Below are 144179 nucleotides of genomic sequence, written 5' to 3'. Positions count from 1 at the left end.
GCACCAGACCCCTAGCCTGGCACATCTCCACCAGCTGGCTCCTTGTCAGCTTTCCATACTCCTCTGCTGACATGCTGCCTGCTCACCCTGGCTAACTAAGCTAACAAAAGAAATAAAACAATTGTGATCTGGACTGAGTATTCACTGCGTGGCTGATTTAGAGTACCAAGACACATTCAAAGCTCACTGTACACAAGCTACCGGATTCACTCTACCCACACCACTACAAGGCAATTAGTATTTACCAACTAATTACCATGTGATGTGGCTATCCCACCACTGCCAAACAATTAATATGTAACACCCGTGCCCTGGCCCAGCAATCAAGGAGCCTCAATCCTCACCACTAACACCAGAGAAGGCATCTCATATGTGAGAAAAGGATAACAAATGCACACAGTAAAGTGCAATTTCCCTTAGCACGCAGAGATAGCAGTCAATCCGGGGCTGGTCACTTCCTTGCTCTCCATGTCTCCAATAAGATTCCCCACTGGCACAGTTATAGGGTCCAGATCTCAGCTTAGTGGGCAAGCTAAAACCTCTAGCACCCTCTCTGTCTAACCAGTGCTTCATGTCCCTGCCTAAGTAGCTGACACACACACACACACACACACACACACACACACACACACACACACACACACACACACACACACACACACACACACACACACATGCACTTTGAGAAGAGTTTATGCAACCACACAGACACTCCTGGGGAAAGCTGGCACAGTTTCTCCAGCTATACCCATTTCTCCCAGACTATACGGTAGTTCCACTTACCACCACCCACTAATACTTATCAGCTACTCAAAGGCCCTTAAAAGGGTGTCCAATTATTAATGTGTAATATTATTATCCAATTGGTAGTTGTGACTAAACAGTTAAGGCTTATTAGAGTGACTTGGTACAGGATTAATATAAGCATGCAATGTACTCTTAGAGCTTAACTTATCTCTACACAAAACAGCCACAGTTGAAAGGTTTTAAAATATTTAATAATAAATAATAAAAGCACAAGATAATACTTCTTACTACACAGTGCTAGTCAAGAGTTCAGCGATCACACAGAAATACTTAAAATAATTCAGCAGTACAGTTCTGACATCATATAAAAAACACTTAGTCTAATCTTTCTAGTTCCTAGCTATTTCTAAAAGAAAACACAAGTCTAAGATAACTTACATATGAAAAAGACAGTGCTGTGAGTTGGATGATCAAGACAAACATGCTTAATGCCTTCTGATTCTCTCTGTTTAAATTGCTATTGCAGTCCTAATTCCCATTATATAATTTTTTACACTTTCCTGGTGTTCCCAGGCTGACAGAAACTGCATTTACAATATGCAGGAAGCCTTCATCTAGCCCGGCCGGAGCCAAATTGTAAACATCAAAGACAGTCATGAAATGCTTGACTTAGCTTTCTTACAGTAGAGTGCACTGTTGTCACATTTGTTTTTCAGTTCCACATGTAACAGCATATTCTTTCATTTAAGAAAACAAGCTTGTAGTTCAACATTCATATTTACAAATAATAGAATTATCTGCACAATTCTATCTGGCTAGACTGGCAGCCTTCAGAGTGACCACTGTTTACAGGCTACAGGAGTTCAATATCCACACCACCGAATCCCAATATGTGATGTGGTAACCCCACCACTGCCACCAAATGTGATGACCCACCACTGGACCAGTAATCAAGGAGTCTCAATTCTCACCAATGGCAACAGTGGGGGGACATTCACTGAGAGGATGACAAGTGCACACATAGTATTTCCAGATGCAGCTCTCTGCATCAAGTACAATTTCCCTTAAGAGCACCCAGAGACCACAGCCAGTCTGCGGCTGATTTCTCCCTCTTCCTCCAAATCCCCTATAAGACTCACACTGCCACAGCTATAGAGTTGAGATTTCAGCTGAGTGACCAACCAATACCTCCAGCACCCTCTCTGTCCAACCAGTGTTTCAAGTCCCTGCCCAAGTAGCTGACACACACGCTCTTTGACTTTGAGGTTGATTTACACACACACACACACACACACACACACACACACACACACACACACACACACACACACACACACACACACACACACACACACACACACACACACACCTGGGAAAGGCTGGCACAGGTTTACTAGCTATGCCCATTTCTGCCCAGACTATAATGTAGTTTCCACTTCCAGTCACTCCTTTTCAGCTACTTTAAGACCCTTAACAAAGGGTGTCCAGTCTTACTGTGTAATATTAATACTAATACAAATGGTAGTTTGACCAAGAGCAAGGCTGTTAGGAGTGGCCCACACAGTGTCACAAAATAAATATGCAAGTACTCTCAAAACTTAAATATCTTTACACAGATCAGCCACAATGAATGGTTTAAATATATTTAATAATAAATAATAAAAGAACAAGACAATACTAAATATATATTCACACTGACATCAGTGTTCAAAACCACAGGAAATATTTAGAATACCATTGCAGTACAGGCTTACACCAATAAAGAAAAATATCTAAATTAAGCTTTACTATATTCCTGACTGTATCTAAGAGAGATATACTGTTCCATAGAAACTTACTTCATTAGAGCAAGACAGATGTGGTGAATATTTTTTGTTGTTGTCAGGTCCAAGAAAGAATGCAGAATGCTCCATCTCACTAAGAGACTTCTCAACTGAATATCTAAAATATTACTGATGGGATAGCTTGCAGAATGACATAATATCTGGTCATCTGACTTCTAGTTCCCAGGCCAAAACCCCCATTGCTAGAAGCTGGTAGCAGTTAGCATCTACCTGTAAAAATATACACACAAGGGCTTTTCCTCAGCTCTTTGGCAGATGCTGGAAGTCATAAAGCAGTTGCATTCCTTCATGCTTCCAAAAGTAGTAATTAGCTCACTTCATGGACAATACAGAAAGCTTCCTAGTACAGACTCTGTGTCTCTAGCTGCATTGAATACCTGAGAGACAGACTCTTTTTGCATAGCCTATAAATTAATTTCAGCTATTTTTTTAAAGTTTGCTGGACTGAAGTTAACCCTCTAGTTTCCTCTGTTGACATATACATTTAAACAGTTACAATAGTGCATGTACATTTCTGTTCTCTTCCACTAGGTCATACAGTGGATACATTTTAAGCACATGCACTTTACAAAATACCTTTTCAACACAAACATCTGTACAGAGCAGTTTGATATACACATGGGATACAGTTCTGATACATTTGTAACACAAGCATCTTGTATAAATCATTTTGATATTCACCAATGACATAGAATTATTTACAAAATTCCAGCTAGCTGTATTGGCAGTATCTCCTTTCATCATACATCTTATGGAATGAGCAAGAAAGGCTTAAATGTTTATAATTTGTGGAAAAGGGGACAGATTCATAAAGGTTGCCACAAGGTATATTTGTATTCAGAAACAGTTCCAACATGGTGCTTTTGCACAAAGACAAACAGCATCTTGTTGGGCTGTCTCTGCAACCATGTTATATGCTAATGAGGCAGTCCAGGGAAGAGGCATATGCTAATTATCCCTGCGCTCCCCACACAGAACTGTATCTGGGAGAGCATCTACATGTCAAGTGATTCATGGAATTGTTCGGCCATGTAGATTAGCACAACTGGTCCTGGTACCATATGGTAGTGAATCATCCACTGGGGTAGAGGTAAGTACTGGGGAGTTTAGTGGTAAGATAGGGTTAGGTGGTATGTGCATGAGTGCATGTTAGGGTCTGCATGTATGACTGCATGTGTGGGTTTGTGTCTGCCTGGGAGGGAGCGGTAGGGGTACTGAAGGGTTAGGATTTATTTGTATGAATGAATGGGTAGGTACATACATGAATTTCCCCAGGTGGGGAGGGGGCTGTTTCATCTGTGTGTGCTTATGGTGTGAATATGTGCTTGGTGAGGGGTAATGGTGGGAGCTGTCACACCTGCACATTCTCCTAATATAATGGGCAACTCCTGCAACACTGTTGGGTGGTGGGATCCCTAGACACTAGAGAGAAGTTTCATTTCTCATGCCTTATTGGCAGTTTTACATTAGAGGGATGGGGGGAAACTCTAGACACCAGGGAGAAAGTAGCAGGATGCGTCATGTGAATCTCTAATGTCTGGCATTAATGAGTAACTGCTATCTTTTGAGATTTGTGAGACAGGAAAAGGTGACAAAAGGGATATTCAGACAACTCAGTAACAGGTACAGGGTCTGTTTAGAGTTGCCACCTTTTTAAATGCCCAAAGTGGAACATTTTTGGTACAAACATCAGATTTTGCAGGGGAAACATACCCATGGCCAGTACAAAGGACAGAACTTCACTTTTTGGCCTACATAAAAGCTTATTCTTATAGCATTTTAGTTGCTTATTCTGTTTCTTATCACATTTAGGTGTTTCAGATACAGAATAACTGTTTTATGCAATTATTACATAAAATATAGGAAATATGTTTGCCCTAAAATTTCAGGACATTTGCCATTTTTTTCGATTTCTTTGCAGGACACAACTGTCCAAAGAGGGACTGTCCCTCGCAAAGTGGGACAAGTGGTAACCCAAGGTCTGTTGTGTGTGTGTGTGTGTGTGTGTGTGTGTGTGTGTATATGTTTGAATGTGTGTATTGTGCGTAGGAGAGTAAATAATGGAAGGTCCCTCTGCTTTCACAATGCAGCCGCCAACACTATTAACTACAGCAGGAAGTACTAATCTGTACTTTGTAGTGGTTAACACAATTCAGAGAAATTAGCCCATAATGAGTTCTTTTTTCACTGCAGCTAATGTGTTTCTGAATCATGGATAGCAGCATTTTGAACACTGAGCCAGTGTTCCACAGGCTGCTGGGGATTTTAATGAAGCCTTGGGAAGTTTTAATCAGCTAATCATTTTTAACTTTTTTCCAGCAAAAGGTATCAAGGAAAATAAATCCCATTTGTTATATTTGGGTAGAGGTAGAGGATATTTTCAAGAACTAAAATAGGAGCATAAAACCTCATTACATAGATTAAACAAAAGTGGGAAATCTTTACTATTCATATAACAACACTGCCAGTCATTGGATTCAGACCAATAGTACTTTTTTTGAATGAATTAATATATATCTCTGCTGGAACATTGTAGTAGTCAACATTATTTCATACTTGAACTGATATATCTTTCAGACGGCTTTGTTTCACATGTAATGTAGTTAGATGTATTAAGCTCTGCTGTAAATTTCTGGAAGGTGAAAAAGGATCTTTCATCTTTAGAAAACTTATCAGTTTCATAGCTCTACTACAGTGGTTGAAATTGTACTTATCTTTCTGAAACTTGATTCAAGCAGGCACATGCCTTTGAATGCACCTGTAAAGCTCATTATAGAATTCCTACTACAGTTTATCAGTAGTTTTACTGATAATGTTGTTATCACAGTCCCACATAGACCGGGTGTCCAAAACATTTACTCCATTAAAATCTACAGTATTAAGTTCAAGTTTATTATGGTAATTAATCCCAGTTTTATAACTAAATGCACAACTAAGGAATCAGATAAAGTAATAAATATAGCAGTAATCAGGTAATGGCAGATGGAAACTCCATTAAACAGAAAAAAAACTTGGTTAAATAATTGAAAATCAAGTAATTTTGTATGTCAGATTAAGTAACTGACATTTGAGGACCTCTTAAACCCTGACAGTGTTGGCAATTCTCTCATCCATTGGTAGAGGTGGTTCCAGAGACAAGGAGCCTGATAACATAAAGTTCAGATAGTAGAGGATTCTAATCACACATTGAGTACATCCAATAATCTCAGGGAAGTAAAGAAGCATAGAGTCCTAACCGGGCAGCAGAGAACCAGGAGCTCCTTTACATACAGAAGACACATCCTGCATAGATCTAAAGAAACTAACAGCAAGATCTTAAAGATGATGTGAGATCAAATTGTCAGCCACTGCAGACTCCACAAAACTGGGAGGTTAAGGAGGTAAGTAGGAATACCTGTAAGAAACTGAGGCATGAACTTCTGATCTGGCAGCAATCAGTCAAGGTCACTGTTAGGCAGCCCCAGATACAGGGAGTTATACTAATTAAACAAAATTATAGCAGGGCATGTACATGACAATGTAAATGTCTGGCACTTAGCATGGAGGGTTAAGGCCCAGAACTGTCAGTCAGCTGCTTCCTCTAAACAAAGGGTACAGGGTTTTATTCCTTCCACCTCCATTTTTCTACTGAGTGACTCTGAGATAGTCACTTAACCAAATAGTGTGCCCAAGTCACCCCTAAAAAGGGACATTTGTGTCCAGTGAGTGCACCCAGTTAAATGCATATAGAAAAATAGAGTACTCAGAAGGGAGAAGGTACTTGCTATGAAAAGTACTTCATAGGTAAAAAACAAGATGATTTGATAAGAGAAGATGCCTGAGCCCTAAGGATAAGTATGTCATCAATAATCACACTAAACGTTTTAACCTTCTTCACAAATGACAATCTATGGCCATTATAATAACATTGGACTTAAGGCTAAACAGTTTTATTCACTTGAGGTGACAGGAATAGCCATGTAAAGGTCTTATACATGTTAAGAGAGAGAAAGAGACTAATATTACAGTTATCATCACTGGACATAGTTTTCTCTGGACAAACAACAGCCTCCACATTCTAAACCTATTGGTATGCATAAACATTACCCAGTAGATACAAATGAGGAAGCCAGTTTCTACTTCTAATACTACAAGCTACAGAAACCACTGCAATAGAAAAGAAAACAAAACCTGTTTCTCAACATATAGGTCTTATGCTCTCAAAACCTCAATTTGTAATAATTCTTATGAGAGGGAAAAAAAGATCCTCTCATTAAAAAGTGTGCTTAAAAGCCCCCAAAGAACTGAAGAATATGAAAATAAATAAATAAATAAATAAATAAATAAATCAAAACAAACAAATAAATACAAACTTCAACCCCAGTGAGGAAGAACTATGTGCTGAAAATGGACTAGAGCTACAAATGGAGAAGAAAAAAATTATAAATAAAAAATACACTAAACTAAATAAACATTACATTAAGGATTTATAGCTATCCCTTCCCCTCAAGTAATAAATCCAAAGCCAGAGCAGAACAAATGAAAAAAATATCATAATAAGAAATGAAACTCCTCACATTTACATTAAATAACCTAAAACTTCCAGTATTTATTTTTCAGTCAGTATGTCCCACAAAGTTCTCTAGCAGCCATCCTCTCTTTGGAAAACATTTAGTGATTTGACCAAGGCTGTTGCACATATACCCAGTCCCCGAAGCACTATAACACTGTCACCAGCCCTAACACTCGCCACTCCACTTCCTAAATGCAACCTTCTCATTCATAATCCCACATTCCACACTAATTCCTAAACCCACCGAATAACAGTACTAACATTAAAAGAAGTGAACAAGTCCTCTAAAAACACTAAAGCTCTAACTCCAAAAAAAAAAAAAAAAACAGCCTAGAACCCCTCCTTAGCCACTCTTACTTAAATTGCAAGGAAAACCCAGCTTAAAAAAAAAAGCATAACTTAAAAAGGAAAAAGAAAAAAAAACTGCTGCATCTGACTGTTGTTATATGAGAGAACAAGGAAACTGATAGATGGAATATATGACATTAGATAAGCAATGTGCATAATATTTAGAACTGCAGTGGTAGGGAACTGTGCAAGTTGTGCTTTTGTTAATTATTGTTAAACTCGTTCCCTAATACTACAGAAGCAGGTGTTACTGGTATCACTCACCCAACCTTAAGTCTGTTTACACAGACACGCACCCACATCCATACCCACTTGAAAAACTGAATGCCATATAATCGTCTCTTTCATAGTCTAGTACAGAAGTATGAATACCATTGGGTGATACTTTCCTGAAGTTCATCTGTACATCTCTATTAGACTAGAAAGAAACCTATAATTTCCTTTACTTTAGAAATGTGGAAAAAGTATATATATATATATATATATATATATATATATATATATATATATATACACACACACACACACACACACACACACATATATATATATATATATATATATATATATATATATATATATATATATATATATATATATATATATACATATATATGTATATATAGGTTCATAGGTTCATAGGTAGGTACTAGGCTATCGGCCCAAGGTCCTACGTAAGCCTAGCCAGCAAGGTACCATAGCTTACGCCACCCAAGAAAGCTATTTTCCTGTGCCACTGTCCAGCAGAGACACAGAAGTGATCCCCGGGGTGTATTTCCTATTTCTCATCCACTCATCAAGACTTTTCTTGAAGAGTGCTAATGAAGAACTTTGCTTGACATAGATGGGTAGCTTGTTCCAGAGTATAGGAAGTCTCTGGGACATGAATCTATCCCTCCATCGTGTCCTGCTTATTGTGATGACAAGGTTTAGGTCCCTAGAGCGTGTAGCTTGGAGGGATTGGGATTTCTTTAGGTGTAGCATGTCCAACAGCTCTGGGTTTGACATAGCTTTATATGTTAGGCAGAGATCACCTTGAAGTAGGCGATATGCTATGGAGTAAAGCTGGAGTTTTTTAAACTATATATAAACTTTACATTTACTCCACTCACATTATATAAAGAAATAACAAAATAGGTATAAGTTTAGCATATCTTCAGCTCTTAGATTTAATGCTGAGCAGCATGCCACAATGTTACTTTATATTGTGCAAAATAAAACTTTCTTTTCTTTCCATTTAACATGTTGCATTTTACAACTCATTTATAAAATTATGAAGGAAAAAAGGAAGACACTGAAGGTAAAGTATAACTTTTATAGGTTACTGCACTTCCCATAAAGCAGTGGATCAAAAGTAAAGTGTGTAGTGTCATTTTGAAAAAAATATACAAACATGACATTGTGAAATTCTTTATAAATAAAATATGTTTTCCAGGAAGTTTTTTGCCCCCTGAATGCACCAATATGAAGGGTTCACTGCAGATGTCTCTTAACTCTAAGATTGCACTACTTCAGGCATAAAAGGCCACAGAAATACCTCACTAAAAGAATCACAGGCCTAAAGCAGATGCCATATGCTGACCATCTAAAAAAACTCTAGCTATACTCTGTGGCATATCGTCTACTCAGAGGCGATCTCTGCTTAACATACAAGACCATGTCAAACGCTGAGCTGTTGGATATGCTCCACTTAAAGAAATCCCAATCCCTCAGAGCCACACACTTCAGGGATCTAAACCTTGTCATTACAATGAACAAAACATGCTGGAGGGATAGGTTCCTGACCCAAAGACTCCCCATACTCTGGAATAGACTGCCCATACATGTCAAGCAGAGCATCTCCTTGGCCCTCTTCAAAAGGAACCTTGATGATTGGATGGGAGATAGGAAATTCACCCCGGGGATCATGTCAGTTGCCCTGCTAGACAGGGGTCCAGAGAAGTAAATATTGTGGGAAGAAATATCCAGGGAATTGTTATGGCTAGGCTTGCATAGGCCCTAGGGCCGATAGCCTAGTACCAACCTATGAACCTATAAACCTATGAACCTATGAAAATGAATACTGTTCTCTTTATGTCAGAGGCAGAGTGACCTCAGAATTAATGTATATAGTTACATGAGGGATATGAGCATATCATTGACGTAAACCCCTATGAGAACACATTGTAAAGCTCTTTATGTGAATTGGTAGTTTTTGAACTAATTCTGCTATGACATTGTCTGCTCTAATTTTAATTCACTTTGCACTTGTACTAATTATACAATTCACTGCTGAGTTTAAAAATCAGTGTTTTGTAGTTTTTGCAGTTAGGAACTGACTAAGAGAAATAGTTATATGAATGTACCTTTATGCATATGTGTATGGAAAGAAAGATGGAAAGAGGTGGACATATAGACAGATGACGGGAATGACAGAAAAAAATAAAAATATGAATTCTAAGACAGTTTCAGAAGTAATTAGATGAAATTCATCATTGTGTCTGTTCTGAATCAAACCTGTCATTATATGCTGTCACATCATGATTTTTTTTTGTAATGCACATGTCATTTCCCTTACTGTTGACATAGATAAGATTGATTTGTCCAATATGTGTGTGTGTGTGTGTGTGTGTGTGTGTGTGTGAAAAGCACCCTTAAATGGCTCAGCATAATTTGAGCATCCCTTTTCGCCATTATGCAAACTAAAAATGCCTTTCAGGTGCACCAAGCATTGCAAAGAAGAACTACAGAATGCCTACATAAGAAATTGTTTCCCCTGAAAGCTGCAGAGCAGGTCTGAAAAAAACAAAACAAAACATATATAATCTCAAATGTGCTGTAAATGCAGCTAAAAAACAGTACTACAGGGGGTATTTGCCTTATTCTTCCAAATGACTTCTGGCATACTGGAAAAGGTGATCCTTGAAAAATATTCTTCAGAACATTCATGTTATGTACTTATTTAGTGTATTAAAATGATATCCCTCAGTCACCATCAATGCTTTAAATAAAACAAAGGGCCTTCTTCTCCCGGCAACAATTTAATTTTGTCATCTTCCTCCTTCTCTCACATTGCACTGTCATATCCTTTATTTGAAGGAGTTTAAAAGTTGTAAAGAAGCAAAGATTTTGTGCACCCTACTATGTCATTGTCCATCTAGATGATGTGGAACAAGGAGATACAACTAATGGGGGTTGGTGCAGTATCTCTTTCTTGCCAGAGATCCATATTTTTTTCTAAATTTCATGTAGTCTCCTTCAGTTGAATTAGAAAACTAAGCTGTTTCCAGCTAAGAGATTTACTGTTACCTGTCTGCCAAATCTATTCAATAAGGGATAGGTTTATTTCAGCTGGGACTTTGTGGTATGTTAGTAGTAAATATGCTTTTTTTCAGCATTAACTGTTTGTGTTATTATTATTATTATTATTATTACCCTCTTTTTATTGTCAGCCAAAGTTTTACTCATGCTACCACCACAAGATATAGTCCAAGGCTATCTAATTTCTTGAATTTTCAAATGTTTTCAATGTCTAAGAAGGGCAACATCAATTTTCTCTCCCTAGTATGCTGCTTAGGACCCAAGCCAGAAAATTCTGTTACATTACTAGTTAACTTAAAGGAAGAGAATAAGACAGATCATAACTGGCACCAAATGAACATTTATCGAAAATTGCTTCAGCTGGCTTATAGACGATTCTTTGAAGTATGATTTTATTTCTTTGAACTAACAGGTTTTTGAAGAGGTTATAACACTAGTGCTATCCTGCTCACCATCAAATCACAAACCTGATTGCCTGTTATTGCTCCCAGACAATGCCAAATGCTTGTGACCAGGGTAAACAATTGACGAGGCCCATCCATTCCTTCCATTGCCAGCTTCTTGCTAACATAATTCTGCCAATACATTAGACATTGTAATGTGCAGTGCATCAGCCCTCTGTCTCTAGCCCTCTTGCAGTAACCAGATAGACCTCATACAGATTACACTTAGCAATAAGCAGTTAATAAACCTGAGTAATATTCAGATTGCTAGGAATAGAGTAACAATAACCTTTGTACAAGCTTTTCATGAGATTTGATCTGCTTAAGCACTTTCCTGTGTTTGCCATTTTCTCTTCTTAGAGTTTTGGATAAGTGTTTTTCCCCCTCATTTTACTGTTTATTTATAGTTGTTTGCATGCAACTCAGAACTGATAATGTCATGTACTTAATTTCATGTGGTTCCACTCACAATTTGCATGACCCTGCCCTTGTAGCCCCACTTTTCAACTATATTTCAGTAGTCATTGATTTGTTTTCATAATCTCATATATTTTGTGCTAAAAATATAGCTAAAAAATGAACTGTTTTCACATAATTTATGCCTTCCAAAGATAGTTTCACCAGAATGGTAGTCATTATTCTTTTTGGGAACTGATTGACTATACAAAACTGATTGCAATTTCTTGTTTTCTATTAATAATTCCTCTTGCTGTGTTTTCTATTAACCCAACATCCCTCACTAATGCTCTTCATTTTACTTGCTTACATTTGGGCTACCTGATACAACCTTTATAGGTCCCTTTCCATTTTTGTATTATTTTTTCTACAGCTGCAAGCTGCTTTTCTTTTTCCCCAAATGCACTACTTTAAATTAGGTGTCAGCTGCTTTGTTTCTAATTATTTCTCCTGCCCTGCCAAATTCTTGTACCTGCTTCCAGTGAAACAACACCTCTTTTACAGCCCTTTGTATTATCTATTAAATACTTGTCTTTCCAGCTCTTTTACAATTTTTATCTGATAAAATACTCTTCTTTTCAGCTCTTTATTCATAAATCTATTCAATAAGGGATAGGTTTATTTCAGCTGAGACTTTGTGGTATGTTAGTAGTAAATATGCTTTTTTTCACCATTAACTGTTTGTGTTATTATTATTATTATTACCCTCTTTTTATTGTCAGCCAAAGTTTTACTCATGCTACCACCACAAGATATAGTCCAAGGCTATCTAATTTCTTGAATTTTCAAATGTTTTCAATGTCTAAGAAGGGCAACATCAATTTTCTCTCCCTAGTATGCTGCTTAGGACCCAAGCCAGAAAATTCTGTTACATTACTAGTTAACTTAAAGGAAGAGAATAAGACAGATCATAACTGGCACCAAATGATGATTTATTATGTAGTTAAACATTTAACATGACTCCTGGTACCATGGCCTGCTGTGCCTTCTAAGAAGTTAATGAATCATCAGTGCATACACACACACACACACACACACACACACACACACACACACACACTCACATCAGTGTTTAAATGTGATCAATCTCTGAGCCTATATTAAGCCTTCAAAGACCCTGTCTCTTTTTAAAACTAGGATCAAGTACCATATCAGCCAACCAAGTAACCAATTCATCCTTAAAATCAGACAGAGTGCCCTTACTTCTTAATCAAAAAGGTAAGGAATTCCACCAATGTCCTTGCCTGCAATGGAAAGTAGTTGCATTTGTCCTGAAATACTCCATAAAGTTGTTAATATTTCTAGTCTCAGTGGAAGAAGTACTAAAAGAGATCCTATGGTAGCACCAAATAATTCATTAAACTTACTCTTATAGGTAAGAATTAAGTCCCCCCCTTACCAATCTATAATTAATATTGAGTAGAGATTTCTAAGTCTGTCTGTATATGTACCCCAGATGCTTAACAAAATGAAATTGTCTTGTAAAAGGTCTTTGTATTCTTTCAAACCTATTGATAAAGAAGAAGCTAAAACTACAAGAAGACATCCCATATTCAATTACTGGTCTATTGACTGATTCATAAATTGGAAGTAAAACAATAGTTTCCCTGAATACTGATAGTCCTAAGTATGAGTTTAAGTTCAAGATAGCCCTTTCTGATGTCTTTCAAATGTTGAAAATGAACATTTCTTATAAATGATAATACCTAAATCTCCAACTTTATCATCATTGCCCAGAATTATGTTATTAATGGCATAGGGATGGCAAAGATTAGTTCTACCAAAATGAACAACTTTTGATTTCTTGGCATTAAATGCCATAGAACAAGATTTTGTCCAGTTATCAGTCTGGACCAGTAAAAATTTCAGACTGAACTGGTCATCTACATTGGAGACAACAGCCCCTATTTCATGACATCCACAACTTTACTGATACCAGTTTCACTTAGAAGAGGAAAGCCAAACATGAAAACAGTAAACAAGATGGGGCCTAACACTGACCCCCCACGGGACATCAATACTTATGTTTGTAAGATCAGAATAACAGTTCCAATGTTAACTCTAGACATTATGTTGCTTCACCAATTGTTGTTCATCTCCTGATATATCCATTAACCTGGTACTTAACCAAAAATCTTAAGATCTCATTATGGTGGGCTGAACCAAATACCTTTGTGAAGTCCAAATAAATAACATCCACAGGAGGACCTATGTCTAATGCCTCCCAGAGATAGTGATAAAACTTTAGTGACTTCATGAGACAAGATCAATTCTCAGTGAATCCATGTTGGATAGATGTCTATGCTGAATGATATTTTTTCACTTAATTGCTCTAAAATCTCTACCCTTGGAAATAGGGACAATTATAGCATTCATCCATATGTCAGGGACAAAACATGCTTTTATAGGTTGTTGAAGTAAAAACAGCAGGCATCCTGAGATACTATCAATAATATTAGCCAAAAATAGCCATTTAATGTATCAGAGCCTGCTGCTTTAGGTGTTTTGATGACCCTTAGTGCTCACTTTAAAGTTATTGTGGTGATCTCTAGATATGGCTCAGTATCTTAAAATAAATCATTGGTACAAGTACTACACATGGATATAACAACCAACATTTTTTTCCTAAAACAACTTGAACAATTGCCCTTTCTCGGAGAAAGGACTGTGATTCACTACAATATTAAGGCCCCTATGGTTTTCATTTTTAAAACTTTCTTAAGTGCTTTAAAAGCTTTCTTATTATGTGAAGTACAGAGTGCAAACTGCTGCAAAACTATTCATTTCCTTTTCTATTTTGTTTCATTTGGACTTTGCTGGCAAGCCATCCAAAGGCAATTCTTCCTTTTCTTAAAATTTTTGAAGCCCTTTTGACCACTACCAAATTCTAGATTTCCATATGTTTGATCGAATAGAGGGAACATAATTATCTATATACTGTAGCCTATAATTACTTACGCCTTAATTAAAACAGTTATTCAGTTACTAATTCTAACTTAATTATATAACAAAATAGAAGGAAACATTTAAATATACAGGATGAATATGTCACTTCATCAATAACTCCATGCAAACCTTTGGCATTGTGTACAAGGCATAAAATATACAATACAATTATACATTTTAACCAGTTAAAAAGTAATGTCCTGTGTCCTTGGCATAGATACTTAGAAACACCTGACAAAAATAAATTAGCCGTATAAGAAACATTTTTATACTACTTCATTCCTCCTAGGGATGTAGAACCATATTTCAAAATAAACTATTCCTCCTTTTCTGTAAATATGCCTCAAACTTTACATCACATGTATAATGTGCAATTTGATGCAAAACATAAAATCTTAGTCCATATGACTGTCTCACAAAATTTATGAAAATGGTGTGCAACACAACTTGTCTGAACATTTCTTCTAATCTCCCCCACATGTTCTGATATATGCAAGGACTCCTTGGTCACAGCCTCTTCTTGGGGAGAACAGGGACAGAACAAGGAGCACACGACTGCTTCTCTGTTAGCTATACTTACCAGTTGAAATTAATTATTTTCCATTCAAAAATATATTGCTGCTTTGTAAAATAAAACAACAAGAACAATTCCCAGGGGAAATATTTTACTTACATGCAAGACCATTTGAGATCACAGCCTGGCCATAATAAGCCTGTTTTGAGAGACTGTTAGGGTTTCTAACTAAAATGTTTAACCTCTGTGGAATCACCTCCTTTAGAAGATCATCTAAGGCTATTTATCTGCTATCACTTATTTAACTCATAAACCACATGCTTAATATAAGGTACACACTCTTTTTATCTTACATATATTGCTTGGAAATCATTCACCTATGTGCCCTAAAGCATATGTTTCTTACCAAAACTTATTGATTTGAAGACTGTAACTGATTTCCTGTGGATCCTCTTATTCAGTCTTTTCATAACTACTACAGCCATTTTTTTGTAAATAAGCCAATACTATTGCAAAGTTTCTTAACCCTAAAAAACTCATTAGGGAGTGCCTGAATCAAAGAGACTGGAAAATGATTTGAAAATTGCAGCAAAGTGTTTTCTGTTGTTTAATTTTATGATATATGCGACCATATTCTTTTTTCCCTCACCTCATGAGACAGATCCAAATACCAATCACTGATAGAACTAATCAGCAATGTGAAGGCAGTTCCACAAACTTTTATATTCTTCATAATTTGTTTAATAAGTTTAAGTTTTTTGAATGAACAGATGCAAAATAAGTACCTCTTCTCAAGGTACCCCATAAAAATGTTAATATAGCTGAGGTCACAGACTACCACTTTGGCTGCCCTCCTACCAGGAAATAAAAAGTACCATCTAATCCAAAATGATTATTCAATAAAAACTGTAACCAAAGAATAAGTTAACTGTATCCAATCCCTCAGGAAGGAAATACAAAATTGTCTCTAGTCTATTTGAAGTGTTATAGAAGAAAAATAATTTTATATCCACAATTTCAAATAAATAATCCCCCTCACTAAAAAATTCCAGCCAGTCAATTATTGAGAATGAATCCCTTAAATACAAGCACATATATCTGTAAAAAAATCTATTAAACCTGCTGTCACAAAAGAAAATACTGCCAGCCCAGTTATATGGAATTTTGTAAATAAACAACTAGATGAAGAACAAAATCCCCAGGACAAACCACGATCCACCAAATTTCCTTCTAAAACACAGCTTTATTGTAGCGATAAAACAGTGAACACAGTGCCAGTCCAGGTTAAGCGCTTTCACGTATCCCCATACGCTTCATCAGAACAAGGATAAGTGGTAATGGCACACATTAAATACATAAAAACCCGCCAAATTCCTTCCTTGATTGAATAATTACACAACTGAACTTAAAATAACAACTGTAGTATTATCCCAAATATAACAACCCTGTTGTGTAAGTGTGCAAGTAGATAAATAACATGCTCTTTCTGCATAATAAACCCAGTGCATCATACAAGAACATAAATCATAAAGATTCTTTAAAAATACTGGTTTTGTTCCATACATTTAGTAAAAATGTTGAGTGTTAAAATGAATACCAAGACATGTATAACTCAAATATATAAAAATTTTAAAAATCAACATTCAACATTTGATAAGAGGTTTGGTTGAAATCATTTCATTAAGACCAGGGAAACATGCTGCATTCAATTTTAATTGCCATTTGATCTCTCTTTCCCCCACAATTTTCTTGATATCGCCACCCCTGGGATTAATCTTCACCTTTTCCAGAATGGCAAACTGAAAATTGTGACATGTGTTGTTACCAACTAAATGGCGAGAGAGGGCATTATTTTCATCCTTCTTCCTAATACAGTACTGATGGTCGTATATGCTGTTCTTTAAATGTCTGTCAGTCTTCCCAACATAAAAACAAGAACATGTATTACACATGGCTAAATATATCAAGTGACTAGACAGACAGTTTCCATTTGCAAACCACACAGTATTCCTGTTAACATTACTTAGTGTGCACTTTTCACCTTCAAAAATGAAAGAACATTGTGCACAACATCCACATTTTTAGTACCCCTATTGGTACCTGACCTTATAGAAGTCTGTCTATTGGATTTCAACTCAATAATCTTTTTTATGTTACACCCAGTTTTATGTACAAAGGTGGGTTTGTCATTGATGTATTCCTTAATGCCCTCGTCACTAGAAATAATATTGCAATTACTCCTAATTATGTTCTTCACCTTATCAACATGTTGTCCATATCTTAAAACACATGATTTGAAATGGTGAAGATTTGTCTCTTCATTAGGGGTATTTTTCGAAATGTTGGAAGTATTACCTTTACCTAGTAAGGGCAAATATTTTCTACCCCACTCTTGCACTACATAACCAGTCACATCCTTAACCAAATAACCTGGATAACCTCTTTTCTTGAATAAATCACCTATGTATTCAATTTCCTGTCTCGTCTTGGTCTCAGTGGAAGTCATCCTGGCAGCTCTAATACACTGCCCTTTCAATATGTTACGTTTTTGAGAATAAGGATGTGTACTGCTAAAGTCTAAATATCCATTGCTGAAAGTTTCTTTTCTATAAATCTGAGATTGGAAGGTGGAACCATCATTAAAAATAAATACATCCAAATAATTAATACCTATTTTATTAAATTGGTATACAAATTTCAAATAAGTAGTAGTGTTGTTAATATATTCTATAAAACTATTTAATTGTATTTCATCTCCCTTCCACAAAATGAATAAATCATCTAAATAGCGAACATAACAACCAATCCATTTCATCCAGTCCGAACTGAGAACAAATTCTTCTTCCCAGTCCAATAAGACCAGATTGGCATAGATGGGGGCGCAAGCAGCCCCCATCACCATCCCAGAGATCTGTCTGTAATATTCACCTTCATAATAGATGAAATTGTTATCAAGTACTATTTCAGTAAATTCAGTTATAAGTTGTATTTTGTCCCAACAATAGCCACTGTGTTTAGACAAACAATTGGTGAATCTCTCGATTCCCTCAGTTTTTGGTATACACGAGAAAAGATCTTTGATGTCCACAGTAACAAAAATCATGTTTGGGCTCCACAGATCTTGAGTGAAGATGCCCAAAAATTCCCATGAATCTTTCATAATATGATGGGTTTTGACTGTAATATGCTTAAGCCAACAGTCTACCACCTTACCAAAGGGAAAAGTCTTACTGTGGCTCCCCGAAATTATAGGTCTAAAAGGGGGATCCTCTGTATCCTTATGAACTTTTGGTATTCCGAAAATGGTGGCTAACTGCGGAAAATCAACTTTTAAGAATTTATAAAGATCTTCATCAATTCTTTCATCTATTAAAAACTCTTCAAGATATAAATCAATTCTGTGGTGAGCTATATTAACTTGGTTAAGAGATGATTCCTCATATTGTTTTGAATTATTAAGGATGTCAAATATTTTAGCTATATAAGTATTCTGATCATATAAAACAATCCCACCTCCCTTGTCAGCGGACATTATCCTTATATTGTGATCACAAAGAGTATCAATAATCATTTCCACCTCACTGTTATAAGTTCCCTGGGTTTTGTCTCCTTTCACTTGGTTAAAAAGTGCATAAACTTCTTTACTAACAACATTTTCAAACGATGTCAATGTGTGGTGCATGGGTGGTGTAAAAGTACTTCTTTTTTTAAGGGAATCAATGTTCCTAGATTTAGTGGAACTATCACGGAAAAATACACTCAAATTTAATTTTCTCAAAAATAGCTTAATTTCAACAAGGGTATCAACCAAGTCAAAAGGTTTGTTGGGAATATATTTCATACCCTTTGAAAATAAAGCAACAAGTTCTTTAGTAACAGGAAAAGATGTGTAATTAAACACTCTGAGATCACCTACGACATTAACAACGCTGTTGGATACAATATCTGCTTCAAAAAGATTGGTTTCTGAACAAACACAGTTGTTAATATTTTCTAATTGTACCAGCGTTTCCTGCTTCCCTGGTTCATACTTGTTTCGTCCCTTCTGTTGTACCCCCTCCCCCCTGTTGATAAAAAATCTTTACCATTAGTAAAGTTGTTATTGTTATTATTATTATAAAAACCTTCCCTTTCACCATAGGTATGATTAACGTTGCGTTTATTAAAATTGTCCCTAGACCATCTATAAACATTACCATTTTCATATTGTTTCAAGTCTCTGAGAAATTTCCTAGATTTTCTGTCGAAACTCTTTTTACCATTTTTTTCAGCATATTCAAATTGTTTGACAAAAAGTTTATCCCATTGTGGAAACACCAAGTCATTCGTAATGGAATGACTCATATCTTCTGCCTCTTTCAATAAACCACTAAGCTTGTGGTCATTACAGTTTAAAATAAACTCCATAAATTGCTTCCCAAAATTGTCAAACAACTGATTGCATTTACTAATGTTGTCGGCATTCAAATCAACCCCTATGGGTTGTTTGAAAAACCTGAGACCCATAGGAACAATATTGCTTTCTAAACATTTCCTTAAATACATATTATCTACTTGCAGATTCTTAATTCTAGTCAACTTATTTCCAAAAGTAAAAATCTTGTCTTTCAGTGTAGAGTTGGACATCCCCTGATGACCGTGACCGTCCTGTACTCTACCCTCAGAACCAAAATCAAACGGCAAGTGTAAAAATTTGTCAAAATTATCTTTAAAATTATCATTATTCCCTTCACGGGAATTAAACATAGACTTGTTCACAGTACCTTGCGTGTTTTTGTGTGAAATCACGCTGTGGCAACTCCAAAACGGAGTAAGTCCTTGTAGGTGGTAAGCGTTTAGGTTTCGCACCCGAAATTAAATAAACTTCTTCCAGATGATTGCCTGATTCATGTGAAAAATTGAAGAACCTTCCATGGTTATCCGTTCTATCAGTGGATTCAGCCAGAATCGAATTGGAAGAAGCGGCCGGTCTTTGTCCGTTAGGTATCTCATCCACGCTAGCGTTAACAGTCAGTGAGCGTGGTGATGTCAAACGCAGAGGTGACGTCATCTCCTGCCCAACCAAATTGGACGTATTTTTGGTTGAAACAGTCGGCGGAGTCATTAATTCTAACAAACGGGTGATTTCACCCTTAAGTATAGCAAGTTCCGAATGAACTTTATCCAGTTCATCTCTCCACCCTGGAGAGAAATTGGCAGAAGTATCGTCGATGGAATCCATGGCCAAAAAAGACAACTTGTAAAAAGCGAAAGTCCAAGGGTACAACAACCAACTAGATGAAGAACAAAATCCCCAGGACAAACCACGATCCACCAAATTTCCTTCTAAAACACAGCTTTATTGTAGCGATAAAACAGTGAACACAGTGCCAGTCCAGGTTAAGCGCTTTCACGTATCCCCATACGCTTCATCAGAACAAGGATAAGTGGTAATGGCACACATTAAATACATAAAAACCCGCCAAATTCCTTCCTTGATTGAATAATTACACAACTGAACTTAAAATAACAACTGTAGTATTATCCCAAATATAACAACCCTGTTGTGTAAGTGTGCAAGTAGATAAATAACATGCTCTTTCTGCATAATAAACCCAGTGCATCATACAAGAACATAAATCATAAAGATTCTTTAAAAATACTGGTTTTGTTCCATACATTTAGTAAAAATGTTGAGTGTTAAAATGAATACCAAGACATGTATAACTCAAATATATAAAAATTTTAAAAATCAACATTCAACATTTGATAAGAGGTTTGGTTGAAATCATTTCATTAAGACCAGGGAAACATGCTGCATTCAATTTTAATTGCCATTTGATCTCTCTTTCCCCACAATTTTCTTGATATCGCCACCCCTGGGATTAATCTTCACCTTTTCCAGAATGGCAAACTGAAAATTGTGACATGTGTTGTTACCAACTAAATGGCGAGAGAGGGCATTATTTTCATCCTTCTTCCTAATACAGTACTGATGGTCGTATATGCTGTTCTTTAAATGTCTGTCAGTCTTCCCAACATAAAAACAAGAACATGTATTACACATGGCTAAATATATCAAGTGACTAGACAGACAGTTTCCATTTGCAAACCACACAGTATTCCTGTTAACATTACTTAGTGTGCACTTTTCACCTTCAAAAATGAAAGAACATTGTGCACAACATCCACATTTTTTAGTACCCCTATTGGTACCTGACCTTATAGAAGTCTGTCTATTGGATTTCAACTCAATAATCTTTTTTATGTTACACCCAGTTTTATGTACAAAGGTGGGTTTGTCATTGATGTATTCCTTAATGCCCTCGTCACTAGAAATAATATTCCAATTACTCCTAATTATGTTCTTCACCTTATCAACATGTTGTCCATATCTTAAAACACATGATTTGAAATGGTGAAGATTTGTCTCTTCATTAGGGGTATTTTTCGAAATGTTGGAAGTATTACCTTTACCTAGTAAGGGCAAATATTTTCTACCCCACTCTTGCACTACATAACCAGTCACATCCTTAACCAAATAATCTGGATAACCTCTTTTCTTGAATAAATCACCTATGTATTCAATTTCCTGTCTCGTCTTGGTCTCAGTGGAAGTCATCCTGGCAGCTCTAATACACTGCCCTTTCAATATGTTACGTTTTTGAGAATAAGGATGTGTACTGCTAAAGTCTAAATATCCATTGCTGAAAGTTTCTTTTCTATAAATCTGAGATTGGAAGGTGGAACCATCATTAAAAATAAATACATCCAAATAATTAATACCTATTTTATTAAATTGGTATACAAATTTCAAATAAGTAGTAGTGTTGTTAATATATTCTATAAAACTATTTAATTGTATTTCATCTCCCTTCCACAAAATGAATAAATCATCTAAATAGCGAACATAACAACCAATCCATTTCATCCAGTCCGAACTGAGAACAAATTCTTCTTCCCAGTCCAATAAGACCAGATTGGCATAGATGGGGGGCGCAAGCAGCCCCCATCGCCACCCCAGAGATCTGTCTGTAATATTCACCTTCATAATAGATGAAATTGTTATCAAGTACTATTTCAGTAAATTCAGTTATAAGTTGTATTTTGTCCCAACAATAGCCACTGTGTTTAGACAAACAATTGGTGAATCTCTCGATTCCCTCAGTTTTTGGTATACACGAGAAAAGATCTTTGATGTCCACAGTAACAAAAATCATGTTTGGGCTCCACAGATCTTGAGTGAAGATGCCCAAAAATTCCCATGAATCTTTCATAATATGATGGGTTTTGACTGTAATATGCTTAAGCCAACAGTCTACCACCTTACCAAAGGGAAAATTCTTACTGTGGCTCCCCGAAATTATAGGTCTAAAAGGGGGATCCTCTGTATCCTTATGAACTTTTGGTATTCCGAAAATGGTGGCTAACTGCGGAAAATCAACTTTTAAGAATTTATAAAGATCTTCATCAATTCTTTCATCTATTAAAAACTCTTCAAGATATAAATCAATTCTGTGGTGAGCTATATTAACTTGGTTAAGAGATGATTCCTCATATTGTTTTGAATTATTAAGGATGTCAAATATTTTAGCTATATAAGTATTCTGATCATATAAAACAATCCCACCTCCCTTGTCAGCGGACATTATCCTTATATTGTGATCACAAAGAGTATCAATAATCATTTCCACCTCACTGTTATAAGTTCCCTGGGTTTTGTCTCCTTTCACTTGGTTAAAAGTGCATAAACTTCTTTACTAACAACATTTTCAAACGATGTCAATGTGTGGTGCATGGGTGGTGTAAAAGTACTTCTTTTTTTAAGGGAATCAATGTTCCTAGATTTAGTGGAACTATCACGGAAAAATACACTCAAATTTAATTTTCTCAAAAATAGCTTAATTTCAACAAGGGTATCAACCAAGTCAAAAGGTTTGTTGGGAATATATTTCATACCCTTTGAAAATAAAGCAACAAGTTCTTTAGTAACAGGAAAAGATGTGTAATTAAACACTCTGAGATCACCTACGACATTAACAACGCTGTTGGATACAATATCTGCTTCAAAAAGATTGGTTTCTGAACAAACACAGTTGTTAATATTTTCTAATTGTACCAGCGTTTCCTGCTTCCCTGGTTCATACTTGTTTCGTCCCTTCTGTTGTACCCCCTCCCCCCTGTTGATAAAAAATCTTTACCATTAGTAAAGTTGTTATTGTTATTATTATTATAAAAACCTTCCCTTTCACCATAGGTATGATTAACGTTGCGTTTATTAAAATTGTCCCTAGACCATCTATAAACATTACCATTTTCATATTGTTTCAAGTCTCTGAGAAATTTCCTAGATTTTCTGTTGAAACTCTTTTTACCATTTTTTTCAGCATATTCAAATTGTTTGACAAAAAGTTTATCCCATTGTGGAAACACCAAGTCATTCGTAATGGAATGACTCATATCTTCTGCCTCTTTCAATAAACCACTAAGCTTGTGGTCATTACAGTTTAAAATAAACTCCATAAATTGCTTCCCAAAATTGTCAAACAACTGATTGCATTTACTAATGTTGTCGGCATTCAAATCAAACCCTATGGGTTGTTTGAAAAACCTGAGACCCATAGGAACAATATTGCTTTCTAAACATTTCCTTAAATACATATTATCTACTTGCAGATTCTTAATTCTAGTCAACTTATTTCCAAAAGTAAAAATCTTGTCTTTCAGTGTAGAGTTGGACATCCCCTGATGACCGTGACCGTCCTGTACTCTACCCTCAGAACCAAAATCAAACGGCAAGTGTAAAAATTTGTCAAAATTATCTTTAAAATTATCATTATTCCCTTCACGGGAATTAAACATAGACTTGTTCACAGTACCTTGCGTGTTTTTGTGTGAATCACGCTGTGGCAACTCCAAAACGGAGTAAGTCCTTGTAGGTGGTAAGCGTTTAGGTTTCGCACCCGAAATTAAATAAACTTCTTCCAGATGATTGCCTGATTCGTGTGAAAAATTGAAGAACCTTCCATGGTTATCCGTTCTATCAGTGGATTCAGCCAGAATCGAATTGGAAGAAGCGTCCGGTCTTTGTCCGTTAGGTATCTCATCCACGCTAGCGTTAACAGTCAGTGAGCGTGGTGATGTCAAACGCAGAGGTGACGTCATCTCCTGCCCAACCAAATTGGACGTATTTTTGGTTGAAACAGTCGGCGGAGTCATTAATTCTAACAAACGGGTGATTTCACCCTTAAGTATAGCAAGTTCCAAATGAACTTTATCCAGTTCATCTCTCCACCCTGGAGAGAAATTGGCAGAAGTATCGTCGATGGAATCCATGGCCAAAAAAGACAACTTGTAAAAAGCGAAAGTCCAAGGGTACAACAACCAACTAGATGAAGAACAAAATCCCCAGGACAAACCACGATCCACCAAATTTCCTTCTAAAACACAGCTTTATTGTAGCGATAAAACAGTGAACACAGTGCCAGTCCAGGTTAAGCGCTTTCACGTATCCCCATACGCTTCATCAGAACAAGGATAAGTGGTAATGGCACACATTAAATACATAAAAACCCGCCAAATTCCTTCCTTGATTGAATAATTACACAACTGAACTTAAAATAACAACTGTAGTATTATCCCAAATATAACAACCCTGTTGTGTAAGTGTGCAAGTAGATAAATAACATGCTCTTTCTGCATAATAAACCCAGTGCATCATACAAGAACATAAATCATAAAGATTCTTTAAAAATACTGGTTTTGTTCCATACATTTAGTAAAAATGTTGAGTGTTAAAATGAATACCAAGACATGTATAACTCAAATATATAAAAATTTTAAAAATCAACATTCAACATTTGATAAGAGGTTTGGTTGAAATCATTTCATTAAGACCAGGGAAACATGCTGCATTCAATTTTAATTGCCATTTGATCTCTCTTTCCCCCACAATTTTCTTGATATTGCCACCCCTGGGATTAATCTTCACCTTTTCCAGAATGGCAAACTGAAAATTGTGACATGTGTTGTTACCAACTAAATGGCGAGAGAGGGCATTATTTTCATCCTTCTTCCTAATACAGTACTGATGGTCGTATATTCTGTTCTTTAAATGTCTGTCAATTTAGAATTAATGACTCCGCCGACTGTTTCAACCAAAAATACGTCCAATTTGGTTGGGCAGGAGATGACGTCACCTCTGCGTTTGACATCACCACGCTCACTGACTGTTAACGCTAGCTTGGATGAGATACCTAATGGACAAAGACCGGACGCTTCTTCCAATTCGATTCTGGCTGAATCCACTGATAGAACGGATAACCATGGAAGGTTCTTCAATTTTTCACACGAATCAGGCAATCATCTGGAAGAAGTTTATTTAATTTCGGGTGCGAAACCTAAACGCTTACCACCTACAAGGACTTACTCCGTTTTGGAGTTGCCACAGCGTGATTCACACAAAAACACGCAAGGTACTGTGAACAAGTCTATGTTTAATTCCCGTGAAGGGAATAATGATAATTTTAAAGATAATTTTGACAAATTTTTACACTTGCCGTTTGATTTTGGTTCTGAGGGTAGAGTACAGGACGGTCACGGTCATCAGGGGATGTCCAACTCTACACTGAAAGACAAGATTTTTACTTTTGGAAATAAGTTGACTAGAATTAAGAATCTGCAAGTAGATAATATGTATTTAAGGAAATGTTTAGAAAGCAATATTGTTCCTATGGGTCTCAGGTTTTTCAAACAACCCATAGGGGTTGATTTGAATGCCGACAACATTAGTAAATGCAATCAGTTGTTTGACAATTTTGGGAAGCAATTTATGGAGTTTATTTTAAACTGTAATGACCACAAGCTTAGTGGTTTATTGAAAGAGGCAGAAGATATGAGTCATTCCATTATGAATGACTTGGTGTTTCCACAATGGGATAAACTTTTTGTCAAACAATTTGAATATGCTGAAAAAAATGGTAAAAAGAGTTTCGACAGAAAATCTAGGAAATTTCTCAGAGACTTGAAACAATATGAAAATGGTAATGTTTATAGATGGTCTAGGGACAATTTTAATAAACGCAATGTTAATCATACCTATGGTGAAAGGGAAGGTTTTTATAATAATAATAACAATAACAACTTTACTAATGGTAAAGATTTTTTATCAACAGGGGGGAGGGGGTACAACAGAAGGGACGAAACAAGTATGAACCAGGGAAGCAGGAAACGCTGGTACAATTAGAAAATATTAACAACTGTGTTTGTTCAGAAACCAATCTTTTTGAAGCAGATATTGTATCCAACAGCGTTGTTAATGTCGTAGGTGATCTCAGAGTGTTTAATTACACATCTTTTCCTGTTACTAAAGAACTTGTTGCTTTATTTTCAAAGGGTATGAAATATATTCCCAACAAACCTTTTGACTTGGTTGATACCCTTGTTGAAATTAAGCTATTTTTGAGAAAATTAAATTTGAGTGTATTTTTCCGTGATAGTTCCACTAAATCTAGGAACATTGATTCCCTTAAAAAAAGAAGTACTTTTACACCACCCATGCACCACACATTGACATCATTTGAAAATGTTGTTAGTAAAGAAGTTTATGCACTTTTTAACCAAGTGAAAGGAGACAAAACCCAGGGAACTTATAACAGTGAGGTGGAAATGATTATTGATACTCTTTGTGATCACAATATAAGGATAATGTCCACTGACAAGGGAGGTGGGATTATTTTATATGATCAGAATACTTATATAGCTAAAATATTTGACATCCTTAATAATTCAAAACAATATGAGGAATCATCTCTTAACCAAGTTAATATAGCTCACCACAGAATTGATTTATATCTTGAAGAGTTTTTAATAGATGAAAGAATTGATGAAGATCTTTATAAATTCTTAAAAGTTGATTTTCCGCAGTTAGCCACCATTTTCGGAATACCAAAAGTTCATAAGGATACAGAGGATCCCCCTTTTAGACCTATAATTTCGGGGAGCCACAGTAAGACTTTTCCCTTTGGTAAGGTGGTAGACTGTTGGCTTAAGCATATTACAGTCAAAACCCATCATATTATGAAAGATTCATGGGAATTTTTGGGCATCTTCACTCAAGATCTGTGGAGCCCAAACATGATTTTTGTTACTGTGGACATCAAAGATCTTTTCTCGTTTATACCAAAAACTGAGGGAATCGAGAGATTCACCAATTGTTTGTCTAAACACAGTGGCTATTGTTGGGACAAAATACAACTTATAACTGAATTTACTGAAATAGTACTTGATAACAATTTCATCTATTATGAAGGTGAATATTACAGACAGATCTCTGGGGTGGCGATGGGGGCTGCTTGCGCCCCCATCTATGCCAATCTGGTCTTATTGGACTGGGAAGAAGAATTTGTTCTCAGTTCGGACTGGATGAAATGGATTGGTTGTTATGTTCGCTATTTAGATGATTTATTCATTTTGTGGAAGGGAGATGAAATACAATTAAATAGTTTTATAGAATATATTAACAACACTACTACTTATTTGAAATTTGTGTACCAATTTAATAAAATAGGTATTAATTATTTGGATGTATTTATTTTTAATGATGGTTCCACCTTCCAATCTCAGATTTATAGAAAAGAAACTTTCAGCAATGGATATTTAGACTTTAGCAGTACACATCCTTATTCTCAAAAACGTAATATATTGAAAGGGCAGTGTATTAGAGCTGCCAGGATGACTTCCACTGAGACCAAGATGAGACAGGAAATTGAATACATAGGTGATTTATTCAAGAAAAGAGGTTATCCAGATTATTTGGTTAAGGATGTGACTGGTTATGTAGTTCAAGAGTGGGGTAGAAAATATTTGCCCTTACTAGGTAAAGGTAATACTTCCAACATTTCGAAAAATACCCCTAATGAAGAGACAAATCTTCACCATTTCAAATCATGTGTTTTAAGATATGGACAACATGTTGATAAGGTGAAGAACATAATTAGGAGTAATTGGAATATTATTTCTAGTGACGAGGGCATTAAGGAATACATCAATGACAAACCCACCTTTGTACATAAAACTGGGTGTAACATAAAAAAGATTATTGAGTTGAAATCCAATAGACAGACTTCTATAAGGTCAGGTACCAATAGGGGTACTAAAAAATGTGGATGTTGTGCACAATGTTCTTTCATTTTTGAAGGTGAAAAGTGCACACTAAGTAATGTTAACAGGAATACTGTGTGGTTTGCAAATGGAAACTGTCTGTCTAGTCACTTGATTTATTTAGCCATGTGTAATACATGTTCTTGTTTTTATGTTGGGAAGACTGACAGACATTTAAAGAACAGAATATACGACCATCAGTACTGTATTAGGAAGAAGGATGAAAATAATGCCCTCTCTCGCCATTTAGTTGGTAACAACACATGTCACAATTTTCAGTTTGCCATTCTGGAAAAGGTGAAGATTAATCCCAGGGGTGGCGATATCAAGAAAATTGTGGGGGAAAGAGAGATCAAATGGCAATTAAAATTGAATGCAGCATGTTTCCCTGGTCTTAATGAAATGATTTCAACCAAACCTCTTATCAAATGTTGAATGTTGATTTTTAAAATTTTTATATATTTGAGTTATACATGTCTTGGTATTCATTTTAACACTCAACATTTTTACTAAATGTATGGAACAAAACCAGTATTTTTAAAGAATCTTTATGATTTATGCTCTTGTATGATGCACTGGGTTTATTATGCAGAAAGAGCATGTTATTTATCTACTTGCACACTTACACAACAGGGTTGTTATATTTGGGATAATACTACAGTTGTTATTTTAAGTTCAGTTGTGTAATTATTCAATCAAGGAAGGAATTTGGCGGGTTTTTATGTATTTAATGTGTGCCATTACCACTTATCCTTGTTCTGATGAAGCGTATGGGGATACGTGAAAGCGCTTAACCTGGACTGGCACTGTGTTCACTGTTTTATTGCTACAATAAAGCTGTGTTTTAGAAGGAAATTTGGTGGATCGTGGTTTGTCCTGGGGATTTTGTTCTTCATCTAGTTGGTTGTTGTACCCTTGGACTTTCGCTTTTTATGAATTTTGTAAATAGTTATATGTCATTTGTGAATATCAGCAGGATGCAATTGATTGTGTTACCACTATATTAGAACTGTATCTTATCTGTATAGCAATGTGCTGGTACAGAAGTGAGTGTGTAAAATATTGAGCTTAAGGATGTGTCCACACTGTACCCTACTGGTAAATAACAGAAATGTATATAAACTATTGTACTTATGTAAATGTATATGTTTTAACAGTGGGAACTAGAACTTAGAGGGTTAACTTTCAAAGCATCAAGAAAATCGTTGACATTAAATTGTTTTATGATTGTGCTATAAAATATATTTAAAACTGTCTTTGTGGCTGATATTTGTGAGACATATTTAAGCTCTTAGAGTATTTGCATATCTATTTGGTGACACTGTGGGCCACTCCTAATAGCCTTGCACTTGATCAAAGTACAGTTTGGATTAATAGTAACATTACACAGTAGGATTAGACCCCCTTTGTTAAGGGCCTTAAAGTATCTGATAAGGGGTTCTGGTAACAGTGATAACTACTGTGAAGGCTGCCAGCCCAGCTATCTAGAATTGTGTAAATAATTCTATGTCATTGTAAATATTAATATGATCCATAGGCTTGTCTACAAATGTAAGTAACCTGTATGTTATGTGCTGAGCTTCAAAAATGTAACCACAGTGCACCCTGCTGGAAAAGAGCAGAAATGTATATGAACTATATGCCTGTGCAAATGTATGTTTTTGTAGTAGAAATTGGGACATACAGAGTTAACTTGCAAACTCTAAGAAAATAAGTAAAGAGTTTTATGATATGCTATAAAGTTAGTTTATCTCAGCTAAGAGACAGAATGTCTGCAACTAGAAATTATTTCTGTTGTCTGGAAACAGAAATAATGACAAGTTTCCAAGGTAAACATTTTACGATTTCCAGTTCCAGGCAAGTTTCTAAGAGATAAGTGTCAGCTTCTAAGAGATAAGTATTCTTGACACTGAGGTGTCATGTTTTAAGTTCCTGTTGGCCTGGAAACTAAAAGTAGATTTGACAAGAATGATGTAATCTGAGATGACCCAGTAGAAATGTTTGTTAGTAACTTAAGAACTATATCAGAGAGAAAGTCAGTGCATTTTGTATCTTGTCTTGGAGCTGTAAATATTCATTCAGCACTTCTATCTACCTGGCTCTGTAAGTAAGACTTAGATCATAGTATCTCTCTTAGATATAGATAGGAAAATAGTATGTAAGACTGTCCTGCAATGTTGTTTTAAATTATTTCCAGTGATTCTGAACTCTGTTGTCACTGTATTGGGTTATTGAGTATTCTCTTGATCTTTTATTATTTGTTATTAAATATATTTAAACCTTTTAATTGTGGCTGGTTTTGTTTAGAGATATTTAAGCTCTTACAGTACTTGCATGTATTTGGTAACACTGTACAGGCTACTCTTAAATAGCCTTGGCCTTGGACACACTTACCATTTGGATAATAGTAACATTACACAGAAGAATTGGTCACCCTTTCTAAGGACCTTTAGTAGCTGATACAGGTGGTTGGTGGCAGGTGGTACTATTGTATAGTCTGAGCAAAAGGAGGCATGGCTAGTGAACCTGTGCCAGCCTTCCCCAGGAGTGCCTGTGTGTTTGTATATACATCAAATCTCAAAGTGTATGTCAGCTACTTGGGCAGGGACACAAAGCACTGGTTGGACAGAGAGGGTTCTGGAGATTTTGGCTTGACCCCTCAGCTGAGATCTGAACCCTATAGGTGTGCCAGTGGGGAGTCTTATTGGGGATCTGGAGAGAGAGAGCGGGAAACCAGCCCCAGACTGACTGTGATCTCTATGTGTTGTTGAGGGAAATTGTACTTTACTGTGTGTGTACTTGTCATCCTCCCAATGTGCACATTCCTCACTGGTATTAGTGGTGAGGATTGAGGCTCCTTGATTACTGGGTCAGGGCAGGGGTGTCACATATTAATTGTTTGGCAGTGGTGAGATAGCTACATCAGATATTAATTGTTTGATAGTGGTGAGATAGCCACATCACATATTAACTGAGTTGTAGTGGTGTGGATATTGCATTCCTGTAGCTTGTGTACAGTGATCACTGAAGGTGTTTTTGTACTTTAAATCAGTCATGCAGTGAACATTCAGAGTTCATATCACAGTTGTTTTATTTCCTTTGTTAGCTTAGTTAGTCAGGGAGAGCAGGGAAGCATGTCAGCAGAGGAGTATGGCAAGCTGACAAGGAATCATTTGGCTGAGATGTGCCAGGCTAAAGGACTGGTGCATAAAAACCTTCCTAAAGCAGACATTATTGCAGCTTTAGTCGCAGCTGCATCAAAGAATAGCAACCAGGAGGATGATCAGACTGGACTTGGAGATGTACAACTCTCAGAGAATGGACAGCTCAACCTTTCAACAGAGGACTTAAAAATAATTATGGAGTTAAACAGACTTGAGTTAGAGGCAAAGCATTTGGAAATAGAAGCAGCAGAGAGACTGAGATGTCTGCAGGTTGAGGAGATGAGGAACTCTTATGCATGGACTCTGAGGAGAAGGAGAGGCAGAGGCAATATGAAAAGGAGATGCTGACTCTTCGCCAGAGTCATGGAGGTAATGCGGAAGGGAGAAACTGAACCCCAGAAGCAACAAAGGTCAGTAAATTTCTTCCACACTTTACAGAGGGGGATAGTTTTGATAGTTTCATTCATATGTTTGAGAGAGTATGTATACAGTATGATGTTGACCAAGGGCTCTGGGTTCAGTTGCTGACCTCTTACTCCATAGTAAAGCTGTAACTGTTCTGTCCAAACGGTCTGATAATGACTGCTTAAATTATAATGTTGTAAAGAACTGTTTGCTAGAATTTTTTAAGCTAACAACTGAAGTTTATAGGAAAAGGTTTCATAAGCGTAGATGCAAGGTAGATGAAGGTGTATGTGAATATGTTGCTGAACTAAGTACTTATTTTCATAGGTGGGTGAGTGAATGTCAGGTCATCACTTTTGAAGGGCTGGCAGACCTTTTAGTGAGGGAACAAACCCTTAGCACTTTGCCTGAGGACATGGGAATCTGGTTAGCTGATAGACAATGCCTTACTGTAGATGAATTAGGGAAGAAGGGAGACCTATACCTAGCAAGCAGGCCATCACTGCACAGGAAAGGGACACCCAGTGCTGTTCATGGGTCTAAGGGAACCCATGGTGGGCAGCCCAGACTGCCCCAACAGAATCTGCCAGTAGCAGGGGAAGCAACTAGTCCAAGTACCGATCCAGGACCTAGGGTTAAATGTTTAAAATGCAACCAGTGGGGCAAAGTAGCATATAGATGTCCACAGAGGCAAGATAGGGAACAAAAGGTGGGAGAGCCAGTAAGTAGGAATGACAAAATGCCAACAGTAGGTTGTCTTGAGGCAACAACAGTACCAAACTACCATCCTGCAGATGTCCTGATAGGGAAGGATTTTGACAATGTAGTACCATGTGTTTATGCAGTTACACGCAGTCAGGCTTGGAGACAAGCATGTGGTTCTGGTAGCCTGGGAAGACCCAGACAGATATCCTATACTAGTAGAGGGAAAAGAGTACACTGCTAAGAGAGACACAGCTCCTAACCTAACCATTGTGAAGCCTGCAATGGTTAAAGAGGAGTACTACTTGCTTGGGCAGTCTATACAAGTCAGAGCTTTAGGAGGGACCCCATTCCAGATACATTTGGCTAGGGTTCACTTTGATTGGGAAGGTGGAAAAAGAAGCCAGCAAGTAGGTGTGTTTGAGGATATCCCTGCAGATGTCTTGAAAGGGAATGATTTTGATAATGCAGTGCATTGTGTGCATAGAGTGACACATAGTCAGGCTTGGAGACAAGCATGTGGGTCTGATAGCCCGGAGGAGACCCAGACAGACTACACACTTGCAGCCAGGACTGGTGAGTTGGTTACTTCAGGGAGGGAGATACCCTGTACCAGTGAGATTGAAGGTGAGCAACAGCTGCTTGTAGGTAATGATGTTCCCTTGGACAGAGTGACTGCAAGGGTAGAGGTGAGTAGTAGTACCCAGGCTGACAGTGAGGCACCGCTGTCAGAGAATACCAGACGTCCTGTGGAAGGGGAGCTGGGAAGGGTTACAAAGAGAGAATTGAGACAGGCTGAGCTCTCAGAACCTACATTACAAGGCCTGAGGGAGGTAGCTAGTGAGGCACCTGATTCTCAAGGGAAGGGGGAATCTGTATACTGGGACAGAGGGTTACTATATAGAGAGTGGAGCCCTGAGGGAGTGCAAGAAAGTGAGAGTATAAAGCAGTTGGTAGTTCCCAGAGCCTACCATCTGGCACTTCTAGCCATAGCCCATGATATTCCCTTTGTAAGTCATATAGGCATAAAACATACAAAGAGATGTATTATGCAGAACTTTCATTGGCCTGGGATTTCCAGAGATGTAACAGGGTACTGCAGGACCTGTGAGCAGTGCCAAAATATAGGCAAGGCAGGAGACAAGGTGAAAGGTCATTTGATGCTTTTGCCTGTGACTAAGGAGCCATTTCAGAGGGTGGCTATGGATATTGTGGGGCTTCTGAGTACCCCAAGTTCCACAGGGAAAAAGTATATCCCATTGGTAATAGATTATTATAACAGATAACCTGAGGCGGTGGCTCTGTCCTCCATTGAGGCAGAAAAGGTAGCAAGTGCTTTGTTAGAGATTTTCAGCAGGGTAGGTTTCCCAAAGGAAATACTGATTGACAGAGGTGCCAATTTCACATCAGACCTGTCTGGCTTGTCAGTTGAAGCACTGTGGGTTGAAGCACCTAAAGACCACCCCCTACCATCCCCAGACTAATGGTCTTGTTGAAAGGTTAAACTCTATACTCAAGACCATGCTACAGATATTTGCAGACCAGTTCAAGAGGGAGTGGGACAAATATTTGCCCCATCTATTGTTTTCTTGGAGAGAGATGCCCCAGAAATCCACAGGTTTTTCACCCTTCGAGTTGCTGTATGGGCATAGAGTGAGGGGACCTCTAGATTTAATTTGAGATGAGTGGGAGGGTGAGTTTGAATCCCATAAGGAGTCTGCTGTGACATATGTCCTAAACTGCTGGACAAGGCGTAGGAAGCTCATGTGCTTAGCCCAGAAGAACCTGGCAGAAGCCCAACAGCAGAAAAAGGTCTGGTATGACAGGAATGTTTAAGCTAGAGAGTATGCTGTGGGGCAGCAGGTAATGGTTCTCATTCCTGTCAGACACAACAAGTTGCAGGTAGTTTGGGAGGGACGATTCAAGGTGATAAGGAAGGTCAGTGATGTTAACTACATGGTAGAACTGCTAGGCAGGAGGCAGGGGCATAAATTGTACCATGGTAACATGGTGAAACCTTACCATGATAGGGAGGTTCTTGTGCTGAGTATTTGCAATAATGGATGGCAGGAGGAATCTGAGGGGGGTCTGGTGACTTATCTCCTCAGTGAGGCTCAGGCTGACACCTCAGTGGAAGGGGTAGCAATATCCCAGCAGCTATCCCCTACCCAGGTTTGAGAAATCTGAGCAGTGTTACATGGGTTTGGGGGACATGTTCACTGGGAAACCAGGGTGCACCCACCTGGTGCAGTACCATGTGGATACAGGACCTCAAAGGCCTATTAAGTAGTCCCCTTATGGGGTGCATGAGAGAGTCAAACAGACTCTGAGGGAGGAGATACAGAAAATGTTGGATCTAGGGGTAATCCAGGAGTCCACAAGTCTCTGGTCCTCCCCAGTGGTGCTGGTACCAAAGAAGGATGGCACCACCAGGTTCTGTGTGGACTAGAGGAAGTTAAATAGTCACACATAGTCAGATGCTTACCCCATGCCTAGGAAAGATGAAGCCCTAGAGCAGCTGGGTGGGGATAAGTATTTTACCACTATTTATCTTACCAAGGGTTACTGGCAGGTGCCCTTGACTCCCAGTGCTACAGAGAGGTCAGCCTTTGTGACTTCTTTTGGCTTGTATGAGGTCACCAAGATGCCTTTTGGAATGAAAAATGCCCCAGTGACTTTCCAGAGGCTGGTAGATCATATCCTAGCAGGAGCAGGAGATTTTGCCCTTGCTTATCTGGAGGATCTGCATTCGCGTGGGTTTCCTCCGGGTACTCCGGTTTCCTCCCACATTCTAAAGACATGCTTCTGGAGCATTTCTCCCTGGGCCTCCACTGAAAACAGGATCTGTGGAACCTAGTCGGACATTCCCGGTCAACAAATGTTAAATAAATAAATAAATAAATAAATGTTGACATCTACAGCCATTACTGGCAAGATCACCTAAAGCATGTCAGGGAGGTGCTGGGCAAATTACAGAGGGCAGGGTTGACCATTAAGCCCAGTAAGTTTCAGGTGGGTATAGCAGAGGTCTCCTATATGGGACATAGAATGGAGAGTGGTAAGATCAGGCCAGAACCTGCCAAAGTGGAAGCCATTCAGGCATGGCCTGCCCCTATTATCAAAAAGCAGGTGAGGGCATTCTCAGAGCCAGCAGGGTACTAATGAAAGTTTGTTCCCAGTTATAGTACTGTAGCTGCTCCCCTCACAGACTTGATAAGGAAAAAACAAGCCAGATAAGGTAGTGTGGACCCCGGCATGTGAGCAGGCATTCCAGAAGCTTAAAGGAGCTGTGGGAGAACCTCCTGTGTTAGCCAGTCCAGATTACAGCAAAGAATTTGTTGAGCAAGTGGATGCTTCAAACCATGGGGTGGAGCCTGCACTCATCCAGGTTTCCTCAGCGGGAGGACAGCACCCAGTGGCATATCTCAGTCATAGGCACCAACCCAGGGAGGAATGCTATGCAGCTGTGGAAAATGAATGTCTAGCCATAGTGTGGCACTGCAGAAACTTCAGCTTTATCTGTATGGAAGGAAATTCACTATAGTTACAGACCACAATCCCTTAACATGGCTACATCAAGCCAGTCAACAAAATGCCAAGTTAAGTGGACCCTAGGGTTGCAGGCATATGATATGATAGTGCAGCACCACAATGGGGTTAGCAATACCAACACAGATGGGCTCTCAAGACAGAGCATGGGGTAATGTATTCACAGATAGACTCCCCTTATCAAGCAGTGTTTCTCAAGGGTCAGTTGAAAAACAAGCTTGAGTTTTCGGGGGGGTCACAAAAGGAAATAATGCCAGCCCAGCTATCTGGAATTTTGTAAATAGTTATATGTCATTTGTGAATATCAGCAGGATGCAATTGCTTGTGTTACCACTATATTAGAACTGCATGTTGTCTGTATATCAAGCTGCTGGTACAGAAGTGAGTGTGTAAAGTACTGAGCTTAAGGATGTGTCCACAGTGTTCCCTACTGGGAAAGAACAGAAATGTATATAAACTATTGTACCTGTGTAAATGTATATGTTTTAACAGTGGGAACTAGAACATAGAGGGTTAATTTGCAAAACTTCAAGAAAACATTTGAAATTAAATTGTTTTATAATTGCACTATAAAAGTTAGTTTCAATGCAGCAAGGAGATAGGATGTTTAGAACTAGGGATCCTTCTGCATTATATTGTAAGTGTTTTATTGTTTTATGTCATCTAGCAGCTGCAAACATCTGAAGGCTATGTATTTTCACAGGAAGATGCTAGATGCTGCATCAGTGAGGGTTGTTTGTGAGCCTGAGAACTTAAGTCAGGTGACAAAAAGTGATATCATGCTACAGGTATCCCAGCAGCAATACCTGAGATATTAATTTAAGAACTCTCTGAGAGAGAGAGAGACAGGGTGCATTTTGTATCTGTCTTTGACCTGACAACAACATCAGCTAGAAGATTCATTCACCACACTTGCCTTGCTATGAGTAAGTAAGTCTAGGGTACAGTAACTCTTTTAGATTCAGTAAGGAATATAGTAAAGATTAGTTTAGAAGTTTTCTGTATTTATCTGAGACTGTCCTACAATGTTGTTTCAAATATTTCCTGTGATTCTGAACGCTGAAGTTTCTGTGATGATTTATTGAGCATTTTCTTGTTCTTTTATTATTTATTATTAAATATATTTAAACCTATCTTTATGGTTGATATTTGTGAGACATATTTAATATATTGGTGACAATGTAGGCCACTACTAATAGCCTTGCTTTTGGTCAGACTACCATTTGGATTAATAGTAACATTACACAGTAGGATTAGACACCCTTTGTTAAGGGCCTTAAAGTAGCTGTAAGGGGTTCTGGTGACAATGATAACTACCTTATAGTCCGGGCAGAAGGAGGCATAGCTAGTAAAGCTATGCCAGCTTTGCCCACCAGGTGTGTGTTTATGAGTAGAACAAATCTCCAAGAGTGTGTGTGTCAGCTATACGGGCAGGGACCTGAGGCACTGGTTGGACAGATAGAGTGTTGGAGGACTTGGCTTGGAACCCTGGCTAAGGACTCAACTCTATAACTGTGCCAGTGGGGAGTCTTATTAGGGGATCTGGAGAAAGAGGGAGAAACCAGCCCCAGACTGACTGTGGTCTCTGTGTGCTCTTAAGGGAAATTACACTTTACTATGTGTGTCCTTGTCATCCCCCCAGTGTGTACATCCCCCACTGTTGCCAGTGGTGAGGATTGAGGCTCCTTGATTACTGGGCCAGTGTTGGGGCATCACACATGAAAATCTTCTTTTCTACAGCCTTCTCTGCTGAAGTGAATAAAGACTTATGAGCCATGAGCAATGCATAAAAGAGGGGGACTATTATTTCATTAATTATTAAAATAGTTTACTTTTCTGATATAATGCACTGATTAACTCTCAGATGAAGTAATTCACTCCTTTCTGACTGCATACATGGCCTTGGATTGTCATCTAACAAACAATAATTCAACTGGTCCAGCAGTAAATCCATACACATTTACATGTATTATTCTTCCAAAAAGAAAGCAATGTATCACCTTTATCTGTAGGTTTAGTCACAAAGTAAGTAATGTCTTTTGACTTTTCCTGGTTAGGGGTCGCCACAGCAGAACTCCGATCCGCTAATGATTGGTAGTGGATTTTTATGGTGTTGAGTTGCCAGCCCGACACCCAACCTTCAAAGAAGGCACACCCATTCACGCACGCACCTACCTGCATGTCTTTAACATCACTCGACCATGGGGAGGACATGCAGACTCCACACAGAAGGCACTCCAGCCGAGAATCAAACGGGAGAACCTCTTGCTGTGAGGCGAGAATGCTAACCGCTGCACCACCGCGGCCTAAGTAGTACACTTTAAAAACCTTAATAAAGCTGTATAAATCATCTGTAGTTTTATGAAAAGTCTTCCTTTGTGCAGATTAATTCATTTTGTACTTTTGGGTGAAAAATACTGCAGATCATTAAAACTCTATTACATGAATCTGCTATGACATTTTGCCTGTGCAGGCAATTCAGCTTGGGTTTGGAGTTTCAGTGGTCTCCGGATAATCAACAGTTATTTCCTTCAGAAATGTTTCTGTAATTTGCTTTACTAGTCAGGGCCAGACTAATATGTTAAGTGCTTTGTGCCTCATTCTCACTTACATTCCCATATGCAGAATCATGACAGTCTTTTCAAACATTTAGGTACTTTGTCGGCCTGTTATAATTTTTTTAAAATGTTAGTGACATCATTGAATCTCTTCTGGCTGCATTAGCTTGTCCTCTCTTAATATCAGAACTTATCAGAGACCTTTTTTTTTCTCTAGAATGACTTATACAAATAACTCATGCTGAAGTTCCTCCAAGTACATGAGCTTGGTAACTTATTTTTTTCACATTTCTGGATACTAAGCAGACGTATTTGTTCGATATTCCTGTTTTCACACCATTCCAGTGGGTTCATCTCTCTCTTGTTTATTTTATTTTCTCATTCACTGATTTATAGATAGACAGAAAGATATGATTTAATTTGATTTGTTAACCACATATCCGGGCTGATCCATGGACCCTTTCAAGCCAAGATGTAGTTCACAAGGTAGAAAATAACTGCAACAATAACTTTCAAACTATGCACAGCATGGTAATTTATTTACAAACGATGAAACAACATAGTAGATTGTATATAGTAAAATGTAGATATCCACAGAGCTTGAACAATTTTTATTTGGTTATTTGGAGCTTTATAATTTATTATTTTGGAGCTTATCTCCACTGCTCTTTCTTTTGTTATTATCTATGCAGTTATATACTGGTAAATGGTATTATCTCTGCATGATTTAGGCCTTTGTTTCTTTTTACTTTTGCCATTGTACTTACTGTGTTTTCTTATACTGAGGGATTTTGTTTTTCATTAACCTTTAATGCAACCTTTCAGAACTCTAACCTTCAATCTTATTGTTTAATGCATTTAGTTTGCAAAGGTGTTCTTATGCTTCTGTGATTCTAGTTTTGATGTAAAGTCCTCACATGACTTGATTTGGAAGAAGTTTCCAAAAACACTCCCTTACTCTGTCAAAACCATTCCTACTGATGTCTAGGAACTCACCTTTTGAATGGTTTGACTATGAAGCTAAGCTGTTAAGTGATTGTATATTCCCAAATGGCTGGCTATCCATTTTCAAGATACAAAGCATCTCTGCTTCTTTATTTGAAAAAAAGATGGTCTATGCTTCTTGTTCCCCATTGCATATTTCAGTCCCATTCTACAGTAGTCTGATTCTTTCACTTTTTCACTTTGAGGATAACAACATTTGGCTTCCAAGGTCATATAACTGGTCTCAGAGTCTGGAGAATTCTTTCCTTCTCCCTCACAGCCATGCCACCAAGCGCAACAAGGTGCAATTTCTCTCTACCTTAATCTTAAAATTTATGTCCCAAAATTATATAAACTGCTTAGTTAGAAAACTGATGTAATTTACAGGAAGAACAACTGCTATATCAGTGATGCTAGGTTTACACTGGCTAAATGTATGTTCTTTCCTGCCTTTCTGTATGGGCTTTCTGTTTTAATAAGGCTTACAAATGGTACCATTTTTAATTTCCAGATTTATTAGTGCGATTCCCAGAACAGTGAGATTAAAGTAGTGAAAATGTGAATTTATAATAATAAATGAAATCCAAGATTGCTGTGTCTCACAGTATCCTTTTCTCCAATGCATGGAATCTTGCAGTTAGTATATTGTGTGTATATATATATATATATATATATATATATATATATATATATATATATATATTTGCGTGTGTGTATGTGTGTGTGTGTGTGTGTGTGTGTGTGAATGTGTATGTAGGGTGTGAGAGGTGTGCCCCTTCCATATTGAGGGGTGCAGGGGAGCTTGCATCTCTACAAAAAAAAAAAAAAAATCAAAGAACAGTATTTTTTGACAGCCACTGCTCACTTATATTTTCTTATTTATTTATTTTTTTTACAATTCTGAGACTCAAAATTACAAGTCTCACAAATTCTCCTACTTATTTGGGACTTCTCTTATTGAAGGGTATCTAGATATGCTTTGGTAGTCTTCAGGCATGCATGCCCATGTGAATTCTGTTCTAATTTTGGGTAGCCCTCCATTAATTTTAGCACATAATTCAGTTACCCATTTTATAGAAAGTCAGTTATATCAGGCATCCTAACTTGGTTTCTTAAAGGACATTATGGTCAACAATGAAAGAAGCATATATTTTATCCCTGCATTATCATGAGCTGTCATGACTATTTTTTTTGTTTTTGTTCTAAGTACAAAGTACCTGAATGTAATACATAGCATGTGTCTTTAAGAGACTGCACTTTGCTGCAGCTCCTTTCCTGAATGAAATGCCATATGACCTAATTTTGGTGCACTATTACATAATCAGAAAAGTAAAGTAAAAATGGTGGCAACACTAAACCTTGTGTTCATCTTATCTATTTTTTATTTTAAGAACCCAAAGTGTTATGTAATATCACAGGTGAAATCATTGCAGTTAGAACTGAAATAGGATAGATTTGTGTATTTGATTTGAGACCTCGTGCAGCTACAACCTATAGGAAACCTCCGTTTTCAAGCTAATTTGTCTGAAGACTGAAATCATATATCCAGTACTTTAATAAATCCTGGCTGAAGTAGAATACCAAAATGTTTAAGAAGCTATTGAGTGACTCACTTCTGCATGCATCGTGGGAAAATAATGAATATATATATATATATATATATATATATATATATATATATATATATATATATATATATAGTTACCTATCAAAACATCTACTCTTCATAACATCTAAACTCAAAACATCAAGACCATAACATCTAAACTTCAAAACATCTAAAACTCATAACATCGAATCTCAAAACATTGAAAACTACAAAGCAACTATAAATAACATCCCACATACACTGTTTGCTATGTTTATGCAGGGGTGCAAGACCCCCTGCACCCCCCCACAACCCCCGTAAATTAAATATACCAACTCCAAGGTTGCACTACAGTGGGGTTAGGGAATTAACTTTTTCCCCCACTGTAGTGCGACCTTGGAGTTGGTATATTTAATTTATGGTGGGTGCAGGGGGGGGGCTTGCCCCCCTGCATGAACATAGTAAAAACTCTTTGGGATGTTATTTATAGTTGCTTTGTAGTTTTCAATGTTTTGAGATTCGATGTTATGAGTTTTAGATGTTTTGAAGTTTAGATGTTATGGTCTTGATGTTTAGAGTTTAGATGTTATGAAGAGTAGATGTTTTGATAGGTAACCATATATATATATATATATATATATATATATATATATATATATATATATATATATATATATATGTATAATCTGAGTTTTGATAAAGAAAGAGAGAAAGAGAGAGAGATGGAGAAACTATACAGGCATTATGAAGTAGACATTATAAAATTACTATGAGCCAAGAAAAAAATATGCAAAATATTCATTATTTGTTCTTCATAAGGATGCAAAGTCCCATGGAAAGTATTGACACTTATGTTACTGAATTAAGGAACCAAGCCAAAAACTATGACTTTGATGAGTTACACAGTTTATTAGTATGGGGCTCTATATCATATTCAAAAGGGTCAAACAAAAGACAGATTGTTATGATAAGCAGATTTAACACTGAAGAAAGTTATAGATTTATTTATTTTATTTAAATTCTGTTTATTTGGTTAGTTCCAGTATGCATACAGTCTATTTTCTAGGGAGACCCAAGATGGTATTCTTATTGACCAGTGGAAATTTGGCCAGGGCACCAGGACCTTAACTTTTTGATAAGTGCAATGGCATCTATTACATCAACCCATACTATCAATAACTCAGGCAGAGTGGATATTGGTATGATATATCATTCAAAGGAACGCAGCCTCAGGATTGCAGCAATCCCCCCTTATATAGTAGTACAGTGTTAGCACTGGAAAATAAATCCATACATTTGGAAACAGTTCACACAGCCTTTTGACCTTCCAACACACATGTTACCTGCTAAGCCACTGACAGATACACGTATTACAAGTAAATTATGAAACAAGTAAACTAATGGAAGAGTTGCAAGTATACAAATCTGCAATTAAAGCAAAGATATTTAGCAAGAAAAAGTTATACAAAACATAAAAAGCATGGTATTGATAAGTTTTCGTGTGAGATATTGCTATAAGCATTATAACAGGGCATATCATGTACTGGGTCATTTATGTAAAACTCTGGCATAAGTAGGGGCAGCATATGATACTGGACTGCAGGGCTATAGTCCCTCCCATTTAAAATTAAAAAAAAAAAGATTTGTTAAGCAGCTCATAGCAGCTGCATATCTGCATACAGAATATAACTGGTGTCATCTTTTTTCTTTTTTTTTTTTTTCAACCTTGCAAGGTCGAACCAGATACTCTTGGTGGGAAATTGGACTTAGGGCTATGCATGAATAAAACAACTGCCATGCTGCTTACTGTTGTTGTAATTCCATCTTTTCAAGACTGTAAAAGTTGTTTCTACTTAAATATGAATGTAATCTAATTAGCAAATTTATGAGTAATTGTTAATGTATAAAGGTTCATAGGTTCATAGGTAGGTACTAGGCTACTGGCCCTAGGGCCTATATAAGCCTAGCCAAAAAGGTACCCTGGCTTTCGCCACCCAAGAAAATTATTTTCCTGTGCCCCTGTCAAGCAGAACCACAGAAGTGATCCCCGGGGTGAATTTCCTATCTCCCATCCAATCATCAAGATTTTTTTTTTGAAGTGTGCTAATGAGGAGCTTTGTTTGCTATAGATAGGTAGTTTGTTCCAGAGTATGGGAAGTCTCTGAGATAGGAATCTATCCCTCCAGCATGTTCTGTTTATTGTGGTGACAAGGTTTAGGCCCTAAAGTTTGTAGCTCGGATGGATTGGGATTTCTTTAAGTGCAGCATGTCCAACAGCTCTGGGTTTGACATAGCTTTGTATGTTAGGCAGAGATCACCTTTGAGTAGGCGATATGAGAAGGAGTAAAGCTGGAGTTTTTTGACACAGTCTGCGTAAGGCATCTGTTTGAGGCCGGTAATCCTCTTTGTGAGGTATTTCTACAGCCTTTCTTGTTGTTGTAGATGTCTCGTGAGGTACATACCAAAAGGGGTGTTGTACTCTATAATGGGTCTAATGAGTGACGAGTAGAGGGGAACAATTACCTCTTTTTTCCTGGATGAGAAACCTTTTGTGATGAGGTGTGCCACGCAGAAGGATTTCCTGACTACTATGGTCATGTGATTATCAAAGGAGAGACTACTGTCCACCTGTGTCCCAAGGTCTCTTATCACACTTTTGGTGTTAAGTTGACTACCACCTATGTGGTAGTTCATGGGTACAGAGTTTTTACCAAAAGGGATGACAGTGCACTTTTTGGCATTGAACTTGAGGCCATGGCTTTGACACCAGGTGCCTATCTCAGTGAGGCCCTTTTGTAGGATGTCCACATCATTAGGAGTTTCAATTATGGCTCCTAGTTTGCAGTCATCTGCAAATTTCATTAGCCAAAGACCTTCTGTGTTAGCCTGTACTTCAGAGAAATAGATACCAAACAGGAGAGGACCCAGGAGTGAACCCTGTGGTACTCCAGTTGTTACTGGTCTGAAGCCTTATTTGGAGTCTGCTACTTTCACAGTGTGGGTTCTGTCAGTGAGCCTGTTGGCAACCCATCTTGTGACATAGGGATTTATACCTAGTTTAGTGAGTTTATCTATAATTCCAGAGTAGGGATGGTGTTGTAAGCCTTGGCAAGATCTAGACAGGCTGTGTGAACCACCTTACCCTCATATACAGCTTTGGTGACAGCTTCAAAGAAGTCTGTCAGGTTTAGGAGACATGATCTGCCTTTTACAAACCTGAACTGGGTGGGGTCCAGAGTTTGTAGATTAACACTGTCATGTTCCATAGACTTGCAGACCAGGCATGTCAGGCTAATGGGGAGGTAGTTCCTGGGGTCTGTGGTAGCTCCCCCTTTGTGGAGTGGGATAACTATCATTGTGCATCATTCAGTGAGCACAAAGCCTGAGGTGAGGCTATGATTGAACATCATACTTAGGTGGGGTGCCAGCTTGTTCTGTAGTTCATGTAGAACACAGACTGGGATGTTGTCAGGTCCCATGGATGCTGTGTTCTTGGCTTTGGAGAGTGTGGTTTTTACCTGTGCAGCCATGATTACAGGAACTTTGCATTCTTCCAGTACAGAGATGGGACCTTTAGGGGTGAGAGGGGGGGTAAAGTCAGCACTGACCCTATCTGCCAGGATGTTGGCAATATCAGTTGGTTCTGTATATTTAGTGCTATTGTGCTGTAACTTAGAGCAGATCTGAGTGTTGCCATTGAGATTCTTGACATAGCTATAGAATGCTTTGTAGTTGTCTTTAGAATCAGTGGCAATTTTGTTCTCGTAACTAGCTTTGGAGGATTTTATGCGGGATCTCAGCTTTTTACTGAGGCAGACCAGGGAGTCCCTCCAATCATGGGATTTTACTATTTTTTGCAAGTTTCTTTCTTCTGTTGTAGAGTTTGTTTATGGCAGGGGACCACCAGATGGGTTTCCTTTTTTTGGAGGATAGCATCTTGGTTCTGTTAGGGATTGCATGATCCATGCACTCGCATAAGTGCTTATAAAGTGCATTTGTGTAGGATTCAGCAGTCGTACCTCTACTGTCTGTCTGCAAGGGTGTCATGAAGTTTGCCACTTCTGTCTTGAGAAGCGTGAAGTTGGCCATGGAGACATTTTTTACTGTGGTTTCCCTAATGGGGGGTGGGGGGGATGTGGATGTCTAGGGTGATTAGCTTGTGGTCGGATCTGACCAACGAGAAATTGAACTCTGGTATGGAACACCGGTTGCCCATGTTGGTAATGACCAGGACTAGGATATTGCTGCCCCTGGTGGGGATGTGGATAAGTTGATCCAAGGTGCTGGAATTTATAAATTCCAGAAAACGTTGAGCAAAAGAGTTGGTACATGAGTAGTTTTACCAGTTAATGGTGGAGTAGTTGAAATCGCCCGTTATTAGGGTGTTAGGTTGTACCCTAATATTTTCCAGTGTATCAAAAAATGAGGAGTGGGAAACCTAAGGCATGGTGGAGGATCTGTAGCAAGCTACAATTTGCATTGCGGTCTTGCCCAGAGTTAGTTGCACTTGGATAATCTCGGATGCATTATGCTGAGCAACTAGCCTAGAGGTGTGGATATCTTTCAGTCCAGGTTAGGTGGCCGAAAGGTGTGGCATGAATTATAGCATGGTAATGCAGGGGTGCTCTCTGGATCCTTGAACCAGGTCTCTGTCACTGCACAGATGTCAATGTTCTCCATTTTAAGGAGTGCCTCAAGTAAGTGCATTTTGAGGTTTAGACTTCTAGCATTGAGTAGCATTACCCTCAGATTTTGCTTGCTTGTACCTGTTATGGTGGTGAGTTTGTCATTTGAACCTTGCCTAAAAAAGGCACTATAGGGGTGGCAAGAGCCTTAGCCAGTATCCAGAATCCCAAGAGTGACAGGTGCAGACCATCTCTGGCAAAGCATCGTGATCTGTCGATCATGTCATCCCAGGCAGACAGATACTGGATCCCCTTAGAATGACACCAGTAGCTTAGCCAATTGTTGAAGTCAATCATTTTGCCCTTGTACTATGGTATCATTCTGGGTGATGGCAGAATGCTACTCAGGGCTAGGGTCATACCTGACTGGGCTACAAGATCAGACAGCTCCTTCATGTCTCTTTTCAGGTAGTCCAGGGAGGTACGTCTCAGGTCATTCACACCAACATGGACAATGACAGAGTCATATTTGTACTTGTTGTGGAGTGACCTGAGTGCATGCATTATGAGGTGGATCCTGGCACCCGACAGGCAGCTGACAGTAACTTTCTCCTTGTTTAGCCTTGTGAGTGGAATATCAGTGTGCCTGACTATAGAGTCAACTATGACTACAGTGTCGGGTACGTTGTTATGCCTTATGGGCTGTGGTTGAGTGGCACACTGAGTTTGTGGGCTATGTGTCATTTGGGTTGTATTGGGGGTGGAGGGTGTTTGCCTTTCTACTTTGGAGGTCCCTGTTCCTTGGGCAGATTTTTATTGAGAGCCACCGCGAATGTAGGGGTGTGTTTTGTGTTTCTATGTCTGTGTTTTGGTGGTGAAGGTTTTGAGGACTATGTGTTGAGTGTGGTGTGGTGCAAGTGTTTACCCTCTCCTCTTGACTATCTAGTCCAGTCTTGGGTGAAGAGAGCTTTGCTTCCAGTTTGACTATATAAGTGCATCTCTCACAGGTTGTAGTGTTGGGTGGTAAGAGGAGAGGGTTGTCTGTGTACATGAGGCAATTGCTGCATTTCCCCAAGATGCCCAGATTCATCAGGTAGACAGGAGAAAACACCAGGAGCTGACCCTTAGACATGCCTGGATAGGTGCTTATTTATTAAGTACTAAAACCTATTTTCCTCTAGACAAGCGAGGAAAGTTTAGTGCTGTAGTAATTTGTAGCTTATTTTGTGCTTACAATGGGTTCTGAACAAGTGCTGAGCTCAAAGAAACAGATTTGAGTGCTAAAACTAAAAAACTGGCTAGTTCTAAGAGAAAATTTGAAGAGCAGACTTTATGGCACCAGGAATAGTTTAACCCTAGCTAAGCATCGGGGGCACAGAAGCTTACAAACAGTCCTGGATACAGCAAATCTGTATCTGGACTAGACTACTTACAGGAAAGGCAGGAAACAGGCTTAGAATTTTTTTTTGTAAAGTGGAAAGGGAGTAAGGAGGATCAGAAGATAACTCAAGGTTAAGAACTAAGTGGGTTGGCCTTCGCAAATGTTCTCCCTGTATGAGGTAGAATGAGGTAATGACACTAAACTGGGAGGAGTGTCTCAGATCAAATTTACAGAAGGGGCGAGTAACTGCAAAGCCACCAAGTATAAGAACAGGATACCAATAGGGAGGGAGGGTGATAGACAAAAATCAGAACAAACAAACCCAAACAAGTGCTTAACAAATGTAGAAAAATTCCAGTTAATACCTCACACACAGTGACACTAGCTAGAAAGTGTGCAGCAGACAATAAAAGTGCTGTAAATAACTCGTAAAAATAAGCAAAAAACAGGATACTTCATGTTATATATCACAGATCAGGGTTTGCTCAGTGCCCTTCCTCCAATTAGCTCAGTGTGAAATGGCAGAAACACTCACAAGTTAACTTCTTAAGTAACCCCAATCAGCCAATGACCATAAACACTCCCCTCTCACTGAAATGCAAGAATGGTTTTGGCTAAACTAAGATGGCTGGGAACGTGTGCTCAGACACACAGCCTCTACAAACAAACAACTAGGCCTAAAACACAAACCTGAATATGGACAGTGCTACAACTACCCACACTACTTAGGTAAAAAAAATGCAGAAATGTTTAACACAGCAGAAAAGCAGCAGTGAGCCTTTAAATGAAAGTTAAACAGATAAAGGAGCAAGGAGACTCTAGAGAATGCTTTTAACTGCAAACAAATAAGTTATATGATACACTCCTTGGCAGGAAATTAGAACAAATCAACCAAAACAGGTGCTTAACAAATGTAGAAAATGTCCAGTTAATACTTCACACACAGTGAAACTAGCTAGAAAAGTATGCAGCAGACAATAAAAGTGCTATAAATAACACGTAACAATAAGCAAAAAAACAGGATACTTAATGTTATATATCGCAGATCAAGGTTTGCTCAGTGCCCTCACTCCAATTAGCTCAGTGTTTGTTTAAAATATGTTGGAGCTTTTCTCCCCAGGAATCCACAAAAAAAGGATTATTAACTATACTCAACAGGACAAACTTGGTAAACAAAAGTAAAAAAAATATATATATATATATATATATATATATATATATATATATATATATATATATATATACATATTTGTGTGGGGTGGAGGTGGGGACTGTTTGTGAATGAAATGACTGCCACTACTCTTTACTGTTGTAATTTTGGCTTTGCAAAATTAATGTATACCTGAGTAAGGTGAGCTGAGATAAGCTGTGACTACTGTTTCAGTGCAACAAAATTTAATCCTGTCATGTTCAAAACAGATAATTTAGGTGAGCAATTTGTATGGTGGCTGTTTGTGGATTAAATGATTGGCCCTGTTGTTTTGTTGTTGTAATTCTGGCTTTACAGGACTAATGTGTATTTTGTCAGTGTTGATTTGGCTATAATATAGTTCCACCTTGTTGCAATAAACCACACCCCACTTCATTCAGTCAGGCCCGATTTGGTTGCTCATGCAGCTCCCTTGGTTTAAAGTCACCAACCACCACTGGGTATTATGAATAATTTTGCAAAAAATGGGTATTATGAGAAATGACTAAGAAACCAAAAAAAGAATATATATGGTAGAGCAGAACCATAAAATGGTTTACTTTTCAGAACATTAAGTATGGAAAGAGTGTTTAATGTACAAGATTGTGAAACAAAATTTGAAGCAAGAACTATCAGGGATATATGGACAGACAAGATCAAGATAAATAATCAAAGTGACATGTTTAAACTAGAAACTAGGACAGATTGTAATCTGATGCCTGCTGAGACATTTAAAGCACAAAGACTGAAAGAAGATCAGCCAGAACTACCAATGTTCAAACTGCAAGCCTATTTGGCCATTTGGTATCATCACTGGGTCAATAATGGCTTACTTGTGAATATCAGTTTAAGAGAAGCAAGATTTTATTCTAAATAGATGGAAGATAAAGTAATTCTGCATTGAATCATTTAGCTTGCCAGAAGTTTGATATTGTAAAAAGAACCCATGATGCATAAGCAAAAACATAATTTTCTTCATAACTAAGGTTCATTTCTAGTCTTGGATGCCTTCTTGGTGTTCATCATATTAAAACAGATAGTGCCAGTCATTTGCTGGAAGTAAAGTTCTAGTAACATTAAAAGGCAAAATTGAAAAGTATGTAAGTAGCAGTATGAGAAAGATGTATATTTAATCTGCATAACTAGTAAATAGTATAATTACTGTGGTAAAACCTGTCAAGATTTGTAAGTGCATAGATCTGTAAAACCTAATTAAGGCTATCAACATGGAACATTATGCACTTTATACAGTGCAAGTAGTTGTTACTGGCATGTCATCTGTAAAATAATTTATGTAATTGATGGCAATAAAGGACTGTGGCAAATTAAGCTAGATAAGGAAAACTCCAGGTTCCACAGGTTGCCTGTTTGTGGTACAGAGGCAAGGTGCCCAGTCATATCACCCTTTACCTAGGAATAACAACTAAATTCAGAGTCCTGGATGAGTTGATTGGTAGGCAAGGAAATTGAAGTAGTTTCTTGGGGCAGTTTATTAGGAATTTTGTCTTTTTGCTGTCACCCTGGAGGCTTAGGCTGACTAGTGATATATATGTATGCATGTATATTGCATATACATACATGCATGATTATATGACACTTCACCGAACTGCACAAGCACCAAAATACAGCACTTTGATACCAACACTTTAAAAACTAACCTGAGAAAGAAAGTGAATGCAAAGTGATTAAAAAGGGAAAACACTTTCATTTTCCTATCACTTTAAGATCAAGTGCACAAAGTATTTTTTACCATTTCTTTTTGTTATAATTATGCCCTCATCTTGTAAAGTGGGATTTTTATTCTAAAATCTGTAGTGTTTATATTAGTTACTTCAATTGACCTATATTTATTAGGTTTAATAAATTGGTGTTTCTGTTTACTGCATGCTGAGCATCTGTCCAGTTACTTTTGATTCCATGTCATCCAGCCCCACCTTCTGATGATGCATTAGAGGGTATAAACATTTCACTAGTGTTGACTAGCAAATTAAGTTTGGTTGTTGTTCTTAGTTTTGGCTTGTGAATTATTATCTGAATTTTTTGGGATAACTAGTTTTTCAGGGCTAGAGAGTATCCCTCCTAGATGGAGCAGCATGAGACAGAGGAGCTGGTGTCAAGTCCCGGCACCAAGAAAGTTGCATCCATTCCCATTATTAGTTTTGTTAAGTTGACCAGTAAACTCACTCAGATAGTATAATTGTTAATACAACAAATGCTTAATTTATAGGATGGCCTGCACCCCACCCCACTCACATGGGTCAGCATAGTAGTGGTCAAGAAATATCTTATAGAGCAGGGTATGGCCATATGGAGCATGGTGAGAACCATGGAATTTATTTTTATCAGCGTGAAGGCATTTATGAATTGGCCGGTAATGCAAACATTAGTAGTTTGGGATGGACAACTAATAATATGAATGCACCTATCCAGGATTATAATAACAGTGACAATCAGTATGGATCATTTTATGCTTGGTTGAATATCACACCTTCATTTTTAACAACAACAAGGCTGAGTGATAGAGGATACATTCCACAAGAAGTGGGGGAGTTTAAAAAGAAGTTCATTTGTTTTAGAAAGTCACAGTAGGATAATTTTTGTCTTAATATGTGTATTAATGCTAAAAGAGTATCTAGAAGTCTTTTGGTGTAGAAATCCCCTAATGGCATAGTACCAAACTCTGATTTCCATTGTTATTTAATTACTATGCTTGACTGTCATGGTTTTGAATTAATGGAAGGAATTGTTAGAGACAACAACAAGCAATTAGAAGATGTGATTGAGATGATTAGTGACTTAGATCAGACTATAAAAATGATTCATTATTTGATTCATTCAAACATAAATATATCAATTTGTTTAATAAAACTGACCTTGAGTCTTCACGTTTGAAGTTTAGGAAGCAGAAAAGAAACTTGATAGGGATGCTAGGGAATATAACAACCACTTATCAAGCATGCCAAGTCCTTACTCTCAACATGGTCCCATGAATGATGATGGCATGGAGCACAAAAGCAGAAGCATGAAGGTACTTGAAACTGATAATAATCACGAGGAACCTGTAGGTGGTAATCAAGGTAATAGAGAAGTCAATATCAATGACCGTTTCGAGTTTCCCCTCCGGCACAGATCAAGCAGGATAGCACAACAGGCCAGGACTAACTTTTACAGGGAAATGACAACTACCAATATCATTTACAACAAAAAAGCAAGAGGAAGGGGAAGAGGAAAGTACATGACAGACATTAATTAATATCCCCTGAACCCATCTCCACCCATTACTGTTAGTGAGGATGGTATTCTGTTTCAAAACCAAGGTTATAGTGTTTACAGCTATAGTAATTTAGGTATTTTTTATAACTATTGTTGCCTTTTAAATAAAGGGATACCTTTTACTCCTAGGAGGATAAACAGCTTGGCAGACACATTGCTAGAGCTAAGATTGTTCACTAGGAAACTGAATTTTGCTGTGGCAGATCAAGACAAGGTTAGCAATGAATTGTCCAAGTTCTACAAAGTTCAAGAAAAGAGTATTTACAACCCAACATTAATCCCCTTGATTTCAAATTTCAAAACATATGTTAATTTGAATATATCATTTACTCAATGACAGTAGTTATAAGCTGATTTCTATCCTGAGTAGCGATGAAAAGGTACTTTTAGGCAAATTGAGAAGTGATGCTGAAATCAGAGTTATGACACCAGACAAAGGTGGGGGGCTTGTAATTACAGCATCACTAATAGTGGTGAGATGTTCAAAGATGAGATGTTCAAATTGTTAAATGATGGTGAAAGATATGTAGTAGCGTCCAAAACTGAAATTAACATATTGTAAAGAAAAATAGACTTAGTCCTTATGTACTGTTTATTACAAGAGACTTTTAAGGAACTGTATGACTTTTTCAGTCAAAGAAACCAACTATACCAAAAATGTTTGGCATATCAAAAGTTCATAAAAATTTGAGGCATTCCCATTTCAGACCCTTAGTCACACCCCAAGGGTCTACAACCTACCTACTGGCCATGTAAATAACTGGGTTGTTAAATCCTTTTATGATTATTGCCAACATTTATTAAATGACTTCTGAAATTTTTAAGTAAAATCTGTAATGATTTGTGAAATGAGAGCCTGATTTTTATTATACTGAATGTTGTAGATCTTTTTCCCCTAATATTTCCCATACAGAGGAGTTATTATTATTTAGAGAAGCATTAATTAAGTGTGATTTTCTTGATGCAAAGAACATTCAAATACTTATAGATCTTATGGAAATTGTCTTGTTGAATAATTTTCTAGTTTTTGATGGAGAATACTCTAAACAGGTAAAAGGAATTGCTATGGGGGCAGCGTGCACACCATTTATGCCAAACTGGTTATGTGGCAGTGGGAGAAAAAATGTACTTTTGCGTCCAGGTATTGATCTGGTTTAACCTGGTATGTGGGGTTTTGGATGATACATGCATTTTTATTCAATTTTGAAGACAAGATGGGTGAATTTATTGATTATATTAATAAGTCAACTTTGTTTTTGAAATGTATTCATCATAGTAATAGACATGCTATAAATTATTTGGATGTTACTATTTCCAAAATCAATAGGGGGTTGGTTCAAACAGATATAGGAAACCCACATATTCAAATGCTTATTTAGACTTCATGAATAACCATCCAATATACAAAAAAAAAAAAGAAGTATTGTAAAAAGACATTATGTAAGATTGAGTCAGATGATTTCAGAAGATACTACAGTTACAACAGAGAGTGATCCTCTGAAAGCTATGTTTTTTTAAAAGAGGTTGTCCTGAGGAGTTTGTGAACTCCTTACACCATGAGGTATTGAGAGGTAAGGCTTCTTCTTCTTCTTTCGGCTTTTCCCCGTTAGGGGTCACCACAGCGGATCATCTGTCCGCTCATGATTGGCAGTGGAGTTGTATAGTGTCGAGTTGCCAGCCCAGCATCCAACCTTCCACAGAAGGCATACACATGCACACACTCACACCTAGGGCCAATTTACAGTGTCCAATCCACCTACTGCATGTCTTTGGGATGTGGGAGGAAACCGGAGCACCCGGTGGAAACCCATGCGACCACAGGGAGGACATGCAGACTCTGCACAGAAGGCAACGCAGCCAAGAATCGAACCAGAGAACCACTTGCTGTGAGGTGACAACGCTAACCGCTGCACCACCATGGCCACCCTACAAACCTGTCCTAAGTCAAGGTGTGTGAGAAAAGTATGATGAGATTTCATCTCAGAATGGCTTTGTGAGGTCATTGGTATTAGAATGTACTACAGATGTACGTGGTATTAGATCTATAATAAAAAACAATTGGAGCATATGTAAAAGTGAGGATAAAATATATTCAGTGAAAGGACCTGACCCTATATTAATGTACAAAAGGGTAGGAATATCAAAAATGCTTCTGAAGGTAGTAATTTAATCAATAAAGTTACTAAAAGGGGAACAACAAAGTGTGGATTTAGTAAGCAGTGTCGGTGTATCTTTGATGGTGATGCATTACCCATCAAAACGGTCCAGAATCCAATGATTCTTAGACATATGGGTAACTGTGGGTCTTATGATTTGGTATATATATATTGACATTTGCCAACAGAGTTCAGTGCTTTATACAGGGAAAATGGAATGCACTTTGCATAAGAGGATGTATGAACACTTTTATGATATTTTGAAGGGCGATGTTAGCAATGCATCGTTTAGATATACAAGACTACGTAACCCCAGAGATGATTTTAAATTTGCCATTTTGTAAAGGATTCTTGGAAATCCTAGAGGTGGTCAGTTGGAAACCACTATTGAATAGAAAGAGTTTGTATGACAATTGTGGTTAAATGCCACCATCCTACTAAGACTTAATGATCAGATTTCTATAAGCACTGTGTTAAAATTGCACTCAGCTAAGTTGCGATTTACAAAACCTATTACACAGTTATCGATACTTTTTTTACAGAGGATACAACTCAGTTTTGTTTCAAGACTGTTAGTGTTTGCTAGGTGCAATTAATTATATGCCCTAAGTATATTCTGAAATTAATTTTATTTATTTTATTTTATTTTACATTAGTTAACTGGGATAGTCCGACTGGATACATGTCCATTTTCAGCGGAGGCCCAGGGAGAAAAGCTCCAGTTAACAAGTAGCTTAGGCATAATACAACAAGATCAGAGCATAGTAAACATGCATTGAAATGTAAACTGAGAAATAAAGCACTGGAGCAGTCAAGACCACAGAATCAAACTGACTTTAGGCAAATAATTTAATGGGTTGAAGCGCTTTTCGTTTGCAATCTTTAGCAAACTTCTTCAGAACAAATAATACAAATTTTGGAGTTTGAAACACAGATTTAAATAATCACTATAATTACTCTAATTAACACTTTATCAATGATCGCTGACTCAGCGTATTACCTTCCTATACAAGCTTTTTTCTAACAGCCTGCATATCCAAATAAATACCACTATAGTTAATCTGAATAAAAGCAAATGTAAATAAAAACACAATAATAATAATATTTATGTGTGTTTTAAAATTTCTAATATAAATATGACATTCAATACTATAAAGTGTATATGTATATGAACAAATTAAATACCTATATACAGCTAGTACTTCAAAAAATTCATAATAATATATTGACAAGCACACAGAAATGTTGTAGTAATACACTACTATTCAATTAAAATATGTATTCTAACCTAATGTAGGAATATGTACTAAATATACCCATGTATATACTAAGTGAGGTCAGAAACCTAAGATATTATTATTATTATTATTATTATTATTATTATTATTATTATTATTAATAATAATAATAATCTACAGACATTGTCCCTGCTAGCAAAAGAGGCTAATACAAATCAATTCAAATCAATTCTGGAGGGGTAAGCCTATTCCTACTTGAACTTATATAATTCTAGTCGTGCGTTCAGGTCATTTTATCATTTTTATATTTATGTTCATAAGCTACTATTCTAAAAAAGGACAATGTAATCACCGCCTAAGACTCTTAAGTTTAAGAATGCTGCTAATAGAACATGTTTCATTTAATCCAGGGAAATTGTAAGCATTTAATCTAATTTGCCAAAATAGTTCCAGCTCCTCCAGTCGTAATGGTGTTGGTCCACCTCTTAAATCTGAGTTGACCTGATCTATTACTGAGAATTTAAATTTATGATCTGAATTAGACTGGACAGGTTTCGCCAATGCATTATCCTGCTTGTTTTTACTAATGGCATATTGATGTTCATAAATTCTCTCACGGAGCTTACGCTCCGTTTTACCCACATAGAATGCAGGACAATTTTGGCATATTGCTATGTAGACCACCATTTTCGTGTTGCAGTTAAATCTTGATTTCAATTTAATATGAAAGCCATTTACTGCGACCAAGTATGTATTGTCCACATATTGGCAATAATTACAGTTTTGACATTTAAACATTCCCGGGATTCTTGACCTGGGTTTTCGTTGTTGCTCAAGTAAGTTTTTAAGATTCTTGCCCCTCCTGAATATTGTCTTTGGTAAAGTACCCATCTTAGCATAAATAGAGGAGTTAGTCCTAAACAGACCCCAATTTTTCTTAATAATATCTAAAAAACTGTAACTATATACATTAAATGTAGTGATAAGCCTCACCTCACCCTGAATGTCTGTAGGACCCCTGCGTGACATATTATCCATTATCTCTAATATGTGATCCAATAGCTCCAAATTATTGGTATCATATTTAACCCTTAAAAGGGGTTTGTAAAATCAGTTAGGTTTTTGTGCTGGACTTCTGTTATTAGTTCGTCCAGTAACTTTAATGGGTAACCCCTATGTTGGAACATTGACTTCAACAGTTGACATTCCTCATTAAATTCCTGATCAATGCTAACTATTCTCACAGCTCTCACCATTTGCCCTTTTACTACAGAACGTTTCTGGTAGTAAGGATGGCAACTGGAAAAGTGTAAAAACGAGTTGGAAAACGTAGTCTTCCTGAAAATGTTAGCAACATAACATCCATGCTCTAAATCCTTAGATAATCGTATATCCAAATATGTTATAACTTCCTCACTAAAAGTGGCCGTAAATTGCAAAAAATGTGTTGATTCATTCAGTGTTTGAACTATGAATTTACTTGTTTCAGCATCACCTTTAAACAGAATGAAAATATCATCCAAAAACCTGGTGTAGTAAATGATCATCTCTTTGATCCTAATGTTCTTAAATACATATTCGGCTTCCCAATATGCCATGACTGAGTTCGCTATGCTGGCACCACAAGGGGAACCCATAGCTACACAAATTTTTTGGAGAAAAAAGTTGTCTCCAAACATGAAGAAGCTATTAAACAAAACTATTTCTAACAGTTCTGATACTAATGTTACCTCACTTGCCGAAGCACCATGTTTAATCAACAGCAGATTAACCCATTCTATGGCTATATCTTGAGGTATACATGTATACAAGTCCCTCACATTGACTGTGAGGAAGTTGTATTCTGTATTAAACTCCAATTTATCCAAACTTTCCAGAAATTACCAAGAATCCTTGCATATTTGTTGCTCTTTACTTAAATATTTTTGCAATATTGCATCTATTACTTTAGCACAAGGATACGTAGGTGAACCTCTACCATCCACTAATGGACGCATAGGTGGATTCATAAAATCCTTGTGTATTTTTGGTATTCCAAACATGCAAGGATATCTAGGATAGGTGGTATACATATCATTGTAAATATTCTGTTCTATTCTCCCTTCAATGAATAGATCTTCTATACTATTTTTTATATAACTATATGCTTTATTTGTTTCAGATCTAGAACTAGCTGCATAAGCTTGATTCTCCAATAATAAATTCATCCTTTCCACATAGTCAAAGTTGTCAAAAATTACCAAGCCACCTCCTTTATCTGGCTTGCAAATGCGAATGTCTTGTGAGTTCAAATATTCAAGACATTCAAGCTCGAATTAATTAGTTCTTTGTTTACTTGTGGGCTGGGATAACTTATTGATACTCCGCCTGATATCCAACTCACAGAGGTGCTCGAAAACTAATAGCAAAGGGTGTAGGGGAGGATTAAATGTACTAGCAATGTGAAATTGTGAAATGTCAGATTCTTTACCCATACCACCCATCATTAAATTGAAGTTAAGCTTCCTAGTAAATACTTTAAGGTCAATAATTGTGTTAACCATGTTGGGTTTCTGCTCTGGGACATACCTATAACCCTTTGACAAAAAATCTACAACATCCAGAGGTATCACAGCAGACGAAAAATTCTAAACCTTAAAATCACCAGCCTTATTAGTGATAATCTTGGGTTTAAGTGTCAACTCTTCATTAGCATTACAATCAGTAGCAACCATGTTCTCATTCATAAGATCATTCACATCCGTGTCTCCTGGTAATAGTATATGAAATGGGGAGACTAGATTGTTTAATCCTGAAGCTGGGTTTAAATTGACATGGTCTATTAAGTTTTTTGTTTGTTTTGTTTCCTCTGTTGTTTCTTCCCCTGGTAGTTGTTCTGCTGTTTGGGTCTGGCCCCTGTAAAATTGGTTGTACGAAAATTTGAGTACTGGTTAACTTGACCATTACTATTCTGAACCTGCTGTAGGTGGAATAACCTTTCGCTCCTCCTTAGTTCCTGTTGTTCATTTTGGTTCTCACAGTTAGATATATTGATGGGTGAAGATGGTATATTATTATTCATGCTATGTGACTGATTGTCACCCATATTGGCAGAGGTAGATTCTATCTGTATATTAGGCACTGGATAGTTTTGTTGCCAAGCATGAGCTGCAGAAGGTGTTGGATAAGCTACTCCCTCCATATAAGCTGTACTGTCCCATTCCAATTTCTTTATTTTATTACTCTTTAGTTTGCCCAAATATTCATCAATACTAGTAAACATTCGGGTATATTCGTATTTGTATCGATAAAAATCGATATCCAGCTTGATGTTGTTGTCTAGTTCCACTACTTTGATATTAAGGTCTTCCACCCACAACATATAATGTTTAATCATAAGTTCTAGCAATTGCAACCCCTGTTGGTCAAATAACTCTACTAATTCTTTATGAAATGTAGAATTAGCTACCAATCCCGTCGGAAATTGGTAATGTCTCAAGCCTTTTGGCACTAGATTACATGCAAGACATTCACGAAAATAAGCTATTTCTAGCTGTAGTTTTTTTCATTTTGACTAAATGGCTATCAAGCAATTTTAACTTAGCCACTATGTCAGTAATAACTGGATTGTTACCTTTGTCTTGTGCCAAAAAACCCGGGTTTGTGTTTGTGGCTTTAGAAAAAGAAAAAGAAAAATCCACAGAAAGCCACTTGTTAAGCTCCGGTAATCCCTGTACAGCTGCTCAACTTTCTTCTAGTGCGTTAGCAACAATACCAGGTTGAAGTACTGGTGCATTAAGGCTGTTGTCACCATTCCCAGTTGGTAGTAGACTGGGACCCCCCCATATTGTCCAACGGGCAAAACAAGCCTTGCAAATCCACATGTGCTTGTGATGATTGACCTTGTACAACCGGGGTCGTACTTGGTGTAACACGCAGTTGCTGTCCTTGTTGAACTGCGGTTGGATTTAACATTGAACCTTGCTTCTGAGCTGGTAAAACAGCAGGGTTTCTTGGTGAAAGTTCAGCCTCTTGAATATCGGCAGGATTGTTCACTGGCGACGAGGTAATTAAGGTAGAACGCTGAGTGACCGGTAAAGAAAGACAAAGTTCTTTCTGTTACGAATCTAACTGGTCCAATCGATGAAAAATTTACTCTATTTTTGACAATAAAGAGTCCAAAATGTTATTTCCACTCAAAGTATCGGAATTAGCTGGTGTGTCTAAAGACACACTATCACAGCCCTTGAATATTTCAGGTGTCTCGTCAGGTTGAAAACTGCTCTGACTAGCTGCCATGCCCAAACGAAAACAAACCAAACAGCAAACGATATTCCAAACGATAAACTGAGAAATAAAGCACTGGAGCAGTCAAGACCACAGAATCAAACTGACTTTATCACAAGCACATGTGGATTCGCAAGGCTTGTTTTGCCCATTGGACAATATGGAGTGTCCCAGTCTACTACCAACTGGGAATGGTGACAACAGCCTTAATGCACCAGTACTTCAACCTGGTATTGTTGCTAATGCACTAGAAGAAAGTCAAGCAGCTGTACTGGGATTACTGGAGCTTAACAAGTGGCTTTCTGTGGATTTTTCTTTTTCTTTTTCTAAAGCCACAAACACAAACCCGGGTTTTTTGGCACAAGACAAAGGTAACAATACAGTTATTACTGACATAGTGGCTAAGTTAAAATTGCTTGATAGCCATTTAGTTAAAATGAAAAAACTACAGCTAGAAATAGCTTATTTCCGTGAATGACTTGCACGTAAACTAGTGCCAAAAGGCTTGAGACATTACCAATTTCCGATGGGATTGGTAGCTAATTCTACATTTCATAAAGAATTAGTGGAGTTATTTGACCAACAGGGGTTGCAATTGCTAGAACTATGATTAAACATTATATGTTGTGGGTGGAAGACCTTAATATCAAAGTAGTGGAACTAGACAACAACATCAAGCTGGCTATCGATTTTTATCGTTACAAATATGAATATACCCGAATGTTTACTAGTATTGATGAATATTTGGGCAAACTAAAGAGTAATAAAATAAAGAAACTGGAACGGGACAGTAAAGCTTATATGGAGGGAGTAGCTTATCTAACCCCTTCTGCAGCTCAAGTTTGGCAACAAAACTATCCAGTGCCTAATATGCAGATCGAATCTACCTCTGCCAATATGGGTGACAATCAGTCACATAGCATGAATAATAATATACCATCTTCAACCATCAATATATCTAACTGTGAGAACCAAAATGAACAACAGGAACTAAGGAGGAGCGAAAGGTTATTCCACCCACAGCAGGTTCAGAATAGTAATGGTCAAGTTAACCAGTACTCAAATTTTCATACAACCAATTTTACAGGGGCCAGACCCAAACAGCAGAACAACTACCAGGGGAAGAAACAACAGAGGAAACAAAACAAACAAAAAACTTAATAGACCATGTCAATTTAAACCCAGCTTCAGGATTAAACAATCTAGTCTCCCCATTTCATATACTATTACCAGGAGACACGGATGTGAATGATCTTATGAATGAGAACATGGTTGCTACTGATTGTAATGTTGTTAATGAAGAGTTGACACTTAAACCCAAGATTATCACTAATAAGGCTGGTGATTTTTAAGGTTTATAATTTTTCATCTGCTGTGATACCTCTGGATGTTGTAGATTTTTTGTCAAAGGGTTATACGTATGTCCCAGAGCAGAAACCCAACACGGTTAGCATACTTATTGACCTTAAAGTATTTACTAGGAAGCTTAACTTCAATTTAATGATGGGTGGTATGGGTAAAGAATCTGACATTTCACAATTTCACATTGCTAGTACATTTAATCCTCCCCTACATCCTTTGCTATTAGTTTTCGAGCAACTCTGTGAGTTGGATATCAGGCAGAGTATCAATAAGTTATCCCAGCCCACAAGTAAACAAAGAACTAATTCATTCGAGCTTGAATGTCTTGAATATTTGAACTCTCAAGACATTCACATTTGCAAGCCAGATAAAGGAGGGGGCTTGGTAATTTTTGACAACTTTGACTATGTGGAAAGGATGAATTTATTATTGGAGAATCAAGCTTATGCAGCTAGTTCTAGATCTGAAACAAATAAAGCATATAGTTATATAAAAAATAGTATAGAAGATCTATTTATTGATGGGAGAATAGAACAGAATATTTACAATGATATGTATACCACCTAGCCTAGATATCCTTGCATGTTTGGAATACCAAAAATACACAAGGATATTATGAATCCACCTATGCGTCCATTAGTGGATGGTAGAGGTTCACTTACATATCCTTGTGCTAAAGTAATAGATGCAATATTGCAAAAAATATTTAAGTAAAGAGCAACAAATATGCAAGGACTCTTGGTAATTTCTGGAAAGTTTGGATAAATTGGAGTTTAATACAGAATACAACTTCCTCACAGTTGATGTGAGGGACTTGTATACATGCATACCTCAAGATATAGCCATAGAATGGGTTAATCTGCTGTTGATTAAACATGGTGCTTCGGCAAGTGAGGTAACATTACTATCAGAACTGTTAGAAATAGTTTTGTTTAATAACTTCTTCATGTTTGGAGACAACTTTTTTCTCCAAAAAATTGGTGTAGCTATGGGTTTCCCTTGTGGTGCCAGCATAGCGAACTCAGTCATGGCATATTGGGAAGCAGAATATGTATTTATGAAAATTAGGATCAAAGAGATGATCATTTACTACACCAGGTTTTTGGATGATATTTTCATTCTGTTTAAAGGTGATGCTGAAACAAGTAAATTCATAGTTCAAACACTGAATGAATCGACACATTTTTTGCAATTTACGGCCATTTTTAGTGAGGAAGTTATAACATATTTGGACATACGACTATCTAAGGATTTAGAGCATGGATGTTATGTTGCTAACATTTTCAGGAAGAGTACGTTTTCCAACTCGTTTTTACACTTTTCCAGTTGCCATCCTTACTACCAGAAATGTTCTGTAGTAAAAGGGCAATTGATGAGAGCTGTGAGAATAGTTAGCATTGATCAGGAATTTAATGAGGAATGTCAACTGTTGAAGTCAATGTTCCAACATAGGGGTAACCCGTTTAAGTTACTGGACGGACTAATAACAGAAGTCCATCACAAAAGAACTAACGGATTTAAAAAAAACCCTTTTAAGGGTTAAATATGATACCAATAATTTGGAGTTATTGGATCACATATTAGAGATAAAAGATAATATGTCACACAGGGGTCCTACAGACATTCAGGGTGAGGTGAGGCTTATCACTACATTTAATGTATATAGTTACAGTTTTTTAGATATTATTAAGAAAAATTGGGGTCTGTTTAGGACTAACTCCTCTATTTATGCTAAGATGGGAACTTTACCAAAGACAATATTCAGGAGGGGCAAGAATCTTAAAAACTTACTTGAGCAACAACGAAAATCCAGGTCAAGAATCCCGGGAATGTTTAAATGTCAAAACTGTAATTATTGCAAATATGTGGACAATATATACTTGGTTGCAGTAAATGGCTTTCATATTAAATTGAAATCAAGATTTAACTGCAACATGAAAATGGTGGTCTACATAGCAATATGCCAAAATTGTCCTGCATTCTATGTGGGTAAAACGGAGCATAAGCTCCGTGAGAGAATTTATGAACATCAATATGCCATTAGTAAAAACAAACAGGATAATGCATTGGCGAAACATGTCCATTCTAATTCAGATCATAAATTTAAATTCTCAGTAATAGATCAGGTCAACTCAGATTTAAGAGGTGGACCAACACCATTATGATTGCTGGAGCTGGAACTATTTTGGCAAATTAGATTAAATGCTTACAATTTCCCTGGATTAAACAAAATATGTTCTATTAGCAGCATTCTTAAACTTAAGAGTCTTAGGCGGTGATTACATTGTCCTTTTTTAGAATAGTAGCTTATGAGCATAAATATAAAAATGATAAAATGACCTGAACGCACGACTAGAATTATATAAGTTCAAGTAGGAATAGGCTGACCCCTCCAGAATTGATTTGAATTGATTAGTATTAGCATCTTTTGCTAGCAGGGACAATGTCTGTAGATTATTATTATTATTATTATTATTATTATTATTATTATTATTAATAATAATAATAATAATAATAATAATAATAATAATAATATCTTAGGTTTCTGACCTCACTTAGTATATACATGGGTATATTTAGTACATATTCCTACATTAGGTTAGAATGCATATTTTAATTGAATAGTAGTATATTACTACAACATTTTTGTGTGCTTGTCAATATATTATTATGAATTTTTTGAAGTACTAGCTGTATATAGGTATTTAATTTGTTCATATACATATACACTTTATAGTATTGAATGTCATATTTATATTAGAAATTTTAAAACACACATAAATATTATTATTATTGTGTTTTTATTTACATTTGCTTTTATTCAGATTAACTAGAGTGGTACTTATTTGGATATGCAGGCTGTTAGAAAAAAGCTTGTATAGGAAGATAATACGCTGAGTCAGCGATCATTGATAAAGTGTTAATTAGAGTAATTATAGTGATTATTTAAATCTGTGTTTCAAACTCCAAAATTTGTATTGTTTGTTCTGAAGAAGTTTGCTAAAGATAGCAAACGAAAAGCGCTTCAACCCATTAAATTCTTTGCCTAAAGTCAGTTTGATTCTGTGGTCTTGACTGCTCCAGTGCTTTATTTCTCAGTTTATCGTTTGGAATATCGTTTGCTGTATGCATTGAAATGTAGCTATAAATGAAAAAATTACATACATTGAATAAATATTGAGATGCAGCTATACATGAAATAATTACATACATTGAAATAATAACATATATTGAGATACAGTTTTACATGAAATAACAGGTAGTTAAGGTTTATTATACATTATAAGCTATATTAGGATATATCAGGATATATAAAGAGTCATTAGGTACTTTTCCTAGCTAATTAACATGGCAAAGCTTAGTATCAATAATAGGGTAGTTGAAGGTAGCTAAACAATGTTATTAGCAGGGTAAATGAGGGGGAAAGCAGGCTCAACCAGGGGTGAACAGAGGCAGGTCATTTAACTTAATGTAATATTACTTTCAACATGAAGGTGATTAAAACTCATTAAGTAAATACACATTTTAGATTATTTATATATTTTGAATAATTTTTTTTTACATTTTTAAATGTATTTAACCGTATATTAAATTTTAATATGTTGGTTCTTAAATACATGGTGACTGGTTTAGTAAATTATGTGACTATGTATTTCCTGTATCATAAATTTGGAATTGTTTGACTTTGTTAGTTTTGATGAAGTCCCTATCTATACTGGATGCAAGTACTTAACTAGCAAACAATAAAAAGTGTGGATTAAAGAAATTCAGCGTTTTTTCTTTGGCATTTTCTTCTGGTTTATCATTTATGCTGCTTGGCGACTGTCACTTCATTGAATGTGGAGATTGATTAATTTTGGCTGTGGTTCTTACATTTGATAAAAATAGATTTAAAATTTGGCAGGTAAATTATTTATGGGGTTTAAGCTGATCTGCAACAGAGACTAGTATCTAATATATTACTACATTCGGTAACAATAGTTTTAACATTCAGCAGGTAATCAACCAGTCTTGGCATTAGTTAAGAAATTATCCATTTTGGGACTATTGAAGCCCCTGTTTGTAGATTTAGTTACAGGAATGGAAAATATTGTGCAATCTCTTGCATGGTTTAAAAGCCCTATTTCAGTTAATATGCAATCTGTGTACTTACCCAATGTACCTATACTCTTCATTGTGGAAATTGTGTATTGCCTACAAGTTTGTAACACCAAATCTTTCACTTCAGTGAATACCTCAAATACTTGTGAAATCAGACATTTACTTGTAGTAACGCATGGATTATTTACATTGTGGTATGTAGCTGCTGTGCCTTTCATGTTTATTAGACTTCCACATTCATGCATTACAGGATATCTATTCATATTCATGATATTAACTGCAGTAGGGAGCATAGAAGGATCATGGTGCTACAGTTACATTTATAGGGACTGACAGATTAACACTGGATGGTTTACATCATAGTGATAAACTAATAGATAAAAAAGAAAAAAACATGGATAATATCCGTGGGAGCTCTTAATCCTCTGGGTTTAAATGAAGTTTTTTAAATATTTATGTTTTGGTAGTTGAGCAGGATGGTCAACTGTCTGACATCTAGATGGTCTATTTACAATGATGGATACTATTTAGATATTATTTTCTTTTTTTAATTTGGTGGTGATTTGATTTCCTTACATTAAATAGATGGATTCCAATTTGTATTTCATTTTGTCCTGAGACACTATAATGCATATAGGATGCCATAACATGGATTGTTGTAATTTAAGTGTGAGAGATATGTTTTTATTATTATTTGATATGTTTTACTTTTTTTGTTAATACACACTGATGAATATCAATTAAAATGTTTTTTGTCACAATGGATCATAGGTAATGATTTATATATATTTATTTTGTCAGATAATTATATATATTTTTTTACATTTCAGGTATATGTAGCTACTAATAAATGGTCTCAGGAAATGATGTACTTTGTGTAGCTAATCACATGATTCTAACTTTGCCTGTACAACTTATGGCTTAATGGTCTCAGCTTAGGTGCATCTGAGGAAGCTAATGGGTGAAACCGGTATGTCACTGGTGGCTGAATAAAGCTCTTTCTTAGTATTTTCAAGAGCTGGCAGTTATTTTGGACTCATGCTGTTAGAAAAATATGTATTAATGTATATGTTGAGTGCTTATTAGAAGCTAAAAGGGTTAACACATTTCATTCTATTTTATGTACAGCTCAATTCTGTATGAGATTATAAGATGCTTTTTCAAACTGCAGTATGCTTTCTGAAATTGCAAGATGCTCTCTGACCTAGTATTTGCTAGCACAGCAAAATTCATGTTTATGCCTTTTGGAAATGTACTGAGAAGCAGGTGATTATCTGCTAAGTCAGGAAAATGAATGAATAGTGAATGAATAGAACAATACTGTTTTCTATAATGTGATTGAATATGGACAATCAGCCTTGTTTGTGTTATGAGAACATGCACAGCTGCGGAAAAGAAGAGATACAGCAGACAAAGACTGCTTGAAGAAATGAACTGTAATCTGTACTTGCTTTGTGCTCGAATTAGCCATAGTACCTTGAATGGTAACATTGCATAGTGAGAAGTTGTATCTGATCGGTGGTCATCAAGGCCACGTTGTTTTTCTTAGGAAGTTTTATTTTGTAAAGTTGATATGCCAGCAGAAAATCATGGAAAAACAGCTGCTGAGAAATAATATCGAAAGAACTTGTGATTTATTATGTCAGCTTAGTAGGCAATACCTTGTAAGAAATGTATAAAAATAGTTTCACTTCCTGATTCTAGTTAGACAAACTCTGTATTAGCACGTTTTTGTCTCCTTGCTGCAAGATTAAAGTGCCTTAACCTGAACCTGCCGTGTGTTGATCATTTTTAAGTTATTTTTCCTTTGACAGATTGGTCCTTCGAGCCAGAACTCTCACTTCACCTCAGGTCAGATGGGCCAGGTGCAATGAAACCGTACGGGGAAGAAACCACATCAGTTCTTCTGCTTTGAAAGACCTCCGACTGAATTGTTGTTCAAAAGAGGCCAGCCACTTTTCTGATCTGCGACTGGAGGACGAGTCGGTAACGAATCAGAGACGGTCAATCACGGAGGCTCAGGTAAGGTGAGATTTACCTTTTTTTCTGTTTTAGATCAGGGACTTGATTGAAAATATCTGTCAGGAGATTTGTTTTGTACAAGTCAGGGACAGAAAGATTGCAGTCTTGTCATAGATCAGGGAAACAGAATAGGTAAGACAGTTATTCTAGATAAACTGTGAAACAGAAAATCGTGGTACCACGTGAAAATAAGGAGGGTTACGTAACATTTTTTTTTAACAATCAGAACAATATGGATAATAAGTGCACAAAAAGTTCCCAAAACCCACCGCTAACCGAAGACGCAAAATATATGCAATCACAGCGTGCCGACAGTATTAGATACTATACAAAATGGGTTAATAAATATGAATTTAATGGCAAATTAGAAAAATCCTCGCTTATTAAACTTGTCAAACAGCTTAAAGCTGATGCAAAAGGTCAGGTAAAAAAGCAACGTCAATTGGGGGTTCCTCAGGCACACAGGTGGATTGAGGAAGCAAACCGTAGGGAGCAAAAAAGTAATAATTCAAAAGCTATGTTTCTAGATAAAGAAGACAATAATTTGGTAATGGTATCAGCCCCTCCACCCCCTCCACTTCCTGCACAGGAATATGAAGTGAGTGGACAAACTGGTCCACCTCCGCTATACCCGGCTGTTACCACAAAGCCAAGACCGTATATTAGAGATCCCATCGAGACTAGGTCTCGAACACGTAACTTAACAGGAGATATTGAGTTATATGAAATAAATAAAAATTCACGAGCTATGAGTGAAGAAGAGATATGTCCACTCAAAGAAGTACCAAATCCGCAGGCAGGACAGGCAGGACAGGATGCAACTCTCCTAGTATATAGACCGTGGACACTGGAAGACATCTGGAAAGCCACAGAGGGAATTCCCTATCCAAAAGTTAATTTTAGAAAATTCTTAGAAGACTTAAAGGGCATGAGGTTAAGTTATCATTTGAATGGAGAAGAAGTAGAAAAAGTAGTTAGACAAATCATAGGTCCAGATTGGCACATGATCAGTGGCAATTGGAATCCCTGTGATGCAGAACATAAGCCACTCCCACATAGCAATGCAGAATTGGATAACAGAGTGAAAGGTCTAACAGACCGAATCTCTGAGAAATGGAAGCCTAGGGCAGACTGGACTTGCATTAATCAATGCATCCAATAGGAAGGTGAAACTGTTGACAGATATTATGCTAGATTATTAGAGTGTTTTAATAACCATTGTGGAATGCAGGTACCTGAAGATCAAACACATGATTCCCCATATGAGCAGCAATTAAAGAATGCATTTTTGAAAGGCAGTATTTTGCCTATAAGCAGCTTTATTACAAAGCACATGGTAGACCATCGTACAAGTAGATTACAGTCACTACTTGAATATGCTAGGCATGCCGAAAGGCATTTTAACAGTAGAAAGAAAAAGAAAGCCCAAGTATTTGCTGTAGAAGATGGAGCAGAAGTTTATGTAGTGCAGTCTAGTCAGAAGAGTTTGAAGAGAGAAAAAAAATGGGTGAATGTTTTAAATGCGGAAAAAAGGGACATTTAGCAAGGGATTGCAAGCAAAACAAGAAGGCAGCCATGGAAGATAAGGAGGGTGAGGACTGACAATATGATAGTCAAGAATCACTAGAAGGGAATAACCAAGAAAATACAAATGCAAATATGATAGAGGGAGTAGAGAATGTGATAGAAGAAATAGAGGAAGTACAAGAAATCACCGATGGTGAAGAAAGTGAAATTTTAGACTTAGCATTATTGAGCCTAGAGCTCTATTTAGCAGACACAAAACCAGAAGTTACACTTTTGGTAGAGGGGAGGGAAGTTAAATTCCTGTGTGACTCAGGGGCTTCACGAACCCTGATACATCATTCCAAACTACCAGAAAATTCAGAATCACTTGATTACATATTAGTGAAAGCAGCTAATGGACAGCTGTATCGGGAGCCACTCTCCCACAACATAGCAATAACTGACCCTGTTTCAGGGATGACCCAGAAAAGCAAAATTGTTGTTTCTGCAAAATGCCCAGTGAACCTTTTGGGCAGAGATCTTATGCAGATATTTGGCATAGCAGTAGTACCGACTATGCAGGGTATGGAAGCACAGCGACAAATGCATACTTTTGTGGTGTGACCGGAGGGTGAAACATTTTATTGGTACAGCCAGGACTTAGTTACAACTGGTCCAGGGGCAGTAACCGAAGAGTTGATGAACGTAGCCATCAGCAAGTCCCCTCCCTTGACACTGATAAACAGCATTTGTTGCACTGTACTCTGTATTATTGTAGCACATCAGGACCTGATAAGGAATATGAGCAACAACTGTTTAAAAACCATGCAAACAGATTAGTATTACGTAATCTGTACTGGGACACAGAAGGGAACAGTGTAGTCAGCTGTTCATTGCCCCAGGAATTCTTTGCACTCTATAAATCTAATCGATTACCACATGTTAGTTTAACCAAAGACAAGAATGTGAAATGGGCAGATCTTGGAGAAAAAGTCACAAAGTGGGAGAAACAAACAGAGTTAGAATTGTCAGAACAGGGAATACAGAAACAGAAGTTAAATTGGATAATGCAGACTCACCCAGCTGTACACTTGCAGTCTAGCGAGGACAGCTGATTAGCACTCTTACTAGAAGAGGAAGAAAAAGCTTTACGGGGCATACCAGAAACTCTCTGGTCAACAGGGAAATCAGATGTAGGACTAATTCGTACAGCAGGACCAGTTACTATTACGCCAAAATCAGCATTCAGACCTCAAAAGAGACAGTATCCCTTAAGGAAGGATGCAGAAATAGGAATCAAACCTATAATAGCAGCTTTACTTAAGGAAGGAGTACTGATAGAATCTCCCGATTCACCATGTAACATGCCCTTATTTCCTGTTAGGAAAGCAAACGGAGAATGGTGTATGGTCCAAGACTTACAAGCTGTAAATGACGCAGTAATACCTAGAGCACCTACGGTGCCAGATCCACACACTCTATTGAATGATTTGAAGCCTCAACAGAAGTATTTCTCTGTGGTAGATATTAGCAATGCGTTCTTTTCGATACCGATACACCCTGACAGCCAACATCGGTTTGCATTCACATTTCAGGGGAAAAGGTATACATACATGCGATTACCACAGGGGTATTGTGAAAGCCCAACAATATTTGCACAAGAGATGGCAAGCAACTTGGCAGGATTTAGCCCACCAAGAGGCAGCCGAATTTTACTTTATGTAGACGACATCCTGCTGGCAGCCCCCACCCAACAAGAATGTAAAGAAGATACCATAGCATTACTACAATTTTTAGCCACACAAGAACATAAAGTAAATAAAAACAAATTGCAGCTTTGGAGAAAGCAGGTTAAATACCTGGAATATGTAATATCCAAAGAAGGCAGAACATTAGATGAAGATAGAAAAATAGCAATTTTGCAAGCACCCAAACCGACTACCAAGAAGGAAATGATGTCCTTCCTGGGCACGACTAATTTCTGTCGGAGTTGGATTCCAAACTATACCTTGGAGTCTGCTCCATTGACCAACTTGATATACAAGAAGCCTATGGCAGCACAAGATTTATTACAATGGACACCAGAAGCAGAATCAGCTTTCTGCAAACTGAAATAACTGATAGCATCCTCATTAGTTTTAGGATTACCAAACTATCATAAATGCTTTTTCCAAACTGTAGATTGTAAACAAGGTTACATGACATCAGTGTTAACACAGCAGCATGGGGATAAGCAACGCCCCATAGCTTATTATTCATCACAGCTGGACCCAGTGGCGCGATCCATGCCCCATTGTGTACAAGCAGTAGTTGCAGCTGCAATGGCAGTACAGGCTTTGGCCTCAGTAGTGTTGTTCCACCCTCTCACACTGAGAGTGCCTCATGCAGTCACAATTATTTTACTGCAAGAAAAAGTAGCATATCTTTCTCCTGCTAGATATCTTTCCTGTATGACTATACTCCTGAGCCGACCTCATATGACAATTGAACGATATACAACTTTAAACCCGTCTACCTTGCTCCTGACCCCTGCGGATGGCACACCACACAGCTGCCTGCAGGAAATTGAGCAAAAGACATTGCCTAGAAAAGATCTAATGGATGTTCCCTTGGATGATGCCGAGGTGACATATTACGTGGATGGCTCATGCAGAAGGGGTCCTACAGGACAGAATCTAGTAGGGTATGCAGTAGTTTCTGATACTGAGATTTTAGAAGCAAAGTCTTTACCACATAACTTATCTGCACAAGCAGCAGAATTGATTGCTTTGACAAGGGCATGTATCTTGGCAAAGGGTAAATGTGTGAACATTTTTACTGACAGCCAGTATGCTTTTTCTGCTGTACATGTTTTTGCACAACAGTGGAAAAATAGAGGAATGATAACATCTACTGGTAAACCGATTAATCATGCGCAATTTATTTTATATTTGTTAGAATCTATTCAGTTACCTCAGAAAGTAGCTATTTGTAAATGCGTAGCTCATACCAAGCAACAGGATAGGATTTTAAAAGGTAATGCAAGAGCTGATATAGCTGCAAAACAGGCAGCTTCAGCTTCAGAAGTATTTCTTTTGAGTGAGGAATTACAACCTTCTGAGATTTTAGATTTAGAAATGTTAAAAACAATGCAGACACTTACTACAAATGTAGAAAAACAGAAATAGATAAAACGAGGAGCAATTCTTGAGAAAGGGCTGTACAGCTCCAAAGAAGGAAAACCAATTTTGCCATCTAACTTGTTTAGATATGCAGCTTTGTTGAGCCATGGGCAGTGCCATGTCTCAACAGGGGGGATGGTACAGTTAGTGAACCGAGTGTTCACTGCATATGGATTTACAAACTACACAAAAAATTTTTGTGCAGCATGCCATGTTTGTAACAGGCATCATGCACAAGGGGCATTGAAGCCCAAGCAAGGGAGTTTCCCAACACCACCGTACCCATTCCATACTATCTGTATGGATTTCATAGAACTAAACAAATGTGAAAATAAGAAATATTGTCTTCTCATTATAGATATGTTTTCCAAATGGGTGGAAGCTTTTCCGACCAAAAATCCAGATGCAGCTACTGTTGCAAAAGTCCTTGTTAAAGAAATTATTCCTAGATTTGGCATACCGGAAAAGATCTACAGTGACAATGGCACACACTTTGTAAATCAAACCATACAACAGTTGAGTCGATATTTCGGAATTTCCTTAAAGAACCATTGTGCATACCACCCCCAATCCACAGGATTAGGAGAGAGGCATAATGGGGTTTTGAAAAACAAACTTAGGAAATTGATTAGTGAGGCACAGAAGAACTGGGTGCACTGCCTGCCTCTGGTACTGTTGAGCATGAGAATTGTTCCAAATGCAAAGGGGTTAACTCCTTTTGAAATATTGTTTGGGAGGGCATATTATATACCTCAGTGGAAGCCTCTCATGCCTGCAGACCAGGAGGCTGACAGTTCACTTGCAGAGTATATGAGATGACTTTTAAGTAATAAACAACTTTTGCAGTTAAATTCTGTTTCAGATAAAGAACAAACCAGACCATCGGAAGCAGCAGTAGTCCCAGGCACGTGGGTCTGGGTGAAAGTTATCAAGAGAAGGAACTGGACCACACCGAAGTGGGAAGGGCCGTACCAAGTGCTACTGTCAACACCCACTGCAGTCAAGATTGCAGAGCGAGCATCCTGGATTCATCTGACACACTGTAAATTGGTTAAAGACTTTGAACTGGACAAAAAACTTGTTACTGTTACACAAGAACAAAATGACCAGATACGGAGCAAATAGAAATGCTGAATAACCTCAGAAGTATTGCATGATCATTCTGTTGGTCATACTGATAACATTAATCTTTTTGTTGTGGCCTTTCCTTTTTCTAGCCACACAAGCTGAACTGACTAAATGTGAATCATTCATAGACTGGCATCCAAACTTTAACACTTACCAAGCAATTAAATATGTGTATGCTGAAACTTTTAATGTTTCGAATTGCTGGATCTGCACAGCTATACCGACAGCATACGGGGGATTATTAATGACTGCTGTCCCCCTAGGGGTCAATGAGACCTGGGAATATTTGCTTTTTGATACTACAACTGTAAAATCACAAGACAAAATAGCATTGTACCTGCCTGTTACACAAAAGGGAATTGTATGTTTTTACAAAAATGATACTGTTCAGGTAGGTTGGAGTAATTGTAATGTGACTATTCCTTACAAATGTTATACCAAAGCCAATAATGCAGGTTATATCTGTGATGCAAACTATGACTCATATCTCAAGTCGATTCATAAGACTATTGATGAGATACAGCGTAATCCTGTTCTTTTAAAACAACTATCTATTATTGATAAGAAAATGTTTCATGCAGGGCAAGTGTATATTAATACTAAAGTAGAGAATTGTTATTTTGTTTGTGGGAAAAAGGCATACAAATGGTTACCTGAGAACTGGTCCGGCAGTTGTTTTTTGGGTTACCTGGTTCCGGCCATACGACACACTGCAGTTTTGCCTCAGGGAAGAATTCGAAATGTCAGAGAGGTCACCAAGAAAACCGGAAATCCAATCGGAAGGCCTGAAACTCCAGTGGGACAAATCAAAGCAGGCTGGAGAAACCATAATTCTGTAAAAAACAAAGAAAAACTGACACACATGGACTAGAGTGACACTATTATATCGTGGGCAGGTATAGCCCCTGCATATGGCGCAGTGAAATCGATTTGGGAGCTGAGAAAACTGTCCAAACTTCTTGAAGTAATGAGTAATGCAACTTTTTCTGCTCTCAAGTTAATGACTGATGAACTGAATGCTATGAGAACTGTGGTGCTTCAAAACCGCATGGCTCTTGACTTCACCCTAGCGGCGAAAGGTGGTACGTGCGCTTTAATAAAAGAGGAGTGCTGTTCGTATATTCCTGACAACCAGCATGAGATAAATTACCATCTTGAGGTGATTCAGCAAGTGTCGACCATGACCAAACCAGGCCCAAACCCACTGATGGACTTTTTCCAGAATTTGTTTGGGGGGTGGGGTAGCATCCTAATGAACATCCTGATTGCCATTTCTGTGGGATTACTCCTATTAGGAGTATGTGTTTGTTGTGGTATTCCCTGCATGAAAAGATTGATCAAAGATTTTATAGACATGTCAATTTCTGAGACTTTATATCAAAGTACTGAAATTGAAGAACTGCTGAAAAATGAAACACTTTCATAAGTTTAAACTGAATGACTCTCTTAACTGCAAATTCTGAGTAGAAAGAGGTTAGGAGAAGAAGCAATTGTTTATGCTTTTGAAAATAGAATAAAAAGTATTAACAGGGGGGAAATGTTAGAAAAATATGTATTAATGTATATGTTTAGTGCTTATTAGAAGCTAAAAGGGTTAACACATTTCATTCTATTTTATGCACAGCTCAATTCTGTATGAGATTATAAGATGCTTTTTCAAACTGCAGTATGCTTTCTGAAATTGCAAGATGGTCTCTGAACTAGTATTTCCTAGCACAGCAAAATTCATGTTTATGCCTTTTGGAAATGTACTGAGAAGCAGGTGATTATCTGCTAGGTCAGGAAAATGAATGAATAGTGAATGAATAGAACAATACTGTTTTTGTGTTATGAGAACATGCACAGCTGCAGAAAAGAAGAGATACATCAGACAAAGACTGCTTGAAGAAATGAACTGTAATCTGTACTTGCTTTGTGCTCGAATTAGCCATAGTACCTTGAATGGTAACATTGCATAGTGAGAAGTTGTATCTGACCGGTGGTCATCAAGGCCACGTTGTTTTTCTTAGGAAGTTTTTTTTTTTGTAAACTTGATATGCCAGCAGAAAATCATAGACAAACACCTGCTGAGAAATAATATTGAAAGAACTTGCGATTTATTACGTCAGCTTAGTAGGCAATACCTTGTAAGAAATGTATAAAAATAGTTTCACTTCCTGATTCCAGTTAGACAAACTCTGTATTAGCACGTTTTTGTCTCCTTGCTGCAAGATTAAAGTGCCTTAACCTGAACCTGCCGTGTGTTGATCATTTTGAAGTTATTTTTCCTTTGACACATGCACATGTGGATGTGTTACACATATATATATATATATATATATATATATATATATAGCTGCAGATGGTTCAGATGATAGTGCGTTTGGTTGACATATGTTTCATCAGCTGCTTTTGCTCATCTAAACAGATGTTTGACAGATGTGTGAGCTTGTATAGTCCTTGGGGTTTGTGAATACTCCCTCTCCCCAATTATCTGTGATCTCAGAGTTAATATAATTTGCTATAATTTCCACTTATCAATTAACTGACCTATGTACGTTATCTTCACATCAGAGCAAAAGTTGCTAGTTGTCTGCAATCATAACATGTGTTTGTTTTGTAGGACAAACTTCATTAGTAAAATCAGAGGGAGCAGTGAATGTTATCATTAGCCCCCGGTGTTTATATTGGTTGTGTGTGTGTGTGTGTGTGTGTGTGTGTGTGTGTGTGTGTGTGTGTGTGTGTGTGTGTGTGTGTGTGTTTAAGACAGAGACCAAAGAGATTAGCTATAAACTTCCATTGACACCACCACTGTCTAACATGAATTTGACCTCCAGGTTCAGATCTCATCATCAAAGTTCTTTCTCTAGATTCTAAGTAACACATTATGAGTTTTGCAGATATTAGCTTGGAAGAGTCCCAGTCATCCACAACAAACTCAAACACAAGCCAGTGATACACAACTAATTAAATTAAACCTAGAGTGAGATAGACACAGAAGCAAGATTAAGCAATTAAGTATGACATGTGTAGATGCATTTTCAATGGTCCCAAAAGGCAAGGTCACCTCCTGAAGCAACATTTTTATTGCATGAGACAAAGTAAAATTACATATTTAGCAGCGGTACCAGAGCTGAAAAATGGTGATTAAGAATTAAATTACCTCCATGTCTCCTTCCAGCATCAAAGATGTATATGAAGTGACATACAATATGCAAGTAAATGTAGAAGGCCAACAAGAACAGGAAAACAAAAACTTAAAACAAGGGTATTAACTTAATCTTAAAAAAATGCAAATTCTAAAACTAAATGACCATAAAATGTGTCCAAGCAGCAACTGCACCTATCTGAAGGGGTAAACTTCATTTGTTTGCAAGTGTACATAGTTTTGTGTGTTTGTTGTAAGTTAAAAGGGGGTGGAGTAAAACGTTTTGAAGAATGTGACACAAGTTCAAATGGGCATTACAAGAAGCATCTACGTAAGAGTTCAGCTTGCCAAACATTAGTAAATATGTGTAAGGTAGAAATTAGAAATAGCATTCAAAACAACTGTCATGTATACTAAGTTGGATCAACAGCTTTCATAATGACTAATATGTATATATTATCAAGCAAAGTATAAATGGCCCTAACAGGAATAGGCAAAAAGGCAGAGTATTGAAATAAATCAATAAATATAGGCTGCAAACAGTAATGAATTTTACAAATAAAGGATTTCTGGGTGGATATTCAGCAGACTATCAAGGACAAAGGAAATAGGAAGTAATAATGCTGATTATTAAAGGGGCTCCAATAATGACAGAAGAAGAAAAGTGGTAGCGCTGGCAGGGGAAGAGGATTATACTTGCATGTATTTGTGTTCCACCTAAAACTGCTACTATTATTATTGAGTTCAAGAGATTTTTGGTAGAATTAATCATCTTTCAGCAGGGAGTATTTTGTTCTGGTGGGGACCTGAACTTGGTTTGCAATTGTAAGGATGTATCAGGGGGCCTAGAAGGGAAAATATAACAAGACAGGGTATATTTCTAAAGAAATGTATGAGAATATTTGGTACAGAAGATGGGACCTCTGTAGTAGGAACTCAAAATTTACGTATTACTCTCCAAGGCGCAATAACTGTGTTTGGCTAGATAGAAATTATACTTCAAAAACGTATGTGTATTTAAGACATACAACTAATAACTATTTCAGGTCATGCACCATTGAAACTATAATAAATGTAAGGTAATGACTGAGACATTGGTGCTTTCCTACCTGCCTGCTAAAAAGTAAGAACTTTAACTTGGGTAGTGGAAATGATTTGAAAATTAATAGGGAAGAAAAAAAATAAAATGAAAAAGGAGTTTAAAACAATGTAGAAGTATCATAGAAAGGGACACAGGAAAGAAGTAATAGGAATCATTTATAGAGGATGACAAAGGTTAAAGTGAATAAAGAGAATCTCACTGAACAGGAAGAGGAGCAACTGCATAGCACTAAAGGGAAACTAAGAAACCAATTGGATAAGTTGTGTTTGGACAGAAGAACCAGGCAGGGGTGACATATTTTCACCTTATTATGTGCTTTATATTTAGAGTCACTGGCAAAAAAAAATAAGGGACTCACAATTGGTATGGTACTCAAGAAAAGTTAGCCTTATTTGCAGGTGACATTATTTTGTATTTGATAAATCCAGAAAAAAGGACAGTTCAGTGCTGTGGAATATTCTGAAACAGCTTCAAGTCTTTTCTGAGTATAAAAGTAATGAAGATAAAACAAAGACTATACCAATAAACCATATACTCATATATGAATTGGTTCAGCAATACCCATATTTATGGGGACATGATAAGATGAAGTATTTAGGTATATGGATTAAAGTTATTCTGTTATGGCAGTTACGAATATGTGAGAAGAGACTAAACAAAAGATAATAAAAAAAAAAACAAGAAAATGGAAACTCTTGATTATGGATATGAATAGCAATATAAAAGAAGTGAAATGTTTTTAGTCCCTTTAATATTATATACATATCAGGCATATTTTTATCACCCATAGGATGAGCTGTAGACAGTAATTCATAAAGAGTTGAAGGACTTTATTTGGGAGGGAAAGAGGGAGAAAGCTAAGTGGGACAAGTTGATTCTCCCCACAGAACAAAGTGGTTTGGGATTACCTCATTGGAAGGGATACTTTAGAGCTATACATTTAAGGCTTGTGTACATAACACAAGCAGAAGATAAATCAAAGCAGAAGGGAATGATGACTACAATGATGATGATGATGATGTAAAAGGGGGATGAGAAATGAGGTGACAGTAGGATTTTGGATGCAGGTCCTTAAGGAAAAAAATAACAGCCATACAAAAGCATTATATTCATAAAGTAGAAATTAATCTAAGAACTAAGCAGATATCGGAGTGGAGAAAGTAAAGTTAACCATTATGGAAGAGTTCAACTAAGGGTACAGAAAATAGACAAGAGGGAACTAGAATTTATTGGTGAAAATTAGAAAATGAACCAATGTATGGAGAATAAATAACTACGGAGGGAACGTTAATAGAGTAAGATGAGGGCAAGCTGAAGTTTAGACTGCAGATTAGAGACTGTTTTTCATACCAAGGAATGATAACAGAATACAGGCAAACAGTAAGGGATAGGGGAGTGCTAACAGAAACACCAGCTATGGCAGGATTTTTAGTTGAGTCTAGAACAGAGGCAGCTATCAAAAAGGGTTAATTAGTAAAGCAGCTTATAAAATAGTGCACGATAACTGTAAGAATCTATCAGAGGAGGCTAGAAACATTTGAGAAGAGAGACTGGAAAGGGAATTTACCTATGACCAATGTGAAAAAAAGCATTTGTATAGCTTCCAAGTATGGAAAAAAAGGCCAAAATGTTTAGGACTTTTGCTTTGAAGTGTTTGCATAGGTATTTTTATAACCCAGGTAGACTTCAAAGAATTTTCCTTTGGTAGATAGCAAATTCTGGAAGTGTGATCGGAAAGAGAGAGATAACTGAGAACATGCATTCTGGGATTATAATGCGCTGGCAAATTTTAAAAGTATTTGCCAGAAATGCTGAAGGAGCAAATCATTGTAACTAAGGAAATGATTCTTTTTAGCTGTGACATTGATCTATGTTGCCCAGAAATAGTAAGGCCTTATTAAGTTTGATGCTGCTTGATGCCAAACAGGCAACTGCAAGTAAATGGAGATCAAGGTCCAGACCAACTGTAATTGAAGTAATGAATGTTATAAAGGAGATAAAATAATTGGAGGTGGGATCCTTAGAAGTAAATAGAATCAGTGGGAACAATTCATGCAGAAAGAGTGAGGTTTAAGGAAAAGAAGGAATTGAGCAATTTATATAATGCCAACGTGAATGCTATTGTGAAAAAGGAAACATATACTCCACAAAAAATGTACTATGGTTTACCTTCTTTTATAATAATGTATGCATATATGTGTCACTGTTTTAGTTGTGATTTAACAAAATGTTTATGAAAAAAAAGAAAAAAATGTGTCTCGTTAAGTTTTATATGCGCGTGTGTGTGTGTGTGTGTGTGTGTGTGTGTGTGTGTGTGTGTGTGTGTGTGTGTGTGTGTGTGTATGTGTTTGTGTTTATAGACATATATATATATATTTATATATACACATGCATATATGAATATAAAGTCAGAAATTAATGAGAGTAAATGTGAAGCATTGCCTTTGCTATTGTAATGTCACTTAACATTGTTTGAAAACAATGGCAAATCAAAACTAGGTTCAAAATTTTATAATCATTGAAATTATCTTTAGCAATATCATACATCCATAATGAGCTAGATATTGAAATGCTTGAAGTAAGCAAATGCTATACTTAGAACCACAAAAAAGTGCTATTCACAGGAAAACAACCATTAACCACTAAATCTGTGAAATAAGAAGAATGGTGCACTGTTTGGACCAAGTATATAAAAATGACAAAATTTATTACAGTTCACCATGATTTTTAATGGTAAATACTGCACTTAGGAAACTACATTGAAGAGTCACCAGCAGCTGCATTAATAAAACTTCACTATCATTAACATAAAAAGAGACTTGCAGTGCATTACAGTCTAAACAAAAACAAATACTAGCAAACAATGTGATATGATTATTAAATCATTAATTATACTACTCAGAGTCCATACAGTGCATCTGTTCATCTTTTAAAAATCAAATTTAAATCATCTCCATAAAGTCGGTCATATGAAATCTCCAATGAAGAACCCTAAAATATTTTTAAAGGTTGATTTAAATGAAAAACCTAGCCAATAATTCTATTCTCAAGTACTCAGGCACCCAGACATAATGTTAAATAAAAATATTTTAGGTTAGACTATGAATGATAAGTCAGTGATATGCAAAAGGAAAACTGTCCACACAAGGGGTGTCCACATAGCAGTGTTAAAAAAAGAAGCTGTGCTAAACTGCAACAAAACCACCAAGCTTTACGCTCCAAACAGCCGTCAAATTGAGACAAGATACAGACCATCATTATCTTATTAAGTTGGCAAGTCATGTAAAGAAAAAGAAGCAGATGTTTCACTGAAATCATTTCCTTGCTACATTCGTTGAGTTCAAAGCATAGACACTGTAAAGAACCATATTGTCCCTATTAGCATGTCACAGAAACCCCAACCAAATTATGAAGGTCAGAAGGTAGGTGCAATACAACTGAAGAAGAAGACCTAAGTCACTTAGTTATCTTGTGACTGTTATAATGTATTCTTCAGTTTAGTTTGGTAAATATAAAGACAATATTAAACAGAGTAACTTACAATAGAGTCAACAGACAGCAAAGTTGAAAATCTGACTATGCTTTCATGACTAGTGTATGACTTTGATCAGTTTAAAGTTGGGTTGGTGGCACAGAAACATGAGTTGCAGCTATTAAAAGGAGTATTATACTTAATGAAGTTGCAAAGGTCAGCATAAAGATATCATTAAGACAAAAAGAAATAAATTGCACTGCTGTTTAAGAAAATGAAATATGTAGAAAACAGACTGTGGTGGTGGTAGAACTAAAAAGTAACTGAGCTAGCACAGAGTGGTGAGGATACAATACAAAGACGTTTACAAACTGCTACCAAAAGTTTACAAAAACTTACCAAGTGCACAGATTTGGAACATGAAGCTAAAGGCAGTCCTTAGCTGAGAAAAAAATGATCTAGTACACAGATATGGCACATGACAATAAAAGTAATCCTTACCTGAGGCACATCTAATATGAAGTTAGAGGAATTCATTCCTTTATGTAGATGGGTACTTTTCTAAACTCTTTTAGGAACCTTGCACAACTGTAAGCAGGTATACTTGTTAAAGTATTGGTTTCACCTCCAATATTTCTGATAAATGGAATGTTAAAGAAGGCTAGGGAACTTCTGATTTATGTAGGAAACATTTGATGTTCTAGAAGAACTGGGACACTTTAATTAGCAGCTTAGGAAAATTTCAGTTCAAGATGCATGGTGAAAGGACTAAAGGGATAGATAATTTTAGCATCTGTCTTCATTCCATAGCTGCCTGGGACATATTCTAGCCAGACATTAGCATCAAAGGGAATGCATCAAAAGTAAGTCTTTCTTTTCTGGGAGACTTCTTGGTAGCATGCAATGCTGTTCCTTAAGTCAACATATAGGTTGGTGACTTACTATATACATTTTGTTTCCTTTTCATGACTTTTATCTTTGTTACACTTAGGAAGCAATGAGGTGCTAATTAATTTTTGTGGAATTAATTGTGTGATTACCTCAATCTTACTTATGCATTTAACTAAAGAATTACTTTAAATAATAGTAGTTACTTAAATGATTAGTGTGAATCATTATGATGTAACCAACATTGTGAAGAAAGAGGAGGGAAGCTATCAAAGAACTAAAGAGGAAGAATACTTAAATAATACATTTATAGACAGAAATTAAGGGATGGAGGTAAGCTGCTGAACACAATTTCATAGCATGTAAGAGGTATATTTCATTCAATAGGCAGAGTGATTTCTAAGAAAATACAGTAAAATAGGATAGATATTGTAAGGCTTCTTTAAGGGAAACTGACTAAGAAGAAAACAAAACAAGCAAAGACCCAAATGTGTGGTAATTCATGTGGGGACTGACTAGAGCAAAAAAAATCAGATGTAATGTTGTAAGGTTATTCAATAACAGAGTTAATGACAGAACACCATGCCATAGATGATAAACATGAGAAACTTGACAAAACTGCAAGTAATCGTGAATATGTTAACCAGCTTTAACACATGGAGACAGATTTTTCTAGTGATAACACAGTCAGACAAAATGTCATAATAGAAACATGTTTCCCTAAGTTGTTTAATATTACCAGTATGTGATCCCCATTAAGTTGAAAAGGGGGCTACATTTCCAGCCTCTAGAATCCCTTGGGGCTATAATATTAAATTTTAAATAAATGGGTACAAGCAACCCACAAAGTATATTCAGAGAAAGCCTGTCATCCTGCCAGAATATATTCAAAGATTCAAAAGATTCAAAGATTCAAAAAAACTTTATTGTCATTTAGGACCACACAAGTGCAGCCTAAATGAAATTACATATGTCAGCTCACGAGAGAAATGCAATGGAAATAACATAGATACAGAAGTATCAGAGAATAACATAAGAAAGAAAATAACAGCACATATGACATGCAAGAGGTAGTTTACATTACATAAATACACTCAATACCCATTTTCCAATGATAAATAATACATAAATACCCACCACCAACCCCTTCACCATTAAGATAGAGAATAAATAGAGACCAGAGAATAGCAGCTGTTTAGTTACTGTATTGCCCTTGTTAACCTTAGATGTGACTCAGTATAGCCATCATATAGTATGATGCATACCATATGTATACATAACAGTGATATTGGTGGTAATTGCTCAGAGCAGCAGGATTAAATAAAAAAAGAGGCTTCAATGTATCAGGTATTATGGTTGATGTCTGAGTTAATAAGTCTCACAGCTGTAGGATACAAACTGTTCTTGAATCTGGTAGTCCTACAGTGGAAGCTGTGGTACCTCCTTCCAGATGCAAGTTGTGAGAATCAGTAGTGGGCCGGATGGGTCGAATCACCTAGTATTTTGTATGCTCTCTTTTTTGCTTATAGAAGGGAAGTTTATTTCCAAGATTTTCTCAGCCACCTTCACCACCCTCTATAATTTCTTCTTCTCTGCAACTGCGCAGTTGCCGAACCATGCTATGAAGTTGCTAGTGAGGGTGCTCTCGATAGCGCCCCTGTAAAAAGTAGCAAGAGCAGACAGTGGCAGCCTGAGCTTTTTGAGCTTTCTCAGGAGGTGAAACCTCTGTTGGGCCTTCTTGACTACATGGTTGGTATTAACAGTCCAGGAGAGGTCGACTGAGATGTAACAGCCCAGGAGAGGTCTAAGATGAACATTTTGTAACATAATGCTAGCTGTCCCATTTTCTGCTATCCATTACTACAAGAATGAAGTATAGACTATAGAAGTTTCCAGTTCAGCTGGCTATGATCTGTATTCTACACAGTGATAAGCTATTTCACAATAACCTTCAAGTTTGACTTTAACTTTATCTTTGTCAAGGTGCTTTTAACAAATCTCCTACAACAATAATAAAATCACAAAACGTAAAATACATGCAGTAAATAAAAAGACAAAAAATAAATAGTTACAAAAAATGTAAAACGTTTATTAGATCTAATGAAAAATAACCACAGAAATACATGACACAAAAACTCGGGAAACTGTGTAAAAAGTCAGGCAGATTAAGAGGGTGGTAATGAGCCTGTGGAATGTGTAGAATATGCGGTATATGCCTTCAAATGAGACTTGAGATTGTGTGTCATGTAGCTTACAGTTTTTCTACAGAAGTCAGGGGAAGGAAATACCTCATGAAGGTCATAACACATCCTCAGTTTCTCTGCCCTATATTCTCATCTTCCAGTCACCACATGGTGAAGAAGTGAAGAAATAGTCATAGAACTGCAGAACTACATCTAAAGAAGTAAAGAAATGTATTTTTTTAAGAGTTTGTGCTTGAAAGTACAAAAGCATAATTCACAGTGAAATGTAGTTCAAATGCAGCCACTAGGCACCTTTCATGTCCTGTACCTCCTCGTTGTTCAGGTCTGGAAAGTAGCCTTGAATTTGCGAATGTGCCTATGTGGGATCTGATGGGATCAGAATATTATTAGTGACATTTAGTATGAGATATGAGACCTGTGGAAGTGTTAAGGGTAGATGTATGATTCTGTTTGTGTGCATCCTAGAGGAGACGGGACATTGATATCACTATAACTGATAGCTGGATACATCTATAGGCTGATGTTTTGGTGTAGGCATATATTATAAGAAAGCATAAACTTACCAGAGTAATTGGGGCTTGAAAAACAACTTTCATAGTCTTTAGCCTGCATAAATATCCCTGTAACTCCTGTATTGGAGGAATAGCATATGTGCCTCTGTTTCAGACTAAATGAATCACAGATAAAAGGTGCTACCATCACTTACATATCTTCTTTCTAGGTGACCACACTGCATTTCACCAGGACAGTAAGCAATACAGTCCACAACTAACAGGGTTTTGTAAATTGTGCAGTGCTGCATTATGCATCATGTTCCCATTCTAGTCTTATGTTCTGTAAACCATGTTTGTGAATGCTGCAAATAATGTTTTGGCCAGGAATGTCAACTGAAATGAAACAGTGCAGAGTTGTGCTGCATGCATTGTAGCATAGATTTGTTCCAGTTTAAACAGGCCATGTATTGCATATGTATGAAATATTATTCCAAGTTCCCTGAAATAATCAAACAGACTGGCATTGTACTAAAATGTACATTCTGAAAACAGGGAATATCTGCAGTGTAACTGTTTGTTTAAGCTGTGCAATTGTATTTTACTGCATTTTTAGATTGTTTGCTAATTGAATTCATCTTACAACTGTAAGTACTGTTCATCTGCTTGTTTTGTTCATTTTACTTGTTTGCTGCAATTGAAAAACACTAGCACAGACTAGGTTCAGGTTTTGCTGAATCCAGTACTGTTTGTGACCTTTGGAGCTTGTAAAACAGTTAGTCTTTTGTCTGGAGAGCCCCTCCCGCCTGTGCCCTCATGGGAGGAAGGTACAGTTTGGACTGATCTAGCTAGAGTTACTATTGCAGGGCTCTGTTTTGGGTGTTTTGATTGGATAATTTGAACTCTGGCTGTTATCTGTTATTCTGCTTTAATAAGCCTGTGTTTGAACCAGTTTGTGCTTGTTTGTTCAAAGCTGCAGAGAGTTAAGCCTTCTGCTCTGGCTCTCCTGTTTTCCAAATACCTGCGGAGAGACTACAAAAGATAAGTGCTTATTTTCAGCTGTTTTCTGCATTTTCTGATTAACTAAAATAATATTTACTGCATATCTGTTTGTTTAAACTGTGCAATTGTATTTTAATGCATTTTTTTAGATTGTATGCTAATTGAATTCATCTTGCAAGTGTAATTACTGTTTATCTGCTTATTTGTTCATTTTACTTGTTTGCTGCACTTGTGTTTAAACCAGTTTGTGCTTCTTTCTGCCTGTTTGCACATCACGCAGCATTGCACACTGCTATGCAAAGAGATTTCGCGTTACAGACGCCTGCTGTCAAGGGTTGCAAATATTATCTAAATCAGAGCTCTCTGCACCTAAACCTAATACCTGCCCCTTCTGTATTCCCTCATCAACTGTTATAGCTGGACCAAGATTATTCCTAGGACCATGAACTGTCAGTTTCTCCCCTTTTATCCTACCAGCCCGGTTGACATGGGTCTACTGAGGCAGTGTAGCAACTGCTCATGTACACTGACAATCCCCTACTTCTAAATCATTCCTGCACCATTTGTGAGAGATGCACCTACATTATGAATCTGGAATCACAGCTCTCTCATGCAATAGATACTAATACAGAGAGGGTTGTCAGCCCATCTACTACAACTCTTACTCATGACACACAGCATATACATAGGCCAACAGATGAGAAGGTACTCACAAAAATTTACCTAAACACCAGAGAACTCCAAAACACATACATACTAAACTAACCATAGCACTCAAAACACACAATACTCATAATGACACAAGCACAAGTGTCTCATCATCAAAGCCCATAAGGTAATGCACATTCGCTCCAAATATCTTAGTCATAGGAGACACACAAATGCCCCTCTCACCAGGCTGAACAAGGAGAAAGTCACAGACAGCTGCCTTTCTGGTGCCAAGATTCGTTCAATCACACAGACAGTCAGGTCTGTCAACAACGAGTACTGTTATGATTTGGTCATAGTACATATTGGTGCGAATGACTTCAGACGTATCTCCTTGGACTACATGAAGTGAGACATGATTGAGCTCTCTGATTATGTATCACAAGCAGGTATGTCCCTAGCCTTGAGCAGCATATTACCCACACCTAGGATGATACCACAATATAAACAGAAAATTATTGACTTCAATAATTAGCATAGTTTTTGGTGTCATTCTAAGGGGATCCAGTTTCTGTCAGCCTGGGATGTCATGATCAATAGACCTTGATGCTTTTCCAGAGATGGTCTTCATCTGTCACCCCTGGGATTTCGGCTACTGGCAAAGGCTCTTGCCACCCCTGTGGTGCCTATTTTAGGCAATGTCACAAGGACAAAATTCCTGGTGTAAAAATTTCATCAAAAAACAACCTCAAAGTTAAGCCAAGGTTATGCTGCTAAATGCTAGGAGTCTTAGCATGAAAGTGCACTCAATGGAAGCAGTCCTCATCTTGGAAGACGCTGACATCTGTGCAGTCATGGAGACCTGGTTCAAGGCTGTGGAGAACACCCCAGCCATACCAGGTTACATCTCCTACCACATGTTCAGACCACAAATGGAAGGCATGAAAACTAAAGAAGGCAGTGTATCAATATTCATTAAAGATAAATATACCTCCAGATTGGTTAAACAGTAGGATTCTCTGAAGACACTTCAGGTGCAACTAACTGTTGGTAGGACACCTATTCAAGTCATTGCCAGCTACAGGACCCCCTCCATGAATCAAGACATCCACTCTGCCTGCTTGGATCAACTGGAATCCATCAAGATACATCAAAACACCATGGTACTGTGTGATTTTAATTAATCATCCATTGACTGGATAAATTACTCATGCTCAGACTCACTTGTTCAAAGGTTCCTCAATTTCATTAACTCCAGCTGGTGGATACCCCAGCTAGGAACAACAACATTTTGGATCTGGTGCTTACCAATATGGGGGACCGCTGTAGCACCCCCACTGTGAGATCCTCCCTTGTCAGATCTGACCACATATCAGTCTCATTCGAAGTAACTATCACACAGGACCCCCCCCCCCCCCCCCAGCAGCAACTTAGCTAAAAAACTTCTCCAAAGCAGATTATATACTTCTAAGGGATGGTATAAATGGTATACATAGCTTCACTGCACCTCCACCCTCAGATGGAACTGGCAACTATGCCGAGGCCTACACCAATGCTTTTTACAAACACCTATATAACTGCTTTGATATAGCTGCACCTGATAGGACCAAAACAAGCTCTTCAAGGAAGAGCAAACTTGCTTGGTGGACAACTGCCATTAACAGGCTTTACAATAAAAGGAAGAAATTGTTGTCCAAAAGTAAGAGGGAGTATGCCCTAAACTGGAAACACTCCCTCCTTAGTTTAAACAAGCAAATAAGACTTATTTTGAAGTCCTCCAAAACAAACTACAAATCCAATTTAGCATCCTCAACTAAGGACAACCATAAGGTGTTCTTTAGTTACAGCCGTAGCCTAAAAGGTAAGCCCCAGATTTGTGCCAAACTGGTAGTTAATGATACCACATAAAATGAGCCTGTGGACATAGCAAATCTGTTAGTCAACAGGTTCTGTGAAAGCTTCACTCCCCTGTCCCCACCACACATACTTTCCTTCCACCTTTTCCCACCTTGTATTTCTAGAGATTAGATCGTAAATGACCTCTCTAAGGCCAAAAGCACAGCATCTACGGGACTTGATAACATCACAGGCTGCATCCCACATGGGCTCCAACAAGAATTAGCAACATCAATGGGTAATCTTTTCAGTCATAGTCTAAGTACTGACTTCATCCCAGCTGAATGGAAAATGGCCGCCATTATCCCCTTGTACAAGAGTGGTGCTTCCACTGACCCTGTGAACTATAGACCTATTAGCCTGACTAGCCTTATCTGCAAGGCCATGGAATAAATCATCATGAACCTTATCAACAAAGATGTAGGTAATCTCTAAACACTTGACCCTATTCAGTTTGGATTTGTCAAAGGGAGACCATGCCTGTTAAACCTGGTGGACTTCTTTGAAACAGTCACCAGAGCCCTGCATGAGGGGAAAACTGTGCATACAGCCTACCTGGACTTGGCCAATGCTTTTGACACTATCCCCCCCTCAGGCATTTTTAACAAACTCACCCAGCTAGGTATCAGCCCATATATCATTAGGTGGGTTGCTAACTGGCTCACCAATATAAACCATACGGTCAAAATAGGGGAATCCACCAATAACAGCAGACCTGTAACCAGTGGTGTTTCACAGGGATCAGTCCTGGGACCTTTACTGTTTGGAATCTATTTCACCGAAGTACAAGCAAAAACAAAAGGTCTGTGGCTGACAAAGTTTGCTGATGACTGCAAACTGGCAGCGGTCTTAGAATCCCCAAATGATGTCAACATCCTGCAAGAGGATCTCATGCAAACAAATGATTGGTGCCAAAGTCATGGCCTTAAACTCAATGCAAAAAATGTATTATCATCCCTTTCAGTAAGAGCAATGTTCCTGCTAACTATCACATCAGTAGAAACACCCTAAGCACACAATCAGTGATGAAAGACCTGGGAGCACAGGTTGATAGCAACCTTACCTTTGATCACCATGTCTCCACAGCAGTAAGAAGGGCATTCTATACAGCTCATTTCATAAGTAATGGCATTGCCTCCAGCAAAAAAAGTTATAACCCCCTGTACTCTTCCCTCATCAGGCCAATAATTGAGTACAAAGACCCTTTTGGTATGTACCTTTCAAGGCACTTGACCTGCAGCAATTGGAGACACCACAAAAGTTCCTCACAAGGAGAATTCAAGGTATTCAGCACCTGTCCTATATGGATCAACTGAAATCACTGTCACTTTACTCCATTTCATGCAGACTACTCAGAGGAGATCTCTGCCTTGCATATAAGACAATCTCTGACTCTGCTTTATTGGAAATGCTGCATCTCTGTAAGTCCAATGGCTCACGGGTTACTCACTCTAAAGACTTTAACCTGGTATGTGACATTAATAGAACCTGTTAGAGGGACAGATTTGTCTCCCAGAGGTTACCACACCTGTGAAACAGATTCCCAATTCAGGTCAAGCAGAGCACCTCTTTGGCCCTCTTGAAGCGCAATCTGGACGATTGGATGATTAACCGTAAGTTCATCCCGGGGGTTCCACCTGTGTCTCTCTTGGACAGGGGCAGTAGGTGATGATCTTGGAAACAAGGGCAGAACTTGGCTAGGCTTGTAAGGGTCCTAGGACCATTAGCCTAGTAACTTCCTATGATCCTATGATCATATAAAATAGTCCACCATGCAAAACTTAGAAACTCAGAGGATTTTTGCATGAGTGGCAACTCAGACCTATAACACCCAGTCCTAACTATCTACAGTCAAATGGACAAATGAAGATAACTAAATAAAAGCATGCAGTATACCTTAATGGTCAGTGGCTATAGCTGGATTCAAGTATGCTCAGAATACTTTGCCCTTATGAGTGCATGTTTCTGCAGTGAGTGAATTATTTTACTACACTTTAAATGTTTACTTTAGATAAACCTTTTTTTTCTCTGAATGTTATTCAGTGTCTGAGAACATGGAAAGCAGAACAAGGATAACTGAAACTGATATGCATAGTTTCTCTGCATCATTGTAGTGACACATTAATAAATTTCAATTAACTGCAGGCAGCTAAGTTCATAGACATAGTTTTCCATGTGTATCATATACAAGGTGGCTCACATCTGATGCTCAGTAGTGCATTGTGCATGGTTCAAAAACAGCATAATATGCTTGGGTGTGCATAAGCCATGCACTGTGCTGAGGAATGTAGTGGTGCATTGAGAGCATATGCTACCTGCTGCACATACCTACGCCACACTGACTTCTATCAGACATGGACTGCTTACTCGACAACATGTAGGAATATATAGAAAACAGCATGGCAGTCTGTGTGGCCAATATTATTACAGTTTGTTTAGCACACAAGATAAACTAATTGGTACTCCCCAACATGAGGGTTTTATCCCACACTTGTGATCTCTACATATGCACCAGCATGGGTGTACAAACTTGGAGAAGAGGAAAGACTTGAAAAAAGAAGATGAAACTCACTTATTAACTTTTCCTCAAACTGAGTGCTGTTGTTGAAAGTATACCACCACCTTCAACAAACCAAGCTACAGTATCTTGTGACACTGGCAAGATAAAGAAGCAAGCATACAGCTGCCAATCAATATGCAAAGTCAAAACAATCATCAACAGACCACTTAGAAAGTAACCAGAGATCTGTGCATGAAAAAAAATATCAACAGACCACTATAAACTGACCAGAGATCTCTGTCTGAACTACATTTTTTTTACCTTACAGTCTACAAATATTCAATTCTATGAAGGACATGCTAAAGAAAATAATTTGTTATACTGAATTACAACCAATAAATGGAACAGCTACATTCTCACTACATTAAGACTTTTCTGATACATACTTTCCAAATGCCTCATACCTTAAAACAATACTATATCTATCTATCCATATATGGTTTCACTTTGAAACCTCGAACCTCATATTATCGAGCATCAAAATCTCAAGACGAAAATATCGAAACAATGGAATCCTGAACGGCAGATGTCAAACATGATAAGTAAACACTTGGCCAACTTACACCGAACTTCATGCCGAGGTAAGTAAAACCCACCTAGGTGGGGGGCTATGTCCCCCCACACACACACACACCCCATGTGGAGATCTGTGCTCCCACCCCCCAACTAAATATACCAACTCCAGGATCGCACTATAGTGGAGTATAGGGCATGGTGGCCTCAGTGTGGGTTCCAGTTGGCCAAGCATTTACTTACAGTGTTTGACATCTGCTGTTCGGGATTTCGTTGTTTCAGTATTTTTGTCTCGTGATTCTGACGATCGATAATATGAGCATTGAGGTTTCAAAGTGAAACCATATATAAAATATATATATATATGTATGTATATATATATATATATATATATATATATATATATATATATATATATACACACACACACACACACATATATATATATATATATATATATATATATATATATATATATATATATATATATATATATCATTATCTAAATTGTAATGCATAGTACAAGAATTAGTATAAGAAATCCTGGCATTGTCATTCCATACCATGTTAGGGAGCAGATTACAAAATGATTTAGGTAGCTTAGAGAAGTGCTACCACAGTACTAAATCCAGGCCATGTACAGAGATCTACATTACAACGTTTGAACATTCACAAATCTGATCATATGGTGTCGACCATAAGACACTCAAAATTTTTAATGTTCAAACATTCAATATAGACCCTTTAAGTCTTGCATCGTATACCAATAACTGCTTAAAAGTGTTGCAGCTTGGAGATCATGGGACATCTTTCTGCAAGTAACAGTGACTGCGGATGGCTGCATGAACTGTACTGATGCAATGATGCTGAGGTGTGACTGGTGTGCACTGCTGAAGAGCTGGATATCATGGAGACAGCTACAGCATGCTTCCTGCTACTACCATCATTCAACAGCACAATCCATGCGTCTCTCCAAGGACCACTGCCTCTGCTGGTACATTAAATTGCTTTTGCTGCTAATTTCCTAATGCTCAGTAATTTGTCACCACCATCTAAGTACATCCACAGTCATTCTGAATAAACACTTATAATTAGCAGATAACCAAGCCCAGACTTTGAACTAGATGTCGTAGGTCTGATTATGGGTTTTGGCACTGAGGGACCTGGGTGGAGGGGCAGAGATAGAGGGATGTGGGAAGGCAATGCATTCCCACCTGTCTGTCAGAGGGAAGCAACAGGTACACATAAATGGAATATATAATCCATTCTGAATTGCCTTGTGGAGTCCAAACATTAAAACAGGCACTTTCTGCAAGGTTTCAGGGTTGTATAAGATTACATCACTCACAGAAATGGATTTCACTCTACACAAAGACTTACTGCATGCCTACCCCTGGACGTCAGTGGATACAGACTCTTAGAAAACTGAGTCTTCAGAAAGAAAAGCCATAAAAAGAAAAACAAAAATCCCTAATCATCCATGTAAGGCAGCTAACACAGTGATCCATGAGTCTAGCTTTGAGTCTTAGCTAAAGATCATATGGCTTCAGGGCTGTGCTCCTAGATTTGAACCAGAGTTTTTATATACAAAACATCGATCTGATATAGCAAGGCAGATAAGTTCTGGTTCAGGACACATGGGGATGTACTCTCTCCTTTACACTCATTGTATGATTACCTGATGTATTGTGCAAGAGGAGAGTATTTTCCTAACCTCTGAAATGAGGTGTTCATGTATTTCTACATTTCTCACTTGTCTAGCACAGTCTGCATGTACCATAACTGAATGGGAGACAGACAATGCTAAAGTACTTTATGCAGTCCTCAACTGCTTCAATAGCTTAGTGAAAGAGCAGCCAGAATGGTGATCCAGAGGGTCTAGGTTCAAGTTCTAGACAAATCATGAAGTTCTTTAGCTCCATACTTGACTAAGACCTTTACCTCCAAAGTGCCTAATTGATATAACAGCTAATTGGACGTAGCAGGGAGCACATAAACAGACTCTCCTTTCCCTTCTTTGTCTGATGACTTGTGGATAGGGTTCTCAGGAACAAGGCTTGTTCTTCTCAGGCTTCCCCTTAGCCCATATGGACTGGTTGTTTTAGACAAAGTGAGCTTTCACTAGGGCCCATATTCTAAAAATGAGAAATAAGGTACCTTTCCAACTCTTGGTGAATCCTGGAGTCACAGGTATGGAATTTCACCTATAGGGATTTTGGTTTGATGTTAGTGCCTGTTTAGCACAGGCCCATCCTCACTGCATGCCACCCTAAGCAAGCAAGCATGCAACCATGTACGGTCAGTGCCCAGCCTAGTTCCCTAAGTACACCTACCACAGTCTGCACCCACGTATGAACGAGTCCCCTCTATTGCACTACTTTGCTCCTTTGTTGGGCTTTGTGAGGAAGCTGGGAAGCAAGCCAGACTCTCCTGCTAGAAGGAAGCAGAAGTTGTTCTACTTCCTGTGGGGGGGGGAGTATTATCTTTAGCATTAAATCTATTCTTAGTCTTCTATACACTTAAGGGGTTGCTCCCCCATTTTCTCAGGGAGGGGGCACAGGGTCTCAGAACACCTCCAAAATTGTTTCCTCTTGTTCTTCAGGTAGGTTGTCTTGTCACACCTTGGTCGATGAAGGACCGTGGCCTGAGTGGTCTTCAGTCCTGGTACAGCTGAACAATTTAACATCACTAAGGGCTTGAGGATGATGGAGTCCTTCTGTATCTCCATCTTGAGAGGGGTGTGGGGGGTGGGTTTCAGCATACCACACTGAACTTATGGGTTGGAGGTTGAATATTGGGAACTAACCATGGTGTATATGGTGGCAGCCCTTTCTGATGGCCTTCAAGCACTGTGGAACCTTTCAGCCTCTTGCTGTGAGAAACAGACCTTTCTAGTAGATTGTCTTTATGCTGAATTCCCCTTCCCCTGAAAGAGATATGCCAGGATGACAGCTGTCCATACTATGTGAGCTTGAATTACTTTTTATCTTGAGTTGGGGCCCTCCCTTAAGGTGTCTTTCTCCCTGTGCTGTTAATGGATGGAGTGTCTGAAGAGTGTCATATCTGCTGTCCCCTTGATCAGGCCCTTCAATACTGGCTGTGGGGTTGTCATCTATTTTCATCAGGGTTTGCCCTTCCCATGGGATTCTCCTACCCTGGTGGATGGTGCTGGGGGATTCCTATATCTGACCCATTTTTGAAACAGACTACTTGATTGATTCTCCTCCTCCTGTCCCAGTGCAAGTCCTACAGAAACACACACACACACACACACACACACATATCTATATATATATATATATATATATATATATATATATATATATATATATATATATGGGTCTACTACCGGAGATCGAAATTACAATATTTCGAAATCCAGTAGTAGATGCCCACTAACGCAAAAGTGCACTTCACCGAAAGTGCACTTTCGCGAATACCACTTGAGTGAATGGTTACGGATCTTAGGGTTAGGGCTTGGGTTAAGGATAGTGGATAGCTAGTTGGGCTATCCACTATCCTAACAAGCCTAACTAAGGTCCATGACTACCGCACCACAGTGGAGGAAATTGTATGTCCCCCACGGTGCAGTAGTCACGGACCTATGTCCTCCACTGTGGTGCGGTAGTCATGGACCTTAGGGTTAGGGCTTGGGTTAAGGATAGTGGATACCTACTAGGGCTATCCACTATCCTTGACCCAAGACCTAACCCTATGGTCAGTGACTACCACACCACAGTGGAGGACATTGCCCATTCATTCTAGTGGTGTTCGCGAAAGTGCACTTTCACATTAGTGACCATCTACTACTGGATTTCGGAATAGTGTAATTTTGATCTCCGGTAGTAGACCCATATATATATATATATATATATATATATATATGTGTGTGTGTATATATATATATATATATATATATATATATATATATATATATATATATATATGTGTGTGTGTGTATATATATATATATATATATATATATATATATATATATATATATATATATATATATATATATATGTGTGTGTGTGTGTCTGTGTGTATATATATATATATATATATATATATATATATATATATGTGTGTGTAATTTGGTAGTCTGTTCCATGCATTAGCTACTCTGTCAGAGAACCAATTAATACACTTCTCATTCCTCTAGAATCTTCTACAGAGGTTGCTTGATGATTTTCTAGTACTTTTTGATAACCTCAAACATTCCCAGAGATAGTTGTGTGTAAATGCCCTATGTACCTGAATAAGATCTACTCTTAGATATTTGTAAGAGACACTGTACAAGTTCAGATATTTTAGTGTTTCATAATAACTTAAATTTTCATATTCATGGATGCCCTTGGTATATATCCAGTGTACTCTTTCCAGTTTACTCATGCTTGTTTTCTTATAGGGCTTCCATATTGTTACTCCATATTCAAGTTTGGGTCTAACTAATAAGCAATGACTTCATCAGTTTTGATTTCCTAGACTTTATAAATCTTTTTATACAACAATAGTTCTATAACTATCATTAACCAATTGGTTGATATGATTAGAAAAACCCAAAGCTGGATCTACCCATATAACCAGGTCCTTAAATGAATCTATAGTTTCAATCACTATGTGCTGTATTAAATATTCACCTTTCAATTTATGTCTCCAAAATCTCATATGCTTAGTTTTTGATGTATTTATCAGCATATTATTCTCCTGTGCCAAAATGGTCAATTTAGTCAAGTATGGTTGTAGACATGCCTTATCTGTAACACATGTAATCAATTTATTCAATTTCAGGTCGTCTGCATATAGACTATAGAACACTTCAGATGAAACAGTTAGATCTGAAAGACCCCATGGCACACCTTGATTGTAACCAAGGATTTTGCCTGTCCAGTTGCTGTATAATATTTGCCATGTCCTATTTGTAAGCCATGCAGCTGTCCATCTTATCAAGAGTACATCAGTACCTAGTTGTTCTAATTTATTGATCATTGTTTTGTGTATGACCCTGCCAAATGCTGAAGTTAAATCTATATAAATTACATTACAGCACAATTTTTCATTCATAGCTGTTATTATATTGTTATAGAACATCATGTTACAGGTGGTAATAGATATATTGTCAACATATGCATGCTGATATATGGTTTCAAGTCCCAACCTATCCAATTCTGACAATAACTTATCCAATATTACCGTTTCCATTATTTTTCCACAACATCAAAGTAGACGTAAGGGTCTATGTGACTCTGGGTTTGTCCTACTCCCCTTTTCCTTAAAGACAGGTTTAATAAGCACAGGTCTCCAAGCTTGAGGAATCTCCCCATATTTATATGACCTAGTGAATAATAAATATAATGGTACTGTAATTTTTTGCTGAAGCTTTCTCAGGTCATTGTTATTAATTCCATCTCCTCCTCCATGTGCTTTGTTTGGATCCAGTTTGCACAGTTTTTTTTTCAATATAATCTAATTTGATTCCAGTATCTAAGGTTACGTGGATGTAACTATGACAACTTATTACCCCTTTTGTGGAAGAAAACTGTTTTGCATAATATTTTGTAAATATATCTATAATCTGTTGTGTCTGAAAATAAATTTTAGAATCTGCACACATTTTATTATCAGTTTGTAAGTCTTTACTCCTTCCACATCTTATGTATCTGTAAAAAGGTTTCCTCTGATGCTCAATATCTTTATATAACTTTTCTTCAAAATGTTTTTATCTTGTCTCACACTATGCTTAATCTGTTTGTCCATCTTGTTTATTTCAGTTTTCAAAGTTGTAATTCAACCTTTCTTCCATTTCTTATTTTTTGTCTCTCACCTTAGTCAGATATCTTGTTCTTATGGAAATATATTTTCCTGTTGTTCTATGCCAAGATCCTGATTTTAAACATTTTTTTTTGCACTCAATTTCTCTTTCAAAACTTTCTACATTCCATCCACAGATTTCCACTGAACACCTCACTCCAGTTAGTTTTACATAGTGACTATTTTGCTTCCATATAATCTGTAATTAACCTTCTGTGCATTGGCTTATATTTCAGTTTGTCAGAATTATCTAGCAACAAATTAACCTTTATAACCCCATGATCACTGCACATCAGTGGTGGTAAAACTTGACTTGAAGTTACAGTAATTTCATTGGGAACACAAACAATGTCTAGTATGTCCCATCCCCTGGTATTTTTTTGCACTCCAAAGCAATTGTTGTTCCTGAATATATGTTGTGAATACTGTCCTTACTGATGTTGTTGAGTGAATATTATTCCAGTCTGTTTCTGGTAAGTTTAGGTCCCTAGTTAATATTATTTGTCCCTCCCTGTGTTTCAAGCAAAAAATATATGAATTCCTCTAGGTCATCTGCACTTGATTTTGGTGGTCTATAAACTCCAACAATTGATGTATGTTCCAGGCTTGTCTTTATTATCACAGTTACACAGTCTATAGTATTGGTGTTATCATTGAACATGTAATAATAACAGGTCTCTTAACTAGCTTTAATCCCTATCATAACATCTCCACCTGATTTTTGTTAGAATGTCTGTTACAGTAAAAACATTTATACCCTGACAGAACTGGTTTCCAGTCATTGTTCTTTAACCAAGTTTCACAAACATTAACAACATCAAGCTTGTGGGAACATAGCAAATTTTCCAATAAAAAAAACATCTGATGGTTGTTAATGCTAGGAGCATTGATGATAGAGATGCATCAGATATTGCTATCTGTGAACTGTTAAATTATTGACCTGGCAAAAATCCTGCCTAGTGTTTGTCAAATATTGCAAAATATTTGCTGCAAACATTCTCATCCCTCATCTAGACATATGCACACCATCCTGTCTGAACACGTGTGCCCAAAACAAGGCTTGGATGCTCTACACATTTCCATTTTTCAAAACAGGACATTTTTTTCCATGTAGGTATTTACCAAAAAAAATATTTTCATTCACAGTGACCTGTCTATCCTTTCTATAGGTGATTTTTCTAGCTCTAGCTTTGCTGGAGTTTTCATTTTGTTTCTACTTTTTGGTTTTTCAGTGACCTTCTCACTCATTGTTTTAGTTTATTGTTTGGGATATGCTTACAGTGACCCTAATGATAATGGATATCAGCTGGGTATCACAGCCCTGTGTTTGTAATGCTTAGTCAAACATCCTGCTTGTGCTGTGCTGATGAGGTCATAACAAGGCTGGAATATGCATATCCACAGCTAGTGGGGTTTGGCTTTATTGGCTTGAAATTGACCAGTAAAATGATGAAACAAGTCATGGGCATTCAGAATCACCAATTAGCTAAAACACCTGATGTTCATAAGGATCATTTACATATATCCCATGTGCCTCTGATACAAAAGATTTGGGAGGTCACTCAGTGGAAGTTCTAGCTTTGCTGGAGTTTTCATTTTGTTTTTACTGATTTTTTTTTCAGTGACCTTCTCACTCATTGTTTGAGTTTGTTATTTGGGATATTTTTGCAGTGACCCTAATGGTAATGGACATCAGCCGAGTATAACAGCCCTGTGTTTCTCATGTTTAGTCATACACTCTGCTTGTGCTGTGTTGATGAGGTCATAACAAGGCCAAAATACGCATATCCACAGCTAGTGGGTTTTGGCTTTATTGGCCTGAAATTGTCCAGTAAAACAACAAAACAAGTCATGGGCATTCAGAATTGCCAGTTAGCTGAAGCACCTGATGTTCATAAGGATCATTTGCATATATCCAATGTGCCTCTGATACAAGAGGTTTGGGAGGTCACTCAGTGGAAGTTCTAGCTTTGCTGGAGTTTTCATTTTGTTTTTACTGATTTTTTTTTCAGTGACCTTCTCACTCATTGTTTTAGTTTGTTGTTTGGGATATTTTTGAAGTGACCCTAATGATAATGGACATCAGTTGGGTATAACAGCCCTGTGTTTTTAATGCTTAGTCAAACACTCTTCTTGTGCTGTGCTGATGAGGTCATAACAAGGTCGAAATATGTATATCCACAGCAAGTGGGGTTGGCTTTATTGGCCTGAAATTGTCCAGTAAAATGATGAAACAAGTCATGGGCATTCAGAATCACCAGTTAGCCGAAACATCTTAGGTTCATAAGGATTATTTGCATATATCCAATGTGCCTCTGATACAAGAGGGTGGGAGGTCAATCAGTAGAAGTTCTAGCTTTGTGGAGTTTTTATTTTGTTTTTACTGATTGTTTTTTCAGTGACCTTCTCACTCATTGTATTAGTTTGTTGTTTGGGATATTTTTGGAGTGACCCTAATGATAATGGACATCAGCTGGGTATAACAGCCTTGTCTTTCTAATGCTTAGTCAAACATTCTGCTTGGGCTGTGCTGATGAGATCAATACAAGGCCAAAATATGCATAGCCACAGCTAGTGAAGTTTGGCTTTATTGGCCTGAAGTTGTCCAGTAAAACAATGAAACAATTCATGGGCATTCAGAATCGCCAATTAGCTGAAACACCTGATGTTCATCAGGATCATTTGTATATATTCCATATGCCTCTGATACAAGAGGGTTGGGAGGTCAGTCAGTGGAAGTTCTAGCTTTGCTGGAGTTTTCATTTTGTTTTTACTGATTGTTGTTTCAGTGACCTTCTCACTCATTGTTTTAGTTTGTTATTTGTGATATTTTTTGCAGTGACCCTAATGATAATGGACATCAGCTGGGTATAACAGCCTTGTGTTTCTAATACTTAGTCAAACACTCTGCTTGTGCTGTGCATATGAGGTCATAACAAGTCCAAAATATGCATATTCACAACTAGTGGGGTTTATCTTTATTCGCCTGAAGTTGTCCAGAAAAACGACGAAACAAGTCATGGGTATTCAGAATCACCAATTAGCTGAAGCAGCTGGTGTTCATAAGGATCATGTGCATATATTCCATGTGCCTCTGATACAAGAGGTTTGGGAGGTCACTCAGTGGAAGTTCTAGCTTTGTTGGAGTTTTCATTTTGTTTTTGCTGTTTGGTTTTTCAGTGACCTTCTCACTCATCATTGTAACTGATTTTTGGAAAATACGTCCTAACATCAGTACAAGCTATACTATCTAAGAGGGCTGTCAATTCCCTACTAACACTCAGAGAATCCTTGCAGATGAGGTCATTTTTACCAACATGAAGAAAAGCAAAGCCATGCTTTGTTAAATTAAGGCGTTCCAAGGCTTATCTCACATCTTCTACTTTTGCTCCTGGCAAGCATAACACTATTCAGTGTTCGTTATCTTCTCTGCAAATATAAATATCAGCTGCTCTAATAATTGCATTTCCAATTACAAGAATAACTTTGCTGACCAGCTCTGAAGAATCTTCAACTTCTAATACAGTAATATCTGCTATACCAATTGTTACAAAGGAATGATCTTCATTGCCGTTAGTCTTATTAAGCCCACTGTTTTCATTGTATATTAAATTCTCATCCAACTGGCATTGTAAATCCACAGCTTGAGCCATATAGTCAACATCTGTCTTTCTCTTCTTTTTTCTCAGAGTAATGTTCTTAAATCCTTCCACATTCAGTTTTGATTTCTTCATTTTCACCTGCCCCTTGTCTCTTTTTTATACATTCTGTTTTGGAAAAATCATGCCTTTTTCTGTAGACTGAAAGTTTTCTGATAGAAACATATTATCATTTCCTGTAACCTGTGTGTTACATAACAAAGCAGTGTCCTTTTTAGTACGTATTCTCTTTACTTTACAGACATTAATCAGTTTATTTTTCTTCATTGTTATTTGCTGTAAACTTCTTCCTTTCTTTCTTTTTTTGTTTCCTTTTAAACAATCTGGCTCCTTAGATTGCTGAATACTTACATCCAGAATTTGAAAGTTGTCAGGGGCATCGTCTTGTTTCATAGGGGTTGAATGATCTTTACAGACAATAGAAGCATCATTTCCTAAATGTGTTCTTTTTGTTCTTTGCCTAACATTATTTATCTCACCAGTCCAGTCTTCAATATATGAAACAAGTGTTCTCTAAGCAGTGCCAATTGCACAAGTGCAATCATCATCAAGTCTAGAGTTACTTCTAACAATGGTAAAGAAATCATCCAACTTTTGACATGAGGAACACAGATCACCAGTGTTATTAGCTGTTACCTTTAAATATGCATAGCATTTATTACACTGTACAAGATATTTGTGCATTAGGAAATCATTAATTGCAACTCATTTAAGGAATCCATATTCAGTTTCAAACAAATAAAATACTGTAAAAGAAAAGAATAATCAAAATCAGTAACCACAGAATTCAAAGAGAACTTAAATCTTCTATGACAAAAATTACACAAGCAATATACAACTAGATACTAAAGTAAGTACAGTAAAGTTGTTTTGACCATATAAGTTCAGCAAACCAGACAAAAGCTGTAATTCCTTTATGTCACTATCACTCGCAGTCGCACTTTTATTTAACAGTAAAGATCAATAAATCACAAACCAAGTTAGGATTGTTAAGATATGCTCTGGATTTTCCTCTCTGCAGTCTGTGTGAATTTATAGCTGTCTAGGCCCCTTGGGATGGCTAGAGCTTGCCTCTCTAAAACCTATCTCTTTCTAACAACCAACAGTGAAATTAAAAGTAAAACAACAAAATATGAATCAAAGTAAATCTTGTTAACAAGCTATTCCTTCCACCTACAAACAGTGAAAAACAGTGAAAACAAATAAAATATAAATTGAAATAAAAGTTCTCTTACCAGTCAACTCCAGAGTAAATCACAAACTAAGGTAGGGTTGTTTAGGTATGCTCTGGATTTTCTTCTATGCAGTGTGTGTGCATTTATGGCTGTCTAGGCCCCTATCCCTTTCTATCAGGTAAAACAACAAAATATGAATCAAAGTAAATCTTTTTAACAGGTTATCCATTCCTACCTTCAAACAGTAAAAAACACTGATAACAAATAAAATATAAGTTTAAATAAAACTTCTCTTACCAGTCAAGTCCACAGTAATTCACAAACAGGGTTGCCAGACGTCCCTATTTGAGCAGGATTGTCCTGGGATCAGCAGCCCGATCCTGAGTCCTGCACTGCCGGTTTAAATCCTGGCAAAACAGCTTCTGTTTTTTTTTTTTTTGATTGGCCCGTATACCAGCATACAGGCCAATCAAAAATTGCTAAACACAGAGCTACTTGTGTTTAATGCAGAACATCAGGCAATTCCATATTAAACAAACGTAGCTCCGTTTTGCGATTTTTTTTAATCTTCACTTAGCATGAAAGACCTTTCTTTTTTCTCCCTACCTGGCCAGTCGGAAATCTGGCAACCCTGTTCACAAACCAAGGTAGAATTGTTTAGATACACACACACACACACACACACACACACACACACACACACACACACACACACACACACACACACACACACACACACTTATATAGCTACCTAGCCACTACATGATTGCTCTTTATACAACACTGCCGTCTGCTTTCATGGACTGCTGTCTACTTTCATGGAGACTTTTTTCCTCTACAATCTGCTGTATGACTATGAAGGCACTAGTAATATGTTGGGAGACGTGAGTACAAAGGGCTTCCTCCATGCAAAAATATTTGAGTTTTTTTGCAGGTGAGTTGCAGGGATAATCTGATCTTGATCAGTTATGACTGAGCAATATATATATATATATATATATATATATATATATATATATATATATATATATATATTTTTTTTTTTTTTTTTTTTTTAAGAATTGTGCATTGATTGCTGTTATGGGAAGTAAATAAATAAATATATATCATAGACAACTTGTAAGAACTCAGATGATAACACCTAAAGTCGCTGAGCCCCAAGCAGTCAAAAATGTCTAAGAATAAACAGATAACTACATCTTTCAGGGAGTCAGCGCTATGAATATACTGACCTCTAGATCACAAAACACTGCAGAAAACGAAGAATGTCCTTACAGCATGGCTTTGCAATCATATGCTGAGAACACAGAACATGTTTTGTTACTGTTTTGTGTTCTATAAATCATACACAGAAGAAAATCATATCCTTTAAGAATGTTTTTGCAGGGAGGCAAACTTTGCTGCACTCCATGTGGGGTCTACATAAGCAAACTTCCACATATCTAAATATACTAACTCTAGGATTGCACAAGAGTGGGGAAAAAGACAATCTCCCTATCATCACTAAACTGTGATTCCACTACACCACACAATTGATTGTACAGCTGACAAAACATTGAAATCAGTTGTGCAGTCAATCAAATGGGTGAAGTGAATGTCACCTATATGCATACACATATAGGTAGATAGATACATAGATCGACAGATAGATAAATAGATATACATGGCTATAAGAAAAAGTGGGGATTTCGGATTTTTGGATATGCTAAAAGTGTCAGTATTGGGGATAAGTATTTGCATGAGTGTGTGGGTTTGGGTTAGAGTGACGGCTAGGTAAGGGGATAGATTTAGTGTTGTGCATGTTTGCTGCTGCATGTGGTATGTGTCAGTGTCTTGTGTAGTTGGAGTGTTGTGGAAAGGGATTTTCTAAGGTGAGGTGTAGGATTAGGGTCACCATCAGAGTTAGAGTTAGTAAGGTAGTGCTGCAAATGACTACCATGGTAACACAAGCAAGCATTGCTGCAAAATGCAATAGCAGAAAACACAAGAAAGCAAAGCACAGTTTAAAGAATACATTCGTACATTCACTGCTTTGGAATGGCCTTACAAGAATAATCACTTAAAGGCTTAGTAAAAACTAAGTTCAAAGCTTATTAAAGAACTTGAAAAGGATCCGCAGAAAGTTTAGTGGTTTGAAATTCTAGAAATGTAAAACAAGCTGGTAGGTTAAATTTGTTTAAGTGTAAAAATTTAATAATTGTTCAACAATAATTTTTCAATGGTATCATGGGAAAGACGTTTTGAATACAAGCAGATATGTTAAAAGAGCCAGCAAAAAAATTGTATGTTCTCATATGATGAAGGAAGAGAAATGTGAAATCGAGAGATGATACTGCAAAGAGAAATTAGCTAATGTATATAGTCTCTACGAACGTAAGCTGTAGAAATCAGCACTTATTAATATTTCATAGAAGATCCAAGTGGTTTATGATGTATTGTTAATACAGAGATGGCTCTAACTATATATTAAGAATAACTATGGTCTTTTCCTCGTCACAGCATATTCTAGGCAGTTCATAGGATAGCGACTTTTAAATGGCTTGAGTATCGAAAGTTCCACCCTACATACAAGTGAATGAGAAAATCAGTTTGCTTTTCCTCTAGCTTTGTAAATCTTCACAAACCGTAGCTGGTATAAATATAATCAAGGACATAAATAGAGAATGTAATATGAGGAATGGCAGATGGAATGCAGCCAACAGCAATTACACTGCTGGTTAGACAATGTACACTTTTCAGTGTTAGCTGCATACCCATCAAAAACAAATCATCTTTTTGATGGATTAGTAATGTTATAAAATTGCACATTCAAAACAGATACAGACCAAACCCTCAAGACAACAAATGTGCAATATACAACTCTCCTACCACTATATCCGTAACAGACAAATCATTTATTTCAGCTAGACATTACAGCTATGTCAGACATAATCAACAACACCCAATGTCTGTGGCCTAAACGATCTTCTGAAATTACTGCTGTGCTTTCTTGCATCTTGCCAGTAAGCCAGGCTAGAATACCTAATGCTCATCACTGTCTCCTAAAAAAAAAAAAAAAAAAAAAAAAAAAAAAGAAAAAAGAGAAGCCTTTTTTCTTCACAGTAGTATGAATACACAGGCAACATACAGATCATAACAGTGCCATACTCAAGTGCATTCCTTTGTTTCCAGTTGCGTTATTTGCTATTCCATCATAAATAGCTTGGCCTTTTTGATTTCTCCCAGAGTATCAAGGACTCAGTTCTGTCTTTTTAAATTTCTTCAAAGCTTTTGGGTTTCTAATACCATGACAGGAATGGGCCCCATTCCTAAGTCAAAGTACAATTAAAGTTCATGAAATTAGTATTGTTTCAATCTTTGATGTCAGCCAAAAGTGCTCTTTGCAGCACCCGCAGTGTGCCCAGTAATGACTCCTTCTGCAATTCGTACGGTGTTACATGTACTGGTAACATGTCTAAATACAATTGTAGATTCTTTTTTTATAAGACCTGTTGCTCCTACTACTACTATTGGAACAGTCTGTATCTTTCTTCCACATTGCTCTCATTTCTACCTGCAGATCCTGATATTTTATGACTTTGTGTCTCTCCATATACAAGACACTGTAGTCAATAGGTGTGGCAATTTCAATGATCAGTGCTACTTTTGTCTTCTTTTCATGGACCACTATATCTGGTTTTCTAGCATCTATCTTTTGAACTGTTGGTAATGGGTGATCCCATGTGATATAAAAATCATCATTTACTATGATGGTTTGTGGCTCATGTGTCCAGTGTTTTTAAGCCACTTCATTACCATAATGTTTGCACAATCACCAGTGCAACAGTCTTGCCACAGTATTATGCCTTTCAGTATACACTCCTTCTGCCATTAGTATGTCACAACCAGCAACGAGGTGTGTGACTGTTTCTAATTTGGTTTTACAAAACCTACATTTGTCTGTGTTTCACACATGTTCAATAGACTCTGTAAACCAGTGTGTACGTAGCCCACTATCGTGGGCCACCAATATTAACCCTTCATCTCTTGGTTTGAATTCACCTCGCCTTAACCATTCCTGCATTCATTCCTGAACAACATGAGGTTCTTCCAGAAGTTTTCTATACTTGCAACTATATTTATGCATTTTCCACATTTCTTGACTTCTCATCTGGTCCATCACCTTACAGTGGCGGCTCGTGATATAGGATTGCAGCCCCCCATCTGTGACCACACAATGGTACATTCCTAGATTTCCTACATAACATAATCTGGACTGCTGCCTTCCCAGTCCACATTCAGGAAAAAGGCATCAGACTGCTAATTCCCCACTAGTCTATGCGGTGCTAACCACATAGACTGGAAGAGGATCAGACTGCAAGGTCTGCAGTCTTGAATGATGGAATGAGCAACAGGAACCAGGAACCGGAAATCAGAATTGTGCATTCAGGCGGGTTGCTGCCTTGAGGTTAGCTTAGCTGTCTGATTATTGCTGCTGGGTTGCTGTGTGTGATTATTGCTGCTGTGAAAAAAGCTAAAGCTACAGAGTTACTGCCTTGAAGTAAGTTAGCTGCTGTGAATGGATTGGAACTGAACAAAGCTACAGGTAGCTTCACTGCTGTGTTTGATTAGTTTAACTGCCTTGTCATTCACGGACTTTGCACAAAGTTTAACTGCCTTGCTGTTCCTGGACTTTGTAGTGTGTGTGTGTGTGTGTGTGTGTGTGTGTGTGTGTGTGTGTGTGTGTGTGTGTGTGTGTAATGCCCCAGTTGCTTTATACTGGTGGCTAAGGAGAACCTGTATGTGGTTAGAGATTAGGCTTGAACCCTATACCTTCAGTGCAGGTAACAAGAGTCTAAATTCCCTACCCATCACAATTTCTGAAATTTTTGCAGATTTTTTTGTCTCATATTTTGTTCTCCTCTGTTCCTCATAACATCTGCGGTTTCTGTTTCTGAAAATTTAAATTCTTGGATATTTGATTGTGCAGTGGTAGCATTGTTGTCTCACAGCTACAGGTTTTCTGGTTTGATTCTTGGCTGGGGTGCCATCTGTATGTCCTCCCTGGGTTTGCTCATGTCCTCCCATGTTACAAAGACATGTGTCTGCATTATTTCTCCCTGGGCCTCTGCTAATATTGTTTTTTGTTCCAAGTCAGACTTTCCTGGTTAACAAATGTTAAATAAAATTAACAGGCATTTGAATTTCAGACTTCATATTCTTCAGAAAGTACATAGTAACGCAAAACCTTTTATTCAAGCAATTTTCTAAGCTTATAAGATGAATATTTGAAATATGTCCCTATTGTTGGGACTGTATTCCCCCATTATTGGCTTTGTCCAGGTTTTTTTGTGCTAAGGTTGAAAGCTATGGCAGAACTGAATTAACTGAATATGTTTGAGGGCTGTATCCCCCCATTACTGGGTTTGTCCAGTTGTTTTGTACTAAGAGGCTGACAGCTATGGTGAGAACTGACTTCACTAAATGGTAGCCATTTAAGTTTCAGTCTTCCTCTCTTTCACAAAACAGCTGATTTGGCATAGTGGTATGTTATTCTGAGTGTTTTGCACAGGGACATGGGTTCAAGACTGGGCAGTAAAATGTATGGTGGTAAAACAGCATTTTGTTTTATTCTAGCAACTTTCCAAGATTATACAAGCAATATTTAATGTGTCCCTGTTTTTGGGCTTTTGTCCCCCCCCCCCAATAAATTTTGGCTTTTTCCAGATTTCTTGTGCTGCGAAGTTGAGAGATACAGTTGAGTATTGAGTAGATTTTATAAGTAGCTGAGAGCTGCAGGGGAAGAGAAGTTTAGTGCTGCTTATGGTGAGGCTGCTTGCATTGTTAATAGCACAACAGGTAGTGTACTTGGTTTTGATGCAGAAGACTGTGGGTTCTACTCCTACAGGGGATGGATGCTACCGTACTGAGAATGTCCTCTTTGGCGAATATACCTAGTAACTATGAACCTGTTATCAGTTTGCCATCCATTTCCTAATGCAACATTACTAGCTTATCTTTTTTTTTTTTTTTTTTTTTAATGTAATATAGGCAATTTATTCCTCAGGGGCAACAGGCACTTTATATTTCATTGTTTCATCTATAAAGAAAATTGTTTGCAAGCAGCAACCTCTTCATTAGTTACAGATCTCTTTAATGTGGAATTATTTAGATGACTTACTTCTGCAGAGATTGTGCATATTTACTGATAATGGTGGATTATATACGTTTGAGTAGACTTTTTTATGATGGAAATGTTCTCAATTGGGCAGTTTTGTCATTGGTGCATGCATTTTGTTTCATTGTTTACTGGAAAAATGTTCAAAACAAACTGTACTGTATTATACAAGGAATATAATTTAATACAATCAGGAAGGTGTATCCACACAACACGTGTGTTTTGTGTGCAAGGGGCCTATCATATGAAAACAGCCCAAAGTTAATCTTTATACTACCCAAATGTATTTTCATTGAATGTGGATTTCAGTGCTGTTTCAAAGAATGTGAGTTTCAAGGGCAGAGTTTTAATGCTAATTCTATTTTCATTGTGAGACTGCTTTGCTTTGTTCAGCAGATGTCTTAGTGTTTGTGCTGTAAAATACAAAAGAAACTTTCAAATGAAATCCAAATCATTGTAAAAAGTAAAGCAGTATGCACATTGCAGTGTTTATGGTAAATGGAGTGAAACAGCCACATAATGGGACATTGGAATGGTTGCAGGGGGTGGCTCCATTCGACCATGATTTTGTGAGGGGGAAGGATGACAAACTCAGACAGCCCCGGCTCGGCTGAACTATACCTCTCAACTGTCCAGATTTTCACAGAATGAAAAGCTTTTTGCTTCTTATTTTTAGTTTGTTCCTCAAAATTTATGGTTTTCTGGCAAATCATTTAGGAATGAAATCACTAATAATAACAGACATTGAGTTTCAGACTTCTTAACCTTAAGAAAAATGTGTGCTAAATCAAGACCTGTTGTTATCAACTAAGTTTATACAATAGCAATTTTTAGTACTGTTTGTATGTTCCCCCAATATATTTGGCCTTCTCCAGATTTCCTGTTAACAGGTTGAGAGGTATGTGCAAATTACTTTATAGAATTGGGCATATCCAAACATCTCAACTGTCCCCAATTTTGGCTCAAAATGTTGCTCTCCCTCTAATAATCCCTCCGCAAAATGGCAATTTTGGAAGAAAATGTGGAGGGTTTCCAATTAATAAATAACTGTAATAATCAGAGTTATAGATCACTTTTATTTCAGAAATGCATGTAGATTCATTTATTTTGTCAGCTGCTCAAGCTAACAGTACTAATATTACAAAGTGTCCCTTCTTTGACATGTTCCCAGCTGTATTGTGTGGCTATTTTATATTTTTGCATCACATTTTTGATCCATTTTTCATAAAATTGTGTTTTTTCTGGCAAATTAGTGGCAAATCATTAAAGACTGAAGTAAGAAAATGACAGACATTTGAGTTTCAGATTTCATACCCTTCAGAAACTTCATACTAATGCAAGACCTACTAGTCTATTAGAACGTTTATAAGAGCAATCTTTAAATATTGTCCTTATTTTTTTGGGCCTTTGTCCCGCTTCTGTGTATGGCTTTGTCCAGATTTCTTGCTCTGAGATTGAGAGGTATGACAAATGTGTCAGGGCCATTGCAGTCTGCCAGAGACATTTCAAGTTGTGACATACTTGTTGCACCCCACTCCCCCATGTAGTGACTCTGAATGTGTCCAAGCAAGTCAAGGAGCAGTTATGCAGTTTAAGTGTGCAGAGTATCCCCCCATCCGAGGTAGACACAAGTACTACAGTGGCTTTTCATCTGTCTTTGCTTGATTTTTGCAGAATGTTCTGGTTTTCTGTCATATTTTTATACGGTTGATTATGCTTCTTATTATTCAGAAAGTGCCTGTTGCTCTATGTTTAAGTAGCAATGATTTCATGACCATCAGGTAAGCTTGTCTGAGACTGTAAGATGCAAGTAAGCTTACTGTTAAAGAATTACCAACATTGAAAGCCTTTTTGTTGTTGCCATGCAGAGAATACTTACATAACTAGATAACGTATAAGCCTTGGGTGTTGAAATGCATATGACAGTATTTTTAATAAAGGACAGAATTACAGTATTTTAAGAAGCTCATTACCTTTGTTGGAGACTTGCAGTCATCTTTGCAGGCTTTACCCATAAACTAAACAGAATGCCAATTTATCATGTGTGGTCCATAGCCTGTGCAGTAATCCTTTAAGCAATTTATCTTGAGCTTGTTTCTTGTTTGCTGTTCATTTTTTACTTTGATCATGTTTTCCCAATGAAACAAGCAGATAGTTGTTGTCAGGCAGCAGGTCTTTTTTGGATAAGAAACATTTTTACAAGTGGGGGTATCTCAGAGATTGCTACTTTCAGCATGTTACTTGGTACTTTTTATAAAGCTGAATATAAATTATAATTAGAACTGCAGTGCAAGGAGAAGTGATTTGAGTTGAGTGCTGCTTGTTTTTCTTGTACTTGATTTTGACTGGCATTCTAGTAGTGTATTTAAAAAGTAATTTATTTTTTCATGGCTCACAGCCTTTTTGTTTCCATCTAGATATTAAGTAAGTTGTCATGCAGCCAATGCATTGAAATATTTTTTTTCTTCTACACTTCACATTGTCTTGATTGGACTCTCATAACGGTCTGGCACCCAGGGCAGTGTATTTAATTAAAGTTCCAGTTTAGGTCACACCCCTTCCCATTGGCCCCACCCATTCAGCTGTCTCCTGCAGCCCCCCCCCCTTCGATTTGAAATCACCAGCCGCCACTGACCTTATATTCTTTTTTTTGTACTATGTTTTGGCACATTCAGTTGCTGCCTGATTTTTATCTACTTGTTTGATTTCCATTCCTGCTTGATGCCGATATACATATGCTAGATTAGGCAGAGAAGTCATCTTAGATTTACTCTCCTCATGTTTCAAAACTTTCACTACGTTTGGGTCTTGTGAGGTCAGCAGATATGTGTGGAGTCCCACAATTGCAACTCTATACATGTAATCAATTTCAAGGAGGCCCATCCCTCCTTTGGAACGGGGAATATATAGTCTTTGTATGCACTGATTTTTATAAATCATTTGGTGAGCATGAAGCATCCTTCTTGTTTTCCAGTCTAATCTATCCAACATGTTTTGGGGTCAGTCAATCACGCCAAAACTGTAAGTTAGGACAGGAAGAGCAAATTGGTTTATAGCTTTGATTTTGTTCCTAGATGTCAACACTCTTTTCAGGATTAATTTAAGTCTTCTAAAGTATTCCTTACTAAATTGTATTCACATTTGTTCATGTTTTAGTGTTGATCCTGTCTTTTTTTAATTTCTCCAAGTCTTTTGGGTTTCTAATACCATGATGGGAATGGACCCCATTCCTAAGTCAAAGTATGATTAAAGTTCATGAAATTAGTATTGATTCAGTCTTTGATGTCAGCCAAAAGTGCTCTTCACAACACCCACAATGTACCCAGTAATGACTTCTGAAATTCATACAGGGTTACATATATTAGTAACATATCTAAATATGATTGTAGATTCTTTTTTATAAGACCTATTGCTCTTATTACTACTATTGGAACTGTCTGGGTAACTGTCTTCCACATTGCTCTCATTTCTGCCTGCAAATCCTGATATTTTATGACTTTGTGTCTCTCTTTACGCAAGACACTGTAGTCACTGGGTGTGGCAATTTCAATGATTAATGCTGCTTTTGTCTTCTTTTCATGGACAATTATATCCAGTTTTCTGGCATCTATCTTTTGAACTGTCGGTAATGGGTGATCCCATGTGATGTAGACTTCATCATTTTCTGTGATGCTTTGTGGCTCATGTTTCCAGTGCTTTTCAGCCACTTCAGTACCATAATGTTTGCACAATCCCCAGTGCAACAGTCTTGCCCAGTTATTATGCCTTTCAGTATACAGTACTTCTGCCATTAGTATGTCACAACCAGCAATGAGGTATGCAATTGTTTCCAGTTCAGTTTTACAAAACCTGCATTTGTCTGTTTCTCCCACATGTTCAATGGACTTTGTAAACCAGCATGTACGTAGCCCACTATCTTGGGCCGCCAATATTAGCCTGTCATCTCTAGGTTTGAATTTGCCTCTCCTTAACCATTCCTGCATTCATTCCTGAGCAACATGAGGTTCTTCCAAAAGTTTTTTATACTTGCAACTATATTTATGCATTTTCCACATTTCTTGCCTTCTCATCTGGTCCTTCACCTTATATTCTTTCTTTTGTGGGTTTTTTTTTGGCATATTCAGTTGCTGCCTGATTTTTATCTACTTCTGGTTTGATTTCCATTCCTGCTTGATGCCGATATACTTCTGCTAGATTAAACAGAGAAGTCATCTTAGATTTATTTTCCTCATGTTTCAAAACTTTCACTACGTTTGGGTCTTGTGAGGTCAGTAGATATGTGTGGAGTCCCACAATTGCAGATCTATACATGTAATCAATTTCAAGGAGGCCCATCCCTCCTTCGGAATGGGGAATATATAATCTTGGTATGCACTGATTTTTATAAATCATTTGGTGAGCATGAAGCATCCTTCTTGTTTTCCTGTTTAATCTATCCAACATGTTTTGGGGCCAGTCAATCACTCCAAAACTGTAATTTAGGACAGGAAGTGCAAATTGGTTTCTAGCTTGGATTTTGTTCTTAGATGTCAACCCTGTTGTCAGGATTAATTTAAGTCTTCTAAAGTATTCCTTACTAAGTTTTATTTGCATTTGTTCATGTTTTATTGTTGATCCTTCATCAGTTCACAAATATTTATACACTCCCTCTTGCTCAAGTTCTTTTATATTACATTATTGTCCCAAACTGATGTTTTCTTGGTGCTGCAGTTTTCCTGCTTTAAAGGTTGCTTTTGTACATTTATTAAGACCAAATGACATTCTTATATCATCTGAAAAAAATTTGACAACCTGCAGTTGTTCTTCCAGTTCCTCATCTGATGAGCTATACAGTTTTAAATAATTTACAAAGAAAGATGAGAAGTCTTTACACTTTGTTGTTTTCCAGGAGCCAAATTATAGCCATGGCCTAAGCTGTTAAGTAGACAGCTTAATTGGTTAAGGGCAAGACAGAACAGCATCAGTGACAGAGAGTCACCCTGGAATATCCCCCTTTGAATTTTTATCCCTGGAATAATAATTTGTCCTTTATCATGGTTTAATTGCAAAGTGGTCTGCCACTGTTTCATGGTCACTGTAATGTAGTTGATCAGTGTAGGGTATATTTTATACTTTTTAAGCACTGTTTTATCCATGAATGTGGGATACTATCAAATGCTTTTTTATAATCAATCCATGCCATACTTACTTTCTTCCCCTTTTTACAGTTCTCCACTATGACTTTATTTAACAAGAACTTATCCTTTGTTCCATGATTTTCTTTTATTGCCCTTTTGTTCTACTGCCATAATTGAGTTTTCTTCTAAATGACTGTAAACTCTGTTGGCATAATTTCCCATTCATAGTTTATATATCATCAGAAGGCAAGTTATTGGTGTACAGTTTTTAGGGTAGCTTGCAGGTTCACTCTTAAGTAGTAGCAAGCATTATTTTTCCTGTTGTTAGCCAGGTTGGTGTTCTTTCAGGGTGCCCATATAAATAGTTCTTACTCATAGCTAAAATCTTCGTGCAAAGATGTTAATACTTTTAACCAGAAGTTAGGTACTGCATCTGGGCCTGGGGGTTTCCAGTTGGAGGCTTTTCTTAACTTTGTTTCAATGTCTCTGGTTGTTACTTCATCCCATTTCATATACTGTACCTTTAAACTTCTTATTCTTTCTTTTACTTCTTCTATCCATTTAGCATCTTTGTTATGTTCCACAGGATCTTCATAAATACTTCTCCAAAATGTATCTATTTTTTTGTGGTCTTTCCTTTCCTTTTACCTTATTTCCCAACTCTCCATAGAACTTTTTTGGGTCATCAATAAATTGCTTATTTTGTACTTTTCCTTTATAATTATATGTGTATCTTCTACGTTTTTCCACCTGTGCTGAGATTTTTGGCTTGTTATTTCAGATTGTCCATGATAGATACTAGTCTGTTCTAATACTGCACATTGCTTTTATTACATCTATCTTTCTTAGTATTTTTATTGATCTATTCTGTCTTCTATATTCTTCTAACAGTGACACTTCTTGTCTTAATTGCTTTATAGTTTTCTCTATTCGACACTTCCATAATGGTATTCAGTTTTTCCCCTTCCTTTCCCTCACTACTCTGTGTTCTTGCAGTAGGACTTTATCAGTTACTAATTTAGCTGCACAACAGTATAGCCTGTTTACTTCTGTTATATCACATAGATCTCTATGAACAGTCCTAATTACTATGTTCATTTGTTTTATCATACTTCTGACTTTTTGGATTTTATTGACCTTCTGCAGTCTATTTCTTTCATTGATCTTAATATGTCTAGCTATCACTATTAAATCAAACAAATCTTCTCTTAGCTCATTTTCTTCTAAATTGATGCCACATTTTTTGTTCTCCATTTTCTGTGGACATTCTATAGAAAGTTCTATAGCATCTTCCTGTGGCACATTCTCTTCAATTTCATCCTGTGCCATCTGTTGTTCTGTCATATGAGAACTCACTGACCTCTCACTCCTCAACATTGACTGCATCAGAGTTGCCACAGTTTCCTGTTCCTTCCCTTGCTGTCCAGCTTCAAGTGAATGTTTATACTGGTTTCCTGTGGAAGGCTCCAAAATATCTTCATATGGCACCTGACCAATTGCTTCCCGTTCCACTGGTTTCCCCTTAATTTGGATATCCATTGCTCTATCCTGTTGTGGTGCTTTCTGAATTAGATTTTCTGCACTTAATCTTTCGCTTTACAGGTACTCCATAACTTCAGTTTCTATTTATTTAACTTCTCCATTACTAATCTCCTTTTCTACTTTTCCTCTTTGTCTTCTTATTTTTTTTTGTATTCTAAAGTTTTCCATATCCGGATTCCTTTGCCTGTATTTTTTTTTTTTATATATATTTTTGGTGCTGCTCTTTTTATATTGATTCGTTTTGCTTTCTCCTTCATTACACCATATTAAATCTCCTTTCCTTTCCCATGTCCATATTCCTTCTTCAGATGTCTCCTGATTTTCCTGCTTCTCCTTACTTTGTGTACTCGCTCCATCTTGCTGTGATGTAACCTGTGTTAGACCTTCTGCACCAAATCCTTCACTTCACAGACACTCCATAACTTCACCTTCTTTTTTTTTAACTTCTGCTTTACTAATCTGCTTTTCTAAGTTCCCTCTTTGTGATATTATTTTTGTATTGTGAAATTTTCCATGTCTGAATGCATTTGCCTGTATTTCTCATGGAATATCTTTGGGGCTGCCTTTTTATGTTGATTAATGTGGCTTTCTTCTTTGCATAAATATTGCATGTCATCATATCAAATCTCTCTCTTTCTTTTCCATGTCCATATTTCTTTTTTATGCTTTTCAAAAATCTCTAGGTTTTATTGTTTATATTTTTGCACTTCCTCAGATGCTTCTTTTTCCAAACAGATCAGTGTTTCTTGATCTATATACTGTTTTTCACAAATCTGTTGTATTAATGAATACAATTTTTTTATTTGAAGCTTCTGACAGTTTTTTTGTGGAGGTATGTTTTCCTCTAATTTCTCTCCTAATCATTTTGTATATCTTGTGTCTGGAAATTCTGGTCTTTTTGCATAATAGTAACAATACTTGTCATGTGCTACTGCACTGATGTACCAGTAGGTCAGTCGGTGGAGTCTACCTCTGACAAATGTGTCAGGGCATGATTTAACTTTCATGGTGGTTTCCTCCTTGAAAGGAGAAACTCCTTTTGGGAGAAGCCAAGTACTTAACTATCCAGAAACTCCTTGTTGCTCCAGTGGCAGTAACAACCACATGGAATGTGAGTGTGGGAGTGTCCTGGATTCAATCTACGGACAAGAGTCTACCTGTGTTTTCCATTACTGTTGAGTTGTTAATACAATGCTATGTTCATAGCTGTTCTGCATTGGATGCTTTTGTGTTCAAAAGATCACCATTATAGTGGTTTCCTTGTTGAATGGAGAAACTGCTCCTGGAGGAAACCAGACTCTCCAGTGATACCTTGTTGGTCCTTTGGCAATGACAACTGCATGGACTGTGGGGTGGGGGGGGGGGGGACTAGATTCAGACCCCAGAAAAGGATCAGTGTTTTCTTTTCCTGATGTATTTTAACACTTTAGAGAGAGAGGTTACCACCATCAATAGTCATTAAAATACGTAAAGCAGCAACTCCATCCTTCAGAATTTAGGCAAAAAAAGCACTGTTATATCACTGATTGATTGATTGATTGATTCACTAATTGTTTGTTTGTTTGTTTACACCTTTGTTAGGTATGCAAGTGGCTGGTTTATTGAACTTTTTTTAGCTGTGACCAAAGTAAAAGGTTCAGGCAAGCACTTACAACACACTGTGAAGATGGCTCTGCTATTAGTGCTCTCATATGATTAGCATGTGACACACTTCACCGCTGTCACTGTGGGCAAGTGCCCTAATTCCCACTAACTTGATCTCTATAAAGTGAAGAAAGGCTATCAATCCCTCCCAAAACCCTCACCCTAACTCACATCACATATGTTAATGATAATAAATTAACTCAACTCTCACGTATTCATATATCTATGGATATGGCTTTCTATCAAATATTTAGATATTGTTAATCTCTGTTATCTATGCTCAAATGTATTCTTAATATGTATGACATTGTTTTCTTATATGTTGACTATATTGTCTATATTCAATTGTACTGGTATTTGGAGCTTTTCTCCCCGGGCCTCCGCTGAAAATGGACTTGTGTCCAGTCAGACTTTCCCGGTAAACAAATGTAAAATAAAATAAAAATAAAATAAAACAAAAATAAAATTTTCCACCCAGTCCCTAAACCTAAAATTCCCTTCAAATCCCTAAACCTAACCTTTTAATCCCCTCTCCTCACTCTATTAGCCTAAAATCCCTCTCCCCTCTCTACACATAAACTCCCCCTTTCCATTTCCATTCCCCACTTACCTGGTCTGCAGCAAGCACTTGCTTGTGTTCATCTGTGGTGACAGCTGTGTCTATGAACTCATGGTCAAGTTTAAGCACATGTTTGGGCATCTGGGTGCTCAGGTTTACAACTGTTCAAGTCCCTGGCTGCAAGATAGTAGAATTTAAGCAGCCAGGACTTGAGCAGCTGTAGAACATCCTGTGAATACATTACATTAAAATGAATTATAATGCTAAATTACTAGAATAAATAAAAGTAAAGTAGAAGACATACTGAGATGGTTACATTTAGCATTGCAGGACTATACAGAATAATTAAAATCAAGAGGAGTTATACTAGGTTACTATCATGCATTTGAAGCTGTACAACATATATGGTCTGTGCATAACCCAGAAAGTAGATATTTCTCAATTACTGCAGGTTTGAATAATGCACTTTTGATAGTGCCATATAATTAATCATTTCATTGCATTGAACTACCACTAAAAAGCCTAATTCCATTGCAAATGACAACAAAAAGTGGTAGGGGTGATCACAAAATGTAGTATTTTATGCAATTTGTCAACAAGGTAAATGAACAATTCCTTTTTAAAACCCTTTCTGCCATGACCCAGACTATAAGAGGAAAGGGCAAATATAACAAATATATGGAAAATGTAGTGTAGCCAATCAGGGAGGCCCTGTTGGTGCAGTGGTTAGTGTTCCCACCTCACAGAAAGAGGTTCTCTGGTTCAATCCTTGGCTGGGGTGCCTTCTGTGTGGAGTCTGCATGTCCTCCCTGTGGTTGTGTGGGTTTCCTCCGGGTGGTCCGCTTTCCTCCCACATCCCAAAGACATGCTGTAGGTGGATTGGACACTCTAAATTGGCCCTAGGCATGAGTGCATGCATGTGTGTGCCTTCTGTGGAAGGTTGGGTGCTGGGCTGGTAACTCAACACCGTAAAACTCCACTGCCAATCATGAGCGGACAGGTGATCCTCTGTGACGACCCCTAACTGGGAAAAGCCGAAAGAAGAAGAATTGTAGCCAATCAGTTGGTATGTATCAAGAAAGTGGGAAGAAACTAGTACACCAGAGAAAACCAAAGTTGACATGGAATAACATTCAAAATTCTACATAGACGGTAATGGGAGGTCATGATTACAGTAAGAACCCAAAGCTGCAAGGCAGAAATGTTATTACTAAGCTACCATGCTTAGTATCATGTCAGGTACACCTGCATTTGGTTTGATCCATCAATTGAAAATGCAGAATACCATTGAAGATATGATGCAATATCACACATCTCCATGTAACAATGTTGGGTATATGGAAGGCATAAAAATAAATGTGCTGAGAGCTGATTAAAATAAATGAAACATTCAGGGGTATATCAACTCAAATAACAAAAGGGTGTAAAATGGAAGGAACTTTAAACAGCTATTCGGATGAACTGATAAAACTGCAAAAATCAGAGGATGAAATGAAGAAAAGGCTGACTGAGTATGAGACTACTCAAGAAGACCTGTTCCACAAAATGGTAGAGTTAGAGGACAGAGCATACAAGGAAAACATAAGCTTTTCTGCTGTACCAGAGAAACTGGAAGAAACAGACTGTATTAATTTCAAGAAAACAGAAATAAGCAACTGATATTCCACAGCAGAATTTGTTAATTGAAAGAGCATATCATGCATATGCTCCAATCCTGGCCAGGAGAAAGTGGCTAAGATCTATTAGTAAAGATGCAATCATACCAGCAGAAAAAAAAAATGATCTTGACAAAACTGTGGCAAAAGGGTAAAATATTAAAAACTGAAGACAATAGAGTGTTTGTAGAAAATGCTTATTCACTGTACACCAGCAGAAGAGAAGAAAATGTATCCCAGCAATCAGAAAATGTCAAGAGGTAGGTGTGATATTCAAGCTGCTATATCTAGCTGTCTTCATAATTTTTTCCTGGAGGATCAAAGTAATGTTTTGATGCAGAACAGGCTAAGGAGGAAATACAAAAGTGAGTCCAACAAAAAGTGAACCATCAAACAGAAGGGAAATCTGCTTCTCTTTCGTCTGATAATAAGGGTCATAGAGAGACTTTGCAAGTGAAGCATTCTCCAATGTTCCAAAAGAAAATGCTTGAGAGAGAAAAAAACACAAAAGTTGACTAGAAAAATAGTGAGTACCTGGACTTGAACCAGAGTCTGGGGTTGGGAGATGGAGATGAACAGGAAGAAGACCAGCAACACTGAAATTAGTGAATAATTGTGAGATTATAAAGCATAGATCACATTTGTGAGATATGGATTCATGACAAAAAATTGAAAGATTGGACTTATGTCGTCTTTGTTAAATGTGTGGGGGACTGAAAAGCATATACCCCACTTTATGTCAGTGATGTTCGGAAGGTCACTAAAGTGAAATAAAGAAACTAACTGTAAGTAAAACATTTTTTTGTTCTTAAGAGCATTTGTATAAAATATTCCATGATATGAATTACATGTTATGCAGAAAAATATTTTGAGATTTGTTGTATGTACTAAAAATATTAAAGTAAACAAGTGCATTTTCTTCTTCTTTTTTAGTTTTAAGAAATGTAGGCATTTTTTGTGTAAAAACAGAAGAAAGGCTGGATAAAAGCATGTTTAAATTAATAAGCTGTAATTTGGGGCATTTGAGATGGGGACAGGGCATAAAAGTGCACAGATCATAATCTATATAGAGTTGAAATGTTTTCTCTTACTTTTGCATGTGTGAATGTCTGGATTAAGGCCCTTGACTTAATCTAATAACAAGTTTTTTTTCTGTAATCAAGTAAACGTAAGTGACTTATTGATTGACTTGAGACTTTTCAGCCGTAACTTATCCTTAAAATTACTTTTTAAGGATGAGAAAAAGAATGAAACTGGCAAGAGTACATTCAAAAGAAAAAGTACTTTTACACCAAATGTACCACCACATGTTGATATGTTTGTTAAGTTATGTGAAAGAGATATATATGATAGCTTACCTTGCAAGAGTAAAAATAATTATTATAATATAACCAGAGAAGAGAAGATAGCTCTGACCTCTTTACAAAATAATGACAAAATAAGTATCAGGCCTGCCGATAAAGGCGGAGCAATAGTTCTCATGAACAACGAAGATTATAAGAATGCTATGTTGCACATGTTAAGGGATGAAAATACTTATAAATTATTGCAGAAGTCTGATTATGATAGGATTCTAAGAAATGTAAGAGATAATCTGTATGACTTACTCATGTGTAGACAACTGGATGAGCAACTATATACTTTTTTATCAGTAGATAAACCTATGATACCTTGTATTAAAGGTTTACCCAAAGTACACAAGTCTTTGGAACAACCCCCGATGAGACCCATAGTAGATGGAGGGGGATGGATAACAGAATCCATCTCATTGTACTTAGAAAGTAAATTAGGACCAATAGTAAGAAACATACCTAGTATTCTCAAAGACACAACACAATTATTGGATCATCTGAGAGAGAAGGCAGTTGAATTAAGTGGGAAGCAGTATTTAATGGTCTCGTTGGATGTACAGAGTTTATTTACTGTGATTCCTAATGACCATGGCATAGAAGCAATAAGAGAAATACTCAATACTGTGACAACAGTTAGTAATGAAGAGAACTTGTTGATATGCACTCTGTTAGATTTAGTACTTTCTAACAACATCTTTGTGTATGAACAACAGCTTTATTTACAGCGATGGGGTGTAGCGATGAGCACAATTCATATGCAAATTTAGTTGTATATCATTGGGAAAAACATTTTCTAATGGGTCACAATCTGAGTACTAATATAATTACATACAGACATTTTGTAGACAATATTCTTATGTTTTGGGAGGGACAAGAAAAGTCCCTAAAAGAGTATATAACATATTTAGAATCAACAACATCTTTTTTTAAAATTCACAGTTACTCACTCACATGAAGTAGTGATTTACTTAGATGTAACAATTTATAGAGATGAATGGGGGAATGTTAATACTAAATTATATCGTAAAGAATGTTGGAGAAATAGTATATTGGATCATAGTAGCATGCATCCAGGACACATGTTTAATAACATAGCGGAAGGACAGATGAAAAGAATAAAAAGAATTTGTAATGTTCCACATGACGAGAAACAAGAAATAGAGAGACTAGAGAGATTATTATTAGAAAGAGGCTATAAAGAAATTGAACTAGAAAGAGCTAAAGTGAAGATAGAACAAAAAGAAAAGGTAAAAATTGCCTATGCAGACAATAAAAATAAAAGTGGTAATCTTGAGAATAAGAAACATCCTGTTCGCTTTATAACTAACTATACTAAAGACAATAAGATGATGACTGATATAATAAGGAAAAACTGGCAGGTCCTAACTATTGATGAAGAAACAAAGAGATGGGTAGGTGAAACACCCAGTTTTTCCTATAAGAATAATAAAAACTTAAAACATTTGTTATGTGGAGAGAAGAGGAAGGATGTAGTTACACATTATGAATGCTTGGGTACATTCCCATGTGGGAAATGTAAAATGTGTGAAGTAATATGTATCAAACAAAGATATCAGCATCCAAATATGGGTTTTTTATTTGAACCAAGGTTTTATGCTACATGTAATAGTAGCAATATAGTTTATCTTGCTAGTTGTAATTACTGTCAAAGTTTTTTTATGTAGGAAAGACCCTAAAACATTTAAGAGATAGAATATATCAACATCTATATGATATTAAGAATAAGAACATACAAAATGCTCTAGCGAAGCATATAATGGAACAGGAAGGACATAGTTTTAATTTCAGGGTATTACAACAAGTAAGAAGGAATTTAAGAGTGGGAGACAATAATTACTTAGAAAGAATTGAGTTACAATGGATTTTTAGACTACGAGCTCATCTAGCGCCAGGACTTAAAAATAACATCAATATTAAGCCAGTGTTGGATGCACGCTCTGTTAGAGTCAAATAAGATGTAAATATCTCTTTTAGAAGTTGATTTTATAATTGACTAGTTGATGTATTTATGGTCACATGAGGTGTATATATTAACTTGTTTGTATCATTTTTTTAAAATTGTCAAGGATCTGAAGAAGCATACATTTGGCTATGCAAAAGCGTTCATCCATTTTATTTTTAAATAAATCAACTATTGAATACAACAGTTTGGATTATACAGCCGTGGTGGTTACTTCGCATTTATTTTATTCTTATCAGACTGTTTGGCTGCAGGAACTTTCGGGTGGTGACTACATTGTGTTTTGTGAAGTAAATAAGAGAACAATGAATGTAATGAAAAGTTTTCCTTTAGCAAATAATAGTCAGTGTGGCTTGAGAAGTCTGTAGCTGAGGACAGCTGTGCATTTTGTTCTTATGTTTTCATGGAGACAAGCTGACTACAGGACCAGACAATAAAAGGCAGAGCACCTTTTAAGACTGACATTAATGTTTTCTGAGAGCATACAAGCTGTTTTTCACATCTCAAAAAGGAAATAAAGGTAAGACAAGACCAGACAGTAATTAATGTATGCAGGAGCTGAGACTGTAAAAAGCATCTTAGCATGGATAACCTTAATTTTAGGTTAGGTAATACTTGTGTGCGCAGATGTCAGTTTGTGACAATTGTTCCTATCAGCAGGGTTAAACTTCATTTTGTATGTTTGTTTGAAGTTAATAGGTTCTGGGGTGTTTTTTTTTTTTTGTTTGTTTTTATTTTTTTTTTTTTTTTGTGAGTTTTCATTACAACAAAAAATCTTGCCAAATGTGACTTAGGTTCAAATGGAGATGACAAGAAATAACAGTAGTATAGATCAACCTGCCGTGGTGCATGTAGAAGAAAAGCTGGAAACAGACATTTAAAAAAGCTTTCATATATAATAGGTATGAATAATAACATCATAATGGCTACAATATCCATATCATTTTAGAACAAGAATGGCTTCACAGGTATAGACTAAAAGGAAAGCGTATTGAATTATACTGGAAAATATGGAGTGCAAACAGCAATGCTACAGGAGGCATATTTGGAAAGAAATGAGCACATGAATTTGATAAAGAAAAAAATTCAGGAGAGGTATTCAGCAAGAGCACCAGAGATAAAGAAAAAGGGGAGTACTAATACTAAACAGATAAGGAACTTCAAGACCAGGCAGGACAGCAGAACCAAAACCATTTAATGCAGATCCACACAGCAATGAAAATAGGCACAGGTAACACACTGTCATCAATTCACAAGGTTAAGCGCTTTCACCTGGAACACCCTCAGGCTTCATCAGAACTACTTACTTATACTAACTGCTAGAGGAGCACCAATAATGATAGAAGAGGGAGAGGAAGATAATAATGGTAGATTTATGGTAGTATGGGGCTACTGGCAAGGGAGGATTATGCTGGCATGTATTTCCATTCCATCTAAAACTGCTATTATGGATCTTAAGAAAATTTTGGGAAAATAATCAGCTTTCAGCAGGGAATATTATTTATAAGTGGGGTCTGGAATTCGATTTGCAACAGTGAGGATCTATCTGGGGAACTTACAAGGGAAAATATAACAAAAGAATCTAGATTTCTGCAGAAATCTATGAAAATATTTGGTACAGAACACTTGAATTCAGTAGTAGAACCTCAGAGAGAATTTATATATTATTCCCCAAGGTACAATAACTGAGCTAGAGTAGACAGAAATTATATTTCACATGAACATATGCATTTAATTGAAAGCTTCAACACATATCCCATAACTATTTCAGATCAGGCACCAATAACATCTAAGATAATACCTTTCTAATTAAATACTGCCACCCTATTTCAGTAATAATTGGCAAACTATCAGCCCCACATAGAGATCTCTGCTGGGACCAGACAAGAGTGTACCTTGTCTCCACATGTAGTTACACTACTATTGGAACTGTTCTACTTAAAACTTCTTCAGGACCCCACACTAACATGAACAGGGATATGTAATAAGCATATTCATATCACCTGTTTGCAAATTATACTCTCTTATATTCCTAAAATCTATCCATCCACCCATCCTCAACCCATTTTCTCATTTTGCACATGGGGTCAGTGTGTCAATTTTAACTGTGACAATCATCTCAAGCCAAGGTTTACACCACCAGGTGGCTAGCCCTACCAAGGTGGTTCATCTTTACCACTCACTTGCACCCACACACTTGCACCTAGGGCCAATTTAGAGTGTCCAATCCACCTACTGCATGTCTTTGGAATGTGGGATGAAACCGGAGCACCAATAGGAAACCCACATGACTGCAGGAAGGACATGCAGACTCTGTACAGAAGCCACTCCAGCCGAGAATTGAACTGGAGAACCTCTTGCTGTGAGGCAAGAAATCTAACCACTGCACCACTGCAGCCACCCCTAAAATCTATCTAAAGTAATTTGCTATTCAATAGAAATTGTTAATGACTAAAGCATCTAACTATAAAGTTAACCTAGACAAATCAGTGTTGACTCCATTCAACCCATAATTAAAATTGACACATGTCCCAGGATCTTTTGATTCTGCAATAATCCAATATCAGGTATTCTGTCTGATTTCTTTTAGAGCCAAAGATTGAATTATCTTGAAGTTTCTTTGGAAACATAACAATCCATGGATAAGTTTAATAATTTAGCATTTTTGAAAATTCATGCTTTATTACCTTTCTAGACTGTTTCACAAATAATTAACTATTTAATATTTACGTCACTTCAATTTAAACTCCAGCAGCACTTCTTTTTGAATAATGGCAATCACAATGTCCATCAGCAGTTTAAAAATTCTCTTTAAAATCATTCCTTTCAATGACAACATATCTTAGGTTTTACTAGACTCCTGTTAGGTTAGTAATATTGGATAGTCATAAGTCCCCAAAGAAACTGGACCCGTTTAATTTAATGGGTTTTTGCTGTTAAACCTCTCTGATAATTCTGATATTCTTATAAATAATAAAAGTACAAGAGTTCTACACCTACAGGCTCATCATCCATGGCATTAATGTTCATTTTGTTATATGTGGTGGTGGGTTTTGTGGGTGTAGAGTGATGCTGAGAGTACTTTTTCCCTGTGTTACATATGAGGCTTAGGCAAGTTAGTCTTAAGAACCTTAACATATGAAGGATTATGTGTGTTATTTTGGATGTAGTGTGTTGTACTGTGTGGTTTGTTGCTGACAATTCTGATGGCAGAGTTACCCATGTGTGAGATTTTTACCTCCAGTGACATTGTATACATGCATCTCTCACTCACACACTGAATTGTGTTGTTTGAGTAACAGGACATTATCAATCAGCATGAGACAATTTCTACAGTGTCTCATGATACCCAACTCAATCAGTTTGTCTAAAGAAATTGTGGGGAGATTTTGGTCTTTAGTTTTGACAGGAAAAAAAACTCAGTGGGCAGAGATTTACTTCTGGATGCGGGGGTTAATATAGACCCACTTGGTACTGTGACATATGGAGGGCTGAGTTACTAGGGATGGGGTATATAGATATACTAGCAGCATCATGTACTTGTGCTTGGTGCAGGTTAGACAACTTTTCAGCCTACATTACTAAGGCTATATAGATTTTGCAGGCTTCTTATTGGGAAACATTTTCTCTGCTGATAATCCACTAAAGAACAAATCCAGTAGCAGTGGTGAGCTGAGCCTTTTTCTTCCCTTTTTGATGAAAAAAAACTATTTGGAATGCTGGTAGATGCCAAGATCAGTGTATTATCTTTCAATCCAGGGCTTTCCACACTTCTCAGAGTCTTGAATAAAATACCCTAGGCTAGTGCAGCTCAATGCAAGTTATAGGAGATGAGCTAGATAGGAATCCAATCAAAAAATAGTCAGTAAATCAACCAATGACGTTTTGAGGCACCAAACCTGTATCAAAGTACAGTTCTCTCACCACTATCACTATGTTACCAGTCTAGGGACTCAGACAGCCTAGAGATTTAAGAGTTTTGTTTTTACAGTGGGAGCAGGGAGAGAGTGTAATTATTGTAACAAAACAAGAAGGAGTGACAGGGAAAACAATACATACTGTACCAGTGGGGGCTGGTAGACTGTAACAGTGTTACAAGTAAAGAGAAATAGCTGTTGCTATACACACACACACACACACACACACACACACACACACACTCACACACACACACACACACACACACACACACACACACACACACACACACACACACACACACACACACACACACATATACACATACGACTTATCAAACAGAAAAATGCAATATAAACAGTTGGATGATCACAGATCCTGCAGCAAAATCACAACATTGGCACAAATACAACTACATTACTAGATAATAGTACCAGATCAGGCAAAATTTACAAATGAATATATTTATGATCAAAAAGCAGAATGAGGCACAGAATCTGTAGAATATGACAATGCTGTCACTGTTGTGAATAAAACAGCAAGACTATACCCTTAGACTAGACAGAAAGAGCAACCACTAGCTTTTTTAATAAAAACAGTAAAAACCTTTAAAATCACAACTAAACAGTATAAAAACACAGGTCAGTGAAAGTGCAGCAGCATTAGACAAGACAAAACAAAATAGTAGCTTTTTCCTTCCCTTTTTGATGAATAATGCTGTTTGGAACACCTGGAGGACACCAACATCAGTGCAGCTCTTATCTCTCATTTTAGGATTTTCCACCTTCTCAAAGTCTTGAATAAATGACTCTAAACTAGGACAGTTCAGCACGAGTTGCAGGAGATTAGCTAGAGAGGAATCCAATCAAAAATAGCCAATAAATCAACCAACAGAGTTCTGAGACACAGAACCTGTATCCAAACACACTTCTCTTACCACTTTGTCTAGGTTACAAATCTAGGGGCCCAGGTAGGCTAGAGATTTAGGAGTTTTACTTTTGCAGTGGGGGCAAGGAGAGGATTTAATTACTGCAGCAACAAAACAGGAGAGAACAGAACAGAAAGCAATACCCAATGTAGCAGTGAGGTCTGTTACACAGTATCAATGTTAACAAGTAAAAAACAATTGTGGTTGTGATACACAGCAGTCTCAGTAGTGAGGGCTGTTACACAGTAACAATACTAACAGGTAAAGAACAATTGTGGTTGTGATACACAGCAGTCTCAGTAGTGAGGTCTGTTAGACAGTAACAATGCTAACAAGTAAAGAACAATTGTAGTTGTAATACACAGCAGTCTCAGTAGTGAGGTCTGTTACACAGTAACAATGCTAACAAGTAAAGAACAATTGTGGTTGTGATACACAGCAGTCTCAGTAGTGAGGTCTGTTACACAGTAACAATGCTAACGAGTAAAGAACAATTGTAGTTGTAATACACAGCAGTCTCAGTAGTGAGGTCTGTTAGACAGTAACAATGCTAACAAGTAAAGAACAATTGTGGTTGTGATACACAGCAGTCTCAGTAATGAGGGCTGTTACACAGTAACAATGCTAACAAGTAAAGAACAAATGTGGTTGTGATACACAGCAGTCTCAATAGTGAGGTCTGTTAGACAGTAACAATGCTAACAAGTAAAGAACAATTGTAGTTGTAATACACAGCAGTCTCAGTAGTGAGGGCTGTTAGACAGTAACAATGTTAACAAGTAAAGAACAATTGTAGTTGTAATACACAGCAGTCTCAGTAGTGAGGGCTGTTACACAGTAGCAATGCTAACAAGTAAAGAACAACTGTAGTTGTAATACACAGCAGTCTCAGTAGTGAGGTCTGTTACACAGCAACAATGTTAACAAGTGAAGAACAATTGTAGTTGTTATACACAGCAGTCTCAGTAGTGAGATCTGTTACACAGCAACAATGTTAACAAGTAAAGAACAATTGTAGTTGTAATACACAGCAGTCTCAGTAGTGAGGGCTGTTACACAGTAACAATGCTAACAAGTAAAGAACAATTGTGGTTGTGATACACAGCAGTCTCAGTAGTGAGGGCTGTTACACAGTAACAATGCCAACAAGTAAAGAGCAACTGTAGTTGTAATACACAGCAGTCTCAGTAGTGAGGTCTGTTACACAGCAACAATGTTAACAAGTAAAGAACAATTGTAGTTGTTATACACAGCAGTCTCAGTAGTGAGATCTGTTACACAGCAACAATGTTAACAAGTGAAGAACAATTGTAGTTGTAATACACAGCAGTTTCAGTAGTGAGGGCTGTTACACAGTAACAATGCTAACAAGTAAAGAACAATTGTAGTAGTAATACACAGCAGTCGGTAGTGAGGGCTATTACACAGTAACAATGCTAACAAGTAAAGAACAATTGTAGTTGTAATACACAGCAGTCTCAGTAAGTACAACTTTGAGTAAACAAATAATGCAAATAAAATCTTATCAATCAGAAAAATGCAGACTAGGTAGTGGGATGGTGACAGATCCTGCATCAAAATCACAACACTGTCACTATTACAATTGCATGACCAGATAATGGCACCAAACCAAACAGAATTTACAAGTGAATATACTTATGATCAAAAAGCAGTTATATGCTTTTTGATTATAATGGCTTATTGGTCTTTATTTCTTTAATACTCATTTATCATCTTTGTTTCTGTTTAGCAGTTTGACCATAGATGACAGCCCTACTCCAAAACATAAGTAATAATTCTTCTCTCTCTCTCTCTCTCTCTATATATATATATATATATATATATATATATCCAAAATGCTTGGATAGCATTACTAATGAGTTAATTTTTAGCATCTTCAACTCCTTTTTAGAGGTGTTACCAAAGTCAGTAGCCTTCCTTGTGCTTAGATTTGGTATATGAGCTGAGACATTGCTTGCATCATTGTAACTTGGAATCCCATTATTTGTAGTATATATCAGAATGTAACGAGTTACATATTACAATATAGTAAGAGGTGCGAGCACCAAATAATCAACTAAACTGATTTTCAGTTTTAAATCATTTTCTATTTTTATTTAATGCCATTTCTCAATTCTTTTTTATATCCATATGTATTTCCTATACACTTTTTCCTGTTTGTGTCAATTAAGTAACTATTTTTGTAAGTGCATAGTAAACTTTTTTACTCCATTTAGGAACATAATTATGACAGGGAGATCTGTAGTGTGTACTATTGCTAATCTACATAGGTGTAAGTCAGCTGAGGTCACCTAGTTCTATAGATCTATCAACAATAAACAGTGCGGTACCTTTCACTGGTTTGCTGTGTTGTCATCTGTGTTGAACAGGTGTAGGCAGAGGTCATACTCAGTAAGAAGACAGTACTTAAACTTGTATGGGTACATAGGGTAAAGCAACTTTACTTGGAAATATGCTAGTGGTAGTCAAACCCCAGAAATTTGTGATAGTATAGTGTGTGTTCTAAATTTATTTGTTTGCATACTGAACCTATTGTTAACCTCAAATGAACAGAATGAGATTTTATTCATTATTTTCCTACATGGGCACTGTACAATAATGCTTGTACTTATGGTAAAATAATTCAGAAGCCAATCATTAGCATATAATGTTCTGGCTGTATTGCTGGTGTACATGTACCACCTTTCATTACAATTATGAGAATGTTACTCCCACTTTTAACCCAGCACTGTAGCACATTTTAAAGGTGGTGCTTACAGAACGTACTCCTCAGGGAAACATCATTTCAGTTGTATTACTATTGTGGTTTGGTTCTTCTGCATTCAATGACGTATCTCTAACACACAAAACTGATATTACATAGACTTACAATGAGATGAAATGGAAGCTGTTAAATACTGCATATAGGAGATTTTGTACTGCAATTCACATGTTCCACCTTCCTCCTGTATTTGCATAAATTAAGAAATAAACATTTTGTTGCTTACCATTCCCCTAGATCTAATAAAATAACTCACACAACAACAATCTCTCTAAACTAATGCATATTATTCAAATACTCCCTTATTTTCTATTTAGCAGGCTGCATATGCACCTCTTCTTGTTCTGTGAGATCCCACTTGTTCTGCAGTTTTTTAACATTTATCAAAACCAATAAATAATTTATATTACTTCTTAACCATATTTTTTTCTTTTATTTCTACCCTATTTTTAAACTCCACTTTCACTTTATCTCACTAGCTATAACTGTCGGATGTCTCATGTATCAAATGAGACACTGAGGCTGGGTATTCGTTCAAGTCATTTATTATACATAAACACATTAAGAGCTGTAACTGGAACATATACTTAAGCTAACTGACTGACTCATCACTTCAAGCACACTTGTATGTGCGTCTCCATTCATGCCTGCATTCACTTTGACTAAATGTACAAAATGGCACTATTCTTGCACGTGCTCAGTACTTACATGCACATGCTATCTAGCTACAGTGGCTGACTAGGTACAATACACACAATGATCTAAATCCTCCCTCTTTGATTTGTTCAACATGCAATAGGAGAACAAAATATTTTACAAACTAGATATCACATCAACATTTAACAACAACTGAATTCAAGTCCAAGTCACTGTTTATTTCAGACTGGGTCTGGAAATTCTACCCAATCTGGTCACATAAAAACTTTGACTGGGTTTAATAACAGAGACAGTCTCTGGGGATTATTTTACAATTGGAACTTTATGGATTCCATCAGGATTACTTGAAGAAAGTACACTGTCCTTTGGAATTCAAGCAAGTGCACAGTTACTCTGACAAATAGAGTCATTGGCACAGACGATCTGCTGCGTCACTGGTCCAGAGACTGGTGGCATGTGTCTTTGATTCCTTCTGAAATCCATTCCTTCAGATTGTACAGTATAAGATCTCAGTTCTTCACAAATACATTCGATGATTCCCACTTAGTCATATCCTTTAGACGTTTGCATTCTCACAATCTCTCCTTGTCTTAATGATCTGAGATGTTTGCTGGATTTATCGTAGTACAACTTTTGTGACTGACATTTTTCAAAAGTTGAGTCTTGACCATTCTATTGTTCTTTGCATTTGGTATCAATACAGATATAGATTGAAAGAGTTTTTCTAGTCTGTCTGGACATCAATCTCTGAACAGGTGAACCAAGCAAATTATCTCAAAGAATGTTTCTGAGATTAAATAGGTTAAGAAAAACAATGGTACCATCGCTCTTGGATTTCTCCAAGTACTTTGCACTTTGAACTGCACGCTCAGCTAATCTATTGGACTGTGGACACTTAGGACTACTAGTAATATGGACAAAGTGCCAAGACTCAGAAAATTTCTTGAACTGCTGACTTGTAAACTGTGCTCTATTGTCAGATACGACTTTGTGCAGACTACCATGAACAGAAAAATGTCTCCTCAGTTTTGTAATGACAGTGCTAGATGTTAAGTTAGGAAGAAGGTCAAATTCAAACCAATTCAAATAAGTCTACTAACCTTACAGTAAGTAATGTTGACCATTCCATTTGAAAATATCAGTAGTAACCATCAACCATGGTAATTCAGAAATCTGGTTTAGCTGAAGTAGTTCTTTTTGTTGGTCTGATTTAATGCTGTTGCAAATTGGACATACTAAAGTTTCCAACTGTTAAAACACAAAACGCTAAGGCTATAGAAAAGATAACTGGCAAACTGTTAATGTCGAATCTTTAATCAAACCAAAACAAACAATATTCACAATAAGAGTTTTTGCTCACACTAATATGTCAACTTCATCAGATAAAGTGCCATAAACATTTCTGGATTAAATAAATGCAGACACACTGGAGAATCCTAGAGAATGCTAAAGTTTCCATCTCTATATCTTTTGACATAGAAGGCCAAAATTCTATGTCTCTTGCCCTTCTTTTGTTAGAATCAACATCTGGGTGACCACAATCCAAAATCTTGATATATTCCTGTGGGAATGCTGTAGGAATCACCACTTTAGGACCTTTCATGATAATTCCATCTTCCATTAGAAGCTCATCTCTATAAGGAAAATATTTCTGCATGTCAAATGGTAAACTGGTTTGTCATGCTGGCCATCCTTGACTGATAACATGTTTCAGCTTCTGGAGAATTCTGTCTGAAGCTGTATGATTTCTGAGTTTATCAAGATGTGACGAGGAAAATTGTCTGACTTCCATAACTTCAAAGTCTGCTTTCTCATTGTTCTGCTGTCCTGTTGTTTGTCTGGGTGCTCTTGACAAAGCATCAACAAGGTATAAAAATTTGCCTTTTGTATAGACAATATTGAAATTGTACTTTGGCAATTTTAGCATCATGCATTGCAAGTGTGCTGGGGCTGTATGAATTGGCTTTTTCAGAATTGTCACTAGAGGTTGGTGATCAGTCCCTATTTGAATAGGTTTGCCATAAATATAATCATTGAACTTCAAACATGCAAACACTACTGCCAAAAGCTCTTTTTCAATTTGTGCATACTGCATTTCAGTTTGGGTTAAAGTTCTGGATGTATAGGCTACTGGTATACCTTCTTGAAGATGTGCTGCACCAAGACCATACTTTGAAGCATCACATGAAAAAGTTACAGGTTTTTGAACATCATAATATCTCAGTGTGGGTGGACTGGCAAGTTTCTGTTTCAGAGCATCAAATGCTTTTTGGTGTTGTTCCAACCAGGACCAGTTTACATTTTTGCATATCAACTCAGATAATAGTGTTGAAAGCTCAATCAGGTCTGGGATGAACTTTCTTAAATAGTTGACCATACCAAGAAAACATTGTAAAGATGTGGACATTTTCCAGAACTGGCATCTCAAGAATTGCTGCTTGCTTAGACAGATCTGGTTGTAAGCCAGACTTGGTAAACAAATGATCCACATAAGTAACTTCTATCAGTTTGAATTTACATTTCTGTGGATTCAATTTAAGACTGACATCACGAGCATGGTCTAGAACTTTCTTAAGGTTTCTATCATGTTCGTTTTCATCATTGCCCCTTACAATAATGTCATCTACTATGATAGCACATGGATAACCAGAAAAAATTTGCTCCATTGCACATTGAACTACATCCCTGGCAGAATTTATCCCAAATGGCATTCTCAGAAATCTGTATATACCAAATGGTGTACTGAACGTGGTTAACAATGAAGATTTGTGATCCAGTAAAATTTGCCAAAAGGAACTTTTTGCATCTAAGACTAAAAAAACTGTGGAATTTGGCATGAGAGCAGCTACCTCTCCTGCTGTACACATTAGACGATGAGGATTCTTAAGTGCTTTAAGTCTCTTGGATCAATGCATATTCAAATATCATCTAAGTGTTTCTTATGAGCTATGACCATGGAGGATACCCATTCAGTCGGTTCTTTTACTGAAGTAAGGACACCCAAATTCACCATTTTGTCAAGTTCTGCTTTTACTTTGCTCTGTATTGCTACCAGAACTTCCCTAGCTGGTCTGACAACTGGGCTTACATCATGGTTTAACTTCATGGAATATGTGACTGGAAGTTTGCCAGGCTCGTCTTTGAAAATATCAGCATATTCACTAAAAATGTTCTGTGTAAAACTATCATGGTTGTTCAGACTTATATGGTGGACCTCTTTATTAAATGAAACCAGTCCCATTCTCAAACTGTCTTCCAAGCCTAACAGTGACTGCACTATGTTTTTCACTATGTAAAACTGCAAGTCATAGCTGTTCCTAGCAGAATGGCATGCAAGAACTACTATCAGTGTGAATCTCTTCACCACCATAAGAAACTAGTTTTGCATACTTTGCTGAATCAAGTTTCTTACCAGCTTCTACTTTAGCAAACATTTGTGCTGATATAACATTCATAGGTCTCAACCTCTTAAGAGGCCAATGTGGAGCACAAACCCTAGCAATGTGTGACAAACAGTCAAAATGTGGAACACACTATTCTCGCACTACACAAAAAAGCACCATTTCCATGGGACCTGGTTGAAGTGGGCTTTCTGCCAGAAGTACTAAGTTAGTGAATACTGTACATTTTTAAAATTCAATAGGACACACATCAAATAAAACAAAGTCAACAGAAACCATTGATAAAATGCAATATACTCAGTAGCAAATAGTTACATAAAAGTATTCAAGTGCAACTGTTAAAAAAAGTGCTGTGCAGCACCTGGTTTTCCAACACCTCCACATTTTCTGCCAATTAAATCCATTATCTCAGCCAATCAAGGACAAATCAGAGCAGAAGAATCAGGGATAATTAATTAGTCAGGGACACCTATAAAATACTGTTACCGTTACCTTGAGCATTGATAGAATAACAGAATGTGAATTAATACACACTTTCTGAAATAAAACGTTTATAGCTTGTCATTATTAAACATAACACACAACCTTTTCTCCAAAAGTCACCAGCCTGGGTCTCAATGAATCAGAGACAAATCCAGAAATATTCAGGGACATTTATTTGTAGTTGGGAAGGGGGGCTATCATGTCAACAGGTTGATAAAAGGAGTGCACTAGAAAGAAGTTTTAGCAACAGTGGATTGTTAACTCAGGAGATAGCCATTGTTTCTGTGTGAGATGTCCTTAAAGGGTAACCAGACAAGAATCCTTGTCTAGCAGTGAGAAAAGATTTCATTATTATTTCAAGACACTGAATATATATGTTTAATATGTTAAAACCCGCGGTGGTGGTGCTGCGGTAGCGTTGTCGCCTCACAGTAAGACGCTGTCCGGTTTGAGTCTCAGCTAGAGCGTCTTCTGCGTGGAGACATGCGTGAATGGGCGTACCTTCGTTGAAGGTTGTGCGTCAGGCCTGGCAAGCCGGTATGTAAAAATCAACTGCCAATCATTAGCGGACCGGAGTTCCGCTGTGGCGACCCCTAACCGGGAAAAGCCAAAAGACACAAGCAATAACACAGTTGGGTGGATAGGTTGCTGCTGCATATTATTCTTAGCTCCAAGACAAAGCCAGCAAATGGGAAGAATGACCCAAAAATACCGCTAGATTTAAATATTACTCCTTCTAATAAAATATTTTTCATTTTAATGTATTTTCTGAAGGATATGAACTCTGAAATGCAAATTTCTGTGTCATTATGGAATAAACGATGAAAAGTCCAAATATGCGAGGCAAAATCCCTCAGGGATATTCTGTGAAATCAGGGGTACCACTCAACATCTGAGCATAAAGATCATAGCAGTAGCCTTTAAAAATCATAGGTAGCAAGAAAATTCAGAAAATGAATACTTTCTTACTTTTAAGAACACGGCTTTACTTTTTAATAGATACTGCATTCATGTAGCTATAATGATAATGAACCTTTCTTGGTCTTCACTTCTTTAATGGTGTATATATTGCTGAATTTGTCTCGGTGTATGAAGGAATCAGTAAAGATAAGTGGACAAAGGTTAAATATGAGTGCAAATAATATCACTGAGAAGTATGTATTTTGAGCTAAGCACTTCCTTATTTTAATTGTTTTCAAGATGGTTCACTTACTGTCACTTTAATAAGCTAACCATGCCGTTTTCTACTTCTACTAAGACAGTGACCAAAATTGTACTTGTTCTTTGTTAATTGAGAAATATCAAGCGCGTCTCAGGAGTTTTGGTTGGTCCTGTTATAGTTGGCTTGCTTAGAAATGCAGAATAGCAAAATCAATTTCAAATGCAGAATATATATATATTTGTAGATTTTGGAGACATCAAAACCCTGTAATATAGGACACAACTTCTTTGTTTTTTATTACCTTAGGCACTAAATTCCACTGCAAGCCAGTCAAAAGTCACAAAGCGGAGCAGTGGTTGCTCATTGTGGAACAGCAGAACAGTGGGTTTAATCGATCACAAATGCGGAGCTTTCCGCACAATCCGGAGCACTTGGCTGCTCAGATAACATTGCATCTGGAGCCAGTGTCTACTTTAAACTCTACAGGTTTCCCATTAATTCATACAGTGCAAAATATTTCACTCTTTGCTGCCAACTGATAATCTACTGTGTTAACTGTTTGATCAATCACAGAGACACCATCAACATAAAAAGTTTCCTCACAGCTATCTATCTGATCTACTTGCTTCTTCAGATTCTCACTTTTAATGAATGTATGTGCCACTTTAAAATGTACCAATGGTCTTAAAATAAAAATATTTCATTTTTATTACTTAAATAAAAACAACAAAATACAACTGGTAAGCTCTTTCATCCCACTTATGGAACTTCTTCAGATCAAGTTGTAGTTACTCAAAACCTCAATAAATACATTTAATTGAAATCACGTAACTCAACATTAATCAGTGATTTAACCCTTTCCTTTTCAGGACCATTTTATAGATTTCCATTTCATTCATACCAGGAAAATTACATGCATTCAATCTTACCTGCCAGCAGTATTCTTTCCAATTGAATTCATCTTCCGCATCTAACCTGACATTATAGTTTAATACCTGCTCTATTACAGAAAACCTAAAACAAACGTTATTTGTTTCTGAGCTATGTTTTTGTATTACATGCTTAGCTAGGCCATTATTAGCTTCTTTAATATCTTCAGTCCTTAGATGTTCATACATTCTTTTATAAAATTCTCTACATGTTCTGCCAATATAAAATGCAGAACAAAGCCTACATAAAGCAACATAAACTACAAATTTAGATTTACAGTTGTATTCATGTAGCAACTTGATATTATAATTTCTTGCTATTATCCTCATTTCATTCCGATCAAGAACAAACTGACAAAACTAACAACTACCACATCTTAACATCCCTTCACTGTCCTCTAATTGTTTACAAACCAAATTATTTTATAAAAATATGGTTTTAAATTCTTCCCCTTTCATCACTAAAAACCTTCATCTGTATATTTCAGAATGCTATCATCTAAGTTAGATTCTTCCCATATTTTCCTAAAAATATAAGGAAGCGTGGAGGTTTTTAGTACAGCTCTCAAGTCCACTGGTAGGGTTTTCCAATTGTACATGTCCTTCTAAGATTTTCGCATATTTTGCTGACCTTATTTATTTCCAGAACAAAGCTCACATAAAGCAGCATAAACTACAAATTTAGATTTACAATTTAGATTTACTGTCCTCTAATTGTTTATTAACTAAATAATTCCCCTTTTGGATAACAAATACTGAATTATCTCCAATAATGTCCCTTATATCTGCAAAATTAGTAAGAAATCTCCAATTATTTCTAATTATCATAAATAAATATTCAGTAGATGAAGCAAGCATTAAGCAGATAGTTAGAAACAATTGGACATTACTGGAGATAATCCAGTATTTGTTTCCCAAAGGGGAAATAATTTAGTTAAAAAACAATTAGAGGACAGTAAATCTAAATTGTAAATCTAAATTTGTAGTTTATGCTGCTTTATGTGAGCTTTGTTCTGGAAATAAATAAGGTCAGCAAAATATGCGAAAATCTTAGAAGGACATGTACAATTGCAAAACCCTACCAGTGGACTTGAGAGCTGTACTAAAAACCTCCATGCTTCCTTATATTTTTAGGAAAATATGGGAAGAATCTAACTTAGATGATAACATTCTTAAACGTACAGATGAAGGGTTTTAAGTTGCTAGAAATAATCTCTTAAAAGCCATTACTACAACATGACCGATGACCCCCTTCCCCTAACTGGCAAAAATCAAAGTTATTGTGCAAAGAGAAAATGAATCTTCTGATTTGTACTTGCAATGTATGATATAGACATCTGAAGCCTTCTCCGGACATTCCAAGCCTACACAAGGTGGAGCAGCCAATGGGTTGTCAGAGGCTTTTGTGGAGGGCTTGTTACCTCCTATACAAGAATAGATTAAAAAAGTCTGTTTGAATTGGCCAAGTTCAGGTGATTATGAAATTGTTAATCATGTACAACATGTAGCAGACAGTATCCTTAGGGAAGAAAAAGAACAAAAGAAAAAGTTAGTGGATATTCAACTGCAGGAGTTCAATACTGGGCAAGGATAGGAAAGAAGAAATCATGGGGAACGAGGTAGAGTCCAACTTTTTCAGGAACCCCCAGGACAGTATCAACAAAATTCTTACCCTCCTGATTTATCACAGGCACCACAGGGTGCACCACTGTTAAATACCTGTTTTAGTTAGGGTTATATAGGGCACTGGCAAAATGTTTGTCCAATCCTTAGCCAGCAACTAACTTTGCCAAACAATCAAACATCACAGCAATCTGATAGAAGTCCTCCTGTATGCAATACTACTTGGCAGCTGCCAATGTGGCAGCAATCCTATTAGGACAGCCATGAGAAGGTACTACAGTTATTTCCCTTGGTACTAATTGATCAAAATAGCCCCTTTGTCAATGTTACAGTGCAAAATAATATATGTCCCATTTCTTATAGATACAGGAGCTACTAGACCTATGATTACTTTGGCTAATGCCAAAAACCTTGCACTTTCCAAACATTCAATTTGAGGTGTGGGTGTGTCCGGTGTTCCTATAGACTGTTCTTAAACTAAAACTGTCCCTATATCAAATTAGTCCATTAAAAGAACAGCATGTTTTTATTCTGGGACATTTAGCCCCTCTAAATTTGTTAGGAAGACATTTACTATGCAAACTTAGATGCATTGTTTATTGCACACCTGATGGTATATTTTTATGTATTACTGATGAAACTCTAGGATTGTTTAATAACACTATTTGTGTTATTACAGCAGAACAGTCAGTAGGAAATGTTGACATTGAGGAACTGAATGTTATCCCTCCACAGCTCTGGACTACCATAACAATGAGGTAGGGCTTATACAGGACACAGAACCTGTTCATAACCTTGTTAGCATCTGCCTATGGTAGTTCAGTATACTTTGTCAATAGAAGTAGAAAGAGGAATTGAATCTGAGCTTTCTGCCTTGTTACAGCAAGGTTGAGAGGTTGGCATAATGGTTAAGATGTTTACCTTACAGACATAAGATGCAAGGTTTAATTCTCACATGAGATAATTGGCTAGGCTTAAAATGGCCCACAAGAGCAGTTAGCCTAGTACTAGTCTATGAACCTATGAAGGTATCATTATTCCAACTCGTAGTCCTTGTAACACTCCTATTTTACCAGTTAAGAAACCAGGAAAAAGTACATATAGGTTTGTACAAGATTTACATGCAGTGAATGGGGTTTCAGTTCACACATTCAGTGATAAAATCCTTAAATGGCTATCAATTGAACGCAATACATTGAATTGCATTTCAGCAAACGTGCATGTCATGGAAGTTGTAACAAGGAATTTCGTCAGTGGGCCAGAGTAAGGAACTTTGTCCTTTTCCCAACTGTAGTGCAATGTCGGAGTTGGTATATATTGTTAGAGGGGGTGTGGAGGGCACAGCCCCTCCACCTGTGTGGGTTTTAAGTACTACAGTTTGACTGATAGTTGTAGTGTAGGTCGCCTAACAAAATTCCCTGTTACAACTTTGATGAATTGCATGACTACTGAAATGCATTTCAATTTACTGCACTCAATGGATAGCCATTCAGGGATTTTATCATTCAATGTGCAAACCTAGACCCCATTGAATGTTGTAGTAGTACCAACATTTCCAGTTGTTCCTAATCTTGAAGCTATACTGAATTCTATCCCTCCAGATGCCACCAACTTTTCAGAGAAAGATATTTTGTCTGCCTTCTATTCTATCCCTATATACCCTAATAGTCAGTATTTGTTTGCTTTTACTTATAAGGGTCAGTGATACACTTGGACTAGGTTACCACAAGGGTATGTAGAGTCTCCAACTTTATCTTCTAGGAAAACAAAGAAACAATTAAATAAAATAAAATTTCCTTGTGGATCTACTTTGATTCAATATGTAGATGATTTGCTTTTAGCCCCAAAAGCTGTGCACGATTGTAAACAAGATACTATTTTTCTTTTAACTCATTTAGCAGAATTAGGATTTAAGGTTAATAAAAGTATATTGCAGTTCTGGAAGTTGCAGGTTTAATTCTTGGGACATCTTATTTTAGAATGTGCTAGACAGATTCTGTCTTTGCAAATTGCTGCAATGTATGCACTACTACACCGAAACAGCTGCAAGTCTTTTTGGGTTTAGCAAGTTACTCTTGACAATGGAGTTCTAACTATGCTGAAGTGGTAAGGTCTTTATTAGAATTGTTAAAGAAAGATATCCATAAACCTCTACCCTGGCAGGATTATCATGAACCAGCTTTTCTACATTTGAAAATGTTGCTTTTGGGTTACCTGATTATTCAAAGAAATGTTTTCTGTTCTGTAGTGAAAGAAATAAAGTATCATTAGGACCGTTAGCACAATTTAGAAATGATGGTTTTAGACCTGTTGCTTATTTCAGCATGAATCTTGATCTTGTAGCTGCAGCCCTCACCCACTGCCATAGGACAGTGGCCACAATGGTGCACATTGTAGACATGGTGGCTGCACTGACTCTTGGGCATGAAACTTGCACGGCAATTACACATTTGGTTGAAATGCTAAAAACTACGACACAATATTTATCTGCAGAAAGACTAAGTATGAATTGCCTTTACTACTACTAGTATGAGGGAACAGGTCCTTAATCCTCTCTCTAAGACCAAGAATACTGCAACAATGGGCCCAGACAATACCCCAGGATGCCTTCTAAATAGCATAAAACATGACCTGTCAGGGTCTCTGGAATTACTATTTAGCTGACACCTCCTTCGTGCCTCATGAATGGAGAAAGGCAACAGTCATCTCTCTGCACAAAGGTGGGCCATCTACAGACCCTGGAAACTACAGACCAATAAGTCTCACTACTCTTATATGTAAAGCCATGGAAATAATTATCATGAAGATGAGCAATAGAGATATAGTAAACCTCCAGACACTAGACCCAACCCAGTTTGGTTTCGTCAAGGGCAGATCATGCCTACTCAACCTGAAGGACTTCTTTGAGAAGGTCACCAAAGCAATGGATGAGTGCAAAATTGTTTCCACTGGCTACCTGGCCAAGTCATTTGACACAATACCCCACTCAGGCATTGTTGACAAACTCAAGAGGTTAGGTACAAAGCCGTATGTCACCTGGTGGATACCCAACTGGCCCATAGACAGGACCCAGGAAGTTAGAATTGGGGAGTCCACCTCTACATTGAGGCCGGTCACAAGTGGAGTCCCTCAGGGTTCAGTCCTAGGACCGCTCCTTTTTGGCATTTACTTCTCAGAAGTCAAGACCAATGTCAGTAGTCTGTGGGTGACTAAATTTGCAGATTATTGCAAATTAGGAGCTGTCATTGAATCTCACACTGACACAAATGTCCTCTAGGAGGGGCTGACACAGATAAACTGGTGTCAGAGCCATGGACTAAAACTAAATGCCAATAAATGCATAATAGTATCCTTTGGGAAGTCATCCATCCCTGGTAACTATCATATTGACAACACACCCCTTAGTATTGACCCAGTAGTCAGGAACTTAGGGACACACATAGATAGTAATCTAAACTTTGACTATCACATGTCTACAGTAGTGAGGAAATCATTCTATATTGTGCAAATTATAAACAAAGGTATGGCATCTAAGTCCAAGGAAATCATTGTCCCGCTGTATATGACATTCATCAGACCTGTCATTGAGTACAATGCCCCCTTTGGTATGTACCTAACCAGGCATATCCAAAAACTGGAATGTCCACAGAGGTTCCTCACTAAAAGAATACAGGGTGTAACTAAAACATCCTATGCAGACTGCCTCAAGGCCCTATCCCTATATTCTGTCTCCTACAGGTTTTTGAGGGGAGATCTATGCCTGGCATACAGGGCATTGTCAGACCCCACTCTGATGGACCTCCTGCATATCCACAAAACAAACATCACCAGAATTACCTGTTCTAAAGACTTAATCCTTGCCTGTGATATAAATAGGACCTGCTGGAGAGATAGGTATATATCCCAGAGACTACCCTGTCTATGGAACAGACTTCCCATACATGTAAAGCAAAGTTCCTCCCTAACCCAATTCAAGTGCAACTTGGATAATTGGATGGGAAACTGGAAATTCATCCCTGGTTTGGCATCTATGTCTCTAATGGACACAGGTAACCTGTAAATGGTTCCTCTCCCAGGCCCATGCTTACAGTTATCAAGGGTATCAGAACTTGTCAGAGATTTGGGATCCATGGCTAGGCTTAAAAAGGCCCTTTTGGTCATTAGCCTAGTAAACACCTATGAACCTTTGAACTTAATAACCCTTCTTTACAGACTGCTCAATGTCCACCACTTAACCCAGCTTCTTTAATCCCTACAGCAGACGAAGGAAAACTCCATGATTGTTTAATTGTTACTAACACTGTGCTTCATCCTAGATTATATTTGAGAGATATTCCTTTGCAGAATCCTGATCTCATCCTCTTCATAGATGGCGCCTGTATTCAGAGAGATGATTGTGAATTCATAGCAGCCTCTTCCATTTGCACGTAAGAAAGTATTTCATTAATTGGATAATTAAATCAAAATGTATCTGCTCAAGTAGCTGAATTAGTAGTTATAACCGAAGCATGTAAAATCGGCAAAGATAAATCAGTAACCATATATACATATATATATATATATATATATATATATATATATATATATATATATATATATATATATATATATATATATATCGATTCCATAATTTTGGTACACTATGGAAAGAGTGAGGTTATTTAACATCAGCAGGGACAGTTATTAAAAGAGCTGTTTTTTTTTGTTAATGAACTATTAGAAGCTTTATTATTGCTGAGAGAGATAGCTGTAGTAAAATGTGCTGCACGCAAGACCAACAGTTCCTTTGTAACTGAGGTAAAATGTTTGCTGATATGCTGGCTAGACAAGCTGCACTGTTTTATCCAGTTTAGGATATATTTTTGAAGCAATGAAATGAAAATGACAACTTTTCCTTGCATGAGTTACTATCTTTTCAAGATTAGAAAGCAGGGTCTGAGAGAAGTGGATAAGTGATGGCTGCAGTCGCTCTCCATATCTTTTGTAGCACCACCCAGATGGTCGACTAGTAGCACCATTACATTTCCTAATTCAGTTGGTTAAAACTTATCATTTACCCTATTATTTGGGCAAAAATGCATTAATAAAACAGATTTCTACTGAATGGTCTGCACCTCATCTCTTGGAAGTTGTTCAACATTCTGTAAATACTTGCATAGTTTGCTTAGAGTATGCTGTATGAATCAGTACCTGCACCTGTTCAATCAATAGAAAAGCCTTGGAGATATTTTTGTTTCTTTCAGTAGGATTTTATTGAATTTTCTCAAGTGCAGAAATGGAAGTATGTTTTGATTTTTGTTGACATCTTCTCAGATTGGGCAGAAGCTTATCCATGGGTGGAAAATAATGTACATACAGTAGCTAAGAAATGGTTAACAGAACTTATTCCCACATTTGGTGTTCCTTGTAGCATACAGTCGGATCAGGGAACCAATTGTACATGTCAAGTAATACAACAGCTTTGCAAGGTTTTGGGTATTAAGCTGAATTTTCATTGTCCTTATAAACCACATGTTTTTGGAATAGTAGAGAGAGCTAATCAAACTATTCAACTTAAACTAGGTAAAGTGTGTGATGAAACTGGTCTTAAATGGCCCGAAGCATTGCCTTTAGTTTTGTTCAGTATAACAAGTGCAGTAAGTGCTCCTAGGAAATTTTCTGCTCATGAAATTCTTATGGGTAGACCCATGAAAATGCCTGCCACCCCACCTAAGAATTTATTGATGAAACCATGCTTTCCTATTGTAAATCCTTGTCTTCTCTTTTGCAGAAATACCACAGTATTGTTCTACATGCAATCCAACAACCCTCCAGCCCCTTGCGAAAGTATGACGTGCTTCCAGGAGATCAGGTATGCATCAAAATATACTCCTGAAGGAATTCTCTTAGCCCCAGATGAAAAGGGCCATACTTGGTTTTGCTCACAGCTGTTACTGCCATCCATTGTGAGGAACTCCCCACCTGGATCCATGTGTTGCATGTCAAAAAGACAAGTTTGTTACCTTGTAACAAGTATAATTGAAACACCACTGAAGACAGACCACATGAACCAGAAGAGCCTATTGCCAGCAGAACCAGACAACAAACAAGAGGTATTGTTTCAATCGGAAATGACAGCCCATGATATTTTGCCATCCAAGACAGATCTAAAACCACCTGTGAGGTGTTTACCATTCAACCAGATTCAATATCTGCTATCCAGCCTGCATCTGAAAATGAACACAGCTAGGTTACCTACCAGGAAGTTAAGCAGTGTGATTCCACTACCTTATCCTGGTCTGATTCAGCTCCCTGTACGTCTTCCTCACTTCTGACATTTTTTTCTCACTTTCAGTTCCAACATTACTGATTCTTTCTGATTTTTGAATATTGATTTGGATTTTGTCTTATCTAGACTACATTCCCATTCTAAACCATCTGCAATTAAAGATTTTGGTCAGTGAATTTTTGGTGATCGTTTTCGTTTGCACAACAAACAGCCCACCCAGCATCCTTGTTTACAATTCGTTCATTATTCTCTTCAGCCCTAACATGCTCACTTTTCCTGGGGTCCGATCATTGCTACAATTGTTGTGCTTTATATCATCATTTTGTTTCGATTGTTTCTGCCATGTAGAACAGTGACTGCCTCATCCTCTGCAACCATCGGAACTGTAAGTATTGAATCATTTCTTAATAGACATCCTCACTCTGTTAAAAAACAGAGGCAGGCACTTGATTAAAACTGAATCAACAGCACCTGGATGGCATCCTCAATTTAATACTTTTACCGCTGCCTTGCATGCTTATGCACAGATCCTAACGTTAGTAACTGCTGGGTTTGTGAGCATGTTCTTAATATACATAATGGAGGTATTCCATTAATTCCTATACCTGAACTGATTCTGAGCTTCATATTGGATGTCATCATATTTTCCTTACTAAAAATCGAAATAGAAAACATGTTTCTACCAACTTTACTGTAATGTCACTTCAGTAAGCAATGACTGCTAAAGGATGTGTTTACTACCATAAAAATGGAACACTTTTTGTCAGAATTTGTACTTGTAATTATCACTTGGAACATTTATGATGGGACTGGAGGGCACTGCAT

The sequence above is a fragment of the Protopterus annectens genome, chromosome 14.part0 (genome assembly GCF_019279795.1).
Source record: "Protopterus annectens isolate FY-2018-M chromosome 14.part0, PAN1.0, whole genome shotgun sequence".
NCBI lineage: Eukaryota > Metazoa > Chordata > Ceratodontiformes > Protopteridae > Protopterus > Protopterus annectens.
Note: the sequence above shows the minus strand (reverse complement) of the source record.